Genomic DNA, 144,179 nt, shown 5'->3' with positions numbered 1-144,179 from the left:
TTCTTCCCTGTGATATTGGGAGGAATACTGGTTGGAAAGCAGGAGTGGTAACCTTGGTTAAAGGAAAATATCCAGGCATAAAAATGACCTTTAGCTGACTTCATTGCAGAGCAATGATTATGTTCAAATGTTCTTTGAGGTAAGACACTTCAAAACCACACTTGCATTGCTGCGCCACAACTTCTGGGGCCAGGATTACACCAGGATTCTCAGTACTCTAATAAATACTCTAATAAATACTCTAATATACCGGGTGCGTTCCTTTACAGCAAACTATGTAAAAACCTGTTTGCCCTTACATGGTGTAAAGACATGTAACATAAATACTAAAATTGGTATGGATGGGAAGGCCTGTCTGACAGTACCGAAAGAAACAATGGAGTGAAGTAACAAAGCTTCACCAGCATGGAAGTGCCATTCCTCTCCCTCTTTGCTCAACGTTAAGACAGACCATCATCATAAAGGTAAGTGACATGCAGAAGCAAAGAGAAGGGGCATCAGACTTGCTGAGGAGTCATAGAGGCAAAAAGATTGATTGTTCCATATTAACTGTTGACTCCTAAAGGTTATACAAACCTGTCCTAATTTAGTTCATTGTCATCCAAGAAATGTAGTGACAAGCTGACAGCACCTTGTTGTTGCCATCCGTATTACATATAGGTGGTCCCAGCAAAACTGCATAGGCATGCACATGTCTTAGTGCTTCCAGGTATGTGGGCAGGAAGCTGTGAATGGGTAAACTGACTGACACAGAAGATTGGAAACTAAAATTGTGTTCTCCCATCATAAGGTCTTGTAGTGCCTTTTCTGGCACCAATAGCCTGCAAGGACATGTACCTCCCATTGTGTAACACTATGTTATGGACATAGTTAATGGGTTTACCTTTCTCTTGGGCAGAGTGGTTCACAAATCCCAATTCTGTTTGCCTAACACTTTATTCAGTAATTTCAAAATTGGTAATGAGGGGAGGACATTGGAGAAACTTAATTAATGGTTTAATTACCTAGAACATTTTCAGATCCTACAGAATGCTTCAGAAGATAAATATTCTGGTAACATTTGGAATGCAAAGAAATGAGGTGGCAGGCAGAAATATGAAAATATTCTCCTGCCTCTACTTACACAGGTAATAGGAAACTTAATGGTTTTAAAAGTGGAATCCATCTTGGATGGAAATCTATGTCATGACTGCTTACAGCAGAGTAAGAGTTGTCTCTGACAATTCTGTTGATCCCTTGCAAATCAATATTCTGAATTGAAGTGACTGGTTTGGATGATATTATCGTACAGCTGCATATGGCAAAATGGCTCTATGAACAGCTCAGGACATGAATTCCTGTTCTAGCTTCTGCTAGATCAGACAGCTTGAGTTAGAAGTTTCATTGCAACTAGATAAGCACTCTTGTGTGAACATTAATTTAAAGATAATATTCAGTAAAGTAGACCACGGGAGAGTTTGGTCAGAAAGAATACAGCCACTTTGTGTAACTCAGTAGTCCAGAAGGAACAGGGATGGCATGATCACAGTACTCACTCTGGTGAAACTGTTAAAGTGAAAACCATGATAGTCTATATTTAAGATGACAAATTTGCATCTGATACAGCTTATGGGAAGTATAAATCCTATGTGCATTTGCATTTTTAAGCTAATTCTTCATTTGATTTATCTTTGCTTTGTCAAAACAAGGAGTAATTCCATCTGATGTCTATGAGTAAAACACCACCTGATAAACTTTAATAAGCACTGCTGAAGAATATAGAGTCCCTGGACATAGCTGAAACTCCCTGCCAGAACCACAGAGGGAAGGGTCCTTACTGGAAGGGATAGAGAGAAGAAGAAAAGACCATGAGAAAACGAACTATGAATGTTGACATGACAGATAGCATCTGCAGTGGTTATTTTTTGCCTTCACGCAGATTCCCAGGACAGTTACTCCCTCTTGCAGTGTCAGCTACAGATAACCTCTGATGGCTTCAAGGGTACCAAACAAGATGTTTAGGGAAAATACGTTGATTACATCTGTCTCTTGCTTCATCTTTCTGCTACACTGTTCTCTTCCCTCTACTTGCTACTATCTAAATGCTGGTAGGAAGTATTGCTATCTTTCATTGTACAGTACTGTATTGTGGACTTATATAATTGGTTAGCCTTTTTCTTGAAATTCTCTCTGATTTTGTTCTCATGGTTCACAGATGGCATATTTATCTATGGGAGCTTTGTTTTGTCCTCATTCCTTTCCTTGTTCCTTCCCCATGTCTCTTCTTAGGGAGAAACAGACAATCCTGGTGGAAAGCAATGCATACATACAGAGATGTAATTTCTTAGAAAAATCTAGAAATGTAGCCACAGAATGGCAGCACATGCTGGTGTATTGCCATACACTGCCCTATCTTACTTGGAAAAGGGCTTTCTATAGGCTTAAGTTTATATATCTGTGTAAACAACATGTTTAAAGCCACTATCAGTTCCTTAGAAAAATACTTTACAGATGCAATGTTTTTCAAGGATTCCATTGTATTAAAACTGTTTTATATTCTTAACATCATATATTGGATTCTTTTTAAAAATGAGTTACAATGACCTGATACCTGTAACAGGGTTCAGTACTCTTCTATCCCTTTGTAGGAGTGAGGATCTCTGTTTTTACCTTTCAGCATGATCATTTTATCTTGCTATTGCTTTTAACCATCTATCTTGTTACTTATTTATGTTATATTACAAAGTCTTTGTTGAATAAGAGCACTTGGGATTTGCAGTGACAGTAAAAAAATAAATTGCCCTTATTTCAAGTAGTCCCAGTGCTACCTGTAATTATTCTGTACCCTCTCTGTGACATTTCATGCATATTTAAGCCCTGAGACAAGAGAGGCTGTGGTTACCGGGACCAGTCAACGTCAAGTCTGAGGGATGAACTGGGGCTCATCTGTTTGGGGCCCTCACTTCCCTGTGGCTGATTTTGAGAGGGAGAATCATTACTACTTAACAACCTGTGGTAAATTCTTCCTTCCCCTCTCCTATTGCCTGTGTAAATGGAGGCAGGAGAATGTTTTCATATTTCTGCCTGCCACCTCATTTCTTTGCATTCCAAATGCTACCAGAATATTTATCTTCTGAAGCATTCTGTAGGATCTGAAAATGTTCTAGGTATTAAAAAAACACTTAAAAGATCAGTAGAGTACTGCCCCTAGAAATTTCCACTTCTGAGAAAGCAAGGGGAGGAGAGACTGATGAATGACTCTATGGCCACCCATGAAAAAGAGGGAAGAGTGTTTCCAAATGCTCTTTTAAGCCTGTATAATATATATATTTTTTATTCTAAAAGTCCTCTGAGACAGAATTTCTGACCTTCATCATCTTTAACTGTTGTTTTCCTTTTTTTCCCCACATGAACACTTCTAGATCTGTGCCACTGCCAAAATGCTGAGTAAGCGTTTGAAATGCATCTTCAATGCACCATTTTAGTTAATGCTTTAAATGCTTACTGTGCATTTAGAAACTTTGTCCTGAAATAGGTGCAATTTCACTGCAGATACTGAGCAAACAGTATTGTTGCTACCTAAAGAAATGTCACTGAAGCAGTACAGCAGACAGAATATCAACATATTTAACAAATAAAACCAAAGACCACTTGAAACTCTATCAAAAAGTTGTACTGCTTTCAAAAATATATAAAAGAAACAAGATAATTTTCTACATTAACAAGCAAATCATGCAATAGGAGTGGATCTCTAGATTGGTTTTGAGGTGTTTATACTGAACATACATGTTTGTTTTGCCTCTTACTGTAGATTATGTCATTTGATTCTGTATGCCTGATTACCTGTTGGCAGCTGGAACACATTTCTGATTTAATTTCCCTCAAAGGGAATCCAGTTCATGTGCTCTGAGACCACTACATGCTATAAACAAATGTGCAGAAGGCGAGGACAATCAGAAGGTTTGCTTCAAAAATTCACTATTGATATGAACTAGAACGCTAATATTAATCCCTGAAGACTTACTATCAAGGTCCTAGAGTAAATCTCTTTGGAGGCAATCCAAATTAAAAAATTAAGCATTATCTAAAAAGTTATCTATCCCCTTTTTTTTTTTTTTCACTTGGGCTCAGCTTCCCCATAAGCATTCATAAAGTCATAGAATCATAGAATTGCTCAGGTTGGAAAAGACCTTAAAGATCATCGAGTCCAACCACACCCTAACCATCCTACCCTAACTAACAACCCTCCACTAAATCATGTCCCTGAGCACCACATCCAAACGGTTTTCGAACACATCCAGGGATGGTGACTCAACCACCTCCCTGGTTGGGAGCCTATTCCACTGCTTAACAACCCTTTCTGTAAAAAAGTGTTTCCTGATATCCAACCTGAACTTACCCTGGAGCAACTTGAGGCCATTTCCCCTCATCCTTCATACTGTGTCTCTTTCAAGTTCTTATTACACATGTTCGCAGCTACCAGGAAAGTTGTTACCATGTTGAGAAAAGAAATGCTTGTGTATGATTGTCATCTTGGACAGCCCCACCTTTCTCTATCCATCTGTGTTCACCTCAAAATCTAAGAACAAAAGAAATCTTCAGGTCAACAGCTGATGCCTTCTTATGGCGTGATCCTACTGCTGATAGAATCATATTCTGACCTGTTACTGTGGTATGGAGATGCAAACATAACGCATAACAAATAATGAGGCCATCTTAGCACCCAACATACTGCATCTGAGTCACATTCTCAAAAAAGAAACCAGGTTACTCACACCCTCCTTAATGTCTCATGTTCAAAACTTTTTAAAAAATGAAAATCACCTCTCACACAGAAATACGTTATGTCATCTGTCTTGTCTTTGTAAGCCTCAGTAAAAAGCAGGTCTTTCATAAGAAAGAGAGGAGAGGTGTCACGTTTGCTGTCTTCACAGCTTTACTGTCCCCACAGCATCTCTCATAGCAGAAAACAAAGGAAAAACACAAAACATAGCATCCTGGGAATAAGGCTAGAAACTTGAGCTAGGATTAGCAATCAGCAGTTCTGATTCCCTGAATTATTCTGGCCGAGTTGCTAAGGCTCTGTTTACATTACATTTCCAGCTGTATGGAAATACTAAAGCTTAGATTTTTCTAAACCCCTTAGTGTTAGGGATTTCCTCAGCTGATAGATGCTTAGTCTCAGGCACCTCTTAGAGAAGCTCTCTGCAGTATCTCAAATCACAGAGTGCTTTTAAAATTCAGGCTTTATTTAATTTGATCCAGTCGTGCTGCTTTTCTGCAAAGCAGTTGTTCTGCTAAATCTTTTAAAAAAAAAAAGTCTGTGGAGAATATTGTAAATGCATCTCAAATAAGGTATCAGCCTTGTCCCAGGATATTGGGAGTCCTTGTACTCATATTTAGCTCAACTGTCTCCCACTTAAATCCTAATTAAATATCTCATCTATAACAGAACCTAAATAGAAGATGTAAAGCCTTCCTTCCATGCCAGAATAAAATTAATGGCTGTGAGTGAAATTTCCACATTCATATTCAGTTTCCTCATCTGCAGAAGACAGACAAGTGCTAGGGAGATTGCACTGCCCACTGGCTGCTGAGGGAACTGAACACTCCAGACGCTGCAGTGAACCAGCAGTAAAGCTCTTGCACAGTCTACAGGTGCAATCTCCAAATTGATATAAAATAATCTGGTATCGGAGCCTCAGTGGAACCATCTCTGCTCTTCCCCAGGTTAGATAGTAGGAAAAATTCCTTTTCTGAAAGAGTGGTGAGGCATTGGAACAGACCACCCAGGAAGGTGGTAGACTGACCATCTCTGGAGGCTTTCAAGAAAAGCAGAGGTGTGGCGCTGTATGGGAACTGCTGAATCATGGCCTGATTGACCACCTGAGGCAAGCAATGTGTCAGCCCTGGGAGTAGAGGTGAAGGCAATTCACCTGTGCTGCTGGAAAGGGTGGAGCCTGGCTGCACCTCTCCTAGACCCATTTAAGAGCTGGCTACCAGTGGGGAAGGATCTCTTCTGGGGATCTGCTTTGCTGGAGTTTCATAAGTGAGCCCAGGATAGCGTCCTATCTATTCTCTTTTTGTTATCATAATCTGCTTTGCCTAATTCTCTTGTTTATTTCATAATTATAACATCTAAATATTCATTGATTATACAGGCACTGAGGGACATGGTCAGTGGGCATGGTGTTGATGGCTTTGTGGTTGGACTAGGTATTCTATATGGTCTTTTCCAACCTCAATGACTATCCCCTTCTGCTCGCTCTCTTTCCCTCACATGATGCTCTGTACTAACTAAAGCCATAGTTAATCTGGCCCTAGACTCTGCTGGTCAGCTATCCAACATGCAACTGACCCAATGCTAATCTGTGCAGTGCTGTGGTTCTCAGTATTGAAAACCCTTCAAAAGAGAAGAGGATACAAAATTCAAGATCCCTTGAGCTTTCAAAGGTGGTGCCTGAAGATGATATTCCAGAACAACTGAGCAAATCAAACAGAACAAACAAAAATCTTTCTCACAGAAGCTGATCAGTGAGCTACAGCAGCCTGGCACAGTTCCTGCCCCAGTGGATTCACCTCTGAGATTCCAGAACCTTGAAGATAATGCCATTGTTAACCGTTTCAAGTCTCAGAATAAAGAGTGAAGAACAAAGAAAGAAACTACATGATGACTTCACAAAAGACTCTGAATAAGGAAACCAGGCAGTCCTGGCAGAGAGAGACAATCCTCCAGACCAGAAGGCATGTACAGAAATCCCTTTCTTTCACTGGATACTATTGAGGCTTTCAAACCCTAGAGTGGAAGATGAGGAGGAACTGATGATAATAAACATCTCCCATTCATTTTCTTTGGCACTTCCAGTCACAGAAGGCTTATATTTCCCTGAACTTCACTGTGCTTCAGTGCATTATTGAGAGCAGTAGTTTGGACTGCTTCCTATATGACTGAAAATAGTAGCTTTTGGATTACAGCCTGTTCTGAGTCCCACTATCCAGACACAGGAGTGGAACCAACCCATCCCTGCTCCCAAAATTCCTCTCACAAGACTGCAAGGGCAAAGCCCAAGGCAACTAGCAACAAGGAGTTCCACTGTGCTGAGCCAAATGGTGGAAGGCTTTAGAAGTCAGATGATGTCTCCCTCCCTTTTACTGAACCTTCCGTTTGCACTCAAGTATTTGTACTTTTAGGAAAATCGACTCTTTGTTATACAAATTCACACATCATAGAATCACAGAATGGCCAGGGTTGGAAGGGACCTCAAGGATCATGAATATCCAATCCCCCACCACATGCAGGGCCACAAACCTCCACGTTTAACACTAGACCAGGCTGCCCAGGGCCCCATCCAACCTGGCCTTGAACACCTCCAAAGACAGGGCATCCACAACCTCTCTGGGCAGCCTGTTCCAGCACCTCACCACTCTCTCTGTAAAGAACTTCTCCCTGACATCCAACCCGAATCTCCTCTCCCTCAACTTAAAACCATTTCCCCTTGTCCTGCAGTTATCAACCCTTTCAAAGAGTTGATTGCCTTCCCCTCTGTAGGCTCCCTTTAGGCACTGAAAGGCTGCAATGAGGTCACCCCGCAGCCTTCTTTTCTCCAGGCTGAACAAGCCCAGCTCCTCAGCCTGTCTTCACAGTGGAGGTGCTCCAGCCCCTTGATCACCTCTGTGGCTCTCCCTTGGACCCTCTCCAACAGCTCCCTGTCTTTCTTGTACTGGGGGCACATCTTTAACTTCTATCTAAATGCCAAATTATATTCAAAATATTCTTTCCTTTTCTTTTAATATCCCTATAGGTCTACAGACTCTACAAGGGAGCAATCATCTATCCAGGCCAATAGGCTGCAGATTTTCAGCAGACTATACAACAAAAACATACCTGATATCCCCTTGGATGTGTATTGCATGGAAAACAGCACAGGCTGCAGTGCTGTTTCATGAGTTGACACATGAAAAGCTACTGACATACTCCATTAGTTCCACAACTCTGCATAAAAACAATAGAAATGTAACAGGCCAGTTACATAAGTGTTGCTATCTGTGTCTCTAAGAACTTACCTGCCATTCTATTTGGAATCATTAAAAAATGCACAGACAATGCTAAGCAAATTCCACAGAGCACTGAAATAGCCCAGCAAGCCAAAGTGCTGAGGGAATACTGTCACATCCATGGCAAATAACAAAAAAGGGTTTAGTGGGGTTAGACTTATTAGTCTTGGCTTAGTGCCACGTTAATGTTGTTTTTCAGGGCAGGAGATGAAGAAAGGGGACTTGCTGTATGAGAACAAGCTTCATTTGTATGTTTGTTACTTCCAATACAAACATATTCTACATCAAAGTTAAAGCACTGCATACTCTTCAAGGCTGAAGAAATGCACGAGACTGGCAGAATGTTTCTTCTCATTCAATCCAATCCACAAGGGTCAGTTGAATGTGTGAAAATTAGACTAGTTATACAAATTATGCAGCCCATAACTTCACGCTACAGTATCCAAATGCCTGGGAACAATCCCAACTAGGAGCTGAGAATATTGGTCTAAGGTGCTGGATACAATTGCAGAGTGAGTCGTGCCTTTCCCTTTAGATGTTCCTGCTTTGTTCATTGTAAAACAAAAGCTATTGTTTGCAGAGCATGTATGCTATGTATCAGGATGAAACACAGCCAGCCTACTCAGCAGTGAAGTGACAGAAACATGCTGTCACTAGGCAATCCCAAACTTGACGTCACCAACAGAGAACAAGAAAACCCAAGATGCTGCAACAGCTCAAGATCAGGGTATTGGTTAGGTGCAGTTTTTTAATGAGGAGTTAGTAATTGCTGTGTAAATACAAAAAATAAAATAAAACGCTGGTTGAGCAGTTGGAAAAAGAACACTGTCACATTTCAGGAAACTGTGACTGGAAGTTTCCATCAATTAATACGAGGTGTGCTTTTCTTGTGATGGAAACAGTGCTTTATTTCAAGCAGGCCCCAAAAGGCTGTGCAATGGTAGCAAATGCATTAAAAAATAATAAATAGTGGGGTGCTACTTTACTTCTCCAATGAGCATTTTTGAAGTTTTGTTCAAACTTGATCTTCTCTAAACAATTTTCTGAGATGGTCATTCACAGTAACAACTACACTTGCTTGTGGAGCTGTTGCTGTGAACATCCATCAGCTCTGCATAATATATAAGAGACATAAGCATCAGCAAACCGGCTAATTCTTTGCAGAGCAATAAATCAGCACACGTCTTCAAGCTGAAAATTAATAATTGAAGATTATTTTTCGTAAGTATATCTGGCAATTTGAATCATGATGCAGCACGTACAACTGAGAATGCAGAAGACAGATTCTTTAAAAAATTGAAATGAGAATGCAGTATTTCATGCTTTGGTTTGAAAGGAGTATGGTTTAACAAAATAAAGCTCACGATTCAGGTCACTGTTTTACTTCAGAATTAATTTATGCTGTATTTTACATACTGCCTATGATGAACAATGGCCTCGGATAATTACTTTCTTTACAAAGCCTGGGAATCAAAGGATATGTTTTAGATGTGTGGTCACAGATATGACCATGCTGTCGAACTGCAAATAACCAGCCAAAGAGTTGCTGATGTGTACTCTTTGATAGCTGTATTGTTTATAAACTGCCTTTTCCATTAAAATCTCCATGTGAGAAAAGCACTTAACACTAGGACTTTTCGTCTTCTGTGGATTTCAATTAAAAGCAAAATTGGCCATGTGCAATTGCTAAAAAGAAAAAGAGAACTGTGCAGATCACTCACTATTTTGACGTACAGATGTGGCAGATTTTGCTCATCAAAAGCAGCACTGCTCCTCACAGCCCATTAGAATCCAACTTGATTTACAACCTGTAAAAATTAGTGCAGGGTTGAGAAGCAATTCTAAATTCATTGCTCAGCTAAGCCCTACATGACATCATTGAAAGACAGTTTTGCTTATCGCTTTCAAAAAATAATTCATGTTTTACTCATCATATTCCAGGTAAGTTGTGACAAAAAAAAAATACTGCAAATTTCATCGTAGTAAAAGGCACAGTGAGCACCCCACTCAATGCTTATAAAGGTTTGATCCATTAAGGGTCCATGAAATCACATGTGAGAGCTAAATCACATTCAGTGAGATCTAACAGAAGTCACTTAAAGCCAGGAAACCTAACAGAGATTTCCTTTATCCACTATTTGAGTTTTAAGTCATCAACACGCTGTAACGACATACAGGCTCTGAAAAGCTCAGTCTTCCCCCTCTAACATTTCAGGAAGGCCTCAGCACTTTGTAGGATTAGACACATACTCGGCAGCAAACACCAAAACAACTAGCAAGTATTGCCAAAGGCAAGATGGTAACACGTCCAGCATGGTCAAGGCCATGTTTGCGTTAACACACTAACTCCACATACTGCCCATCTAGCAGATTATTTTACAGCTTCCAGTTAATTCAACAAAAATCAAGTTTTGAATATGCCACGCATTGCTTTAGTTCCAGTTGATGCAGGCTTGAAAGGAAGACTAATATACAGTTATTTAGTTTCTCCACTGAAAGATTTCTATTTTCTATACCCTGGCCAAAAAAGCAGTGGTTTGTTACAGAATGCTTCCTGCTGAAGAGGCCGGCTGGCTACCTCAGCCTCCTTCCCCAATTCCCATGCTGCACTCTTTGGCTGCTATTCCCAGCCCCAGCGCACGCCAACCTCTCCTAGGCATAAACATTTCCCATAACTGGATTCCTTGTTTGAAAAAACTGGAGCTCAGACTGTAGAAGGCTCAGCCAACTGAGTGTCTTCACAGAGTGAAATTAAAAATGCTGGCTCTTTTTGGCTGAATGTCTCCCTGCTGCTATCTCTAGCTGAGCACAGCAAGCTCCACCAAAGAGCTGATTTCAGCCCTTCCTGGGGCTCAAGGAACGTGAGCCTCAGCAGCACAGGATTCACAGAATCACAGAATTGTAGGGGTTGGAAGGGACTTCTGGAGATCATCAAGGCCAACTCTATGCTAAATCAGGTTCCAGTAGGTTGCACAGGAAAGTGTCTAGGCAGGTTAGGAATATCTCCAGAGGAGGAGATTCCACCACCTCTCTGGGCAGCCTGTGCTCTATCATCCTCAATTTTTTTTTTCCTCGGGTTCGTATGGAACTTCCTGTGTTCCAATGTGTGCCCATTGCCCCTTGTTCTGTTGCTGGGCACTGCTGAAAACAGCGTAGCCCCATCCACTTGATTCTTGCCTTTTAGATATATATAGGTATAAGATCCCCTCTCAGCCTTCTCTTCTCCAGGCTGAACAGCCCCAGTTCTCTCAGTCTTTCCTCATACAGGAGATGCTCCAGGCCCATCATCATCTCTGTGGCCCCCTGCTGGGCTCTCTCCAAAAGTTCTGTCTTTCTTGAACTGAGGAGCCCAGAACTGGACACAGCACTCCAGGTGTGGCCTCACCACGTCACAGAAGAAGGGGAGGATCACCACACTTGACCTGCTGGCCACGCTCTTTTTAATTCATCCCAGGATACCACTGGTGGCTTTCCAGACCACAAGGGCACACTGCTGGCTCATGGTCACCCTGCTGCTCGCCGGGACCCCCAGGTCCTTCTCTCCAGAGTTCCTTTCCAGCAGGTCAGCCCTAACCTTACTGATGCATGTGATTATTCCTCCCCAGGTGTAGGACCCCACACTTGCCCACGTTGAACCTCATCAGGTTCCTCTCTGCCCCGACTCTCCAGCCCGTCCAGGTCTCTCTGAATGGCAGCACGGCCTTCTGGCACGTCAGCCAGTCCTCCCAGCTTTGTACCATCAGCACACTTGCCAAGGGTGCACTCTCTCCCCTCCTCCATGTCACTGACAAAGATCGCAGAATCATAGAGTCACTCAGGTTGGAAAGGACCTTAAAGATCATCAAGTCTAACTGCAACCTGACCATACTACCCTAACTAACAACCCTCTGCTAAATCATGTCCTGAGATGTCTACTCCCTGAGTTTAATACTGAATCGATACGAAGACTGCAAGTCACAGCATGTTAAAGGACACCCATGCAGTTTGGAGGTGTGTCTTTGAATACTCAGGGGGATTGGGACAATCTAACTCGGTTCCTGACTGCTTCCATTTTCATCGCTGTGCACGGGGACGTTCCAGGCTGCTTCCTTCAGGTCATGACTGAAAAGCCGGCGGCAGACTGCAGTCAAACAGCACCAAACCCGTCCTCTCGCACCTCCGCTGGATTTGCTTTACTTAAAGCCCCACCACGCGGCGTGATCGCGTCCACACCTCTCTCCGTTCCCCGAGCAAACCCGCCTCCTTCATCCGCTCAGAGCCGCCGGGCCCGCCCCTCACAGCGGCACGGACACACCCGACCCCTCGGGCACCGAGTCCCGGCGCCCTGCACCCCCGAGGCGCTCAGCCTCCCCCCCTCAGCGCCCCATCCCGCCCGACAACCGCGGCGCACCCCGCCCTCGGGACCGCCCCCGCCAGGCGGGGCCTCCGTTCAGCACTCGCGCGCCTCCACCACCCTTCCCCCCTCGGCGCCACGCCATTGGCTGCCGCGTCGGACGGCGGTGGCGCATGCGCTGCGGCGCGAGTTGGAACTCGGCGAGCTGGCGCGCGGCGGGAGCAGTTGCGGTGGCCCCGGGCGTCGTTACCTGCTGTGCTCGTTTGTTGCTGTCTCTTCGCTTCGTCTGAAATGGCGAGTAAGGAAGGTAGGAGACCTCCTTCCCGTCCCTTCTCGGTCGGGCTATCTGTGTGGAGAGGAGGGCTTCCCTCCCTGAGGGTGCTCTGGGACCCCGCTCCGAGCCCCGACCCCGACTCTTCCCCCAGTGCTGGAGGACACGGTGGAGGAGCGTGTCATCAGTGAGGAGTACAAGATCTGGAAGAAGAACACCCCCTTCTTGTACGATCTGGTGATGACACACGCGCTGGAGTGGCCTAGCCTGACCGTGCAGTGGCTGCCTGATGTGACCAGGTGAGGGAGTGATGCAGTCCTGGAAGGTAGCAGTGGGCAGACGCTTCAGCATCTCCTGTGCCTGGCTGCATGCTGTGACAGCTCCTTCTGCTAGCCTGGTTCGTTCTGCTCCATCTGTCTCAGTTAACCACTTTGGCAAAGTCACTCAAAGCACCCGAGGCTGCACTGGCTTGCCTTAGAATCACAGAATCATTAAGATTGGAAAAGTCCAGTAAGATCATCTAGTCCAACCACCCATCTCACCGTGCCCACTAACCACGTCCCTCGCACGGTTCTTGTAAGCCTCCAGGGACAGTGACTCTACCACCTCCCTGAGCAGCCTGTGCCATTGCCTCACCGCTCTTTCTGAGAAGAAATGTTTCCTAATACCCAACCTGATCTCCCGGGTGTAACCCGAGGCCGTTTCCTCTCATCCAATTGCTGTTACTTGTGAGAAGAGCCAAACCCCCACCTCACCATTATCTCCTTTCAAGTGTCCTAGCTCAGTAAGGTCTCCCCTGAGCATACTTCAGGCTGAACAATGCTGGAACTCTCCTTTGTAAGTGTGTGACAGTTTGTTTCACTTACAGCACTCCAAACCCTCGGGGTATGCAGGAGTTTTGAGAAGAAACACTACATGTTGACTTGAGATGTGAGGAGAGAAATTTTTGACATTGTATTGCAACGTGCTCTAATGCACTTGTTCTTACTGTCTTCTCTAGTGAATTCTTATTGGAAAAAGAAATGTGCTACAGTAACTTCTTGAATGCTGTTTTTCTTGATGTGTGCTTGGAAGCGCTGTTCTATGGAAGCTGTCTGTATCTTTATTCTTTTGTTACAAGATTGAACTTAAAGGGATAGTGTTCTCGTAAAACTGACACTTAATATCCTGTTTGTCCCTGGCTTACCCTCAGCTTCATATATTTTGATCTTCCCATTCTTCCACCTGTCTCTGGAAGTGTACACTCACTAGTCCATTTCTTAGAGAACTTTGGAGATGGGACTGCATTCTGTTCATGTGTCAGTTAGTACAGACTCTAAATGGTCAGAGTAACCATTCAGGACTCCATCAAGATAGTGGACAAGGACCACTTCCCTTGCATTGTTGTGAGCTGGACACAGCTAGCTTTTAAGGTATATTACACACTGAGTTCATGCTGTAATCCCAGGGTGGTTTACTTTTTCTCAGATAATCTGTTGTATACTAGGCTGTTTGGGAATGGTGTTGAGAGATGTGGATTAACTAGTGATAGCACAGAGAAAAATGGAGTGGGGGCTTGAGGGTGTGGAGCCCTTGTGAGGAACACTTCTGCTTGCCTCGTATTTTGCAGATTGACTTAATGGCCCTCAAAATGTGTGATGATGCCTTGGAAATGGAGTAAATAATACCTACAGTGATTTATGATTGCCCCAGTCATACCTGTTTGCTTGGACTCTGATAACCTATGTAGTTGTTTTTGGTTTGTTTGTTTTTTCCTTGCTTTATAGAATGCAGAAGCTGCGTGTTTTTGACTGTTCAAATTTTATCCTTTCAGAGATGAATGACACTGCCCCTTCAGCCTTTTACTTATTACTAAATATTGTGTTTAACTGCCAGAAGAGGAATTTGATTCTAGTTAGGTAGGATTTGTGCAGAGTTTTAAAACGAGCTTCCGAATACTTTAGTAAAATAGTTAACAGTAAACACTTCTAAGAGAAGGCTGCAGTTTTTCTTAGTAGTATAGAACATAGTGTTGATAGTTCTTAAAATCAGTATCATGCAAGTGCTAGGAGGATTAAAGATTTAGGTAGGTATTAGTATCACTCTGTAGCTACTGTGCAAATTTTAATTGTTGCATTCAAGCTGTAATGGCAGTGTCTACTGGCTTTTATTGTCACTCTAGCCTTGCTAGTTGTATCACTGGATTGCATGTGCTAGAGTCAGATACACTCTATTGCACAAGTCTCTTGTGATAAAAGATCTCTTAAGCTAGTCTTTTTTTTTCCACACCCTTAAGAAGTTTGGATTTATTGTTGCTAGCTATCAAACTTCTAGAACTGAGCATGCTTTTTATTGCATTAATTTTATTATTCTAAACAGGCCAGAGGGAAAGGATTATGCTCTACACTGGCTGGTTTTAGGAACGCACACCTCTGATGAACAGAACCACCTGGTTGTTGCAAGAGTCCAGATACCCAATGATGATCAGTTTGATACCTCCCAGTATGACAGTGAGAAAGGAGGTGGGCAATGCATGCATTCTTCAGTTGTGTGTTAGCTGTAGCCTTTGTAAGCATTCTGTCTAATGGTACTGTGACTTTATTAAAAGCTGGCAGGTACTTACCAGTTCACACTAATTCCATATCCATATTTTTGGATTCCATATAGTGGCAACTAAAATAAGTTGTTCTTCCAACATTACAAGTTTCAAGTAAGATTATGATATGCAATTCCGCTTAGCATTTCTGTTAGTTGTGATGAAAGCTGATATACACATATCTCAGGTAGGGATTAGAGCTCTGAAGGAGTTTGTTTGATAAATGATTCAGCATACTTGAAGTGTTAATATTGTGCCATGTGATTCTTAACTGTCATAGGCTTTATTGTATTGTTATTTTAAGGTGCTTACTATGGTTTCTTGGAGCAGGGGAGAAACACAAAATGCTGTTTAATATCAACTGCTGTAAATGGATTATCAATTGAGCCTTTTCTGTCAAATGCAGAGTTTGGTGGGTTTGGATCTGTGACTGGCAAAATTGAAACCGAGATTAAAATTAACCATGAAGGCGAAGTGAATCGCGCTCGTTACATGCCACAGAACCCATGCATCATTGCTACTAAAACTCCTTCTGCTGACGTGTTGGTGTTTGACTACACTAAACATCCTTCAAAACCAGGTGGGTCAGACTGTTGGAAGCTAAGCAAAATGCTTCTGTTGCTGAGTTAAACTTGTATTTAGTTGTAAGTGGGAACATAGCTGATGGACACTGGATAAGGAGGCAGAGATCTTCAGTGACTTTAACTGGTCGTGCTTAGCCATTGATCAGTCTCCACAGAAGCAACACTCTGCTAGAAAACTGTTGTGTAAAATGTGATTGTTACAACAGAAACAAAGTTCTTAAGTAATAAAGGTGTTCTCATGGATGATGTGCAAGATTAAGATAAATGAAAGGAATTTCTTTTCTTTCAGACCCAAATGGAGAGTGTAATCCAGATCTTAGATTAAGAGGGCACCAGAAAGAAGGCTATGGTTTGTCATGGAACTCAAATTTGAAAGGACATCTTCTCAGTGCATCAGATGATCATGTAAAAAACACATCCCTTTGGTTTTTTTTCTTCTTAAAAAAAAAAAAAAAGGTGGCAATAGACAATTAGGGAAGATGAGTGTAGCTTTATATTGCTATGTGGAGAAGCTCTCACATGTTGTATTACAGAATATTATGTTGGCTGACTTTAGCTTATGATTGGCAACCAGTTCTTTGTAATGTTCTGGGTGAAGTAAGAACAGAATGTTCTCACTGCTAGAAGAAATTGGAGCACCCTTGGAACTGGCTTGGGTTTGAGGCAATGTATTAAAGACTGTCAATGATCAACTGAACTAATAGCCAAGAGATTTCGTTGAGCTTTATAAGTGAAACACAATGTACTGGAATAGGAATGTATTTTGTAAATTGCTGTCATGACTTTAGAATAATTTTTGGGCCTTGAGTTTTCTGTGAATTCATTAATAACTCAGTTGACTTCTCACTTATAATAGACCATGGTTCTTATTTACAGACTGTGTGTTTATGGGATATAAGTGCTGCACCAAAAGAAGGCAAAATTGTTGATGCAAAAGCAATCTTCACTGGGCACTCTGCAGTAGTAGAAGACGTGGCATGGCATCTGCTTCATGAGTCTCTGTTTGGATCTGTGGCTGACGATCAGAAGCTTATGATGTAAGTTAAGAGTAGTGCTTGATGGCTAGTGCTGCTGTGTGCTGTCAGTGGGGCAGTCCAAAGCACTTGTAATGTTGTTAAGGAATGCCTGAAGTCTGGGTTAGTCTAATATAGCTCTCTAGTGCAATCAGTTGTAATAACGCTGCAGAGGCTCTGAAATCTGCACGTCGTATAATGTGTTCTCATCATGTGAAAGTAAATTGTAATTAATATGTACACCAGGTTCCTGATGCAAACTGCTTATGTATAGTAGACAAAAGCTCTAGGAGGATTTGCAATTAAAACCTGTAGATTCAGACTAGTTTTAGTAATACAATGGTTTCTGAGCATGTACTGTGGTTAATAATAGTAACCTCCCATTAAAACTTATGCTTGTTCTCTTCCACTTTTTCCTCCCTCTTCCCCCAAACCCTTCATTGCAACAGCTGGGACATGAGATCTAATACTACATCCAAGCCGAGTCATTCTGTTGATGCTCATACAGCTGAGGTCAACTGTCTGTCCTTCAATCCATACAGCGAGTTCATTTTAGCAACTGGTTCGGCTGACAAGGTTCTTACTTGTGTTTACCTTAAATTTGCACATATTCTTAAATGATAACTCTAAAGCCATTATTGTAATAATGTCTTTTTCTTCTCCCAGACAGTCGCTTTATGGGATCTTCGAAACTTAAAATTGAAACTTCATTCTTTTGAGTCTCACAAGGATGAAATTTTTCAGGTGGGAAACTTTTCACACAAGCTGTAACAAAAATTAGATGAGTAGTGACTAGGACAAGAACGTGTGGGTTTTTGTGTGGTGACTAACCACGACAGATGTCTGTTTAAAAGAAGTACTGAGCTGTGGTTCCATTAATAAGGGATAGGACTGCACTGTTTCTTTCCACACTCGACAACTTACTGCTAAAAAGATACTGGGAGCCTGCTCTAGAAGTTGTCCCTAAAGCATCTTACAGTGAGGAGAACTTGAGTTTGTATCTAATACTGTGAGCTCAGCCTTTTGAGTAGTGTCCAAACAACAGGCAATTACATTCATGGTATCTTAAATCTGCTGCACTGAAATAACGTTGGCTGTTCAATTTGACAAGTTGTATGACTTTAGAGCAAGAGTTTGAGTTATAGGGTGGGTTTTGTGCTGGAATAAACTAATTTATTGAGTGTAGTTGTTGACAACTACTGGTCAGGGGACAGCTATTCAATATGTGCCTTAGAAATGAGTAGTTGTGCTCCAGTCAAATTGTTTTCTTTCATAGGTTCATTGGTCTCCTCATAATGAAACAATCCTTGCTTCAAGTGGTACTGATCGTCGGCTTAATGTGTGGGATCTAAGGTGAAGAATAATTCTTTTCATTTACTGTGGACATATATGCTGAAGAAGCAGCTGCAGATTTGCCTTATTTGTACAGTTCTCCAGCTTTTCTTGCTTAGCTCAGACTCAGTCATTTAGTTATATAGTAGAAGCAGCACAATATTTCTAATGTTACTTTCCTGTGAGATTTTATTGCAAAGTTTTTTGCTGTGTTTAGTAATTATTGATTTTTGCCTCAGTGAGCTTCACAAGTTAGATTTTATTTCAGTTGCAATAAAGGCAAATGATGTTTTATACCTGAGGCTTGTAATTTTTTGACAGTGAGGGAAATCAAAAGCATTAGCAAATTCTTGAAACAAAGGCTAGGAGCTGGTAACATAAACTGACCGGGTTTGGAATTTTGCTTGTTAATAAAAGGTATAAACTACTTTCTTACAGTAAAATTGGAGAAGAGCAGTCTGCAGAGGATGCAGAAGATGGGCCTCCTGAACTCCTGGTATGCTTTTCTCCTGGTTACAGTCTGCTGGCATGGCAGCCTGTATGGCAGTTCGATACCTTATGACTGTGCTCTTAAAAGTGCAGCAATTCTTACCTCACTTTTAATCCATGGTTCTAACTTGCAATAGGCTTCCTCTACTCAGTTCTAAAGAAGCAGTTTTTCAAAGCTATACTAGACATGATTTACACATATTCATTTTTAACCACACTTAGAGTTTGGCCACGTGCCTGTCAGCACTCATCTATAACTAGAAGCATGTCAAGCCTCCTCCTCTGATTGTGTCTCTTAGACAGAAGAGTTCCTATGTAGATTCAGAACCTTACTGGTGTAGAAATTCTGAAACTTAGGTCTTGTTTGGTTTCCTCAGGAAATAAGCTAACAATGTTTATAGCTTGTTTTCTCAGTTTCCTTTGCAAACTCTGTGTGTGCTCATGTGATTAGATGAGAAAATGGATATAAAATGTGACAGGCTTACGTAACCCAACCTTTCATGAAGGAGCACAGTTTCAAGGATGTCACTTGGTTATTGCTGTTAGTAAATACAAACTATTGTTTTCAGTGCTGTCTCAGGGACTGCTTCCATGTCTTTATGTGATGAATTGAATATGGTGTTCTATCTTCTTTGCATCCATACTGTGAATCTCTAGTAGCGACCTTTTGCTTCTGTAGCTATTCCCCAGTTAAATTCATTAGGCTGATCACAGGTTTCTAACAGAGACAAAATGACTTACAGAAGCTTGTGTTCTTTGCTGTGTGTTTTTTTGTTTGTTTGTTTGTTTTGTTTTGTTTTGGTTGCTGTTCTTTAACAGTTTATTCATGGAGGACACACTGCCAAAATTTCAGACTTCAGTTGGAATCCTAATGAGCCTTGGGTCATCTGTTCTGTATCAGAGGACAACATAATGCAGATATGGCAAATGGTGAGTGTCAAAACAACTTATGAGTTTCTTCTGAAGCTTGTCACATAAGTGAAACTGGAATGACTTGTTCTCCCTAGGACAGCTTGCATCTTCAGTGACTGAAAGCAACTCTCCAGTTAGTTCATATTATTTAAATTACAAGATAATTGAAAATGTAAATATTGAAGAAAATGCTTTACAATAGCATAAATCCTACTTTTAATCGAGGAAAAAGCTTAACAGGCTTAAATTGGTGTCAGAGATCACTCTTTCAGTTTTCATACTTGTTCTTCAACTTGAATTGTGTGCTTGGGCTGAAGTTGCAATATGCCTGGAAAACAATATGCTCGTGTTAAGGAATTCAGTGGTTAAGATTTATCTAAATAAAAGAATGTGGGAGAACAAATGCTGAAGTGTAACCACTGTGTGCATGTTCCTGAGTTTGGCTGCTCTTCAAGAAAAGGCAGAGAGAGGTTTCCATTAAAATAGGGGTGATCTTTCTGCTGTCTTTGTGTTACCTTTTTTTGTGTGTGTGTGTGTGTGTTGCAGTTGGCTTAAAAATGATTGTCTACCACTTGTAATGTAACATTTTGTCTTTAGGCAGAAAACATTTACAATGATGAAGAACCAGATATAGCAGCAGCAGAACTGGAAGGTCAAGGAACGTAACTTCTCTTCCTTGAGGCAATACTGGATGTGACATAGTAATATAATTCATCTACTGTATAAATATATTAAGGAAAAAAAAAGGCATTGCATCAAGACAAGAACATTATTAATTGGGCACAAAAAGTTTTGTATAGTCAAGTTGTTATGGGATACCCAATGGTTATTTGGGGACTTTGAGCTGTTGTATACTGTACAGCATTTACTTCTTAGGGAAAATAGGAATGACTGAAAACTTGTTTATTTTTAATCAAACTCAGTTGTTTCCTGTAAATCAGGTCCTAATTTTTCCCACAATGAAAGTGGGGAGGCAAAGAAAAAAAGAAACTTTTATTAATATGTAAAAAGAGCTTTTCACTTTTACATAACACTTTTGGCTTGGCTTTGCATAAATAAAATGTATTTGATAGAATATTTGTTTAATTGTTGTCCATTGATTTAAGGTGAATGCTTTCTTGTTTATATACAACATAGAGAGTCATCAAGGTTGGAAAAGACCTTGAGTGAAGGAAGTGTAGTACTTGAGGATTTTCACGCTGCGAAGTCTGGGAATTGATACTGCATGGGTTTGGCCCTCCTGTAGCTTTTGCTGGTTTAATTCTTACTTTAAAAGCAGGTCAGGCAGTTGTCTAAAATACAGTGATATGTGAAGGAGGCTGGCAAGACATTAGCCTGCTGCTGGGCAATAGCAACTAATTTAGCAGGTTTTATCTCTTCTGTTCTTCCTTTTCTCTGCCCTAATGCATGAGGGAGAGCAAGTAAGCAGCTGTGTGGGTGCTTAAGCTGCTGCCCAAGGTAAACCCACTGCTCAACCATTCACTTCCAAAAATCTGCTAGTTAAGGTGAATATTCACATTTTTAAAGGGAGATTTGAACAGCAGAGAGTTTTGATACAACTTGGGAATGCTGTATTTTGGATATTCCTGTATCTAGTAGCTTAATGCATCCCTTTCTTACAAGCATCGGTGCTTGGAAGATAGAATGCAGTTCAGGAGTTTGTTTCTCAGGAAGATGCTCTTCCATCTAGCACCATAAGCTGACTTCCTCCCAGCACGTGCCTTCCCAGCCATGTCTTTTGGTCATTATCTGCAGCAGGTTATCATCCACCTTCTGGTACATAAGAGAATGGCATTTTTCGGCATTTACCTTGAGACCTGCTGGCTGCTTTGCGTTGGTGTGGGATGTGCAGGAAGTGGAAGTGAACGTGTTCTCTGAGTGTGGTTTTGATTTGACATATAAATACCAAAGAGAGGCTGGGGGTGGCTGCTGTGAAAGTGAGGGGTATAGCCTACCTCAGCCAGTACACAGACTGTGCTTCCATCCCAGCTCCAGCCACACCTCAAGCTCCCCCGTGAGGCATGCATGTGATGGTAAAGAAGAACCCAGAGTCCAATATATTAAGCATACTTATTTACTTAATCTATACAGAATTGAGTAGATAAAATTTCAGATTCACATTAGTGAAAAATCTCTACAAAATGTTTTTGAAAAGCAAAACAAAGACTGCCTGTTCATTTATCATTTTTTCCTCATGAAAGCAGACATGGGTTGTAAAAATAAAGCAGTGTGTTTAGCACAAACTAGATTTCTGCATCACTTTTTTTCACAGTTATTTCCATCTACAGTTCAAAGAGGTAGATTTTCTGCAACACCTGAGAATTGAACTGTAACGTAACCAGGTGTAAGTATAATGAAAGAAAGGACAAAACATCAGCTACAGCCCTAACTTCCTTGTGTATGCATACACATAATTGGGTCTTGCATCAGTGTAATGCAGCTTTTTCGCAGTTTAATCATGGTGAAACCATCAGTCAGGCCCGAGTTGTGATGACCAGACACATGTATTTCAGGCTACATCCATTTCCAGCCCCGATTAAACAGTCCATGGTAGTGGAAGAAAGGCGTTCACACGAGTTTGCTTAAAACCCTACCTGAGCCAACTTGGCTGCAGACTGGCAGTGCAAGAGCCTGCTGTATGGCAGAGTGCTGAGCTCATCCATCCCTTAATATAAATCTGTATGTTTTAAAACAACACTCCTAAAGCAATGCAAGAAAAGGTACTGACTGGCTTCAGGAAGCAAAGTACAGCTCAACTTAGCCAAATGAAAAGTTGGTGCGATGAGGGTACATCATGGGTACAAAAACGATATCCCCATTTTAAAAGCCTTTACTTGGGGCATTCTGATTCATTTACAAATTAAGTAGGTAACAAATATATTGCTGTTCTATATATCTGCTGTGTCTCTAGAAGCCCTTTGAAGTATTCTTGCAGCAGGGTCCAAAAATCCACTCTTGCCTCCATATAGAACAAGCACTATAGAAGGGATTGTTAAAAGACACAAATGCCCCAATAATAAACTGTAAAAATAGAAAACTGCTCGTCCCACCTTGCCAAGGGTATGATGCATCTGACACAAAGGTTTTCACTTTCCCTCAGGAAAAAATCAATTCACGCTCAGTATTTGCTGAAAACCAGTTTTTGCACCAACTCTTGTTTAAACAGTTTGATTCTGCAAAGCAAGCCATCGAAATCACAAGTCTGAAACACTTCTTCCCAGTGTGTTTAAGCCTTACGGTCAGCACGATTAACATTTCAAAGCTCTGAGTCTAACCTACCCAACTCACTGCTACCTTCTTTCATTCCTGCTGGGCCACAAGCACAAAGCCTGCACACATCTACCACACCGCCAGCCTCCCATTTGCTCCACCAGGTAAGAAATGTCAGTTTCACACAGCTCCTCTCAGTGGTATGAGCTACAACACATTTATCAGGCCTTATACAACTTTACTCTCTTTAAGAGACAGCTACATTATTTCAATGTACATCACTACAGAAAAAGGATCAGGAGCTCAGTGCAGCCTGAACATTCAAGTAATTTAGCCACTAAACTGTTAAGGGCAACGAGGGTGGGAAGCTCATTGAGAGATGTGCTTGATTCAGAAACCCCCTCCCAAGTAAGTGCAAAGAACTTTAAGTACCAGAAAAGGCTACACATTTTCATCATCCTTACAACAGCAACCCAAACTAGACGGTACATACACATGAACTAAAGTTAAGGGCAGCATGTAATTATTTCACATATTAACCTTGCAAAAGGAAGTGTTGGTCCTAGTTTCTCTCAGAAAAGTCAAAATATGGACATCTGTTTTTTTGGGGTTTTTTTGTTTTTTTTTTTTTTCTTTTTAAAAGGAAAAGCCTAAATGGTTGAAGCTTCACAAGGAAACTTTGCTCGTGGCATGTTACCGTAACCATCTGAAATACCATCCCATCCCTCCCAAATAACCTAACTGGGGAGGCACCCTGCCAACTGGTACAGCACCCAGGTTGAGAGCGCAAGATCCTCCACGTATGCTTCAGGAGACGTACTCGAATGGATATGTTCAGTTACAACAGCATATGCTTACATGCAGTACATACACAGCTATTAAAACCCCTGTATGGTGGAGGCTTATGTCTTCTACACTTCAGGCAGTATATGTTTTCTTTTTTTCACAGCTCTTCTGATAATCCACAGAGATGCGTCCAGACAACGCTGGATTTCTCTAGGCAGCATAATCATATATGTTAGGGACACACTGCAGCTAAGGGGGAAAGAACGAGACCAACTTCTGTGCAACAGGATACCCAACTGCAAAACCCCACTCCACTGCCTTGCTGTACATTTTCTCTCACATTTGAATTTACCACGCTCACAGGTAGGGCAGACAGTCCGAAATAACCTTTACAACACAACCCTGAGAAGTCTGAAAAGAAGTTGTACACCCTGTTTCACCAGCTGCAAATTAACATTTTTCAAAGCTGTTTTGTTTTGTTGTTTTTTTTTCCCCATACCACAAAGTATATAAAATCCCTTAAAGGTACGTTTTTCTGTATTCTGGACCTTTTTCATTCATTATGTATGGAAAACATACAAGAGGGGAAAGCTGACACTTTTACTGGCCGCTAGACATCCTCATATAGATGAATTTAGGACAAATGGTAATCTTTAGTATATCGAGTGGCAACTCAATGAACAAAACCAGAATGCCTTTCCTTAAAGCAAAAAGTGACACTTTGTCACTGTTTCCCCTTACCGATGTTCTATCTGCACAGTCTTCAGTGACGGTGATTCGTGCCGTGGGGAGGAAATGCACATGCATCCTTTTATGGAAAAATATTTTCTTTTAAAAAATGAGGCAGATGTGCAACACAGTTGTGGAAAATTTATAGTTTAAGCTATTTAAAGCTGCTATGCAGCCTCCTGTACCACATAAGTCCAGTAGTTCTAAGAAAATACAGATATGGTAGAAAAAGTAAGAAAATTTTCACCACAAAACCAATAGTTACCACCAACAGAGAAAGTTATACACAAAATATATCTCTCAATACAGTGTTTACACTTCATTTTAGTCTACAGATTCAGTGCCAGGAACAGGACTTGTCAAGACAGTCTTTTCGGAACGATTTGCTGCGTGTGATTCAACGTTGGGCTGGATTCCTGCTTCTGTGTCAGTGGGACTTTCCAGCTCCTCGTGGGAATTGAGTGTACAGGACTGCAACACCTGCACAGCTAGATCCACATCTGCTTCTCTGAGAGAAACTTGCTCCTTAAGGACTTCCACCTTCTCATTCAGCTCGTTCCTTTCTGTCTGAAGAGCCCTGCATAGCTTCTCCAAACGCTCCAGTTTTATCTGAAAGCCCTTGTATTCTTTATCTCTTACTGTTTTCTGAGGAACAGAAAACAAACAAGTTTCATGATACAACTGTTTTTTTTTTTTTTGTTTTTTTTTTTTTAATTAATGGAAAAATCATTATTTAATCCTGAAAATGTTACTTCATCCGATAGGTCAAATCCTACATGAGAATACCTGACACTCCACTAGAGGTGGTTTTTCTGAGAGTGACAACAGATAACTCTCGAAACTTCACAAGAGCAATCTAACTACACAATGCTAACTAAGGGCTGAGTTATCAGCTAAGATGAAGTCTCACAGGGCTATCAATCAACCCAAATACTGATAACAACGGGGAAATATGGGAATGTAAGTGAGAAGTCAAGGAGGTGGTTGAGTCAACATCCCTGGATGTGTTTAAAAATCATTTTGGTTTGTTTGGATGTGGTGCTCAAGGACATGATTTCATGGAGGGTTGTTAGAGTTAGGGTATTATGGTTAGGCTGTGGTTGGACTTGATGATCTTTAGGTCTTTTCCAACCTGAGCAATTTTATGATTAAGTCTGTGATTCAGCAGCAGAACCCAGGTCAGAAAGTACCATATTCATAGCTCTCTAATCACCTCCTTAAAAGAAGGGAGAAAGATAAAGGCTTATAGCAGAACCTATACAGCAATTAGGGATATCCATCAGTTCAGTAAGATCGTATGTAACACATTTAAGATGGAATTCAGAAGTAAACAAGAAAAACTAAGAACAGTATTCTTACATATGTGTGAACAGCTCCTCTCCTGCTAGAATGCAATTAAGTAATGGCACCTTGTGACAGCAAAAACAGCAGCAGTGGAAGAAAATAAGTAATTCCTTACTTAGAGATTATTTCTTTCAGGTGCATCTTATGTATTTAGAACGAATCTCCACTGCAGCACTGACTGAACTTTGTTTAGCACATTAATATACTGTCAATCCACTCAACATACACGGTTTCATCATACACAGTACCCAACCAATCGTGGGCAAGGTGGGCAAAATTGAGCAAGGAAAGATGATGCTTCGTTGGCTTTTTTTTGTGCGCGCGATGAAAAGTTATCATCTAAATCCAAACTTATTTTCCACCATTTGTGGAGAATAGGACTGTACCATTACACACCAGGAAACTGGGGAGAGTCCAAGAGGAGTCTATAGTTTCTTCTATCTATTACTGAAACATATTAAGTTCTACAGAACACAGACTGCAGAGCAGCAATATTGCTGCTTAAAAGATGCAAACAATTACCTCTTCAGCCATCTGCAAAAGAGCCTTGTTGTTGTTCTCCCATTTTGTACGCCACACTATAGTTTCTTTTTCCAGTTTCTTGATCTTTTTGGTCATCTACAAAAGAATACAGGACTTGCTTCGGTAGCTTGTTTTGCAACACAGGTAAGTAGGTAGACACAAATAATTTGACTCTTCATAATGTTACTTTCAAAGTCTGGTTTGAACAAATTATGTTGTAGAAAAGTATTTCTGTGCAAAAGTAACCCTACAAATAGAGCCTGCTTTCACAGGAAACAAGCCTGATTCCCTAGAAGGAAACAGGTTAGTAACCACTGAGAGCAGCTAATGAAATTCTCAATAAAGAAGTTAAAATCATAAGCGCAGCAAACCAAACCTCCACGGCATGTCTTTCATAAAACTGACACTGGGACTCAGCCACATTAAAAACAACTCCACCACAGAACATTATTCGTTTCTCTTTCACAATAAGACAAATCCTTATCCCCTATCATTTTAAGCCTCAAAATAACACACATTTTCAGAAAGTAAACACTATTTTGAGATCTACAATGCACAGGACTAACAGCATGCGTTTTTATATTATTCTTTCTGATACTCGAAGTAATCCTATAAATACCTTCTCCATTTCTTGCCTGAAGGTTGTAAACAGTTCATTACTTTTTGCCATGGTAGTCTGGAATTCCTCAAATTTATCCATGTAGAGAGAAAGCTGTTGGTAAAGGGGCAGGAACATTAATAACAGCTGCATGCAAATACAGAAATATTCGTTAAGGTACAAGGGAAGATGAACACAGATGTTTTTGTTGTTTATTTATTGGAAAACTCTCTCTCATGCTATCCTGCAATTTTCTTCTGAGGAATATGCAGACTTTCTAAAAACATGCCATTCAAATTATACACAAGAGTAATATTCTAACGGGATAAAGAAAGGGATATCATGTTTAATTAAATGTTTCAAGTGTTTCACTGTATTTAGTCATTGCCAAAAAACTTGCTTCCCCACTGAGAAAAAAAAAATCCCAAAAACCCAACCTATGGACTTCAGTATAGAGGAAATTCAGCACATGGTAAGCAAAATTAAGCTCAGAAAAGACGCACCGTTCCACTTTAACCAGCCAAAGCTAACAACCAAGGCTGGGACAAAATAAACATGGCTGAGTCCAGAATTCAAGATATATATTCATAACCTACAAAATCAGGCCAGTGAACAAAAATTATGGGAAGTGAATATTGACAAGGCATTCATTCAATCATGAAAAGCCCTAGTTTAATAACTGAAGAACATTAATATTCAGTTATAGAAGAACTTCTTGCCCTGAACCACAAGGTCAGTCATAAGGACCAGCAAAATATGTTAACGAGCATAATTTTCCCCAAAAGGTTCTAACATGAAGCATGAAGCAAAAAATGCACTGTTATGAGCATGCAATTTGATGTTTGGAGAATACAGAAGTTCCAAATGCCAAGACCATTTACTAGTAGCTTTTTATCTCAAGTGTAAGAACTGAGATAACTGGCTGCATCAGTGGTTGTATGACCATAACATTCAGGGCACACATACTACATTTTCCTCAAAAAAATAAGAGAAAAATTCATAAAAGAAATGTCTCACTTTTGACCGGTGGATGATGACTCTATTCCTTTAATGCAACTGAACTTCCTAGCTCATCTAATTCTACAACAACATTTGCTGACCACAGAAAGCCATGAGTACACCCACTGTTACTATAAAAAGCAAAAAAAAAAAAAAAGCAAGAAAAAAAAAAGGCAGTGGGATTTTAAATAGAAGGTAACTTATTTGCAGATAAAACAAAATACTACATTTAAAGGAAACTATTCGGGACAAACAGCAAAAAAAAAAAAAAAACAACAACAACAAAACAAACACTGATGTCCAGATTCCTCCAGGCAAGGCCAACGCCAGTGGAGGGATGCACATATATTTTAACCATACACATATATACAATTCAAATCTAACTGCTTGGAAAAAAAAATAGGTAGAATACAGGGGAAAAAAATGGCCATGAAACAGCTTGCCAGGAGACTTAACAGAGAACTGGAAATTGAAGCAATAAGAAGCCTACAGTGAAAGCCCTATCTGCTGCTTTTCAGATGCTGCAATTTTAGCTGAACCTACCACTTTCCCTTGCCTTGTGGGCTGAGCTCAAATGTAGCCAGTGACTGCAAGTGATCCAGAACAGTAGTACAAAAACTGTGGCCCATCTCTCCACTTTCAGCAAGTAAACAACTAAAGATAGTATTTTCTGTGCAGGCTCAGCTTTAGGTTAAAAACTTTTAAAAACTACAAGGATAAACAAAACAATTCTTGCTTCCATTGCCCCACAGCAGCATGGAATGCAAACAGTAAGGAATAAGTCTTAAAGCCCACATGGCTAAAAATCCACAGGCACTCTACAATCCACTCTACATGAAGAGTCACAAGGGTTTCTCTGGACCAGAAAAGCTACAAAAATGATAAAATACCCTTCGAAGAGAGAAGTTTCAAAATAGGCAAAGAACAGTAAATAACCACAAAGAATGCACTGTATTATACTGCTGTTAATTTAAAAGAACACCAACTCCAGTGTTTTATTGTTTATAGTACTCTCCAAAGGACTTCAGCAGCAACTAGTGAATGTCTAATCTCTGCAGCTTATGCTATGTAATACACTACTGAGAAGTTACCTGACGAAAATAAAGTTTAAGATTTAATTAAAACACCAAGGATTTTTCAAAAAAAAAAACCAAAAAACACAAAAATCCTACATTGTAGCTGCTAAATGATAAGATGTATTTTTTTTTCCATGAGTTTGTTACATTTCACTACAGTCATAAAACTCCCAATATTTTTATTTTGGAAAACCTGTTATCAAAGAGTTTTCCATTTTTAAAAATACCTGTTGCTTCAGCTGTGCTTCCTGTTGCTTCATCTGTTCACATTTGTGTCTGGACTCAGTAGCTTCTTTTAGCAGCTAAAGAAAAGCAAGAGAAAAAAAGCATGTAAGGAAAATATGCCTAAGAATAGCTTAAAGAACTTCATCTATGATGAAAATGAACAAAGATTAATATCATCTAAGGGCCGTTCAATGACATTTCCTCACATGTACACTTTTTTGTCATTTTGTTTTTGTCACTTTAGTTATAACCACACCTCAATAGATATACAACTTAAAAGCATGTGTTGGCATACAGAAACTATTTCACTGAGACTTTTTTTTAGATAATAGTATGATAGAATTTATGTTTCTAGTTTGGTAGCAAAATTGATCTACTAAAATTATACAAGTACTTCATCAATGATCTATACGTAACTTATACCTCTTTCTAAACTTCTGTAATTTATTTTCCATCTTCACTTCTCCAGGTATTAATAGTACCTTTACAGATCAGTTCAAAACAATTGTGTCGATTTGAGAGCATTTTGTACATTGATTTTCATCAGCTTCAGATTCCAAAGTTATTTTTTAACGGTGTATATATACAGTCTAACAGTGGATGATCATTTTAAAATAGTCTAGGCAAAAGCCTTGCTTCTTCTGAAAACTCCATTAAAAGACAGCAACAAACTCGTAAGCCCTGTTTTTAATTGAAAGCTAACTAATTGAGAGACTGCAAGGAAACTGGAGTCTGGAGAAGAGGAGGCTCAGAGGAGACCTTATTGCACTCTACAACTTCCTAATGGGAGGTGGTGATGAGGAGGGGTTTGGCCTCTTCTCCCAGGCAACAAACAGGACCTGAGGAAGTGGCCACAAGCTGTACCAGAGGAGGCTTAGGTTAGACATAAGAAAAAACTTTTTCTCTCAGAGAGTGGTCAGGCACTGGAATGGCTGCCCAGGGAGGTGGTGGAGTCGCCATCCCAGGCAGTGTTCAAGAGGCGCCTGGATGAGGAGCTACGAGATATGGGTTAGTGCTTGTGGTAGCAGTGGTAATGGGAGGACGGTTGGATTAGATGATCTTGTAGGTCCTTTCCAACCTTGTGATTCTATAACTCCTAACTACCAATACAGAAATGAAATATCAGGCATAGTTTTGGGGACAGATGCTCTGACAAGCGTACATTTTATTCTGCTTTTGTTACACCCTATAGCATAAAAACTGAACTTATAACCACACGATAGCAAGGAAGTACCTGCGATATTTCAGAACAAAACATTATTGAATCCAGGACAAATTTAAGTGACATCGAGCCATTTACTAAGTAAATACAAACAGTAGCACTACTTGCCTGTGTACGTGGACATTAATATTGTACACATCATACACAGAGAACTTACACCTCAGTCCTGACACTGAAAAGCTATTCTAACTTTCAAAATACATTCCCAGTAGTTCAGTGTTAGCTGCCTTTGCTTTAAATCATGATAAGCCTGTTTTGATGTGCTGACATCTCCTTTTTAACACACACAGAATTCACTTACAAACTCTCTTTCTCGCTGATGTTTCTCCTCTGCTTCTTTAATAAGTTGGGTAGTTTGCTGGAGCTTGGCATCCACAAGTTGCTGCTGCAGTTCTTTATGCTTGAACACTTTATCAATATGCTAAAAAAACAAAAAACAAAAAACAAAAACAAACAAAAAAAAACACCAACCAAAAAGGCAACCTTTAGTCAAAGATAAACTGTACACAGGTCAAAGGTACATATATGTACACATATGGGGGAGAAACATTCTTGAGAAGTTTCATGTGAAAGAGCAGCAAACAATGGTTTTAAAACGCCTTTTTTCCCTCTGTCTCCTATAACTACACTTTTTTTTTTTGTCTTTTATAGAAGCCTATGTTAGAAGTACACTTAATAATCATTAGAATAACTTCACCACTTTGCACACTTTTAGATATGCTACAGCAATCTGCTCTTGCTTATAAAGCTTTTATATTACTTTGAATATTTCTTCTACAAGCTCTAGTTCCAAGAAATTAAAAAAAAAAACTCGAAACAAGAAAGGTTTGCAAACAGACTAGGCTGATGAAACTCCACAAAACAGTGAACAATTATACAGCCTTAATTCCAAACATACAGTTGCACAAAATAACTTGCTATCTTTTGCCTTCCCCAAATTATCTCATTTTATATATGTATTTATATAAATATTCCATGATCTTAAAAGATCAGGAACTGGATCTACAGTGAATTTTCTCACTGATCCAGATTAGAAAAAAAAAAAAAAAAAAAAAAAAAAAAAAGCCATATTCCAGCTCTCCTGTGCCAACTAAGAACTAACAGTGCTTAGTCTGGTTAGTTTATGTGTTGATTACAATTATGGCTAGCTCAGTGCTAAAATACAGTCATTTCCATAACTCCAGTCCAAATATATTCTTAAGGCAATATAGCTTAGGATGATTCAACACCAACAACAAGAACTACAATGTAGCTTGTAAAAAAGAATCTTCATGAAGTAACAGATACAAGATAATGACTACTGTTTCCTCTCACAATATAATGTGAAATTGCACTTTCAAGGAATTTAATATTAATGTGTACTCATGTTGAAAATAACTTTCCTAAGTTGTTTAGTCCAAATGCCCACCAAAACTAGAGACAACTTCAAAGTGATCAGGTTGTTCTGAATACTTTCAATGACAAAGAAAGTCTCCAGATCTCCAAACAACTTATTTCTGTTTGGGGACCTTGACAGTGAAACACTGTTTACGATGCTCTTTGAACACAGAGATGCAAAATGGAATGGCAGGAATGACAGGAATGGCAGACAGTGAGCCAAACAACCATGTCACTTTTCAAGGCAGTGGAGTAAAAAGAATATTCTTAAGTCATATATATGGTGGGTGTCAAGTAGTAGGGTTTTGGCCCCTTGAAATAATTACTGAATCCTTGTAAAGAACTAACAGAATCCCACCAGGAGCACAATGTAAGTACCTCTTCTCGCAAGGCATATTGCTCAATGAGCTTCTTCAGTTTTTCCCCCAGCTCAATGTTTTCCTGACGGAGCTTGGCGTTATGTATATCATGCTGTTCCAGTTGAGCCTGAATTTCATTCAGAGTAATCTGGAAATGTGCAGTTGCTTCTTTTCGCCTTTCCTCCTCTTCACGTGCTTGCTGGATGTTTTCTTCCTTTTATGAGAAATTATTAGAAAGTAATGATGCTCAAGCCAGACCATGTGCCTTTTCCATACATTTTAATCAGAAATGATGGCAGTAATTCACTTCTGTACAGTTTCAAGTTCTAAATTGTTAATACCACAATTGTTATATTATACTGATCTAGCCACATGAAGTATCTGGAAGTTCCAATGACTTTAGAGAACCTTGTTCTCATTCTTAGTGGCATTTCAAGATACTGCATACATACCTTTGCAAGAATAAGAATTAACTAAATGTTAAAAACAGAACTGACACTGTAATGCAATTTCCTACGCTGACTACAGATAAGAATCTCGTGGCTCTTCCATTTTACTCCTAGAAACTGTATTCTGACATAATTAAGCCTCTTTTCTTTCCTGACACATTGACATTTCATGCCGCTGTTATTTCAGTTGTGCTATTTTTTTCAGCAGTCATCACTACTGCTCCCAGAAATAAACATGATAAGACCACAGAGTACAAGTAATATGACCTACCAACCAGTTTAGAGAATAGTTCAAAGCCAGCTGAACTACCCTCATGTTCTTTACCTTAAAAATCAGGTACACGGGATAAAGCAGTAAGCGAAAAGCAGCAGGCTTAATTTTAAGCAATGATCAATAAGAAGGATCTTCACCACCACGCATCATAATTTATGCCAACAGACTAACCTTTAAAGTCTTGTTATGACGCTGAAGCTCCCGACACAGAGATTCCAGTTTGCTGCGTGCCAAAATGGCCTTGCTATGCTCGCTCTGCAAGTGGACTTTCTCCTTCACAACTTGTGCTTGCTTTTTCTGCAGTATCTTCATCTGCTTTTGAACATTTCGGCTCTCTTCCAACTAACATTAGAGTGCATGTGTGAAATAAACATAGCCAGGATTATCTCTATGCATGTACGAAAGCAGACTGAACACGTAAACATTTCAGATGAAAGCAAAGAAATCAAATAATTTCATTATCTGAACCTCTACCACTGATCTTAGAGAAACACCCAGCATCCTAAATATGTAAGGACAGAAGAGGAAAATACACACATTCCAACTTGACAAAGAGCACGGACCACAGACCTATTGACCGTGGGCTATCAGCCTGTGTTCAACTACAGGGGCAGGACTAGCCCTGAAAAAGGAGGATGCAGCAGATACAATTAAAAGCTGAGGCTGGCATTTCAGCAAGCCACAGTTCTTTCCGCTCTTATCTGTAAATTACACACAACTGTTTATCAAGCATGCCTTGTTTTTAACATCAAAAAGAAAACCATGAAACTGCCTTCTTGTCAGCAGGTGTTCCTACTGAAGCAAGAAGTAGTTGATAACATTTTGTAAAATGCTAAGTTACTTCAGAGAAAGGAACAGACACAACCAGCAGCTTTGACACAAATCAAGTCAAATTATTAAAGCTGCATAGCCCAGGCTTTGTTGACTTAGAAGATATGTAGCCTCAACCACGTGAAAAAAACTTTTGAAATCGTTTTCTTTATACTATTTGGATGACATTGCTAAACTTTGCATCAGGGCAGATCTACTTCAAAATCTACTCTATGAACATCCAGCAAATCGAAGAGTTTCTTGCAACAACACCTAGTTAAGAGCAAGTTCCATTGCATTTGATTTTTGGGCTCCCCAAGAAACCATATCATTTAGGGTTTGATCTACTGTAAAGGTATTAACAACATTAAGTGGAATACTGCTCCTTATCAGTGCCTCAGCCTCAGGACACCACAGGAAGAGAAGGCTGGCATTCAGGAACATCACCATGATGGAATACAACAACGGTTTTCTGAAAGAGCTCAAAATAATGCTAAAGCACAGAAGAAAGAATAAAGTTAAGGATCACCACAAAGCAGCAAATAAAGTCTGTATTTCACCTAGTTTGGAGCAAAGGAAATATTATGGCAATATTTTGGTACGCAAATATAAAAAGCCCTTTTCTTGGTTGAAAAAAAACACTAAGTGGCTCTACTGTCTGCATGCCTACGAAACTTCAGGCCTGTAAAAGTACACCAGTGAGACATATCACCAAGGATGCAAACCTTCCTGCGTCACAAACTGATCTTCTGATAAGATTCCAAAATAGGAAAAAAAATTGTGGAAGATCTTTTGCCAGGAGAGTGGCAGTCCTACCTTTATTGTACAGTCCTTTTCATGAGACACCACTGAAAAACCTGACAGTGAGCTTTAAAGATGATGAATCTTTAAAAAAAGAAAACAAGCATTGTAGGTGCACTGTCATAAACTGTCAGTTCAAACCTCTGCTGGCATTAAATCTGACACCTATGCCAGTGGTTCACCACCATGATCATGAAGGAAAGAATGCATCTTAAAAGGAGCACAACCAAATCAAAATGAACCTAAGGTAAACAGGGCACCACTAAATACTAACACTAAACTACTGTTACACCTGCATGAGCTCCCACCCGACTTCCCATGATGCTGAGAACTGCTAGAGAGAGCAACTGGTTCCCTAAGCTGGGGATTCTAACAACAGACTGCAGACCCTCTCCCATAAGAAGCAAAAAAAAAAAAAAATCACAACGTGAACAGGTCTGTCTTGATTGCCAAGCTACAGGAAGGAACTGATCATCATTTAGTCTAGCAGTTACTCAATTACTTAAACATCTTTCCTTCAACAAGAAAACTCAAAAAATAAAAATGGTGCAGACTGTTTTCTCTCAGAAGAATTATGGAATTCATCCTAACCTAGATCCTCATGCAGGCCATCATCTCTGACTTGACATGAGAGCTGTCTGCTCAAATAGAAAGGGCACCACATGCACAGACAATTGTTTATAAAATCCAACACATTTATTGTATTTTCTCTCAATATCCTTGAGTTGTACTACAGAATGGTTATTGTTTCTCATTTAGAGGAAAGTGATTTCTTAGAGAAGTTGTTAGTTTTGAAGGAAATTCACTCACGTGAACAAAGAACACACACGTGAGACCAAGAAAAAACTAAGCAAAAACATGTCAGACCTCTGAGGAGAACTCTGGATTTGGGGAAAAAAAAAAAAGAAAAAAAAAAGAGCTAACCAACACGTATTCTTAAATAGTTATTGCTTCTGTGACTAGAAAGTTTCTGTACTAGCTCATTAGCAAAGCTCTGCAGACATCAATACTCTCAAAAGAAATACAGTTTATTTCAGAAGTTCTGTCATGTTGTGCAGCCATTATGTTTATTACGCAGCCATTTTCAGAAATGTTTCCACACATACTACACCTGACAACAAGAGAAAGCAAGCCTTGTGTTTTTTAAGCTACTCAGCCATTTGCTTTTACTTTCATTTTGCAGCTACAAATATGGTGGAAAAAAACATGCAGGTGTTATTTCCATTCTTGGCTGTCCCCATATCTCAAGATGAACAAGTGCAGCATTTTTCATCTCCAGACACATTCCAGAAAGACAACTTATGACCCAATAATCCACCCAATTTTGTCATCAATTACTTTAGAGATTAAGCTGTTCTGTGTTATTTAGAGTAGGAATGCACTCTACGATCAGTAACTGAATGTGCTCTCATGAAACCATGACACGTGTTCTGCCTTTTTGATCTGTTACTGAAGAAATCTGTATGTATGATCACAGAGCAAAATTACACCTTCCAATTCTACCTTCAATCTCTAAGAAGTTAAGCAGAACTAATTTATTTCAAGTCCTTGGCAAAGTATGTTTTTTCTCGTTATGCTAAAATGCAGATGTAACCTAGGAAAATACTGTCTTCCAAAAGAAAAATCATTCTGTTAATCCTAGTGTTATGATTCAGTACAAGGTTGTCAAAAAGCTATAATCTAGTTTACCTTTAGTTTTAGACAGTCTTGCAGAAAGGAAAAGACTAAACACAAGCTCTGCTGGAACAATATTCACGAGAAGCCTGTGTGTTCATTTCTGCCTGCCAACACTGTGAAACATTCAAAATCATTAACCATCCTGTATTAGAAGTTCTTGCATTCCACCGTTAACACATGAATAACTCTTGCTATCTTTACAAATTACTTACCAGATCAGCATACTTTTTGCACAAAGCTGCCAACTTTTCCTCTGGGGTAGAAAGCGTGTTCAAAGCTTGCATTAATAATAGTACTTCTTTTCCTATTAAAAGAAGGAAATACGACCTTATTGAGGAGGAAAAAAAACTTACCAGAACAGCAGCTTGTCTTTAAAAGTAAAATGCAGAAGTGCGAGAAACTAGTGTGACTTAAGCTGTTTTCTGGTTTGATAGCTGCATAATGGGAAGTCATCACAGTACGAATCATTTTACTTGACTGTATGCCATTACACAACTTGGATAGCAAAAGTTACTTCAATATTAAAACCACAAAAATATTTTTGTTTGCCTTGCAACAGGAAAGAAAAAGTTGAATTAATTTAAAAGGTTGAAGTTTAGCTACTAAAAGATATTCACAAAAGTGCTTTTAATATGCCTTTGGAATTCAAACACCAGCAGTGAGAGCACTAAAGACTGCAATCACAAATTTAAAAATTAATCCAACAACCAGGAAGTTAAAAAGCTAATTAGTAATGACAGAAAAAAAAAAACAACAAACAAAAAATCCTGCTGTAAAAACAGCAATATCAGCAGAGAGACTCTTACATACGCATTGAGAACTGTTTTTTCCTAAGTAAAAGTATACATTCTGTTGTCCTTAAAGTATTCTACGTGGTTCTGGTTACAAAATAAAGATGAGACAGAACACACCTAAAGTTTTCTCTTTGTGCTTTTCGCTCTCTGGATCTTGTTGGCCATCAGGTGGATCAGTACGGGTTTCCTCTCTTCCAGGAGTCTCCTCACGAGACTCCTGAGAGCAGCACGTGGACCCCGGGAGCTTTCTGTTCTTTGTGATATACTCAGTTCCTTCCAATGTGTCCGTGTTTTCCAGGCCGTCACAGTTGGGCTGCGTATGCTGTAACACTGTGTTAGACAATTCATTGCACCTGCTGTTCAGCAGCTGATCCTGGTTATTCATTCCCGTCTCCTGGGATCCAGCTTCTTCCATTGCACCAACAACCAACTTGAGGAGTGAAAGGAAAAAGCAGAGATCAACAATCAAGCAGTGTATTTAAAATGGAAACTTCCACTTCTACGTGGCATGGGCAAAAAAAAAAAAAATGAGTGAAAGTCCATTGTCATTCATGTTGATCAAGGTGATACTTACTGCCATATATAAATAAACATCAACAGAATAAGCCTAAGGAACAATGAAGAAAACAGCACAACAGTCCAAAATACTACTTTTCCTACTATTAGCAATTTCAGTACATCGTCACCACAAAAACATTTACATGGAGATATGCTTGTGAAGCTCCAAAACAAATGTGACATCATCTGAGTTATTAAATCACTCAAACTTAACTGAAAATATTTCTCCATAACACTTCTTAAAAGTGTATCTCAAAAATCAATAATAAATGTAGGAAATATTATGCACGTAGAAAAATAGGATTGAGAAATTGAAATAAGGATGTATCATGATTAAGTACTGCTTTATTACATACTAGGCTCAGAGAACTGAAAGATAGCAGTTTTAAAATCATTCAAGAGCTGTACCGAAAGAAAGGTCAAGAAATTCATAGAAACACATTTCCTCAAGGATAAGAGCTTAACCTACTTCAATCAGACATGACTGACATCTTATGATTGGAGAGAACCCGTATAACAAGAACGATAAGCAGGACTAGGAGCACATTCATTTTCAAAATATTGAAATTCACCCCCATTGAATCATCCCCAAAAGCTTTAAAAGTTACAGAACCAGGTCTTGTTTATGTGCAGTGATGTTGTTTAAGCACAAATGAATTTCAGGTTATGTTTTACTGTTAAAAATAATGTTAATGTCTAACACCAGGAATTGGCACTGGGTTGTACATTCTGCATGGATGGACCATCTTCCTGTTCAAAAGCAAGTAGCCAACATCAAAGGAACACAGCCAACACTAATAATATACTTCAAGATACAGTCCAAATCCCATTTTCTTTAGCAGGCTTCAAGTAATTTGAAATCATTAAACAAACATGCATACATATTGTATGCATATATATTTTACATACTGTAAAAAAACACATGCATGACAGCTTAGTTGTTCGCTACAATCAAAGCAAGTCCCCTACATTAGACCTTATCTCAAGGTAAATTCATTCTTGTGAAGATGGAATTAAAGCTATACATTTCAGGAAGGCCAATAAGTTTTGCAAATGTAAATAATCTGTACAGACATTAAGCAGCAACTTCTGACTTATCAAAGATTTTCACTTTGCACTGCTCTCTAGAAGTGTAGGAAGCACTATGGACAAAGACTGCAGCTTTATCTTCTTCCAGTCATGCCAGACAGTGTGCTTGATGAAAGCTTCCAAAGGTAATAAATACATGGACAGAATTGCTGTAATCAGTGATCAATCCCAAGGTTTTTCTCAGAGCTCTAAAATATGCTCTTTCCTCAGATTGTCTTAAGCCATGAGACCTCCTATGCATGGGAAAGGCTCACTACTCCAAGTTCAGCAAACGAGAGCTTCTTCCTAAAAACAGTATGAGATATGAAACACGTACAGCTCATTCAAACTTTGTGAAATTAATTTTGTACAAATGGTTAAAAACAGAGCACGGGGCTTCTTTAAGAAACACAATTTGTCCAGAAGCCGAATACAGAGTACTACAGGGCTCACGTTACACTGGCAAAGCAGGAAAGTTCAGAGCATGAAACTGAGGCAGAACTGCAGTACCAACAACAGCTGAAATGTGCTGTTTTTCCCCATTATGCGGGATGTCAGCTTCTAGCTCAGATTCCTGACCCTCAGAAGCCTGGCAAGCAGTAGGAGAAGCCTGCCCCAACCTCAAGAGTTTCTGGGCAGAGGCAGCATTTTCAGGCTTTCTGAAATTCATGAAGAGACTCGGGAATTTCTTTTAGAAAGCGGAGCACAGAAGCACCCCGCGCTCCAACAGGCAGCAGGTAGGCCTGGCTGGCACACAGCGAGCAGCAGCAGCGCCCAGGCAGCGCTCTTGCAATCACTCCTCATTCCCCTCTTTCAGACCACCTCCCTGTTGTGCTGAGAGCAGCGTTTGTGCAACTTGTTCTAACAAAGCTTATAGCCAGATCAGTCCCTCGGCCCAGTTCACTGCACAGCAATAGGCCATTCTGCCAACCGCACACAAGAGCTCGCGATGGCTGGAAATCAGCCAAGACGCGAGAGACGCTAAAAAAAGGTCGGCCTGATCACAGCCGGCGCGTGAGGATCTGAGCCAAAAATACCTCATCCTAACCACAGAAGTGCAGGTAGCATGGACTCCTGCAGTTCTAGAGCACCGTCAGCAAGAAGGCGTCCACGAGAAGCTATTTTCATCCATGAAAACTCCTTCTTCTACTGAGGAAAAGTGAAAAGCTACTGGCAGGGGCACATATGTGGCCAGGGACTGAAAAACACCCACTCTGCTAGCACACTGCCTCAGTACCTTACATATCCCTCATTTCTGAGCTGGCGTTTATACGCATGTTCCAAAGCACCTGGCAGCTTTGCTGAGTGAACACCTCATTAATTCAGCAGAGCTTTTTCTAGAAGTCAAATTAGGTGTCAGCCCAATTCTTTACTGACAATAATAATCCTTCAATTCCGGGAGCTTCTCTATTCTTGGATAAAGGAAAAAAAAAAGCCATGAGGCCATCAGATTCATTCTCCCAAGTCTAGCAGAGAAGGTAGCAGTCACCCCCAGAAAACTGAGGATCAAGATTGGTGTGCATGTGCCCTGTACATTTCAAATAGACTTCAAAATAATAGCATGACATTTCCAATAATGAAAGAAAGCAACTATTGAGCTTTTCAAGCTTTTCTTGGTTTTCCAATGAACGTGGAACAAATTGAATCTTACTGACAAGCAAGCATGCTTCATCCAAAGCTGAAGCACAGCATGGCAGGAAACCATTTTGGTATTAATACTCAATTTTCTTGGCTTAAATATAATTAGGAACTGGTGATGATGGGCTAGAATAGGTTAGAGAAAGGGTTCTAGCAGCAATACCAACAACTTGATTGATTACATACAAGACTAAGTAAAAAACAAGTTCAAATCCCATCAAATTGACATTCATAAATCCTAGTAGGACTGACAGCAATGGGGCAACACAGACAAACTCTAATGTGTTTAACCTAAATTAGAAAGTGTTTATTTTTCATTTTAAGCACCGAGGAGTCTATTACTGCCTGACAGGTGCCACAAATGCTAACAGCTAGATGACCTCCTGATAATGATTAACAACATTTTCACTTCAGCGTTGCAAGCTGTCACTTCAGAGAGTAGATACCCAACATTTTGGCTTTCCTGGGCCACACTGAGAGAAGAGGAATCATGTTGGGCCACATATTAAATACAATACACAGTCCATGCATGTAAGTTAAACTTCTAATAGTTTTAAATTAAAAAAAAAAAACAACAACAACGAAAACATAAGACTTGGGGGTTGGACATGCATGCTTTAGATCTGCAGCAGCCTTTTTACACTCTGCTCTTCAGACACAAAGTACAAATAATTTCAGATTTGGTTGAAGTATATAAGTAACAACTGCCACGTTGAGAATGTTATGGTCTACACTGTATAAGTATTGCTAAAATTGTCCCTCTTACTGAAGGAATGGACAGAACAACCCAAACCATTACCTTTTTCCCTCCAAAATTCATGCTAATCAGACGAGTGAACTTCTCAGTTTAACATTCCAGCCAGAACAGAGCACTTCCAACAGTGCATTGTATAATAGTGCTGATTCAGTACTGACTGCATAAAAACAAAACAAATCCACCCCACCAAAACCCAGCTACTGAAATTACTACTACATTTTTAGCTGCTACCACGGTCACTCAGGTTACAGCCAGCTTCCAAGCAGATTTAATGACACACGGATTATAATTTGAAAGACCTGAGTAAGACTGTATACCTAAAGACTTTCAGTAAGAAAAGAACATCCTGCACAACAGATGCAGGACTTTATACTGCAATATTTCAAAAGTATTTAGCAAAATTTAAAACTCCTCCGTTACAAGTAAAATACCTGCTACATATGTAGCTGTGAATCCAGCTATTACAAACACTGATATTTCAGAATAAGCACAACCATCTTTAAGACATTTAAGACAGGGCTAGGCAGCTTGAGGATGCCTGCAGGAAGAATATTCCTAACAGCACTCCTGCTGAAAAACCCCAGAGTTTCAGGTCAGCAGCCTGCTCTGTTCTCTCAACTCACGCCTTGATCAAGCAGGTGCGTATCAGAAAGACTCTACCTTGCTTTGCACCTAAAAGGTGAGAGCACAAAGACAGGCACCCTACTTATGAAACTGCCTATGATCACAAGGCATTAAGCCAGTGTTATTCTATGTCAAATTCTATGTTGCCACTGCAGTAACATTCCCTACTTGAGAAGGCCTACACTGAGCCTATCCTACCATGGGCAAACATAATGTGGGCAGATCCTTTTCTGTTCCAGTACCTACGAAGTACCATGTTGTTCTATCTAAAAATACTCTGTGCATATTGTTGGGTACTAACCTACCTATACTTTGCATCTCTGTACCTCTTAATAACAGATCCTAATTAGCAGCTGTCATAACTTCCTGTTTCTCCTAAACGTTAGCAAAGCACCCGAAAAAAATAAACAACCAGAGCATTTCCTACATTCCCCATAGCAACGGATGGTCCATAATGTAAGAAGGCCTTTACAACCTCTGCCTTCAGAGCTGTTAATGCTTTTCAAAAACATCCCAGAAGCTTCAAGAAGAACATATGCACATAACCAACCAATTACACTAAAATCTTGTGCCAACAAGTATAGCACTTTAACCTAAGGGTTTACAGAGCAGAACAAGCTTTAGGCTTCTACCATCCCAGCATTTCACTTTTACTTGCTAACACACCAAAACTCAATTTGAAAACACATATAATAGATTTCTGCTCACCATAGATACTCAAGACAACTTCACTTAACATAACTGGACTGTGCTAAAAATCAGTTTAAAGTCACTTTGGGTGGTAATTTTTTTTTTTTTTCCCCTCCCAGAAAAAATAGCTTTTTGGTATGCCACAAAATTGTAGCTTGAATTTTACAGCAGGTGCACCTTCCAGCATCCACTGTTCTAGCATCCAAGTGCTCTTGTGACCACGAGACTAGTTTATTAAGTTCGCTTCTCCACGTCATATTTCTGGATGCTATGTTCACTAACCTAAATAGCCACGCAGTTTAATTACAACTTTCTGAGAAAAATGATGGCCTCTGAGGCGGCTTCCCCTCTGAACAGGGATCTCAGCTGTGAGGTCATAAAGTCATTTCCAACAAGTACTTCACCCTGCCCTGTCATTACACTGAGAGTGATGCTCTCAGCACTCCTTTATCTGCCTTCAGAACATTGGACTGAGGCCTCCACCTCAGTGTTACTCATCATCACTGCAAGGTGAGGTGTCCCAGCACAGCAGGAGGAACGTTAAGAAACAAATTCTTGAACGACAATATTTTCTCTTCATAAATATTAGAAGTACTGTGTTATTTCTCTTCATAAATATTAGAAGTACTATGTTACTAGTGCTGTTGGCCTTACATTTAAGCCTTTAATATTGGCTCAGGCACTTAGATTTTCTCATACCTCTGCTCAAGGTCCTTGTTTTGGTGCCCTTTCCATTCTTCCTGCATTCTCTCTCAGTGGCCTTGACACACAGAACTCCAGCTTTCAAAGATAGCTTTTTTATTTCATAGAATCACTAAGGTTGGAAAAAGACGTCCAAGGTCATCTAGTTCAACAATCAAACCATCACACCATGCCCACTGACCGTGTCCCTCAGTGTCACATCTACACGTTTCCTGAGCACCTCCAGGGACAGTGACTCCACCACCACCCTGGGCAGCCTGTGCTTCTCCACTCTTTCTGAGAAGAAATTTTTCCTTATATCCAACCTGAATCTCCTGGCACAGCTTGAAGTCATTCCCTGTCACCCTATTGATGTTACCTGGGAGAAGAGGCCAACCCCCACCTCACCACAACCTCCTTTCAGGCAGTTGTAGAGAGTGATAAGGTCTCCCCTGAGCCTCCTCCAGACTGAACAATGCCAGTTCCCTCAGCTGCTTCCCATAAAACTTTTGCTCCAGACCCCCATAGCTTTGTTGCCCTTCTCTGGACACACTCCACGGCCTCAATATTGATTTACCACAAGAGTGGATTTGTATCCTTTCTTCCGGTGCTCTGAAAGCACTATTTTGGTTAAAAAAAAAACCAAACAACAACAACAAAAACCGACACGAGAAAACACTTCCTGTAGCTCTAACAAAATTCTCACTGCTGGAACCCAAGGCCTATATGCAAATCGTACAGAGCATGCTGCTGCACGTGTCACCAGTGCTTTTTAATGCAAGCACCTAAGACAGGTGTTAATTTAAAAAATATTTAATAAATACAGCGTGAATCACTTCCCACAGAGATGCTTCACTTCCTTCTTACTCTAAATTGTTTTTCTGTCATCTGCACTTCTGCAGAAAGCTGGCGGACAAGTTCTTAAGTCCCAAGAAAGCACAGCACAAGGAACCTACAAAGAAAGACACTCCAACAGGGGGAATACACCTGCAAGAGACTGTCAGACGACTTTTAGTTCTTGAAAGATACTCGAAGTAGAAATTACCCAATACTCCCTGCTATGTTTCAAGGGGGTTGAGTTCTACTCCGTACCGCCGTGCGAATTAAGCGATGCTGCGATTTCCGATAACGAGGGCAGGGCTAAACAAGCCACCTGCCTCCTCGCGGACCAAAGCCACGCATCCCTTCAGAGCAAAGATCTCTGGGGAAGGGGCGGGGGGCACAGCCTCCGACCGGTACCGGCTCCACCACGTGCTGCCAGCGGCCCCCGCGCGCGGGTAGGCGGCGCCCCGCCTCCGTCCGCGGAACAGCCGGGGGGGCGCCGAGAAACCCCGCCCCGCGAGCCCGGCGCGGCGCCCCCCGGGGACGCGCGGCCTCCCGAGAGCGGCACCGCCCCCACAGCCAGAGCGCCGCGGAGCGCGGAGGCCGCGTGGGGCCGGAGAGCGAGGCGCCGCGAGCCGGCGGGGGCAGAACGGAGCGCTCCCCGCCGCGCCGCTCTCACCTCCGGGCTGCCGCTGGCGCCCGCCACCGCCTCCTCGCCTCCCCGACCCTGACTGTGGCGCCGGTTCCGTCCCGCCGCGCCGCCGCCGCCGCCGCCGCTGCCTCCTCCCCGCGCTGCCTCCGCTCCGCGCGTCGCCATGATGTGACGGCAGCATCCAAACAAGCTGCTCGGCCGAGCGCACCGGAAGCTCTCCCGGACGCCCGCCCCTTTTCCGCCGACAGCCAATCGCCGCGCCGCTCTCCGCCACACGTGGGAGGTTCGCGCCCTCCCTGCTCCCCCCGGCCCGAGCGCGGCTCTCTCCCCCGGCAGCGATGGGGCTCCCCGAAGCGAGCGGACTGCGCTTCCCGGCGTGCTCCTCGCCAGGGGCCGAGCACGGCATACCCGGAGCGGCCGTCTGGTCCGCCGTCGGGAACTCTGGGAGACGCAGTCTTAGCGGTGCACCGAAGCCCCTCGCGGGACGGCGGGAGGCCGCTGAAGCTCGCAGCGCGGTTGCGGGGCGAAGAGCTTTATCGCGGGCTGGTGGCGACGGGAGAGCAGCTCCCTCCCTGCTCCCGGCTCTGCTCCGCCTCCCGGTGCCCATTAACGCTCTGAGGCGCCTTCGTCACCGCTTTGAAGGGACGGCCGAGCGGCGCCGCGGGCTGACCCGGTTGTCTGTCAGGTGCCGCGTTGCGCAAGGCGGGCAGCCGGCACCGGCGCTGCGAGCACAGCCCGTAACTGCAGCCAAGCTACGTGGTTGTTAGCACATTTTAGAATAGTGCTGCTTTCCGAACTGGGCACACGTAAACAATCCGTTCGACTCCTTTCGAGTGTTTCATTCATGGAATATCCCGAGTTGGAAGGGACCCGCAAAGGATCACGGAGTCCAACCCCTGGCTCCGCGCAGCACCACCCAAAAGTTGTTTGAGCTCATCAGTGACAACACCTTGATCATAACTAAAACAAAACGTTTTAAAAACTTACCGATGGTAAAACTGTGACATAAAGGCATTAATTCTTTTCTTACAGCGTTCTTACTACGTTTAAGGCTGGGAGGAAACTGTTGAAATGCAGAAGTAAATTTGATTCTGTACTTTTCAGCTTCCACTGATCTCTTCAAGAAGCTTTAGACAACCAGGCTCTTCTTTGGAATACTTTCTTCCTGGTTCCAAATAGAAACTGAACTTCTTCCGCTGTTACTTTTCACAAAATGAATAATCAAAAAAGAACAAGGAGGAGGGAGACGGAAGGAAAAAAAGCAACCAAACAAGTCACCACTCCTTTACTTCACAAGGTCCTAAAATTAAATGATGACAGAGAAATTATCCTAGGGCCTTACCTAAACAGTCCTGTAAACATCTACTGGCTTAATGCTCAGCTGTAATTAAAAAAACAAGCAAGATGCCAGGATGCATAAAGAATGGGATGAGGAGTAGAACAGAAAAGTAGAAGCTGCATGTGTCATCTGAGTGGTGTGTTCTCCTGCGTGCTCCTTGCTGATGTCACACCTCCATTCCTGAGTGAGGGCTCCAAAGCTCAGGGACAAGACCTGGAAAAAAGAGCTGGATATTTGTACTGGTAAGAATTATTGCCAGTTACAGGCTATTGCAAATGTTTTCTGAAGGAGAATACAGATGTCGTTCATGGGCACCCAAAGGCAAGTCTTCAGTCATGCCTGAGTGGATGATCGGTCTGAGAATCCAGTTAACCCTGCTCTGCCTGACCCTCATGTTGTTTTTCACACCTGCCAGCACTGAAGTTCACATAGCCAAGGCAGATTCCCCATCACACCCTTACTTTTCAGTCTCCCAAGATGGGCAGCTCAGCCACCTCCACTGGTAATAACTCAGTGGCCAGGAACCAACGCAAAAATGGCTAGTTGTCTCAAGGCAGACATCTTCATGAGTTCCCCTGCAGGCATTCAGGGCCAGCAGGAGCTCAGTCACCACTCAGCTGACACAGACACAGCGTGCTTGCTCTGCCAGTTCCTTCACCTTACTGATCCTATGCTCCAGTATTTTTGCCTGCTTAGGAAACGGTGCCAGGTCTTTCATTCACATTCCCACTACTTGAGGCTGCTTCCCACCAAGACAGTTCACTGTTTCCATATCCACACTAAAGGTATGCCAGGGCTTCTCTCTGCCCGAGTAATGCTCTCAGAGTAGCATTTTTCATCTACCCAACACATGATGGGCTTGAAAGTCCTGTTATACGTGATACAAGATGCAAGTTGGTGATGATACAGCAAAAGCAAAACTTTGATGTTTAAATTGCAGGCATCGACATTACAAAAGAGTGCACAGCCAGCACAAACATTTCTGAAATCAGCAGGAGAAGCAGCTAGATGTAATCGATGTATTCACTAGTCATTATTTAGCTGTTAAATTGGGTCATTTCTGCTCAATGGGACAGAAAACATAGAGAAACAGTAACTTTATCTAGCTCTGAGCGTCCACGTTAGAGTATGGAATCCAGCACTTCAGATAATAAATAAAGAGAAGCAATTGCTGCATTAAGGTTTGGTGCATGCTTACAATTCAAATAGTGCACACTCTTTGAATTATCTTTGTCTTATTTATAGCATCACGTATCAAAACAGGTATGAAATCTTTACCCAATTTTATATATGCCCCTTAACTAATTGCATTTCTCTTCTGGCTTTCCCTGCTTTGACAGGATCACAGACATTGAGATAAAGTAATTTTTCTATCCATGTGGTTTTGGATAAAGCACATGTCTTAAGAACATCTGGAAAGGTTTGTCATAGCCTCATGAATCCCTGAGTTGGCAAAGGAAAACTATTCACAGTCTGTGCCATAATGAAAAGCACGCTTTTACAAAATGAAGCGTGATTCATTCTTCAAGTGAAGTTCTGCAGAGCGCTGTCTTGTTAAAAATGACAGTGACAAACTAATGATAATTATTTGGGTTACTCCTCCTCTTGCAGTGCTGTTTAGTTAAAAGCAACAGCTTCAAAGTACCTTGTGAGTCCCTGAATATGTTTAGGTACAGTAATACCTACATTTGTATTTGCATGTTCTACAGCGTGGCTGCTATTGCTTCTCAGGGCGTTGGTAACTAACCAGATGCACTTCACCTTCCTTTAAGTAACAGCTGTTGCAAAGTCAAAAAGTCAAAAGTATTGGAGTGTCCAGCAGTTCAAGGATGCATCTCACAATCAGGTGATACACTCCTGCACATAGGGTTATTTTTGTAAATACCTGAGGTAAAAATTGGCATACTGTGCTGTACTACATGCACAACCCCATCAACTTAATGGGAAGACGTCAAACAGCAGAGAAAAATACTTTCATGATCCAAATGAACAGATAAAGTAATCAAAATTTTTTACTTAACTCTGGAAATTGAAAGGGCTTGTGTTTTTTTTTTTTTTTTTTTTTTTTTTAAATGACAGTTGTTTTTTTTTTTAAATGACTACCAATGGCTTAATAAAGCTATGCTTTTTATTTCATGCTAACCTGAATCGCTCCCAAGCAATCTTCTCTTTGTTTCACAAAGGTTAATTCCAAAATCTTCCAGCTTAATTTCTTCTGAAGAAAATGATTTAAAAAGTTTGCTTGTTTTTCCTCAATGTTTTAAATGACTAAATTTTTTTGTTACATCATCTCTACAGTTTAATATTCTATTAGTTAGCTCCACAACCTCCCACCTCCCTTTGGTTTCACACTGCTGTTCTTTTGCTGTATTTTACCATCCACACGACTCCAGTCCAGATCAACTTATGTTTACCTTGTTACTACAGAAGTGGAACAGACACTTTCTGGTAAAGTGCAATTAAAGCTGCTAAATATTTGTAAAGCTAAAACAGTCCTGAAAACTATGCAGGACTACAAAAAATTATTACAGCTTTCCGGGTTAAAATCAGATATACAGACTTGAGATTATTAAGATGCTTTTTGATAAGACTTTTTGTGGCAGAGCTCAATCAGATCAAGCCCTGCTACATGATTGCCTTCTCAAACACAGAGCTACTTAGCTACTGGCTTTTCATTGCACTTTTATGTAGGAATGATCTTTTCTGAAAGATTGTGTTTTACATCTATAACCAGAATATATAGGCTATGCTTACATGAAAAGGGAGATAATACATGATGTACAAACCCTGTGCAAATAAAAAGGTGATTAATTTGAAAACATCAGGAACAATCAGACTGGTTTTCAAGAAATCACAAAGTTAGAGCAGTGATACTGAGCTCTGAATCATCCATTGAAAATCTGCCACTGAAAGAACAAAAATAGCAGGGTTTTGTAAGTTGTGGTAGGTGTTGTGTCAAATCATAGAATCATATAATTGCTCAGGTTGGAAAAGACCTTAAAGATCATTGAGTCCAACCACACCCTAACCATCCTACCCTAACTAACAACCCTCTGCTAAATCATGTTCCTGAGCACTACATCCAAATGGTTTTTGAACACATCCAGGGATGGTGACTCAACCACCTCCCTGGGGAGCCAATTCCACTGCTTCACAACCCTTTCTGTAAAGAAGTGTTTCCTAATATCCAACCTAAGGTGAAGCAGATATCCTAATGCCTCCAGCTTAAGCCTGTAAGCATTTGCCAAAATTTAAGAGTAAGCATTAAACATTGAATAGTCTAAATATTAGTGAGCATAACAGAGTCACAGCATCTGTGGTACTTTAATTCCCGATATGACATCCTACACAGAATCACCGAATCACCCGGGTTGGAAGGGACCTCAAGGATCATGTAGTTCCAACCCCCCTGCCTAGCAGGGCCACCAAACGTACACATTCAGATCAGGTTGCCCAGGACCCCGTCCAACCTGGCCTTGAACACGTCCAAGGACGGGGCATCCACAACCTCCCTGGGCAGCCCGTTCCAGGGCCTAACCACTCTCCTTGTAAAGAAACCACCTCTTTATTACCACAGTACCACATGACTTACTTCATATCTATGAACTAGAAGGGAAAGCGGACCTTAGAAGTGAAGAACACTGTAAAAAACTTTTCTTAAGATGATTTATAGTTGGGAAAATGTATAGAACTAATGAAAACAATTTGAGAAACCAAACATTTGCATGTTTGAAAAAGTCTACCATGATGGAAATTATAGGAGGGCTTTCTGTCCAAGTTGGTAATTGAGACGATTTTGACTAGTACTTTCTTAGTGAAACAGCAGTTCAAACTACTTGGCTCCTTTCAGGATGTACATGGCCTGAATAATTACAGCTATAAACTTTCTCAATCTCTTCACAAAAAAGTTGTGCAGAATTACTGAATTACTTTCTGTAAGTAACATGCCTATAATTCAATTGTGGTTAATGGATCCTACTGCATTTTACCCATTTTCCTTTACGCAGCTTATGATACAGATGGCAAGCAGAACGATAAACTTTTCATTTATACATCTAAAGAAATTGACTTAATGATAAAACTACAGGAAATATCCATGTCTAACACAAATTGAAAAAGCCCTTAAAGAAAACTATTTTTATTTAAATTCCATGTCTTACACACTGTGTGAAAGGATACTTCTGAGATCTGCATAAGTCTGAAATGTCTTCCCCTCAATATGCCCTCCTTCCAAATAAATGAGCCGATTTTATACATATCTACAATATTTAATAAAGATGTCCAAACCAGCCAAAGTTCTACATAATTGTTTCACCACTTAAAGTAAAGAGAAACATTCAATTTGCTCTTCCTCAGCAAAATTAAATTGAAACAGAACAGTCATTGAACAAAGGAAGCATTAAAGCCAATTCTCTCTGTGGAGAAAGGCAATACGACAATTTAATAAAAACATCAGTTTTTTCAAGCAGGTAGGAACTTGGTTCTTATTTAAATGCTTGAATGTTTGCCTACTAATCATATCTGATCAATAATAAATGAGCAATTCTTTTCAAGCCTGAATTTTTTTTTTTTTTTTAAACATCAGAAATTATTTTTGGGGTCTTCTATACATTCTTTGGCTACATATGTTAAGGAGAAGTTAAATACACATGAAAGCTACTAGCTACAAGAAACTGAAAATAGTACACATTTACAGATTATACAGGATTCAGAGTGTAAAAGCAAAGAAAGTTATTTTCAGGGACAATGTTATGTACAACATCCATTTCTACATCCCAAACAGGTTGTAGACAAACTTAACTTGAGATTCTTAGACTTGTAACTCTTGCAGAGCTTCTTGATCACCTAATACCTCAAACTAAACTGTTGCTTCATGTTATCATTTTTACTTGTTAGAATATAACCTGCAGTGTCTGTCTCCTTTCTTTCATTTAAAAGAATAAAGTTCAGATATTGCTCATATAAAGAACAGAAATACTGGTTGTATCCCAATATGGAATTATACAATTGTATATTTTCTTGTCTTTCGAAGGTCTTTAGGAAACAGAATAGGAAAGAGGAAATCCATATCCGTTTTCAGGAAAAGTTTGGAGTTACAGTGATTTTGTGAAAATGCTTAATTTTCTTCTTGCAGCATTTCTTCTATTTCTTTATCCCAGTTTTCATCGCGTTTTTCTGATTCTGTCACCACTTCATACTCTTGAAGCTCTTGTTGTAATTCCTTTTCCCAATCAGCAGTCTCTTCTGCAAGAGATAAGCAACACCTTATACTATCAAAATTGATTGTCACACATTATTTATATAAAACTAGAAACTTGATTAATTTGCACTGAGTCTGTCTTTTCGCTCTTGAACTTTATGAATAATTCTTCAAAGCTAAAGAAACTTCATGATGGGAAATTCCATCTTCATCTTCTGACTGACCACAGATAAGAGAAAAACAGTTTTATCATGTGTCCCTTTGCTAACTAATTTCCTACAGACTTGCAATTTAATATCAACTCAGTCTCACTTTGAGCCTTTAAATCTTGGTGTGGGAAGAAGCTGTGCTACTTGGAAAAAAAATGAATGTAAGTTTGTTGAATATACTGTTAAGAAGAAAATCAGGATCAAATACTGTGGATAGTTTTAAATATAGCTGGTATTCTTCTCACTGACATTTGTAGCTAGGCAAACCCATTTAATCCAGGTTAAAGGTAACCATATTTCATACCTCAGGGCAAAAAGAAAATGAGTCAGAAGGCACTCCCTGTGTTGTTAATCTGTTTAATTAACTTTGCCTGTGATATGAAAGATCATGGGGGAGGAGGTGGGTTTTTGATGTGTTACGTGTTGGTTAGAACTTAAGCCTAGATACGAAGGTGGGTAATTCCACAGTCCAAGTCAGTAAGGCCAGCTGAGATTTATCTGAACAAATTACTCTTATTGAAACACTTCCATCTAAAAACCTAGATGTGAGAAAACAATTTCCCCAAGCGTGGCTATTTACTGAAAAAAGAAAAAAAAATAAAAAATCAACAATTTCAGAAAACAAAGATTTTGCAATGTCCAAAACACGCTGGAAAGCAAGTTTGAAAAATATAATTATCTACTGATAGAAGTGTCTTCATTACAAATAGTTCAATGTGTATGGCCAAAGTCACATCATTATAGACTGTTCTCATCCATTTGACACCAACGTTAGTTCTTCTGGATCACTGTTTTAGAATAAGCCCCATTTTTCCCCTCATCTTACTCAAAGCTATTTGTTAATTTTTAACCGTTGCAAATGCACGCATGTAAGCCTTTTACAACAAAGGCACTGGGCAAACTCACAACTGGAGCAAATACTTGGTTTAACAAAAGCCTGATTTCCAAATAATGTATTTTACCCACAATTAAAGAAAAATTACATGCAGATAAGAATCTAGGAAAGAGGAAAAGGAGGAGGAAGGTAGACACTTTTATGAAAGAGCCATCTACAAACTGTTATTTGGACTGGAACCTGTCACAAATAACGTTCTGCACACGACACTGATTGTGGAAAGAATTATCACTAATTTCATTCATTTTTGAAGAAGGGTCACAAACCTACTTTCCTAAATGTAATTATGGTACATATATAGATTTAAGTCAACCTATTTTAGAATTATTGCATTTAAGACAGAAAGTACTAGCAGTTTTACCTTCTACTACTGAAGTCTTTTCTCTCTTTTTTTCTAGCACCAATTGCTCCATTTCTTTTCTTAGGTCCTCCTGATTCAAATTACAGGCATCAAAAGCATCGCTCACGAATTCTGATACACCTGGACTTGTGGAAATCTCTTCCTCATCCTGTAATAAGACAGTTTTATATAAGCTTATCCTTAAAGTCAGACACAGAATGGCCCCAATATAAACTTTTACTCATGCAGATGACTGCCTTTTAGTTATAGACAAAAATAAAATAAAATAAAATAAAATAAAACCAAATATATTACACAGCTCTGCTTTTGCCAACAGTATTCTCTGGCACTGATTTTATGACCCAGAAATGAACAAGGGTCATTAGGTGTCTAAGTTAAAGGTTTTGTACTATCAAAGCTACTCCTGCAGTTGCAAGAAGGTAGTATTGCTATGGCAATGTATGATTTAGATTTCCTGTACTTTACACTGGACAAAACATAGTATAAGCACATATTTTTATGAAGGCATCCCTTGTGATTAAATGTAATAGAAACCTTCTACTCTCAACATTTTGGAAATGTTTCTTCAGATGAAAAAACCAAAATATCTTTATTATTATAACATGCAGGATATTAATGAAAGCATACTTCAGATACATTGCTGTTTCTACTACTGAAAATGAGTATCGCAACAGAACAGCAGTATGTTAACATCAGACTGTTAGATACTGTTATAGTTTCATATCACAACTTATTTAAGTAATTATCCATCCTACTGAATGGCAGTTTCACATAACAAATAGCAAATAAAATATAAGCGTTTTTACCTCTTGAGATTTTATCTGAGGTTTTATTGTTACAGGTGGTGTTTTTGGCCGTATTGTTTCTAGCAAGAAGGAAAAAAAGTAATTACATTTTAATATTAAAGATCTCATTTATTCTAAATAGCTATTAAGTATAGAAGGAAACATTTTACTTTAAATTTAAGGGAAATCTGGTGGTCAAAGGCTGAATTCAGTTATAGGTGAAGCATTTGCAACAAAAGCAAAAACAGCAACACAAATTTCTGTCTTTAATTAAGTAAATCAAATTCAGCAAATTATTTTCTTATTATGAATCCAAAGTTAAATTCCAGGAACCCTCCTGCCCCACTAAACAATCCAAAGAACCACATAAATAGGAATAGCTGGAAATGGGGAAGAATGCCTTCTATAAAATGCTCACAATAGCATTAAATGCTGCAAGACCTTTGAAGTTACAAAGGTGTAGAATTCCTCAAGAAATCCAGTTACCACCTACCGTAAAACTTAAAGCTCCCTTGCCTATGTGCTTTTACTGACACAGGTATTAGACAGCTCTTAGGTACAGCAGGCTGCATCTGTGTGCACACAGTGAACCAGGCAAGAAGAGCGCTCCAAAGCCTTACCTTATTTCACACAGGCAGAAGTCACTGAAAAACAAACCCTAGAAGCTATTCCAAATTTTCTGATAAAACTCATTGTATGTTCTTAATTTAGTAGCATAGTATAAAGTGGCTGCCTACAAAGGAGGAAAGATCTTTTTCTCAGGAAAAGAACACTCTAGCTTTTCTCCCACATGGCTAGTGAGGTAGAAGAGTCACACTAATGAGCCAAGTGGCTTGAAGAACAATTAATGTACAGGGCAAGTTGCAGTAGTGATGAAGTGCTTGCTTAGCACTTTGTTTAAACATGCAAAGCAGTTGTGAACTTGCAGCTGTGTTTACTGCAGGTGGATCTTTTCTGCTTACGCAGTGATTTTTGAAGAGGGACTTTTTTCAGGTTTAATTTCCAAGATCAGCTCTAATTATAATAATTTTCTAATTGGTAGCTGTCGCTGCTTGTAAAGCTCATCTACTCAATGGCCACTGCTCTGTCATACCCTCTTTCCTCCTTTCCCTCCCTAATCTTCATAGGATCTGTTATTGTACCCAATACTGCATCCAAAACTACTCCTGACTCAGGCAGGCTGTAGAACATGGCACAAAACGTTGCTCTTCAACAGAGTCCCACAGCACTGGGAAAGAGAGGAGCCTCAGGCCCCATGCCTTCTCTCATGCAGACGCAGCACAGCAGTTCTGTGCTGAGCCAAGCACCAGTCCAACGTCAATAACAGACCATTAGCACTGCTCTGGATCTTCTAGCTTGGCATCATCTCCTCCACTGCTGCTAAGATAACTTCATTCCCAATAGTAAATAGTTCTACCAAAAGAGCGAGCAGAACTTAGCTTTTTATTTATTTATTTATTTATTTTGCAGAGCATATATACATGTGGCTTCTAGGTCAGAATATGGAATGCTTTCCTTTTATTCACACTTAACTATCATGACTGACCTGAAACCCTTTGAAAACAGCATGCAAGGAGGAGACAGATAAGAATAAATGGAAGGCAATTAATTCTATTTCATAGACATGAGTCAGCTTTGGGAAGACACTGAACATTATGAGAAGTTACCAACAGGCAATTACTTCTACTTTTAGCCTCCAATTAGTGAATTCAACCTTCAAAAAGTCATGTAACATATAACAATTCAAAGCTCTTCAAACCTATACAGTGTTGAAATAAAAAAAAACTATTTACTAAAGACTGGTAAATATATATTAGCCATTAGATAAAATATAGTTACTGGGGCAGTAAATCCATTTGCATATTTTATACTGGTGTTCTGTATCACATGAGATGCTTTACAGGTCAAAAGGTGATGCATTTTTTTCCCTGAATGAAAATGTTTCATTTTCAGTCATAATGGTAAGTTCTACTAGAAGAGAGCTCTTTGGGTATAACCCAGCAACTTTGACTGGAAATTCCCAAGTGTTTGGATGACTCAGAGGTAACAGTTCTGTTGCTCAATAAGTTCAGGTGCTCTGTCTCTCCTGTAGAGTCGAGACACTTCCATTAAAACAGCTGTGGCTTGGCAAATTTGAGTACTGTACTGTTTAAAAAGCAAAGCTCTACGAACTCATAGTTCAAGACTGTCAATTTAAGCACATATTTAACTTGTGAAAGGGAAACCTTCTGCACTGTAGTTAACGACAAAAACCCTTCTGTCTATGTGACTACACTGTCAGCCACAAGAGTAGTGGCCTTCTTGTCTCTAAAATTGGTCTACTGAAGCAATGACATGCAGAAACAGAAATCAAATAAAGATATCAGTGGTAAGGAGAAACATACTAATAGCAACCAGACTTCTCAAGCAACATGCTTACAAATAATAGTGAATAAAATCTCTTTTGTGAGACTTCATGTTTTCTGATCTTTCCAAATGCAATCTTTTCCACTATATAAAGATAAAGACAGCAGTAAGCGAAAAGATCCAATCCATAAAGATCTACTGTAAGGGACTACAAAAAACAGAGATGACAGTCACCACTCTACAATACAGTCCTGTCAGTTGGAGTAATGAAAAATCCAAAAGAAACAAAATTAAAAATAAATAAATAGAAACAAGCCAAAACCATCACCCCAACCTCTTACTAGAACAAAGAAAATCAAAAAAGAAACAAAGCGATGTAAACGTACTTAGATGCCTGACAGGTGCAGTTAGTGAGAATCCCAGTCATTTCCTGAGTTGGATGGCTCCTGTACGGAGCAACAGTGAACAAAAGTTGCTCAGAAAGTGACAAAAATGGGAGATGAATATGGTGAGATTGTGAAAGTACTATGACATGAACAATTAGGAAACAAACCTAATTACAGCCTGCACCAAAAGGTAAAGACAGAAAATGCCTGCTTTGATAAAAAGTTAGTGCAGGGCATTAAAGACTAGTTCTTTTACATGAGGAAAAAATTTCAAGCTGCAGCCTCCATAAAACTTGAGCCCTGCAAGATTATTCCTAGTTACACCTGCTAACAAGTGATTGGATGTTGACATCTTCCTTTCATTTCAACCATTTTTTTCCTCCTGTACTCAGACATCAAATGATATGAAATTTGTAAAGAATTAGCGTCTTCAAGATCGATTTCTTGAATTATTCACCTTTCTTAACCTATACTTTATAATTGTTGACCCCTTCATGGCTTCCTGGTCCACATTTCAAAAGCAAAAGAGTTAGACCTGAATGAATACGTGAAAAATGTTATGACAAAAATATCAGAAATACTAAATATCAGTTAAGATGTATAGTAATATTGTTGGTGTTTGATTTCCAAATAATGTAATTAAGTATGGTCAAAAGAAAAAAAATAAAGGAAAATTATGATTATGGTTTTGGGCAAGTAAAATGTAACTTGATAAGATACCTATGACAAGATGCTAAATTTACATGACAATGAAGAGCTACACGATACATGAAAATCAGAGGGGTAGATTTTACTAACATCACTAATGAAAAGAAGTTCAACTTGGACATTACTTAAACAGGTGTGAATTAAAAGAAAAAGAATGAGAGTGGAATAAGACAAAAGGATTCAAAGAATAAACAAAATCAAACAGCATAACATAAATGGGGCAGAGAGTATCTGCTCAAACAGCTGCCACAGAGGCAGGGAAAGTGGAAACAAAGGCAGCACCTTTAACAGTGTCAAAATATCAGTGAGAATACAACTATACAATGAAGACTCCATTGCCTGTTTTGTTCATTCTAAATGGGGACCTTGCCTGTGCTAACACGCATGAACTATGACAGAACTCAAAAGAAACAGAATGAGACAAAATGACAACATAGGCAATCATTAAAAAACAAGAAAAAAGCTTGAGGAAACTACAATTCTTTTTTGACACAAGTATATTCTATGCAACATGCCACCCTAGCTCTGTTACCCCTTGATAAATCTCCCTTTATCCCAAGGTTCATCTGCCTGTATCCAAGGAACCAAGGCCCAGCTGAGTAAACTTGGCTCAAGGCGCACAGAAAATTAGCAAAATTGTGCAAAAGGGCTGTGAACAAGTACATATGAAGATAAGAAAGGCGAATTTACAGACTGAAGGAGTCTTACAAAGATGGAATCAATAGCAGTGCAGGACTCAAGAGGAAAAATAAAAATATGGAAAGATATAATATCTGAAAGAGGGAGAAGGAAGTCAGCTTGACATTGATCAGTTGATTGTCAGTCAAGCTGGCTGTAATTAGAACACCAGCACTGGTGGATCTGATAACTTGTTTTTTGATGCTGGGAGGATATATAAATCTGTTTTAAGGTACAGCAAAGGCCTCCTCCTCCTGCCCAATGCCTACCCAACCTGCAGATTCCTCAGGGATGGTGAATGCACTCATTAGACTATGATTTTATAAGCTATCACTGTCTTAGCCAGAAACTGCTTTACTCCCTAAAGCAGTTAGGGAGTAAACTGCTTTCAGAATTTGTCCGTGTGCAAGTAAAGATGCCCAATGACTCAAAAGAGGATCAGTAATGATACACTGATATACACTGATCAGCATAACTGAGAAAGCCTATGTTAAGTTAGCTTGTTCATGTCCAGGCTGAATCTCAAGTAGCCTATGTACCCATCTTCCTCCAATTCTTTAATACATTGCATGCCTTTCCATGTCCTACACACATCTTCCTCCACCACCACAGTAATTATACTCCCATATCACTAACTTATTTCCATCTGGTCTGAGGCTTATGGGGGAAAAAAAAAAAAAAAGGAAAGAAAGGAGAGCAAAGTGCATGCCAGCTGGCTGGGTTGGCTAGTGCCTGATGTCTTACAGGTGAATCAAAGCTACCCCTGGCTTCTGACAGGTCAAAATAGTGCACCAGAGACCACTAGTGGCTGAAACCTGTAATAAATCAAGTACAGCATCTCATCTCTTGGGACTTGCACCGTTATGGCAAAGTTAGCTGAAATAGGAAAACTGGTTAAAAAGCACTCAGAACTCCCTTCCCCACCTGGACAAACAGGCTGAGCATGGGGAGAGAAGTCTTGATTTCACATAAAATCCAGGATAAAAATTCTGGCACCTGATACATACAGTCAGTAAACAAATTAACGAGCTGTGACAATAGAAATCCTTTCCATACCTGTCAGTTGACTATCCTCTTCTCTGCCTTTGCTCTCTTCTTTTCCTACTGCTTGCTGTTGAGCAGCAAGTGCCGTGAGTTGCGCAGACTGTTTAATTAGGGATACTCTGTAGAAATAATTTCTCCAGAACACTTCCTCCTTTACGCTAGAGAGAACAAACAGATACTGATTACTACATATGGAAATATGGCTCCTCTTACCATCTAGCAATGAACTAAAAGGAAACATACAGAGGGAAGGAGTAAGCAGAGCTGTCACTTTGACATGTGTGATTTAATCAATTTTAAAAAAATCTACAATTATACAAATCTTGATCTCTTCTACAACAGTTACATTGGGCTTAATATACAATCAGGTGTTATTTCTTAAAAACAAACAAACAAAAAACCTTAACATCATGCAGTAATACACAATTTGGTAAAACATCATGCTGTTATATTCATCTGAGTTTGTTAACATTTTCATCCCTTTCTCTAAAAACTCAATATTCTTTTACTTTTGAACTATCTTTATCTATATGTTCCTTAGACCTCAGACACAAATGTAATCTTTGATTTACAAGTAGAAGCGAGTCCAAGATTGCAGTAGAAATATTCCATTATCTTTCAGCATGCCTGTGGGATCTTTCGTAATTAGAAAGTGCCATTTGGGAAACAACCACCCAAAGTCAGGCAAACAAAACAACTGAAAAATATCAAAACCAGCTAACTGAGAAATGAGGCAGGGCAGGAAAGGACAGCAGGACCAAAGGTTGAAGACAAGAGCGTCAGAGACAGATCTGACAAAGACCTTCAACATGCCAGAGAGCTGACAGAACAGAAACAGAAGAGCAGGGAAGGGGGAGAAAGAATGAGGAGAAGGGCAGCTTTATAAAAAGAGACTAAAGACAGAAAAGCTCACAAAAAGTATTTTTTTCTCCTGTTTCCATCTTCAGACATGGATTGGGAACTCTTAGATAACAAGAATGCTGACTTGTGAAACAAGCTTAGAGAGAGAACCTTGAATTGGACAACAAAGGAGAACAGAACTGGAATAAAACTGGGATCAAGAAGCCATACTGGAACAGACTTTAAGTTCTGGGACACTTAGGGATATTTTAGTTGGGGTCTGCTGCAAGGTGGTAACAGCAAGGAGCATTTGTCATTGTTCCTCTTGCTTACAATAATACTGTTTTGTTTGTTTGTTTGTTTGTTTTGATTGTTTTTCAGAATTTCAGAATTCAGAACTACTAAGAACCCTGATTTCAGTATGGGAGAGGTCTTAATTTTTAATAGATCTGCTGTGTTAAATTGCAAATTTATTTCCAAGACAAAGATAAATGCAGCAGCAGGTTTGTTGGTTTGATTTTTTTTTTTTTTTTTTGTATCAAAGTGGTGCAGTATTTGATGTATTTGAAATGGGTAGACATAAAATACAGAGAAAGTAGTTACCAAAAGAATTGAAGGAAGTAGGAAAAATGAATAATATGCACATATTTGCAGACACACTGAAAATGCAGTAACAACCATCAAAAAGTTACTTACTGTTTAGGAACGAGATCAAACCTCATCCTATTGAGAAGCTGATCTTCTTGTAACATCACCATTGCAACAGGGTACATTTGATCAAAGTCAAAATTAAACTGAACACCTGCTGGAGGATCCCGCAGAAAATTTCGCTTATCCTTTGAAGAACATATTACAGTCATTAACTGATACCAGAAAAAGGATATCACTTTTCACAAACAAGACCAGCAAAATAATCCCACTTCTCACATAATTCTATCATACCATAAAACTGTAAATCCTTCTATAAAAATGAAAAATCATATTGTCGATCTTACAGTAAACTGAATACTTACTGCAGATAAGGCCAGTATTTGTTGTTGAATTGTCTCTTCCTCATTGCTGTCAACCCAAGGAGGAACTGCTGCTTCTGTTACGGAAAGGAGGAAAAATTATTTGTGCTTGTGCAACTTAGGAAAATAAAAAGTCACAAAAATAAGCAGACTTGCATCACTAAGTTAGTTCATTGCTCCTTTTTCCTAAAGTAAGCTCAAGCCATAAGATCTCCATAAGGTCACTCTAGGCTGATCCTGATTTATCATGGATCCTGATTTATCAGAGGTAAACAATACTTTAAATAGTTGCTGATTTATGTCATTATAAAACAAAACATGGAGGTTTGTTCCCTATGTGTTCAGCCAGAACTTAACTGTCTCTTAGTTTAGTTACTGCGGTAAAAGCTGCGTCACTGGGTAATCTGACTGCCAAGAGAAATTTCTAGTCATTATAAATGTGCAAACTTCGCCTAATTTAAGTTTTCAAAATAATGTACTAGTATATTAATTTTCCAGCACTCAGAGGACACAAATTCTTTAGAAGAAAGAAACAGGCGAAGAAGAAAAATAATTTAAAAATTTGTTATAGATTGCAATGGACTATACATGGAATAAACCTACTGCAGTTGACCTGCTTTGTACATTTACAGATACTTACACAATATTTCTTTTTTGTACAAATACAAAAATTATTCTACATGTATAGAAAGCTCTTCATTTTCAATGTAAATTTAGCCTGCAGAGACAGTATAGCTCAGCCAAACCAGTTAATAAATAATTATTGTGAATTTAATATGCTTTTTTGCCTGTACAACTGACATAAGCAAGCTCTTCCACCCACATGGATTCTCATGCCAATGCGTCTTTCCATTAGACCATCTGTCTCCCCTTTACTATCAATAAAGCTAGCTATTTTCATGAAACTTGTAGAAATGTTTTAGAAGATGTCAAGGTTTACTGACAAGATACAGAAAATACAACATACAGACAGCATGATCACATAAGTGGCATTGCAAGAGAAAACCAAGACACACATACTACCTACAGACAATATGAAAAAATTCATCATGATCCATTTAAAATCAGTGTATTTTCTAGATTAACAATAAAGCTATTTTCCAGAATAACAATAATTATTCAAACTGTAACACATCATTGCATTCAGTTACACATCAAAAAGGATTAATGCAGTCATAAAGCCAAATGTAGAAAGAAATGCTTATTTTAAAGTTTCAAATAGGTTCACAGATCTCAATAGTACACAGATCACAGATCATTATAAAGCAAATGACTTATGGGAAAGCAGAAGAGCAATTATGCCTTCAGTATAAGCAGCACCACTATTCCTACAGCAACTGATCAGACACTGTAATGCACTTTCTAACTCACATTTTCTATTTCATTATGAAAGCATGATACGATTGCTAAAGCTTACAGGAAAGTTAATCAGCATGATAATTTTCAGTAAATACAGACTTAAAATTCAAAACAAGTGTAAGAGATCAGCTTTGCCAGCACACTGATGTTTTAGTTGATTTTAAAAAGCTGAGTTTGGTTAAAAAAATATTATCTTACTAGATAGTGTAACAATGACATTGCTTAAAAAAATCATCTTCCTATCCCACAGGATATAATAAGTTTGGCCATACAAATGTTTCCTTACACAGAAATCCAATGGATTGTGCTTAGATACAGCTCAAATATCCAGCTACCTGTAAGATTTTAGTTTGTTACGTCATGCATTGCTCAAGATAGCATACATTACCTGATTTTTTTGTTTGCTGCTCTTGGACAAACTTCTTTTGTTCCTTCTGAAAATCTCCAATAATTGTCTAAAATAAAAATCAAGAAACCTCAATAAGTAAAACATTATAGACACACACACTCTTTCAAAGTAACACTTATAGTTTTATCAAGTTCAGCAGATGAAAACACAAAGGCAAATCCCGGCTTACAGACTTATACTGTTCATATATTTACATACATTCTACGTATGAAATAGAGACAAAACCTACCACCTGCTTTCACCAACACTTCAAGATACCCTTGGCCCTGTAGTAAGATTCAAGACTTGGCTATGAAATACACCCATCGCAATAAATCAGACCTATCAAATTGCTAAGTATGACTTTCAGAATGTGTGCTTAGCTGAGTGCTGAAAAAATGTATGGCATGAGATTATGTTCAGAAATATCCTATACAGAAATCAGCATTGAAAAAATTGTAAATGGTCACAGAAGAGTCATGTGCTTGATGTAAAACAGCACTGTACATTTTACAGTGAAATGTTTAGGGATTTCTGAGGCGGGAATGCCATAATCCAGGTAACAGTGCAAATACTGTTTTGTAGTTGAAAGCACAGGAAGGAAAAAAAACAACAGGAATGACACTGGAAATTAGAAGTGAATATTTAAACCTACTTTGAGATACTGTAAGAACATTTCATTCAGTGATCCAGCATTCTGGCTTTAGGTTAGCATCTGTGAGAGAGCTACTGTAGTGCCTATGATAACAATACATCGCTGAGGTTCCCTCCAGTTACAAGATACTGAATTTTTATTATTTACAGAATAAAAATGTTATTTGGTGTAAGAGAAAAGCATTAGAATGCTACAGGAGCTGTAACTCTGCTTCTCCATATACACACATTTTAGTCAAAACAGGGAATTCACATTACCAGAAGAAGAAAACCTGAAGTTTAGGCATGAGAAACTGTACTAAGTACCTACAGTATGTTTTATAAACATTACAACCCCTGTAATAAATTATCAAACAACCTTCTTACCTATTTTCCCTCTTTTTTTCCAGCGTATGGATTTGCGCTAGATAGACTCTAACATATTGTTGTAGGAAACAAAAGTCTGTTATCATACATAGACAGTTGTCCCTAAAAAGTCAATGAAATTTGGAGATAAAATTCAATCACAACAGAATTTTAAAATGTCATTTAATTATTAATTTGGCAGATGACACGAACACTGATTATACCAAGAAACTGAACTTAATACTCACTGTATTTTAAATTAACAAATAAGGCAATGCTTTAGTTCCCCAAAAAGGGTGTATGAAACAAAGCTGCAGGAGGAGGGAGCAGGCTCCATCTTGCATTCTGCCACTTCCGGATGCACAGACTCACCACACCTGTGTTGCTTTTGGTCACTTCCCTTCCCCTTCTGAGCTACTTCTGCTCACAAACCGAACACTACAAGGTGTTCTTCTGATTGTTCTACCTTCCCCTGCCAAGTTCATGACTGAAGCACTGTTAAAACACTTGGTGCACAAGTTATACAACTGGATCCAGCAGAGAAGAGCTGTGAGAGCAAAAGATCATTGCCAGAGCAGGGGAGAAGAGCAGGATCATAGTATGCTTTTTCATTTACTCCCTGATCTTACAAAAACATACACACGTAGCTCTAGGCCCTTGCTCTACAATATCCACAAAACTGACCTAATTCTGAATCTTGCTTCAGAGATGCATTTAAGACACAGAGGCTATATAATTTCTTCCCACTTAACTGGAAAAAGAAAAATAATTACATCCCAGACATCTCCAACTGTCCAACTCCAACTTGTTCAGCCTTTCATCCTACTTCAGCATATACATATATGCGTGTGTGTGTATATATATATGTATATATATATATATTGTTTTCACATAGAATCACAAGGTTGCAAAGGACTACAGGATCATCTAGTCCAACTGTTCTCCTATCAGCATTACTACTGCAAGCTACTAAACCACATATTGTAAAACCTCATCCAGAAGCCATTTCTGATTGTCTTTCTCCAGTACATCCACATCCTGAAGGAAATGAGCACTGGTGCAGCACTGAGCAAAGCACAGTTAACCATTGCTCTTCTACCCTCAAGGAACATTTTGGTGATGTCATTTATCATGGCAGGAGAAATGTGCTATTGAAACACACAATTCCTAAAGCCAGCTTAAAGAAATTCTATTACAGAGAATAATAGTAATAATAATAATAGTAATAATAATGCCAGATATACAACACAACAGTAAGCAAGCAAATATTTCAGATAAAGAATTGGGAAATAAAATACCTTATCAATGATACTGTCGATTTTCCCTTCTTCTACAGACTTCTTAATGGTCTGTGCTGTTTCGGCAACGGATTCAGATATCTTTTTAGTAGCAGCAGTGGCAAAATTGAAGAGGTAACCTTCAATATAGGCAAAAAGAAAATCAGCTGAAAAAAGACCTCCCTTCACCCAAGACTGGTACTAGATTTTCCTTTCTCTTGAAACATTACCTACTTGATACCTACTGAAGTCTTCCTTCTGAATGATTTAACCCAGCTTCCAACCTACAAAGAACTGCTAAAATCCTATTTATCCTTTTCTGGTTCACAAACTCTTTAGTGATAATCAAGCTGCAAGTTGGATCAAAGTTTTCTGTACATCAGATCATTATACTTGAACATCGATTACTAAATCAAACATTCATAATAGCTCAATACACTGCTTTCCTTTACATTTTCTGAACAATGCATCTTTCACAATTTCACTTATTTCTGAGACTTTAAGTAATAAAGTAACTATAGCAACAGTATTAAAACAGTTCTATTTTGTAGAAAATCAACGTGCACAATACTGTCTCATGAAGTGAGACAACAAATGCATGAAAGTTCTGGAAAGGAACACTTCAGATTCCTCAACAATTCTTAAGATGGAAGCTTGCTCTTCCCTACTCAGTGTCCTCTTTAGAGCTCCATTACAAACAACGTGACACTGTTTATTCCTCTGAACAGGTTCAGGGCTAAGTACCAAAGACAATTACCTCTACTGCAAAGTTCTTAATTAAAGGAGTTAGAAAAACGTGAGAAGGTAAGCAGCAAGACCTCTGCCAGGAACCTTTAGAAATATTAAATACCACTTTAATGACAGAGGATCTTAAAACACCACTCACACTATTTACTTCTCAGATCATTACATGATGTCATAAGCACTTTAATCAGATGTATTATTCATGTAATATCACTGTTACAGTATAAGTGCCAGAGTAAATAATAAAATTCTAGGGTTAGAAGTGAAGAAGTAATGGTAGATCTAAACTGCACAAAAATTCGAGTTCCCTATAGGCTAGAAATGTAAATAATAATAATTATAACAACAACAACAACTTCAAGATGTTAGAAGTAGTTGCACTGTTCTAACACATCGCTGTTCACCACTGGTAGAATGAGGTACTTTGCAACATTCACGCCACCTTCTGGAAAGCTGCCTTGTTCTTTGAACCATGTATTCATTCTTAATGTTATCACCAAATCAACACAGACAAATGCAAAGGTGTAGCCAAGTCCTTCAGCAAGCCAAGTTTTTTTTTTTTTTTTTAATTTGTAACTTATTTCTATCACAGATTTGTGGCAACTAAAACTAAACTTCCTCCTAGCACTTGCTAGCATCTTTCTCATCTGTTTATCAGGCTTTACATCCATCACATGCTTTCTATTGCATTTAAAAAAAAAAAGTCTATTCTCTACCTCTTGCACAGAGAAATATAGCACCACCCTTTAGAATAACAGAGATAACAGTCTACTAGACTCTTTCCTCCCCACAGGCTTTCATTGGTTCTTTTATGTATCCCTGGAATCTTTTTAATCCCCCTTCCCTGGAATTATTCAAGGCCAGGCTGGATGGGGTTTTGAGCAACCTGGTCTAGAGGGAGGTGTCCCTGCCTATAACAGAGGTTGGAACTACATGATCTTAAAGGTCTCTTCAAACCCAAACCATTCTATTATTCTAATATTTAAGCGCTTTAGGTGGAAAAGTTTGAAGCATTTGCTGCCCAGCAATACTTTGGTACCACTGAGCAAAGTAGTTCAGGCCCGAAAGGCCTGAACTTTTTCTATTAAGGACTGAACATTCTTATGCTAAGGTACTCAACAAACCTCAGTAAGAGGAGCAACTTAGCCTCAGAAGAATAGTATTAGTAATGGAAAAACAAAGCTTCCACATCCAATTGACCAAGAACACTTCATCTTAGAAGCCTATGTAAGAAAATCGATCCAACAATATTTCTATCACTGATTCATATCGACAAAGTTTTCTAAGCCTTTGTAATGATATAATAACAAGCAAAAAGAATGCACGTAAGGCTTCAGTTTTACCAGCAGAATTTGTAATGTGCTACGAAAGTCTCACTCACAGCTACTTTGGCTGTCAGACCTTTAGAGTCGTCTATTACAAGAGCAGCCTCCAAATCCACGCAAAAAAAACCTTCCCATCCCAACCCTCTTTGATGTCACAGGCGATGAGTCCACACATCACTGTACCAAATTCTCACTATGACAGCAAATTACAGGATAAATATTTTTATCACTAGCATCCTATATTTTTTTTCTGAAACTTCAAAGTATCCTCCTGGACAGTCGGACTAGATTAGGATGTGCTTACAAGAGCAATCAGACACCTGACCAATCCACACAGACAATTTGCTGCATTTCAGAAAGCTCAAGATATGTACACCTCAGAAACACCTCAGACTGATGTCTCAGAAGACACTGAGCCAGAATTTCAGGGAACACCTTCAGTACAGTACTGAACCTTAGCACTTTACCTAAGAATCTACACTAGTAATGCACAGTTATTACATACAGCCAACTACAGCCCTACTTCTACAGATGAGTAACAAAATAATCAAACAGACACTGCATTCCTATAAACTATCAAAGAAACATCCACACTACCTCACAAAGCATGTGATTCATACGTATGCATTGCTTCTGTCATACTGACAATAGAACAGGTAAAGAAATGCTGTTCATTTAGTAAGAGATAACCAAAAGGAACACCTGAAGCCATTTGCTTGGTTCATATTTTGAATATCCAACGTATTTTATACAATGGCTTTTGACACCTAGTGAGAAAGCATCATTTAACAGGGCACAGAACAGATAGCAACTCTATCTCATTACCAGTAATTGTTAATTAAAAAGAATCTGTGAGAAACAAACCAAGCAAACAAATAGTGGAGACAATGTTGGAGGAGTAGCTCAATTTCAACCTTCTGGCTTTATCAGTTTACATAGGACTGTTTAAGAACTATGGAAGACTGGACAAGATGTATACAAAATTCCATCTTGCCAGATCTTGGGAAATACATCTAGGTGATGCATACATATACAGCCATTAACAAATGTAAGAGATGCAAAACAATGATATGAGAAAACACAAAATAAAAAAGATATGTGAAAGTAACTGAGATAATTTCCTACATTAACTGACCTGACCCAAATTATCATTCACATCTGGAAAGATATGTTTTAGGGCTTGTTTTGCTATTTGCTTACTTTTCAAATATTCTGGTCACATTGTTTTTACTTTGCATCACTAAGCAAGCTACACTGGGGGTGTAACTATCTACAAAGAAGACAGCTCTTTAAGTGTGCAGAGCTGCGAACAGCATTTAACCTAAAACATGCAATTGTTTAGTTCAGTTAAAGCTCAGTGCCAACGAGAAGCGCCAGGGGATTCACATCTAACTATGCACCGAACTGATCTGCCTTCACTCCTATAGCCAGTCTGCCTTACTCTCACTATACCATGGGAGATTCAGTGCTTTAAGGCTACATTATTACTATTTCTAAGCAGACACATCGCTGCGCTCCCGGAACACGTCAGCACATCAGGCAAGAAAAAAAGCTGTTCTTTCACTTCAACCTTTCCTTGGCACGAAGCCCCCCGCAGCTCGCCATGTGTGGGACATCCCCAGGCCTGACCCAGGCAGGCCAGGACACTCACTGCCAAATCCCTTGGCCTGGCTAAGGAGCGCGTCCGTATCCTCCTGCAGCTCCGCCCGCTCTTGGCTCTGCGTGGCCGGCTCCGCGCCTGGCTCCTCTGGCTCCTCCGCGGGGCTGCTTCCCTCCTCAGCCACCAGCAATTTCTCCTCGCCTACCCGCTCCAGTCCCAGCCAGCTGCCTAAGCCGCGCAACATGGCGCGGAAGCGGCCGCGCAGGCGGCTGTTAACAGCCGCTCCAGCGGGCAGAACCAACTCTCCGCACGGACTCCCGGACGGCCCGCTCCTTCCGCATACGTCACTTCCGGCCGCAGGGGGCGGGCCTCTGTCTGAGAAGGGGGCGTGGGCAGGCGGGGCCGCGAGGTGGGAAGAGTGCAGTGCGCGCGCGGGTACCTGCGCGTCTGCCCGTTCCCCATTCCGCGCGGAAGGTGACGCCCCGCCGCCCGCTCCGCGTCCCTCGGCTTCGGAGGAGGGGCCGTTTCTTCCCTTGGGGCTGTGCGAAGCTCTCCGGTGCGTCGCGGATCCGCCCCCGTCCCGTGTGGGGCGCTCGCAGCTTCTGGTACGGGGTGAAAGCCTTTTTTGGGGAGTACTGTGGTGCTTCGGTGCTTACGGTAGTTTCTGTAAGCAGAGCCACGCGTTACAAGCACGAAGTTAAAGCTGTCTGCAGGACGCGCCTCAGCTCGTGGAGCTCTGGAGGAGAAGGGGGAACTTCGTGGCTTCAGTTCTTAGGGAGGGAAAAGGAGCCGGCTGCCATTTCCAGCAGCTCCTGTGGTTCCCCAACGCACCTGCCGTTCGTTGTTTCTGCTGTCAGCAAGCAGTGGGCTTCCAGAGCTGCAGGGAAATGGGGAAATATGGGCTTCTGAAGGTAGCAGCTCTCGTTCTGGTTCCTGTCAGGGAAGTGGTAGGGTCTGTGAGTCTCGAAGTGGCACGTGTTGAAGATCTTCCATTTCTTCATTCATCGGTTTCTTGTTTTATGTTACTCTGAAGTTCTGTCACTAGCGTATTTGCAGGTTGTGAAGGGGAATGGAAGGAAGCTTCCTTCTTGTTTTCTTTTTTCTTCCATGAGTGTTTGCTACATGCCTACCTGTTACCAGCTCACAGTAAATTCCAAGGGTTCTTTTCTTCTGGATTAAATACTTTGATTTTTGTCTCCCTTTCGTGTGTGTTGGTAAGGAAGTAATACTCTGTTAATTTCCTGCTATCCATTGTAAAAGCATTCAAAATAAGCACTGTTACCTTCTTGACCTCTGCTAGCTGAAGCTCTAGGCCTTATTTATGTTAACTAATAATATCAGAAGAGCAGTTATTCACTCTCTGCTGCTTGCTACCAGTGTTTAGAGAACTGTCCCAACTTGATTCTTCTTAAACGCTTTCAGATCACATGCTATTGCCTGTTGTTTTGAACAAAATGCATATTTAGGTAAGGAAAGGTTGTTCTTGACCCCAGGCCTTTTGCTTTGTGACATGCTGTGCTATCATTGTTTTAGAATTGCTCCAAGGGTTAGCCCCCAGATCTGCCTGAATGTAATCTAAATGCAGTTACAGGTGAGTTGCATTCTTCATTCACTTATTTCAGGAGGGCTGCAGACTTATGCTATAGATTTTCACACATAATGTATGTAATCAGCTGTGACTTAGAATGTTTGGAGGTATCTGTTCATACGTGAAAGCTGAAGTGAAGAAATAAAATTATGAAATTAGTTATTTTTTATTTAAATAAATATTGTTGGTACTTTTTGGAGGTTGTAAGGTGAAAAAACTCACTGGTACTTTCCCAGACAATTGAGTGGTACAAGATGAAAGGAATAACCAAGCCAAGGAAATAAGAGGTAAATCTTGCATCTATGCAAGATGGCATAGGTGTGTGAGTATCTTAACTGTTTTTTTTCCCATCCAAAATCATATGATTGCCCTGGTATGGTATTTGAATCTGTTAGTTCATAGTGGATTTTTTTTTCAATATTAATTATCTAGGCTTTTCGTAACAGTCAATTTTTTTTTTTTTTTTGAGACGGTTTCTGTGTATGAATAGCTGTTGTTCTGTATGCAAGAATTATGGCGTAGCCTTGTGAAATATGGTGTTGCATCCTCTTATTGAAGCTTTGGCAACATAATGTACACAAGCAATTGCAGAATCATAGAATGGCTTGGGGTGGAAGGGGCCTTAAAGATCATCTAGTTTCAACCCCCGCCACAGGGGTGGGTATCTTCCACAAGGTCAGGTTGTCCAAATCCCCATCCAGCCTGACATTGGATACTTGCAGAGATGGGGCACCCACAGCTTTTCTGGGCAGCCTATGCTCAGTCCTTATCACATTCTGAGTAAATAATTTCCACCTACCATTTAACCTAAATGTCTCCTTTCATTTAAAATCATCTGCCACTACAATTCCTGATGAAGAGGCCCTCTTCATCTTTCCTGTATCCCCATTTAGGTCCTGGAAGGCTAGTATCATGTCTTTCCGGAGCCTTCTTCAGGCCAGACAATTTCAACTTTCTCAGCCTTTCTTCCTAAAGAGAAGTGCTCACGCCCTCTATATCTCTTTGGACCTGTTCTTCTAAGAAATCTACCTCTTTGTTAGGGCCCCAGAGCTGAATGCGGTACTCCAGGTGGAGGCTTGTGAGGCCAGAGTAGAGGAAGAGAATCATTTCCATCAACCTGCTAGCTAAACTGTCATGCTTTCTGTTCAGATAGTAGTTTTTAACACTATTCATAGTTGCAGTTACCCCTTTTAAAGGGTCATTTATTTCTCTTTGTAGTCTAGGAAGCTAAGACCTGGGGAAGTTGGCCGTACTGAAGGCCATATGACACAGCTCTGTGCTATCTGAAGTTGTAGTTCTGACTTTGTGTGTCATAACTTTGAATGGTTCTCTAAATCTGAAATTTAAAACTGGCATAACATTGCTTTCTTCTAGTACAGTATCAACTTTATCTCACAGTCTAGTGAAGCTAGTTTTTTCTTTTTAGATTTTTTTTCTCTCTGTAATTTGTTGGAGAATGGGTGGATATGTGAAGCAAGACTTTGAGGCTCATGGTTAATATGCTGTCATGTAAATGTGGATGTTTTGATTCAGTTTTTCTTTTTTGCTCTTATATTCCATTGGTGTGTAGGATACGGTAAGACCATTGAAATATTTGATATGCTGTGAGCTAGGGAGGAGAAATCTGAAAAATCTAGTGGGTGATACAAAGATACTGGTAGCTATGTGCTGAAGGTTTTGAAGGTAGATCTACTGAGGAGAGAATGTGATTGTTGTGGCTAATGTAGCAAGGAACAGTCTTAGAGCTAACTTCTCAAAACACAAATGAAATTATTCATTTCTTTAATTTAGGAAGAATCTAGGGTGAGATTAGTCTTGCTTAACTTCTAAAAGGTGGTTGGCTGTTCCTGTCATGTTAGAGAAGTCAGATGAGTTATACCTACCTTGGTATCTCCGCAGGGCAATGAATCTAATTAGTATCTCTGTTTTCTCACTGATTGTGGAGAGGATTTAGACATCAAGCTTAAATACCAACATATAAGTGGGGGATATTCTAAAGTGGTGATTTTGTTGTTCCTGAAGGTCATTTTAATTCTTTGCATAGTGAGACTATGTTATTCCATGGGATGAATTTGCATTAATCAAATGTATCTCTTTGTCATTTTAGATTTCCAGCTCAAAATCTGTGTGCTTGATTTGATTTTTTTTCCAATGAAGTACATCCTTGTAACTGGTGGAGTCATCTCAGGCATTGGCAAAGGGATCATTGCAAGCAGCATTGGCACCATACTGAAATCATGTGGTCTGCGTGTCACTGCAATCAAAATTGATCCTTACATAAACATAGATGCTGGAACATTTTCACCATATGAACATGGTATGAAGAACAGCACTGTTCATTTTGTAGTAAATATTTGCATATTTAATCACATGTTTTAAAGGCAACCAGCCAAACAAAAAGCAATAGTACAGTAGTTATTAGTCATTTTATCATCTATTTGGCAATGCAATCTTGTTCCCTTTATATTTTCAAGGGTGTTGTCTGCTGTGAGTAAAGAGAGGAGCTATTGGGAGAAACCTGTGTTAGTAGAGGCTTACTTTCTGTGAAATTCCGCTTTGTTGAGAAAAATTCTAGCTGTGGGCCTTGTTCAGTGTATGCTGTCTTCTGTTCAACCAAAAAAAAAATTGGAATAGTAAGGCAGAATTTTTTTGAAGCTGTACTGCTGGGCAATTAGCTGTGAATGCTGCTACCTGGGTATCAGTGTCTCTAATGTGAATGTTTTCATGAGAGTTAGTTTACACTCTTGTTTTAGTTGATGGTCAAGTCATAGAATCATAGAATCACAAGGTTGGAAGCGACCTGTAAGATCATCTAGTCCAACTGTCTCCTCATCACCATTGCCACCCCTAGCACTAAATGGTCAAAACCATCAGTAGAACTTAGAAAGCTGACTGGTCTTATAATTTATAAATAGATGTTAGTTTGGTTGGCTTGTACTGACTACACTGATGAGCTGCAAAGCAGTCTTATAGGCATTTATAATGCTGAACATTCATCTGTGCCGCATAGTGTTAGTATGTCTGTTGAAAATAGTGGTTTTCAAAGTTCCCAAGTGCCTTCAGACAAGATGGATTTCTGATTTATTTCAGTTGTCAAGTTTTGCCTGCTTAGTTTTAGTCTAAATCAACATTTTTGGAAGTGAACTGAAAGCAGTACACCAAACCTCACTCAAAGCCAAATTGATGTAACCCAGTACTCCTGCACTTTCAGAGTGCTACTGAGGCAATTTTCCAAGGATGTTCTGCCTTTACTTTTGATTGTAGGACTCCTGTAATGACTTCAGACTTTGAGGATATATTTTTTTTTGTTGAGGGTGTTTGTTTGTTTTTGTTAAACTGTTCACTGGAATGTTGTATCTGGATGGGATATATATTTTCGTAGTCTACATCATGTCTTCAGGGAGAATTCCTTCTTTTTGTCCCTTGTGCAGAGCTTTCTACCTTTACCTTTCTACCTTTATGTCAGGATCCAGCAGTAATGATTTCTTCAGAAATTGGATTCGGAAGCTAGCGACTCTTCAGAGATTTAAGGAAAATATGAGCCCTGAAGAATATTTACATTGCATTTTTTTCAGGATCAGAAATAACTATTGCTTTATGTGTAGTGGAACAAATACATGAGATGAAACAACTTAATAATAAATAGTGAGCATGTTTGAAGAAGCGTTTTATGCTCATCATAACTTTACTTCTGGTCCAATCCTTATTCAATAAAATTTATTATTAACGTTTATGATTCCTGGAAGTTATTTCTCCTGATTGAGGATTGTATCGGGCTATTGAAATACCTGTTGAATGGTTTTTTAAGTCTCTTAATATTTTAACCATATTATTTAAATCTGTGTTCAAAAATATTTGTCTGATAGACATTCAGGGTAAAAGTGATGACTTAATATGAAGTCACACAATGACACCACAAATCAAGTTGCAGCATGTGGTTTTAATCTTTGTATCTTTACAATATGTCCATTTAAAAAAAAGTTTGGTTTGAAGATACATTTTTGGTTCTCTTGATCTGATTTGTACTTAGCAGATTTTAGCTATTTTATTACTTTGCTGTCTGTCATGGTTTTCATCCTCAGTTTTCCTTATGTTATTTTTAACATTTTCACCTTTTTTTTTTTTTCCAGGAGAAGTTTTTGTACTGAATGATGGTGGAGAAGTTGACTTAGATTTGGGAAATTATGAGAGATTCTTGGACGTCAATCTCTATAAAGATAACAATATCACCACTGGAAAGATATATCAGCATGTTATCAATAAAGAAAGGCATGGTGATTACCTGGGAAAGACTGTTCAAGGTGATATTTTCAGTTCTGTGGCATGCTAGTCCATCCACTCTTCCTAAAGGAGTGGCTAGAACAAGCTGCTGCTTGTTATATCAGCTTGCTCCTTTCTCCAATCTAGGAAATACAGGCATATTTGTGTAATGTAAGACTTCTGGGCTCAAGGAAAGGAGGAATATATTAAAGAAAATGCTTGTTGATTCCATTTGACTTTCTGCTTCTTTTTTCCCACTTTTTCTGCACAAAAAAAAAGAGTATGTGAGTCTAAAGTTGGATGTGCTTGCCTTACTCCTCCTGCTTTGTCTTGTAGTTGTTCCACACATCACTGATGCGGTTCAGGAATGGGTAATGAATCAGGCAAAAGTTCCTGTGGATGATGACAAAAAAGAGCCACAAATCTGTGTAATCGAGGCAAGTATAAAACCTCTCAGGTGAACACAAAGAGCTAGCTTGTTCTCTCTTTGCTATTTACTGCTTAAAAAAGAAAAAAAGGCTGAAGCTTTACAAAGAGCAGTAATACAAATACATTTTGTATTCTGTGTATTCTTGATGATTTGTTTTGAGAACGATAGGTGTGGCTGTGATATCTCCACAGGTTTTGTTATCTTGACTAAATCCTGCTGGAACTGAGCCGCTTAAGAGTTGACTAGTTGACAATAAATGGCTACCTTAATTTTATAATGTGGGTTATCTGTTCAGAGACGCAGATGTTTGACTGAAGCTATGTCTGATAAATGGTATTAAGGAAACTTGTGTATTATCTGAAATACCTTATGGTCACTAGGAGAACTTACACAATTGTAGCTATCCATGTGGCTTCAAATGCTTCATCTTGCTGCTCGTGGTCATATTTGCAGGAATATATTTCAACATTATGTAGTTTCCTACTTTCTAATTTCATTTTGAAGATCTCTGTGAGCAACTTTGTTAATCACTTAACCGTGATGTTCTGCATAATGGATCTAATGAGTTTCACTTACACTTAATAGTGCATGATGACAACCTGGAGAAGTGCGGTCAGTAATTGCTGGGTATTACTGTTAGGGTTAAAAATACAGGAAAAATTTATACCTTATAATCTGACAGAAGAACATGTTGTAGATTTAATGCCAGAAGCCACCACAATAATCAGCAATGTGATAAACTTTATGACCCAAGATCAAGTTGCTCAGCGTTTATTACACAGAACAATTTTTCTTAATCAAAATGCACTCATTCATGTAGCTGCATTTTTTTAATGATGTGCACAGTGAATAAAATGTCTAATGCAAACATAATACCAGTAAATATGGAATTTGCACAGGCATGTTAATCAGCAGTGACCTTGTCAGTCTTTGAACTGTCAAACTTTGGACATAGTTTTGTTTCCTCCGTGTAAAGGCTTTTGCACTATAGTGCCAGCCTCATGAAGATATTTTTCTTTAATACTGTAAGGATAAAGGTTTGTATTTTTTTTGCCAATGCAAAGTCTTAAAGCGCTAGGCTGAATATATGTATCAAGAACAAATGTAGAAACATTTTCTGGTACTGTGTGAACAAAAATATGCAACTCTGTAGAAAGCCACATGGTGGCACAGAAGGATCATTCTGAAATAAGACTATTTCACAGAACTTCTGGGCTAAACTGCTTCACTGAATATTTACTACAGCTCTTTGAGTCTTTAAAAGATATCTAACTCGTGTCTTTGAATTATTTATCATGGAATTAGTGTTGGACTTTGGTTTGGTAGTAAGTATTCAAACTGTTTTCAATTTAAAATATAATTTTCATTGTCCATGTAGGATTTATCAGTATTGGAAAGCTGTTCTAATTGAACAATTGAATTGTGCTAATATAATTATTGTTAGATATTGGTATCTTATTGTTTGTGACTGCTTATTAATCTGGGGGTTAGAAAAATGTGATTTCTCTAAACAGATACTGTCAACTTAGCTATTTATTAACTATTGATCACCACTTTGAAAATAGTAAAGCATGTATTATTCTGTAGGGCTACATATCTCCCTATCTCCCAAACATGCTTGGTGTAAAGTGAGTATAATGGAACTGGAAAACTGTTAGGTGGTTTTCACTGGGAAGAAAACACACGATATATGAGAATTCTTTGCTGAGTATGCCTGCAAATTTCATTCACCTTTGTATTCTTTTTAAAACAAAATTCAGATAACTTGTTGAATATGTAAGGGAGAAACTCTTTAAGAAGTATTTTCATTTATCTTCTGCCACTGACCGATTCAAGCTTTCTTTTTCAGCTCGGTGGAACTATTGGAGACATTGAAGGAATGCCATTTGTGGAAGCATTTAGACAATTCCAGTTCAAAGCAAAACGAGAGAACTTCTGTAATATCCATGTTAGTCTAGTACCACAGGTAAATTTTTAAAATCATACGTTTTTAATTATTAGGTAATCTTTACTCTGAATAGCGCTTTGTATTTTTTATTTCTTCAATTAAGAAGAGTTTTTGGAAAGGATTAGAGGTTGAGTTATAAAGGCCAAAAGGTGGCTTCTTAATCACAGAAGGCCAGCCTCACTGGGATAAATAAAATCCTTGCTAGAACACTGAAACACATTCTCGCATCAATAAGGCAATTAAGTTATCAACAAAAACTTTATCAATGCTGATTTGTCTAGAAGCATAAATATGGTTGTGTTTTGCTCTGGAAAGTGCTCATACATTATGATCCTGTTAAGAAAGGCATCCAGACTCTGTAGGATATTATTTAGGATTCTGTTTGTTAGAACTAATGTTGTAAGGTGATGGAAACCCCAGGTAATGTGGCACTGAACCATACTGGGCTGATCCCTTTTAGTCATTTGACCTATTATGTGATTTTCTTAAAAGAAAACAACTGTTGTTTCTGCTGTTAAGCAAAAATAATGTTCTTATCACACTTGTTACTGCATTCCTAGATACAGGGAAGAGTGTGCTGGTGATGCTATCCCTGGTACCATGTGATAGCTGCCTGCAGGCTCATCTGGTGCCATGAGCTGAGTTTATGCTGTGGCTAAGTATATCCTGTGCCCAGGAGGTTTGAGTGGAATGGAACAGCCTCAAGGCCAGGCTGGATGTGCTGCATAGAACAGTCCTGAATCTGCTCAGGTTAACTACTGTATGGAGCACCAACTTTTTGGTATGCGGTGATATTCCAGTCAGGACCACTACAACTTGTAGTACAGAGCTGAAAGTATTTTATATTGAGACTGAATTTTACTTCAGAAGGTTTTCTTCAGCAATTTCACTGGGGAATTTTTGGTAATGAAAGGTTGATAATGTTGATGTGATTGTGCTTTGTATAGTTAAAGAGATACTAACCACTGCAGCTAATACTCAAATAGCACACAGAATTAAACTTCCTACTACATCTGATTATTTCTGAGGACTTACGGGTTTATGCTGTTGGATGTTTTCCATTTATTAGCAAAACCCAAGAAAGATTCTTTTCTTATCCAAGTCAATTATGTTGAAACTTTTCCTTTGAAAGAACAAGACAAAGTAAACCTGACTTGGTCGTGTGTTTCTGCCCAGAATTTTTGATGTGTGTAATAACTATGGTGCAGTTTCTGTTTCTGTCTTGTCATAGCTCTGTTTCAATATGCTTACTTCCTGCAAGTATTATTACCTGCAATTAATTTTCTCTTTTACCTGACAGCTTTTATGTTAATATAGTTTAAATGCTATTTGAGCTTTCAAAATATGTCCTTCTAGCCTAATGCCACTGGTGAACAGAAGACAAAACCAACGCAGAACAGTGTTCGAGCACTGAGAGGCTTAGGCTTGTCTCCAGATTTGGTGAGTTCAGAAGTCAGTAAGTACAGATTTATATTTACACGTTGCCTTAGAAGTATCTGTATGCAACAAGTGGTGAAAAAATGAGCCTTAGTCTCCTATGAGAGATGAGAATTTTAGAAGAAAAGCAACATATTGACTGTACTACTTCACTAAATTAAATTGCTTGAATTTGCTCAAAGATAACACAATCCAGTAACTCTTAGCAAAAGCGGGGGCTTCTAGCAGTGTTCTTTGTCCAAAGGGATCATTGCAGCAAAACTGTTCTGCAATGCTTAAAAATAATCTAAAGTTCAGATGTGTCAGCTCATTTTATGGAAAGACCTAGAATACTAAAACCTTCTACCATTCTTTCACAAATTTATTTTTATACAAGATTATGGGAAAGCAATCCTACCTGTGAAGTCCACCATTTAGAAATGTTGCTGTTTGGAAATTGGTAAGCCTTCAAAGTAAGGTTGCTCAATTACTTTCTTTTGTTGAACTAATATCACATTGTAGACAAGGCAAAGCCAGCAATTTCCACCTCATGTGAGTTGGTAGCTGATGATAAATGTTAACTTCCATTCTCTCCCCTAAGTTCTCTAGTATTGAGTATGTGCTTAATGTGCCCAGATTTACCAGTGTTTGTCTCACTGGCACTTTACCTAAGGAGCAGAGAAGGGATGTAAGTTAATTACAGCTTCCTGTGGCAATTCCTGTCTTCCACTGAGGGATGTTAATCTGCTTGTACAAGTGTTGCTTGCAATGAAGTGTTGCAGGGCAGTGCACCTTCAAATGCCAATACAGCCCCAATGCAAACTTAGACTTCTTAGTTTTCTGAGACAGCTGAAGGCAATGCATTTTTAGTTCTTCAGAACAGAAGAGATTCTGTTCTTTTATTGTGAGGCTGCCTAAGTCAAAGAATATTTTCTGTACTTGATTCTCAAAGTCACTGAGCACTTTTCTCATGAAATCCACTGGGAGAAAAGGCTTCCTACCTGGCCTGTCTCAGAAATGAAAGAGTAGCGAGACTAGTCACTGATTCAATATATTTGTATACTCACAAAGAAGTGATTTTTGAAAGGATAGTTGCACAAATCAGTTATGTTTGTGAATTATGTTTCTTTCTATGATTTCTGTGATAAACTCTTTTGCAAGAATTTATTTTGGCATATGTCCTTTTTTAGTGTCTGGACATTTTAAGGGCCTCATCTTGTTGGTACTTTCCATGGAAGAGTGCAACCACATGAATTAGTGACAGAGGTATAGTGGGAATAGATGTCATTTTAAAAAAAAAAAAAAGAAAAGAAAGAAAAACCTTAGTGGCACAATTTGCCACATCGAGTGGGGGGAAAAAAAGAGATGTATAAGTTTATTTCTACCCCTTTTCACAATTTTTTGAAATGTAGAGTTTTCTTCAGGACTGGCCCTTGTTGAACAGGCTTGTTTTGCAAATAGCTGCTTGAAGTATCCAAAGCAGAAACAAATAGGCAAACTAATGATTAAACAGTATGGGCAGTTGAGTTTAGTTGGTCTCATGTAATGCTTGGCCCAGATATTAATTCATTTGCTAATACAACAGTGTGAATAAGAACAGTGAATCTGCCCCACACTAGCCTCAACTTTTTTTTTTTTTTTTTTTTTTTTTTTAATAAAAGCACTGCTTTACACTTGTAGTTTTCTAATTACAAGGGAAAAAAAGTTCTGTATCAATATCTGGTATTAAGTTCTGATGCAGGGCAACTTCATGTTGATAACGTTGTTTTCCCATTAAGTTACAAAGTTACACGCTTACTTTGTTTTCCCTCAAAATTTCAAGAAGTGCCAACCAGCATTCTTACTGTTGGGAGATAAATATGAAGTATTTATTCAGTTGGAACAGGTAACCTGTCTTCATCATGAGAATATTTTGATACTTGTCATATGAACAGCAATTCATGAGGCCACTGATAATCTTTACAGTATTAGCTGTAATTGTGTTTGTAATATAGACACTGTTTTCAGATAGCTGTATTTGTATTGGATAGGAGAGAGTGTGGACTTATTTGCATTCATTTTCATGTTTTATTGCATGAGAAGACTTAGCATTTTACCAGCAAATGTGTTTTTAATTACACATTCAATTGTTTTTTATAAATAAGATGTTTGAAGGCTGTTAGGTAGCTTAAAACACCTCTCACTGGGTAACTAGTGTGTTTGTAGAGGGAATGAATGCGCAGCACTGCTCAACATTCTGAGCTTTGAGGGCTGAAGTTCAAAATACCTCTGTATGCGTACTTGTAATATGGAAAGTTGGGTGTGATTTTTTTAATAGGACTTTATGATAACTGCCAGTGCCTCCTTTTATTTTTTGCAAATTTTTTTTGTTTCCCAAATTAATTTTAAAAACTTGTTATGTATGTGTGGAATCAAAGGGAAGAAGGTTAGTTGAGTCACTTCTACATATCTCCTTGTCTGGAGCAGTACAGGGGCTGCCAGCAGCACAGTGCATTTGTTTCGTTTTTGCCTTGTTGCTCTGGTTGAGGATCGAAGCACAGCCAATGCCTATTGGCTATGTCAGTAAGCTGTCAGAAGAAAACATGTATAGCTGCTCTCTTTTTCTTGGTGATACTTGAAAAGTGGCAGTCAGGAGGGCTTCCTTCATAAGCTATATGGCCAGGCTGCCTTGTGTTAGCTGCAGGTAACAGCAGCTTCCCTGAGGTGGCATGCTGTGCTGGTCTCAGCTGTCTGCATAAAGGAGCCTTTCTGTTCTCCTTGGGGAGTACCAAGAGCTTAATGAACATACTGTGACTGCAGTTTTCATGTTGCTGTGTCTTGAAAGCTGATGGTATGTTTGTCCATGCTGTCCTATTTGATTGAATTGTACCCATTGTCTTGTTTGTATTATTATTACTTTGAGACGCATCTCAGCCATTGTTACTGCAGTTTTGTTTTCATGCTGTTTCTGACATTTTTTTTTTAAATTTCTGTGACTTGAGCATTGAAGTTTGTCTCAGGAAGGAAGTCAGATTCCCAAGAGGATTTAATCGTGCACTTGTGCTATCAAGATTTATGAGTAAAGTTTTCAAACAGAATTAAATTTTTCAATATAAGCTGTACTTAGTTGAGAATGTACAAATTGTTGCATTCATTTTGATTTTAAATTTTTATAAGACTAAGTAAACATTTTCCCTTAAATTTGCCCTTTATTTTCTTTATTCTAGAAGTTTTTGCAAGGGTAAGGGAAATTATTTAAGACTTCATCAATATCAGTATAGCTAAACTGCATTTCAGCAATGGGATTGAAGAACATCTAGTTTCTGAACAAAAGAAGAGGTTAATGGGTTAAGTAGTTGTGTATACTAGAAAGATGGGGAATTAAACTTTTAACAGTATCGTTGTACTTGGTTATACTTCAAGGATTCAAAATAATTCGAGGTAGGTTAAGTTATCAATAGGAACATTCAGAGAGCAGTTGTACACTTTAATTGCCTGATGTTCAGTAATGAAAATAAAACATCTCTTCCAACAAATACCAAAACGCCCATTTATTTTCTTTGTTGGAAAAAAAAAATCAGTATTTTCCAAAATCCCAGATATGTTTCAGCATAATAATGGCACCTGATGGAGAAAAAAAAAAAAAACCAAACAAGACAAAACAACAAACAACCCACAATGTTAAGAAACAGTTTTCTATTTTTCAGCCTTCTTTTTACTGTTATGTACAAATTAAGAACTACAAAAAAGATACTGAAATGATAGAAAACACGCATGTAGACCAAGTATTCTTGCTATGAACTTAGCTGGTAAGAATATTTCTTTTCAGTGTGTTATTTATACTTACAGACCTGCTTCACTTTATCTAAGGAATATTACAAATAGTTAAAAGTGAGAAGAAAACAAAATACATTCAGAAGGTGACAAAGATTAATAAAAACGGGTCAGTATGGGCAGGTTAACTGAATACTTTTACCTTGCTAGAAGATGTTTGTGAGCTGTGATATTTTGTACAACTCCAAAAGAGTGCAGAATGATGAAGTGCATTTGCTTGTGCTGTGCTTCCAAAGGAAGTGATCTTCTTCATGAACAGTACTGAGAGTCTTCTGTTGTTTCTTTTCTGGGGAAGGATTTAAGATATTTTTTCTTCTGCTGTGACAGATTGTCTGCAGAAGTGCAAAACCTATAGAAATGGCAGTGAAGGAAAAGATCTCCATGTTCTGCCATGTGGAGCCTGAACAGGTCAGTACTTCAGTTATTGTTAGTTATATATGTGGGAAAGCATATAAAAACATCCATGCCTTTCAGTTTTCCACTTCAGATTATTTCATTACATTATAGTTGTTTTCCTGACTTTTTCTTGCTTTTATGTACACTTCACCACTTAAGAACATCAAAAGTTTATATGCTACTTTTCATATATTGAACAGTCATTAACAATTTTAATGCATGTTATATTTGGAATAATTACTGAATAGCCTGTGGGGGAAAAAAAAAGTTAATAAAAGGAGTAGATTTTGAATATATAGTTCTTTTACTATATGTTGTCATGAAAACTCTGCAGTCTCATGCAATAACTGGTGCTGTAACTACGGTTGGTTATTGTCCATAAATCATCTAAAATGCTTAGAATAATGGATAAACAAAGCCAGCCCTAAAGCTAGGGATTTTTTCATGTCCAGAGATCATCACAGCTTCTTGAATATGGAGGCAGGCTGAGAGAGTTGGGGTTGTTCAGCCTAGAGAAAAGAATGCTTTGGGGAACCTTATAACGGCCTTACAGTACCTAAAAGGGGCTTAAAAAAAAATGGGGAGGGACTCTTTATTGGGTAGTGTGGTGATAGGACAAGGGGGAATGTTTTTAAACTATAATAAGGGAGATTTGGGTTGCTTATTAGAAGGAAGTGCTGGAACAGGTTGCCCAGAGAGGCTGTGGATGCCCCATCTCTGGAGGTGTTCAAAGCCACATTGGGTCTTTGGGCAACCTGGTCTTCTGGAAGGTGTTTCTGCTCATGCCAGGGGGTTTGAAACAAGATGATATTTAATGTCCCTTCCAATCGAAGCTGTTCTGAGATTGATTGTAGTTAAAGCTAAGGGATGGAAAGGGGGAGAAGGTCATAGTTTTGGCATCTGACTTCTCAGCTAACAAGTATGTGAGATGAAATCCTGCTTTCCTGGAAATAGATAAACATCTGCCTGCTTATAGGAAGTAGTGGAAGAAGTTGCTTGTGCATGTATTTTGTCATACCCATTAAACTTTGTCTTTATCTTAACTCAGGAGTTTTTTCAGTTTCATTTTTCTGATTCTCTCTGTCCATCCTGCAGGGGTGAGTGAGTGAGTGACTGTGTGGCACTTAGCTGCCTGTTGGAGTTGAAGTTCAACAACTGCCCTGCTCACTCAAAAGAAACTTATTTAAAAAGCAGAATGTATGCAGAATACGGAATGCACATAGTATGCAAAAATAGAATGTGTATTTACTATGAGAAATACTTAGGTAAGTATGTATATTGTGCTTTTCTTTTTTTCTTCAGGTGATATTTATCCATGATGTTTCTTCCACTTACCGAGTACCAATTCTGTTGGAGGAGCAAGGCATCATGAAGTATTTTAAACAGAGGTTGAATTTACCCATTGATGACCAGCCAAGTGATCTTTTAATGAAATGGAAGAAAATGGCTGACAGGTATGCTGACTCCTGCTGCTCTTTTGGGAGGTGTTTGAATTCAGGTTAGGTTTTACCTGACTTGGAACCACCAAACTGTGCTGGGGTCCGTAGCGTGTTGCTGCTGCAACACCTGTGGAAACTCTGGGTTTAGAAACATTGACATTTTAGGGATTTTAAAAGATGCTTTATAAAGTTTAAGAAAAATGAAACTTGAAAATGGATATAATAATCCAAAAACTTGTTTTTGTCAGATATGAAAGGTTGCTGAAGGTGTGTTCCATAGCTCTCGTTGGCAAGTACACAAAACTAAGTGATTGCTATGCATCTGTTTTCAAGGCTCTGGAACACTCTGCACTGGCGATTAATCACAAACTGGATTTAATGGTGAGGATCTCTGGATTTTGCTTTCAGGAATATTTTGAATATACATTACGAACTGCCATCATGTCAAGCAGCTTTTATTCAGATGAAAATTAGAAAATGAGTCATGAATAAATACAGATTGGCTAAACAGTTGTTTTTAATGCAGCATTTAGAAATGTAATTGTTTTATTAGGAACTAAACTTACTTGAAAATATTATTGATAATCCCACACTGGATCTGATTATTTGATTTACTTTCAAGGTTAGATTTCATTTGTTATGGGACTGCTTATTGTGTTAGTGAGATTAGCTTAAGAAAGACGCGATAATAGACAAATTAAAAAGCAATTTATTTTCTTATTAAAATCTGCTGTGAGGATCCTTGTATAAGGATTGAATTTGTCTTCTTAAAATAAGAATAGAAAGTTGAATGACACAGAGAAATTGCTATTGGCTTTGTTACTGCTGTTAACTATCCATTTCTATTCTAGGGCTTTGATGGGGTGGGAAGGTCTGGGGCAGAGAAGCGGTGTGAAAGGGTATATTGGTCATTATGAATGGGTGCAGAGGATACTTTGGCAACTTGCAATAGCAAAGTAATAGTCACAAAGTATTAGCATCAAAGTGCTGGTTTAGTGTGATTTCAGGAAGAGGTAGTAGGTAGATCAATCAAAGTGGGCAGTTGAAGAAGCCCTACAGAAAAAAATTTTAAAGAATGGAGTGTGTAAATGTATTTCCTAGAGAGGCAGAAAGAGATATTTCTTACCAACAGAAGAAACTCAGAAAAACAAATTGTTTAATGCCTTTGTTAATTATATGAAAGATGAGATGGAGTGCATCTGAGCAAGTCTGAGGATGATACTAAATTAAGGGGAGCTCTTTGTATGGTGGCTGTTACTCTGAGGGACCTTAACAGGCTATGGGAATGGGCTGACAGGAGCTGATGTTAGAATCATAGAATTGCTCAGGTTGGAAAAGACCTTAAAGATTGTCAGACTTTGATGGTTAGGTTGCATAACCTTACTACACTAGTTCTGACAACACTCTGCTAAATTGTGTTGTGAAATTGAACAGGGGAAAATGCTAGTCCTGCATCTGACATTGAGTAACTTCATTAGTAGTGCAGGATGCAGCATGACTGACTAACAAGTAGCTTGTAGAGAGGTATTTGGAGTTGCAAGTAGATGACGAGTTGAGTGTGAGCCAACAATGTGCCATTGCTTTGAAGAAGGCCTCCAACATCCTGCACAACACTGTGGTAGTAAGTGGCATCACATGATGAGGGTAGCTGAGGGTAATCACTGTTCCCCCTCTGTTCAGCACTTCTAAGACTATGTATGAGGGGTGGTATTCAGTTTTCTTCTCCCCAGTACAGGCTATGTACTGACATAATGATTGAGTCTGAAGTAGGGCAACAAGGATCAGAGGGCTGAAGTGCACATGTATGAAGAGAGCAGAGTAAGTTTCTTCAATCTGAAGAAAAGAAAGCTTGGGGGAAATCTTATTGCTGTCTGTATCCAAGAGAGTGAAGAGAAGATGAAGTCAGGCTCATTCCAGAAGTGTGCAGTAGAAAGTTGAGAGAATGTAACAAGTGTTGACTTAAAAAAAAAAAAAAAAAAATTCATTGTGAAAGCAGTCAAACCCTGAAACAGTGTGCCCAAAGTGGTTGTGAGGTCTCCATCCCTGGAGAATTTTACATCCTGACTGGAAATGGCCTGAACAACCTGCTTCAATTCGACCTGCTTTAAATAGGGATCTTGTCTAGAGTCTTCCAAAGGCCCTTCCAATCTGTGCAATTCTGTCACTCTTAGTAGTGTTTTATGCTGGCAGTTGCATAATTGGAAATTTTTATGATGTGTAAAAAACTTTTTTTGTTTTTTTAGTGAAGTGTGCCTAGTTTTGCAGGTACATGGTTAACAAGGCTTACTTGCCTCTAAAGCTGAGTTCAGTGGAGCTTTTCCGTTAACAAGCAAGGGAATAACTGATTGCTAAAACACATTCCAGCTTGGTGCTGAAGTGTGCTAGCTGACAAGGATTCCTGCTGTATTTATCTGCATGCATCAACTTTTTTTTCCTCGTCAGAAGGTTCTCTATATAAACCTGTGTTCCAAAGGAACTTCTGAATATTGTGTGTGGGATCCTACACGCAACATAATATCTGACATATGTGAATGATAAAATGTTGATGCTGCTTGAATGTGCTGCTTCTCTATGCTTGGCAGGGAAACTACAATTAACTTTAGCTGTAATTAGTTTTTTCCTCAATTTCCCAGTGTGTTAAAGCATCCTTTCAGTTTGTCGTCTTGTACCAGTGTAAAATAGCAAGGCCTGTTGTAATTATTTTTCTGTTGTGTTTTTGATGCTTTTTGAAGAATGGAAAAAGGAGAAATATTAGCTAGGAGGCAACTCTATCTGGAAAATCATAGGCCAATCTTTATATCTGTTTAATTTCTTTACAAACAAATGAATACTGTCACTTCAGATAATCTAATTCTTAGTGTGTGGCCACTACAGCAGGATGCTACTAACTATGCTATTTTCAGAAAGACTGTTAAAACCATGAATCAAACTCTGATATACTGCATTAGAGTCACAAAATATAACTGCCCCAGTCATTTACTCTAGTGATGCCTCAGGAGCCATGCTTACTAGTGGCAGTATTGATTCTAATGCAAGATCTCTGGTAAGACATAAACAGTGAGCCTGGCTTGCTCTCTACAGTTCATGCTTTCAAGTCAACTCACATGAGTGTCTTTCTGACAGGCTAGACGATGCATGCTTATCCAGTCTTAAAGATTAGATAAGCAATGGCACCCAAAAGCTAGTAAAATAAGCATCCTAGTTACATCTCATTTGGATGTCAGTTCAAGGTCATCCCTAGCCCTCGATTGGTGCCCAGATTTCCATAGAAACTAAAGCTGGGTACATGGCTGTTGAGCACTGTAGTAAGTCTGTATACCTGGAGGGCAGGAAAACAAGGACTGGAGGTGAGCAGAGCTCTGGAGCTGATGTGCAAAGAAAGGAGCATGGGCTGCAGCAAGTAGAGCAAACATTGAGTCTTCACTGTAGTTGCTGTATTCTACTGAGAAATTCACCTGAAGCTCTTAGTAGTTGTGTCATGCAGAAGTTGCTTATACAGTATGTGCTGCTTTCTCTGTGGAAGAAAATACTATTGTATTATGTTTGTTTTTTTTTCTCCTTAGTATATAGACTCAACAGAACTTGAACGTTCTACAGAAGCGGAGAACTCAGTGAAATACCATCAGGCATGGCACAAGCTGTGCAAAGCAGAGTAAGTGTTTTGAATCTTGAATGTGGTATTAATGTGGTGAAAACTATTTCAATGAATCACTTCTCAGTGTATCCAAACTTTTGTTTCTTACGGAATGGGACAGCCTTGCATGACTGGTGCCAAGACAGTGAAACATAACAAATTGTGGAATTGCCCTGCATCCTCAAACTCTGTTTTAATCTCTTTAGACATATTGCAGTTGTTAGTTGCTTTGGATAGCTAGTCAAAATAGTTTCCTTAAAGAACAGGTCTGTTTGTCAGTGACTTTAGTCAGTGGACATGGATCACAGTGAAAGGTGGAGAAAAGCTTAGTAAATGCTTGTGCCACTCTGAAAACCTTTTTGATATGAATTGTTGTTGGGCTTTCAATTTTATTTGTAAGGACATGTAACTTGTTGTTTAGATGCGTTTATTTTTTCAGTTTTATTCAGTAGTCATTGAGTTTTGGTCTTAAGATTCTGCAGTGGTGAATAAACATATTCACTTAGTGAGTACACTGCTAATAGCTGTAGAAAACAGTGAGAACTTCACTGTGTAGTAAAGAGTCAGATGAGAATTCACATGGATAGATAAGACAAATTCCCACATTTAAATTCTGCATGGTAGTAGGACACATCTTTCGTGCACTGTTTTTGTTCTTTTGTAATGAAAAGTCCATACAATCTGAGATACTTATTTTGGTGACTTGATTGTATTTGTTAGATGCTTTATATATGCTGTCATTACAGTGGCATTCTCGTCCCAGGAGGGTTTGGAATTAGGGGAACAGAAGGCAAACTCCAAGCTATCTCCTGGGCAAGAACAAAGAAAAAACCTTTCCTCGGTAAGATCATTAGTGTCAGTAATTGTGTTTTGGAGGTGTAGAGAAGGCTAATTTGATATTTAAAAAAAGTAGTCTTCCCAATCTGCTAGAACAGATGCGTGGACATCTACTATGTTGTTAGTAAGTAAAAAGAAGAATACTGTCAATTGAATACTAATAAAAGATTCTGTCTTAGGACTGATTGTATGTATGCTGTTTGCATCATATGCCTTATAAATTATGCCTAGGGTCATAGTTATGTACTCCAGCTGCTATGTAAGGAAAGAAGAAAAAGGCCTTTCCTACCTTTTGCATTCCAAAGGCTTTATTTGCTGTATTCACATTTTGCATGGAGGTTCTGTGTACCTCAAAGTCACAAAATCACAGAATGGCCAGGCTTGGAAGGGACCTCAAGGATCATGAAGCTCCAACCCCCCTACCACATGCAGGGCCAACAACCTCCGTATTCAACACTAGACCAGGCTGCCCAGGACCCCATCCAGTCTGGCCTTGAACACCTCCAGGGATGGGGCATCCACAACCTCTCTGGGCAGCCTGTTCCAGCACCTCACCACTCTCTCTGTAAAGAGCTTTCGCCTGACATCCAGCCTAAATCTTCCCTCACTCAACATAAAACCATTTCCCCTCGTCCTAGAGTTATCTACCCTTTCAAAGAGTTGATTCCTCTCCTGTTTATAGGCTCCCTTTAGGTACTGAAAGGCTGCCATGAGGTCACCCTGCAGCCTTCTTTTCTTGAGACTGAACAAGCCCAGCTCCCTCAGCCTGTCTTCATAGGGGAGGTGCTCCAGTCCCCTGAGTGCGAAATCAGTATCGTACTTACTAATCAGTGTGCAGAAAACAAGTGTCTTTGGAGATGTGCAGTATTAATTTTTATTGATTTGTCTGATATCTTATTATAACAATTCTTGAAAGTTCCATATGGCCTGTCAGCTAAATGCTCTGTGTGTGAATCTCTGGAGCTTTGGCCCTCACTCTAGATTTGGTACAATTCTATAAGTAACAGTGGCTATTTGGCTATTTGCTAAAATAAAATTAGATTTTGGACGCTTTCAGCTTTTGTTTCTTTGCAATAATTATTTGAGAAGATGGGAGGAAAAAAAAAATGAACAATTTTTGAAAGAGTTTACAGCATGATTGTTTCACACGTATTCACAGTACTCAAAGTCTGAAAAGTTTGCCATATTTGTTTCTGGTAAGTGTATACACAAGGTTTCTGAACAGTCTTATTAAGATGGAATAGTAAGTACTTTATCTGCCTTTATCGTTGTGCTGTTAAATTTTGGTGATTGTTGTTGTTCTGTCTTTTAGGAGTTTGCCTGGGAATGCAATTAGCAGTTGTGGAATTTGCAAGAAACTGTTTAAATTGGAAAGGTGAGCTCAGAATGCTGGTGTGGATGTGGTTTGCTTAGATGGAGTTTTATTCTATACATGAAATATTTATCTATTTTTAGGTAGATCCTAGGATTATCCCTCAAAATGGTTATGTTGCGAGAGCTAAGCACCCTGTGTACAAAGGAGCAGGAACTCCTGTTATGCAGATTGCCTGTAACTTGCTTCCTGACTTAAGCACATTTTCTGCAATACTCTTATTGTTCACCTTTGTGAACATTCTTGCTGGAGTGTACAGGTGTGGTCAAGAGTTAAAATGTGAAATTAGGCCTCGCTTGTTTTTGCATACTTTGTTGGAGTTGCTAAATTAATACCCATTGCAGCAGTAATTTGAAGAGGTTTACCTCACCAGTGAACTGCTACCACTAAAAATGGAGATGAAGAAAGTTTGGGAATTGGGAAATGTAGTGTGTGTGACTGAGGTCACAGGGGAGTGCTTCCAAAGTAGTACAACATGTCTTTCAACAGGCAAGGCTGAAGTGGAGATGCAGACAAGTAGAAAAAGGTCGCAGAACTGCTCTTATGAGTCTGTAGTGCTTTTAGAACAATGGTGATGTATGTTTTTGAACTTTTTTTTTTAGATGCAAATTCTACAGAATTTGACCCAGACACAAAAAACCCTGTTGTAAGTACTGATATTTCTCCTGTGTGTGTTTTGTGTTAGAAATAAGTGAACTCTGTGGAAGTTACAGTTGATCTGTTACCTGAAGTGATGTCCATTGTCTTTATTCACGTTTACTTACATAGGCATTTTATTTTTGGATAGTTCCTTGCCTTCACCTGCTCACTTCTGTAATTCGCCACGACAGTATTTTATTAAGTTCTTAATAGTTTCCTTAGCTGTAACAAATGCTGATAGTAGACAATAACACTAGTTTTACTGGAGAATAAAATGTAAAGAGAAGCTGGAAAGTGTAGAGCAAAGCCATTAAAATATAAACTTACACACAAAGAGTTAAAAACAAAGCTGTTGAAAAATTTTTCTTTCTTTATTTGAATACTGGAAAGTAGGCACTCTTTCCTGCTGAACCCACCCCCAATGCACATTCATCTCAAGGTTCTCCTTTTCAGAAAAATTTCAGTGCTGTAGGTAAGCCAGGGCTCTCAGTATGGGATGCCAATGGTAGCATTTTGGGATGGAGCTCCTCTGGGTGTATGTTCTAGATTGGGAGAACGTACTATCACATTATCCATAACAATAAAACTTAAAATGGGTCAGTAGGGATGGGTTTGTAAAAGTGAAATAGGCCAGATACGAACACGTGGAAAATGAAGTAGTACCTTTGTGTAAGATCCTTTAGTGATGAATTAAGTGCATTGCTTGTGATACAGAAACATAGCTTGTAAACTTCCTTCAAAAGAGCTTTATTGGGTTTTTAAAGTAAAATACTTTTTCACATCTGCTTCATCTGCAACATGCAAATGGGAGTTTTTAGAAGTGTTTTACCTGTTTGTCATTGTTTACGTATGTAGAAGAGATAATCCAGTCTGAGCTTTTGAACTTAACTTGAGATGGCAACCATTTCATTAATTGTGTGATTTTCCGCCTTCCTTAAAGTATGAGAAGACATACTTCTTCACTGAAGGGATCCATTTCATAAATAGCAATGTGTTGTAAAATGTGGAAGTTGTTGAAAGCTTACTATAATTGTTTTGGGAAGCAAGAGTGATAATACAGGAGGCTGATGCTGTGATGACTTTGCTTTTAGGGTTTTTTAGTGACAATTCTAGGTATGCAGGATATTTTACTGTTGTTGGGTAGAATGGGGCACAGTTTCTTCTTTTGGCACCTTAAGATTTTTAACTTAAACCGAAAGTGACGTTTGTGGTTTTTCAAAGTTATCTTATTTTTCTGGTAATTCAAGCTCAGTTGGCAAAGGTTATAATGCTATCAACGCCTATTTTTTTTTTAGTCTTTTGAACAATTGATATACCTTGCTTTCTGTGAGTTTGAATCACCATCAGCTGCTTTAAAAAGATTTGAGCATCATTTGGATTTCAACACTGGCAATTTGAGTTCATTATGCTTTACATTATTGTGATTTTTTTTTTTTCTATATGCAGAAAGTTTCTGCTATCGCATTGTAGCAACAATGAGTTTTTTGGGGGGTTAGTGCTGCCTAAGACTGCGGCAGAGAGCTGGTGGTTTAAATTAGGTGTGTAGGTGGTGCGAGATCCTTCTGCCTGGTGCAAAGAGACTCATAATTTTCAGGGACCTAAAGTCAAGTAATATGGAATACATCTTATATAGCTTCATATGACTACATTTCATCTGGTCAGCTCAGATACCTTTTTGGAGTGCAGTCAGGTCGTGAAGCCTGCTTGAGGAAGAGGTGGAACTGTCCATCTGCCTCCATTATTCTGAGGATTGTTTGCTAGTTCATATGCAGAGATCAACAGTTAACTGAAGTCTGGAATATAGAAGCTTGTCTGCAGTGGTACTGGCTGTTTCTTTCATTACTGAAATGGTAGTGTGTATTATAATGTATATCAGACAAAGTTTTTATTCTACAAGTACTTAATGGAGTGATTTGCAGTTAGCAATCAAAGTCAAGCAAAGTATATGTTTTATAAAGAAAGTTGTGTTGGCATTCAATGAAGAAAGTAATAGAGCGAATGTATGTGTCATAGAAGATTAATACAGTATTTACAGTGGAAGCAATATGCTTTCAGTATGTATAACAGATTCTTTTGTTCTAAGCTGCACTAAGGCGGTGAAATTGGTTAATACTGGTCAGCACCTTAATCTGATCTTTGACATTTCAGTTCTGGGTGAGAAACGGCTGTAAATTGTTCCAAGAAATAAATTTATACTGTCAATATCTGTTAATGCTAAGACTTTGCTAAAACAGATTATTTAGCTTGTGCTGAAAACTTTAGGTGTTCTGTGTAATGGCAAATCAATAAAAAAGACTGGAGAAGCAGCAGATCAGTGAAGCTTGTGAACTACTGGACTGATGCAGATGTTTCATTATCCATGAAAATTAATTGGAAACAGTGTCAGCACTGATAATATCTTGTGATGCCACTGCGTGATTCAACTGAGTCCTGACTTAAAACCACAGCAGCATATATATATATATATATTTTATTCCTGTTCTTTTGGAAGCTGAAAGGAGAGAGGAGAAGCACTAGTGAGGCATCAGTTCTGTTTTCTTCTGTTTTTAAAAGGAAGCATTTTCTACAGTGTTTATCAGGAGAATTCTGGGGCAACCATAAAATATACATCTTCTTGCATTCCTTGTTAATTTGTTAAGCATTCAAGTACTCAGAACAGTACATACCAAAATAGTCTCTTCTAAAGCACATATATAAAAAAATGAAGGGATACTTTGCTTTATTATTAGCCTTTTTAGTCCCTGCAGGTTGTTCTCTTTCACGCTTTTCTTTACGTCTGTGGAAATGAACTTTTCTTTTTCAATAAAAAAATAAAAATTGAGATTGTTGAATAACTGGTAGTTAAGCTTCCAGAAGAAATACAAGTGACTGAAATTGTGAGAGATTACTATTGTTAATGTCTCTCAATAACAGTGGCACAAGTTGTACTACAGAAGAACACTGTATTAGGGGGAAAAAAAAACAAGTGTTGTAAGAAGTTTCAGTGTGATGAGGCAACTGTGACTTGTGCTTCTTTGACAAATAATGAACACTGAACTGAAAGTGCAAATGCAGTGTTGCATGAAATGCTGAATATCTGCTTCATTCAGCTGCTTGTCTTCTTGCTCTATTGACTCATTATGACAGTATTACTTGACCTAGGTTTTGCAAAATCACCCAAGTGAAACCTGATACAGGAGGGAAACCCTGTATTGCCTGTTTTGGGAGGAGTTCTTATTAATAGTCTGAGCATGTAAATGGCTAGATGTATTATTTTAGATTTCAAGTGATGAGGAAAAAAATGATAATCTCTGCATATAAAACAAAAAGAGGAAACTAATGGCTTTATAATGTGAAACATACCCCAAATATTCTTTTAAAATCCAGTAGGAAAAAGAATAAAGTATTAGATGTAGTGAAGACTTAGAGGAGTTGCTACCTAGAATTTGAAAACATTAGTAGACTGTGGGTTATAAATTATGTTTGAAAGATTTGAAGTTATTTGTTCAGTATTTTCATTTAGTCTTAAGCTAAAGATGTGTAGTCTGAAGTAAAAAAAAATAATGATCTTTAGAGCAGTTTTTACCTTTTTTTACCCAGCCGTGCCTTTTGCATTGAATAATGTATTAAGGTTTTGGTTTTTTTTTTAAGTTTTAAGTATGTTTGATTTTCCTGAGGCAAATGAGACAGATATATCATCATTGATCAGTCCCTGATGTTCCTTATCATCATCTTGACTCGTTATTTTCAGGTTATGTTCCCATTATATATTATATGCTCTGTTTTCCAGCCCTTTGGATAATTACAGTAGGTAAATTGCAGCTCTCTGCTGGGAAGATAACTGTTCAGAAAAAAATAATGCATTGAGAGTAGTGCTTAGTGTGAGTTTTCTGTTGCAAATGACAATTTTAAAATCTCTTTTAAGAAGAATCTGTGCAGTCTGAACTGCTAATGAGGTTGATTCACTGGGTGGAAAAACAGATTTTTTTTGTGTCCATCTCCCTTGTCTTTTGTGTTCACTTCCTCTAGTGTTAAGCTTAGATTTTCTTTTTTGGTAAAGAACAAAATGAAAAGCTGAAACTTTATTTCAGCTGTTTAGTACCATTCTAGCAAGCAAGCAAACAGAACAGCAGCATAATGAAACTGTTCTAGCAAGGATTCTTATGTATTTGTTTTAAGTTAAGTTTTGTTGTGACAGGTCATAAAGAACTGTGGTAGCATCTCTTATAGCATTGTGAAGCTTGAAGTGTTGCATGGCATCTGTGTTTTGCAAGAAATTGCCTAGAAGTAGACTTTGCCAGTAGGTGACACTCTTATAACACGTTTGTGAATTGATACCTGCTTTTCTTGTACAGGATGCCCATAACCCGATTAAATTCTAAAACACAAAATGTTTCCTAACGCATGAAAAGGAATGTGTGTCTTATGTGTCATGTAAAGAAACATCTTAAAATTCTATGATATTATTTGTGTGAAGTAGCTAGTGTTTCTTAGCACACAAATGAGAATATGGCACATTTTGTTTTGACATCAAAGTATATTGGTAACTTAGGACAATGATTTTTTAATAAACCAGAAAAAAAGTACCGAGTACTACGATTTCCTTCTCGCCTTCCAGAACTTATGACACAGTTTAACAGCTGAAGTGTTTGTGTAAAAGCATGGCCCAAGAGCCTAGTAGAACATTCCTATTGTTTAAATATTGTAATTTTTGAGGCTGCTGTGCATGCAACTGTGGTACAGCACTGGATTCCACTCTGTTAGGGAAGAAATCCAAGTATAGGGATCACTTGTATGTGGTCTCTAATGCACTTGATTTGCTTTATAACTAAGTTGCTTCCTAAGTCCTTAAGTAACTCTTGAGATCTGGACCTAATTGCTCTATCAGCATAATGGAGGATGTTGATAATAAATTTCTGTCCAAAATTGAGAGTTCTATAGAATGATTAATGCCTTATCCTCTAAATTATTTTGTATTGAAGTTACTTCTTCCTTTTTCTTCTTCATTCATTTCCTTTATTAAAGTAAATGATAATCCCCATGAATTACTCAGACAAATGCAAGCGTGACAAGGGAACTGTGAAATGGAGAAATTAAAACCACACTGAAAAAAAAGTTGTAATGGATGTTTTAATTTGCAGCAGCAAGCACTCAGCTCTTACATATGTGTGTGTTCTCATTTATAAAATTCTAACACAGGAAATATATACTTATTTATCTACAACCTGAAACTGAGGTGGAATATTGTAGTCATCATGCTTACCATAGTAATTTTATATTGTTATTTAAAATAAATGCCTTTTTTTTTTTATTTAAGAAAAATTGAACTTAGCATTTCAAAATGTCATATTATGTGATGACATTTTCTCAAATAGCATTTTAGTAGCATAAAATAAAGACAAGTAGCTCTGAACTAATTTTGAGGCACTTTTGTTGGGAATTGTGCCTAGTTGACAGGAAACACAATACAAAGCTTATGTCATATAAATCTTTATTGTGTATTTTTTTGAAATTACAACAAGGAAATCTGTGGATTTAGGTGCACATAATGTCCGTAGATGCTGTGTCTTCTCCCTCAAAGGAACGATGCTCATTCTGGCAGATGCTTTATTGTCCTGTGATCTTTTTTATTAGCATCACAAACTCGTCGAAGCTGATGCTTCCATCATTATTTTTGTCCAACAACTTAATTACGTTGTCAAGTGAGAATGAATCCTGTTTTTGTTGGGGGGAAAGGGGGAAGGAGGAGGGAAAAAAGAATGAAGTGAATTGCCACAACTGTTTTCTAGTGAGGATTATTACCAAGAGTTGTTGCAGTCAGTAAGAGTGTTCCTTGAAGATATTACTGGTGATGTGTTAACCAGTTTTACTGGTTAAACTAGAACTACAGTGCCTGCTAATGCCTCTCAAAAATGTTAACAAAGCTACAATAACTATTTGAGAACTATGAGCTGCTGTTTGCTTTTAATTTGAAGCTTCAATATGTGAAATAACCTGAATACTTGGATGTGTTTTGTACTATGAAGACGTTTGCATACAACGTGTGAAAAAGCCAATGCATCTGTCACCACCCAACTACAAGTATTACTCAGGTTACTTCAGTCTTCTAAGTTTTGTTTGGATTACATTATGAAACACAGGTAATGCAGCAAGTGCAGCAGCTTCATTGTGTGTGTAGTTCTCAATATGTATTCCACCTGCTGCTTTATTAGATCCAGGACCAACAGGACACTATTGAAAACATGTTTCAGTAGGCTGTGGACTTGGGCCTGAGGGTCCCTTTCCTTCCCCTTTTCTTCTCTTTACTAGGAATACTGTGTTAGAAAATTCTTGTTAGTAGAATAAATCTGGTTTATGCTATAAGCTTCTTTAATTCATGTGACATCTTAATGCAGTAAGTATTCTGCTAACGTCGCAGATCAGGCTAGTTAGTATGAAAATAGTTCTAAATATAAATTAGGTCTTTAAAATGCTTTCTTAGTACTTTTTGCCTGTTTTGTACTGTCGTGTTCTGCTATTTTGTTGATTTATTATGGTGCCATATATTTCTGCATACGGAGTGGGTGGTTGACAATGTCTGATATCCAGATGCAAAACATCTGTATTTTTTGAGCACTTCTATTTCCATAAATCTCTGGAAATGGGTCCTGCCACCTAAACTGCCTACAGCTAATATAAAAAGCAATATCGTTCTGAATTTACTATCACGTTTCCTAGAAGTTTTAGTAATTGATTTCTGATAGGTGGCTTTCCAAGGGAAGACAACTTGCGTTCTATTAGGTGACTTTTTTCTTTTTTTCTTATAAAAAAAACTGAACTGTATTCCTGTAGTTCTTAAACTACTGAATTTTCCATTGAGATACAATTCTTTCAGATCTCCAGCAAAAAGTGCCCGTGTCTTGTCTTGCAATCCAAAAACCAGTATGTAAGGATTTGCCTATCAAAAGAATTTAAATTGAGTTCTAATCTAGTTTAGGAAAGATCTTAGGTAGAGAAGTTGGAATTTTTTTTCCCCCTCAGCCTCAGGAAGTAGGTATTTCTCTCTAGTTTGATATCTTTTTTTCTTCTTGGAATCTTTCAGAAGTGATGAATCTTCTCTTATTTTCAGTGGTATAGAACTAGATTGCATAGAAACTGGCCTATGCCTCTTACTTTTAAACTTGCTGTACTGATTTACTTTATTTATAGGTGTTTTATATATATTCTAGATTGAAAATGCATTGTTTTGATTGAAATAAAATTATTTTATAAAACTCAGGTGCAATATTCTAGGTGAAATTTGAATGCCATAAATAATTCATTAGATTTTTGCATTTAAATTTGTAGGACTTAGTTATAAACTTCCCACTTAGTTATGTTATCTCCCTAGTGTTCATTAATGCAAGTAAAGTTTCATAAACTAATCCTTAATAAGGATTTTTTATGGAGCTGGTAAAACCATTTGAGCACAGAATCTGCCTTGCAGTATCACTGCCTGTATCCCCTTTTTCGTATCTGTTTTATAGGAAGCACAGTGAATAAAACAATTGAAACTTACCTTCAAGTACTGTGAAAATTGATTCTGGAGCAGATTTTTCAGCCCACCAATGGACAGAGCACTAGTGCTACCCTCCATTAAGGCATATTGAGTAAAATATTTCAGAAGGTTGTCATTGAGTAAATGTTCCATGTTTCTTAGGTGTTGTCTCGAAGAATGACTGGAAACAAAGCAGGCAATAATCATCTCATGCACAGAATGTTTTTTGAAATACAGCTGACGCTGTCCATTGGTTCACAAGCATATCATGATACTTAAACTAGATGAAAAGACCTTTTCTGTAAACTCACAATTCTTGTAGGAATTAGAAAATCAAATGAAGATAATGGAAACACTCAATATATTTAGTTCGTGCTTACCTCACTCAAAATACAGAGCCTTCAAATGTATCCAGCACAAGTGAGAGTCTCAGATTGGAACTGCCTTTATAGTGGCTTTCATGCTCCACCCTGATTATGAAACCAGCATTTGTCATTAAGTCAGTGTACTGCTCCTATTGTGTTTTCAGTAGTCATGTGAATAGGATACATTACCAGTGTAAATGAGTAATATATATATATATATTTTGAATCTCTGAAATTGGTCACTGTCAGCATCTATCGTTGTACTTGGGGTAGGTTTCCTTTGCCATTATAGGCTATCTTGGAGAGGTTTTCTGTCTTCAGTTTGTGTATCTTTTACTTGAAGGTATACCCACACCCCCAGTAGCCTAAAAATGCTGCTCTGGGGTTATGTGTAGATACGTATACTATTTCTTCGAAGTGGAAAATGATAAACGTAGTTTTCTTTTTTTTTTTTTTTTTTAATGTATGCAAAATAGGAAGGAATCACATGCCCTTTGTGTGAATTGATAATTACCACACCAAAGTTTCCCAAATTTGGTGCTGTTTCCTAGCATAGGAGAAAAATGCTCTGGGATCGAATTTTGGTTGCCAAAATTAAAAATCAAAGCACCCCATGATAGGAATGAAGAAAGGAGCCGTGCTAAATAGGAAAGATGAATCTAAGATTCTGAAAAATGAGCATAACTGAATATTGTATTCAACAGGTTTTGCAGTGTTTAATTGATGATGGTCTGTGAGGCATATTTGAGTGATATTCTGCCCAGGCTGATGCTTCACAACCCATCACAGAATGAAATAATGCTGCTGTTTTTGCATAGTGTGATGAGTTGCTGCCTCTGGCTGTAGTTTCTAATCTACCTGATGTCTTCAGTTCTCTTTTTTGGCGTTTAGCTGCAGGCCCACTTACTAGATCTTTCACTTTCTGTGTCACTTACTGAGAAGGTTTACCAGCATTGCTGAACCAAGAGGTTTGTGGGTCTTTGGGAAATGGATTGATTGTTTGGAACTGTAGATGCATGGGTCTAAGATACATTTCAGGTAAGTTTTGTGGTTTCCTGGGAAGACTCCTTTTGGTGAACTTTGCTGAATGAATTGTCTATTCATTTGCATTAACAACCCACTTTCATGTGTTTGTTCTCACTTCCTAGAATAGGACTGGGAGAGTCTTCTAGAAATCATCTAATTTGTTTTTTCCTTTCCTCTAATTGGGGTCACTGCTGCTTGTGCTGGGTATCTGGTGTATCTGGTTAACCTATTATTAAGTGACTTACATAATGGGGACTCCACAGCCTCCTTATCAGATCTGTTGTTTATTATTAGACAGTTTTGTTAATGCCTGAGTGCCTTGGTTATTCATGACAAGGTAACTAGGAAACCTTGTTTCTTTTTCTTTTCTTTCCATGAGCAGAGTGAAGGGCCACCTTTGGTGTATGATGAAACTTTAGTAGTGATGAATTACCAGGTGATCTGTTAATGTTGCCTTTCCCCCATCTGCTCATTTTTCTTGCCTGTAGCTTTTGAATGTAGTAGCCTTAAAACACTTCTTCCTTTCTAGAAGCAGTGTCTGGAACCTGATGTGCCTGATAGGTGTTGTTGACATTCCTGTATTTGCAGGACTCTTGATTAAGTGTCAAATGACTTGTCTTTACTTGTACCGCAGGCACATCGCCAGTCTTAAGCATTTTACTACTGCATATTTATTAGAATAAAAGCATAATTTATATTTTGAGGGTTCACAACTTTAGGAATTCAGTACATCAGCCTTGTGTACTTGCTAGAGGTTCATTAAAGAGGACAACAGATTGCAAAATAGCATAACGAGTTTTACTGAAACATCTTCCCACGGCAGTGAGAAACTGATGTCTGGAAATTTAGGTGACCTGCTCAGAAGTTACACAAGAGTTACATGCTGTATTTGGGGTGAGTCCATGTTCTTCAGATCAGCTTTGTTCACAAGTTACTGTAGTCTGTAGGGGCCTATCTGAATGACAGTGTCAATTTTGGGACTTGTAGTTGGATCTCCCAAAGTTATTTTGTCCTTCTCTCTCACTTAGACCACAGTGACCTCCAATGACTTGTGTGACACATCTGAGCTCTCTATCAGAATTGACAAGGGAACTTAGTTTGACAGGCATGAGCAGTTCATTCTCTTTATCCAAGATTGCTTTGCAGGACGCAACTACTACTCCAATACAGGTCAAAAGTTTATCCATCTTGACCCAGCAATGGCAGAATGTTTCCAGTGGTAACAAATTGCGATCACTGTGCCAGAATTAGAACAGAAGTCTGAATACATTACTGTTGCCTCAATCAGGTGATGTGCAGCTAGCTGGCAGCAGCATTTATCCATGCTGAAGAACAGTAAGTATTTGGTATCAAGTCTTGACTTACATTTTTGTAAGCTGACATTTAGTCCAGAAACAACATTTCAGATTTGGTTACACATTTTCCTGTGTTTTCTTGGGCACATGGGTCTATATTGTTCCTGTGATTCATGGCATAATTCAGTTCGGTTAGCCCTGGGCTTGAAAAGTCACACTAGCAAGTACTATATCCTTTTGGAACGGATGTTTTTACTGTAGGTTAGATAGCAGACCATTAACAAAAAAAAAAAAAAAAAAAAAAAAAAGAGAGAGAATTGAGCTGATCATGTGCTGTCAATCTGCTTAGGGACACACATCATGTGTCCCTGTGATGAATGTATTTCACTTTCTGTGATGGTGTCTGCAGACTCAGAATTTTCTCTCCACTGGCTATTGCTGTATATTGCCCTAGTAAACTGATGTATGGACATGCTTGATGCAAGCAATTCCATCTTGCTGGAGTGTGAGATAATACTAGTTGCACAGATGGCTGAAGTTTGAGTACCACTGCCAGTGGTAGGAGTGGTGGAACTTATGGCATCGTGATCACAAGATCTTGAAGCATGTTTAATGATGGCGTAAGTGGGATGGTTACTCAGATGCTATTGTTTTTTTGTCCTTATCACATGTTTTTTGCCACCATTGGTGGCTGTATGGCAGGTGAATCTTTCCAACTTGTCAATTGTAACATGTTGGACTATGAACTGGGTTTGTCTATCAGTAGATTTCCATGCCACTGCCACTGCTGGAAGAGACAGCCTATGTTACAGAGGTGGGGCTGTCACCTGGGGGCAGCAACTATCTCAGTCATCCTGTTTAATCCTCTGCTGATGGGTTAACACCCTAACCCTCCGGTATTTTTCCAGCTTCCTTGGTCTGTTTTGTAGTACTGTCACCACTGTTATTTGCGTATGAACCCTGACAAGTTTAAAGTCATTTGAGGTGTATCTGAGGCTTATGTTGCAGCCTGTCTGCAGCATCGAAATGTCTGCTCAGGTGAAGTTGGCTATAACTGGGAGCGTATATTTGTGGATGCTGTGTATGTGAGAAGAGAGAGTGGGCACTATTGTGCTTAGTATTCAGTTATTTCTGCTTTTATACTGCTTGTGCATCATCCCTAGCTTCCAGGCATCAGTCGTTAGATGAAAGCCCTCTGTTAAACTGGGTTACTTCCTGGAGTGGAGAAAGATGATGGAATAATTTAACAAGCTGGTCTCAGTTCCTTACTTGCTTTATGAATAAGTCTTACACAAGACTCAAATAAGTTAGATTTCTTAGCAAATAAAGCAGCAGAGTAATATTTGTATGGAATCAATGGTAGTATAAACAATGCGCATTTATCCATGCCTGTTGTGAAACATCAATCCCTCATGTTGCCATCTGAAGTTAAATAGAACTAAGTAGAGCTTCCTAAATGTTGCTAATGCCATGTGTTCTTGCCAACACAGTAGGAGAAGACAAAGGGTAGGCTGTGGGAGAGAGAGAGAAAAAAACCAAAACAAATCCACTTAACAGATTTTCTGAAAATAATTAAATATTGTGTGAGAAGTTCAGAGAGCTGCACTGCAGCCATTGTGGTGAACCTGACATCGCTCAGAGGTATGAAACTGTTAGAATTTGAAGACAGGTTGTAAAATCTTTTATGTGTCAGGAGTGATGCATTCCTTGCGTTAAAACCACCGTTGTTGTCAAGCTTTTAGTGGTGACGTGTAAAAGGGTTGTCTCATCTTACAAACCTGAGCTATAGGTTATCCTTGTTATACTGTAACTATACTTCATACATGTTGAAGGTGTCTCCTTTAAACAGTGCTGGGTGCGGCTGCTTAAGAGATGAATGATTTAATATGATGCATTGTTTTTAGTCAGCTGTAAATTGATGATGTGTTGTTCATTGTAGCTATATGTGTCAGCTTATCGTGTCATTTATACACATCTGGCAGACAAACAATGATATTGCTGAAGCTGCCTGTGATATAGATATTCCATGCTACGTGAGACAGCTCTGAGGGAGAACATGCTTCAAGAAGAGGTTTTATCCTTCTGCCTTCTGAGCCTTGACACATGCAGCAGTGCATTAAGATTGTAGTACATAAGTATGCTGCAGCTGAAACTTACAGTTAATGTAATTGGTCACTTTTTTGTTCCTTCATGAAGTTTATTTTTAATTCCTAAGAGTGCTCAAAAAATGTAGAAACCTTCATTTCAGCGTGGCACATATGTATTTACTGAGGAGTAAAATATTGTTGAGTTTCAAGTAGACCAAGTATAAGAAAACAAATGCTGTACTAATGGCATTAGAAAGTTCTTTATCTCCCCAAGAAATTGGTCTTCTTTCAGTCACCTCTGGTCTTGGAGATGCTTGGGCTCTCTAGATGTCTCAGTCATGCCTCAGAGCCCTTCCTCTTTGAGAACATGAGGCTGATGAGGCAATGTGAAGATTGGGTTCAGTAGTTTTTTTTCAAAGCATTGTTGTTCTCAGTGATGCGAAAGGTGACAGGCTATTCAGAAGAAGCCCAGATGTGCACATTATTAAACAGCGTGGTCACATAATGTAGGAATTACTTGGAATTGAGATGTCTAAATCCCAAAGCCTGAAAATATTAGTAAGAAGCTGCTTTGTCCAACCTCAGTCTTGTCTAGAGATACATTCTGCTTTCATGCGAGTCCAGGATGTCTTTGTATGTGATGATCCAGCATGATCCAAGGGAAAATCAGAAACTGCATGTCTGATCATTTCAATCCTGGAAAGACCTAATAAAAAATGTGCACTTGCAGTTTATCTGAGGTGATTAATCTTTAATGAAAAGAGACCTGATGTTATATGAATTAGAGGACCTTTCTTTAAAAACAAGACAATAGCTGAAGATGGCATTTTCTATATTGACATGATTGATTACTCTTCTCTTTGCATGTGGGAAAGATGGGAAATGTGTTCTGGCTTCTGTTTCTAAAACTATTTTGCATTTTGTTTTAAACATCAGGAGTTGGGAGAGTGAGAATTACGTACTTTTGGCCACATGTAGCAGTGTGTATTGTTGAATGGGAGGCCTGAAGGTACACTGGCTGGGGACAGTGGGCACTCAGAGTCATTAAAATACTCAATGCCCAGGATTTCAGACACTGAAGACTTTTATCAGGACTGTGCTATCAGCAGCCCTTGGACCACTGTGACCCTGCTGCAGCCATTCTGGCCTTGCTACTGAAGTAGAAGGGAGTTTCTGAGACAGTGCCACAATACTTGAGTAAAGGTGCATGTTAGAATCCTAGAATGATTTGGGTTGCAATGGACTTCAAAGCCCACCCAGCCCCAACCCCTGCTATGGGCAGGGCTGCCCACCACTAGCTCACGCTGCCCAGGACTCCATCCAACCTGGCCTTGAGCGCCTCCAGGGATGAGGCACCACAGCTTCTATGTTCTAGGAAAGAAGCTCTTACTTTTCTCCAGGATCTGATGAGTTTGGGAAACATCAGCAACCATGAGAGGTGTTCTCAGGGAGACAGAAATGAAGGCTGTTCTTAAGGCTTCCTTAGTAGGCACCTCTAAATCTCTTCAGTACTGTTGCTACAACAGCCAGATCAGCCTTGCTGCTCTAGTCACTCAGCAGTACAAAATGCAGAGACAAATAAACAGGTGTTGTATGTGGTTAGTGGTAAGAGCTTTAGAGCTCACTTTCAGAGAAAGAGCACTAATTGCTGCTTCTCAGACAGAAATCTGTAAGTGTGAAATGCCACATACAGAGAGCTTATTGGTTTTATTTTGAGATGTTTGATGTTTTCTTTACCTATATGAAATATAATAAAAATATGTTGTAAGGCAATTGTTCTACCTGTGGCATACAAATCCCCTATTTGTTAGTGCTACAGTGAAGTGATTTGTAAATATTGTAGATACTTAGTGGTTTGCTTCCTAAGAGGCACTGTCTGAAAGCTCATAAAATTGCCATGGATAATTGTTTCAGTCATTCCTGATAGGGGAATTTGGAAGCAAAAGACTGATAGAGAATCTTTTTTAAATTTATTTTGCCCTCTCCCTTTTGATGAAGTCAAGTGTTACCCTGGGATGTGATTAAGAACTAAGATTAAGTCAAGGAAATATAGACAGGCTGATGAGAAAGCTAGCTAGCACTAAGAATATTGAGCAGTTGTCTAAATGTCTTATTTGTAATTACAGCCTACTGGCAGGAATATATTGCTACTTAATGAAAACTATAGTCAGAAGCCATAATGCTTATGTATCTGGCCTAATTTTGTGTTTCTAATTAACATTAAATCAAGGTCAGATGATCATAACTTCAATAAATAACATCAGTAATAGTTTGGAAACTTTCAGTTTTTGTGAATTGTAAAACAGGACTTCAAATAAACAGATTTGTATTCAATTACCTTGAAAGTAAGGTTCAACCACAGAGCCAGTTTAATTTAGATTGGTGATGAGTCTTATCTTCAACACAGGCTTTTTTTGTCACACCAGAAGTAGAAGTACAGCGAAGTTCACCTCTTTCCTGAAACAAACTACAGCTTTAAGTAGCTGCTTCTTAAAATTAACTCCTTGGATTTGGAACCAAGAATAGGGAAGGTTTTATAAGGAAGTTTTAACTGCCTTTAGCTTGTGAAGGTGTGCACCAAGTGCCATGTGGGACTATGCCTTAAGGTTAATACCAGTTTGGAACCAAGGATAGCTGTGCATGCTATGAGGCCTTTGTATGTCAGAACTGGCAAAGCATCAAAAAAAAAAAAAAAAAGGACAAATGTTGGTTTTCCTCTGAGATGTTACTAAAATGAATTTTTCCCACCATGTCTGCACCTTCACCTTTTCTTATCCATCACTTCCTCTGATTAAAAAGTCCTAAAATCAGCATATAAAGAGTGTGGAGTTATGTATTTTATATATAAACACCTGGTGATTATTATATTGTGGCTAAAAGATAATGTTTTTATTTAGTTGTGGCTTCTCATTGGGATTATCATTTGGCCTGACTAATTACAGGGAGCCCATGTAGGGATCAGATTAATTTTCCATGAAGCTATTAACTCTGGTCTGAGGAGAAGGAAACCTAACAGTTGTCCAAGAACCTGGCAAAAATGGCAAAACCTCACTATTGCTTAATCTGTAAACTGAAAAATAAGTTTTGATAAATTGCAGTAGACATGCTTTTTCTGCAAACAACATAGGTCAGCAACCATTGCTTTCTTGCACTGCTTGACTTTGTGAACATTTTTTTCCTTGTCTTAGGAAGGTATTCTAAACTTTCTCAACACAATGTATTTAAAGTAGAGATAACCAGATTCCTTGCAAGTTTTGCGTTCTTGTTTTTTACCATCACTTACAGGAAGTATGAATTCCCTAACACAAATGAATTGTTGCTGTTGAAATTCAGTCACATTGGCCCTGTCATGTATTGAATGTATTTGTATTAGTACCTTCTTCTAACACATCTGCCTCTCTTTGACTGGAGCTTAAGTGACAGGATATTTAATCATCTCTTTGCTTTGGGTGACATTAAAAAGCCAGTGCAGCCTTGTTTCTAAAATGAAGGAGCAAGGTTAGGTGTCACAGAAGTCCTGGTTTCTGTTTCTACTAGTTTTCTATTGGTTGTTTTCTCATATACCGAATAGAGGTGGTGAAACATGCTTGTTTCATACCTGTAAAGAAGAGATTTTATGCAACAGCTGAGGACTTCCATTATGTTCATAATAACATCACAGACATCCAGGAGTGAGAACTGGAATCAAACACCTGCCTCAGAGTGTAAGAAGAAAAAGTGAGGGAGTCAGAACAGTTGCCTAGTTGTGTGGGAGGATGTATTTATTGAGATATGAGTTCTGTTTGTAACTGTGTCATTTTAATGAATAATGAATAAAGACTATCAGCTGATGATTTTTTTTTTTTAATACTTGTTCTTTTTAACTTAAACTTTTTATATGCTATCTAACTTCATTTTGCCCTTGGAGACCCAGCCTATTAGAAGTGTGGGAGGGAGGATAAAAATGATTTCTTGTATGGGCACCACTTTTGAGAAATTGTATGGGCTCTGTGATACTTTGTAGGAGAATTCCTGCTGTGCTGGCTGTATGTTGTGTATGATGCTGTGCCAGCTGGTGACAGCCTAGAACTTCTGTGGTGTGGCAATATTGGCGTGCTTCTGCTGGTTGCTCAGTGAACATCTGTGCGTAGCATTTGAGGGGGTTGTTGCATTATCTGCTGAAGTGATCTCTCTTCTGCCACCCACACTTTTCACAGGAGGATGTCTGAATTATTTTGGGTGTGTTCACTTGATGTCATACTAATTAAATACCTACTTGATTTGCGTAGTATAGAGGTGATAGTACTCTATAGATGTTACTTTCTTTAGAACTAGTAGGTAAAATATTTCCTATTAGCTTGTACAAGCTTGTTAGTAAATAATGATCTTTAGACCTATTTGTCCTCACTTGCTTTTTTGGAATCGTAGAATTGCTCAGGTTGGAAAAGACCTTAAAGATAAGAGTCCAACCATGACCTAAGCATACTACCCTATCTCTAACAACCCTCTGCTAAACCATGTCCCTGAGCGCCACATCCAAATGGTTTTTAAACACATCCAGGGATAGTGACTCAACCACCTCCGTGGGGAGCCTATTCCACTGCTTCACAACCCATTCTGTAAGGAAATTTTTCCTGATATCCAACCTAAACTTACCCTGGCTCAGCTTGAGGCCATTTCCCCTCATCCTGTCACCTGTGAGAAGAGACCAACTCTGATCTCGCTATAAGCACCTTTCAGATATTGAAAGAGAGCAATAAGGTCTCTCCTCAGCCTCCTTTTCCCCTAGACTTTTTGCTAGGGTTTCTCCACGTGCATCCATATATCTACTTTTTTTTCCTCTTTTTCTTCTTACTTTGTTATATTTCCCTTTCTGGAGATGGATTTCATATTTTAAAAGTGTCTGCTATATCTGTGTATAAAAATGAATATGTGGACTTGTAGTTACTTTGATTTAGTGATCTAGCAAACGGAAAGTGCACAAGCATATCTGTGCTGTCATGTTAACTCTAGGTTGGGGCCCACTGTTAAATCCAGGAATCTTAGTGGTACTCACAGGCGCCTTGTGATAGAAGTGAGTCACCTTTTATCTCTCCTGTAGTGGATGGTATGGATGCAGCTAGGCAAGCAACTTTTAAATTCTTTTAAATCATGCAGAACTTGGTTCCAGATACCTCTGTAGGTGCAAATAAGGAAAGCAAATTCCAAGAGATTCTTGTCATTTCAAGTTGAGGGCTAGAGAATTGATGTAAGGAATGCAGAACTACATTACAGTTTGGACAGTGAAGCTTATAAGGTTTTTGAAGGGAGTACAGAGGGGGAAGACGGTATGGATGTTGCACATTGTGGCTTGTGCTTTAAATAAAAGGAATTCAGATTGCAGGTCAGAAATAATCTGCTAGAATTAAGATTCTTTAACACAAGATGGTCTTTGGCCAGTTAAAGCTTATCTAGGTGGATAATCACCACCTAGATGAATCGGGAAATAATTAAGTGTAATGTAGAGCATGAGACTTGAAGCATTCTTGAAGTGGCTGGCACATTTAATTAGGGTAATTAATCTTTGCTATGAAATTGATATATCAGTCCTTTTGGTTTTCTGAAACTAGGTTGTGCACAGCTGTTGGATAGACAGTAATGACAAAGTACTCTTTGTGAGATAATCTAACTCACAAAGTTGTATTTGAAATTATCTCCTAGCTCTGTCATCTTTTTTAATTTTTTGTTAGACTGTTGTTTGCAGTATTGGGAAACTCTAAAATTTAAAGTAAGTGCCTTAATTACGTTTATATAATAAGCAGTACTTGCTTGAGTTCTATCAGTTCTCCAGCTGAGATGAGAAAGGTTGTGATGTATTTGTCATAAGGAGGATAACGACTCATGGAAATAAACTGTAGTGCTGTTTCCTTCATGGGAAGTGGGAAAGAAAATTCCTTTACTCCTTGCAGGAGAGCTTTCCAGAGGTCTAGATATCTCTTTCATATAACTCCTCAGAGGGTGGTGAGGCATGGGCTCAGGCTACCCAGAAAAGCTGTGGGTGCTCTGTCCCTGGAGGTGCTCAAGGCCAGGTTTGATGGGGCTTGGGGCAGCCCTACCCATGCCAGTGAGTTGGACCTGTACGTGCTGGTGATCTTGGAAGTCCTTTCAATCCAAGATATTGAATCATTTGATGAAAACAAAAGTAGAAGGGCTTGGAAGTTGTAGAAGAAGCGTAACTGTAGTGTAAATGAGTGTAAGAACTACTTCAGCCTTAATTATCTCCTGTAGAAAGTTGTAGCTTAAATATAAGAGCTGAAAAGAAAACACGCTTGCTCATCAGAACAAATTGCTTCAATTAAAGTTACAGTGATTGTCTTGAGCTGTTTTTCTTTTGTGTGCATGGTTCTGCAGAGTGGACTCAGCTGAGTGCTTAATAAGCTAATTAAATTTGTCACAGGATTTTGGCACTAGGGCTAGTGTAACATTGGCTTTCAGAACTGTCTGCAGTGGTTCTCTATAAATTGTCTATTTTTTGTTGCTGTTTGTTTAAAACTTAATAAGCACAGGGAAGTTTTTTCTGAATAAACATACTCTTTTATTAAAATAAGCAAAATAGAATGAAAAAATACTTGCTTACCGTGGTGAACAGGTAGCTTAGCATCATGCAGTCCTTCACTCACTCTCTCCCTGTCTCCCAATGGGATGGGGAGGAGATTAGCGAAAAATGAAACAAAACAAAACCCAGGGTAGCCAAGGTAGAGATATTGTGGCATTGCAGGACCTGAAACAAAACAGAGACAAAGCATTAATGTTCCTGAAGTGATTAGTAAAGTGATACAAGTTGTTGCATTTTCAGCGCCTTCGCTGCTGTATGTTGAGCATCTCGGCTTTTCTCATTAACTTTTATATGTTTTCTAATGACAACAAAACAACCCAAGTGGTAGATTTCTGAAAGAAAACTGTATTTCATGGATAGTTAAAGTTGCTGTTCATCAAGTGTGTGGTTTAAGACCCTTGGACTGTTTTACATTTACGATGTGGTGTGTTGTGTCAGTGATTCATTATTTGTTGACTGTCAGGGGTGTAATATGTGATCCCTGTAGTATTAACAGTTTTGAGAGACTTGGGTTGAAAAACAAAAACAAGACTGATTTATGTCTTATCTTGTATTGCATCCTCCCTACTGATGCTTTTGTGGTTCCTCTCCTCCTTTGCCATTCTTTACTCTTCAAAGAGCTAATGCATGGTAAGATTTATTTTATGGAGGAAAGCACAATCTCTTTGAAGAATCTAGTCAGTTGTTCACAGTAACAGCCACTTGATGATTTGTCTTTTATCTGCTCAAATAAATTCTGTAAAATAGAGCAAAGTTTTCCGTAATATGAATTGGTTTTCTGATTCTTATTACTGCCTTGGGTAGTAGAGCAGCAGTAGTGCTTTTCCTTTGAAAGCTGCTTGCACAGATGTTATTGCAAACTCATGTAATGTATAAATGTTGAGAAGTTGTGTGCTGGTAGCTGCTGAAGTTGAGCAGTGCCATGGAGCGTATCAGGAAGGAAGATCTTGTTTCAAAGTAGCTGTGTTGTTCATATAGGACTCCTTTTCTCACCTGGCTACAAAAATTAATATCTGAAGAATTATATTATCATAAACATTAAATCTTGGGGAAGAAAGAATTGATTTATAATGCAACATACCTACAACAAAACCTGAATGCACAGCATAAGCTGCTTGATATTGAAACTCATTAAAGCTTTTATATTGGCAGAAAATCTGCCACTGGTTAAAACAAGATTGAACTGTTCTATAATGTTTCTTGAAATATACCTCAATTAAAACTTATCAGATAATAGTGCAAGCTTTAATGGCTGCATCCCCTTCTGATTATGTCTTGCTGACCACACTACTGTAGATGTTGAGAGAAGGATCCAGTATTTCCAGAAGACAAAGACAAATTGGGAGAAATGCTGAAGTCTTCTAGTGGAATTTTTGTTGGGCTTGTAGCCCTGTGTTAGATTCCAATCCAAATTTTGGCAAAAGACATCAGCAGAGCAGATAAAGCTGTGCTTTTGTAGCCTGGCATTATGCCATTTGATAATGGCTGATTTTGAATTTTCCTGAAAAACACATTTAAGCACAGTAATTTAGTGAAATCTCCTGTAACCTGGATAGGCAGATCCACTTCATTTGGAGCCGGTGTTTTAACTGCTAAGTTCAAGTTGCACAGTGTCTTTTAAGTTGTATCCTTCTCCCTCACTGTATCCCCATCCTTCCTTCTATTCATTGTGTTACTCTCATAATGTTTTCATAGAAGATCTTAGCTCAGCAAATAATAAATAGCAAGGAAATTGTGAAATCTAAATTGTTATGAGAAAACCGGGGGAAAACCCACTGATAATTTTCTTGACAACTTTAAATATTCATTAAACAGACATTGAAGTGGAACCTTTGTGATTGGAACAGAAGCACATACTTGAAACATTTTTAGCTGCTTGTGACCATTTCATATCCATTTGACAAGAGTCTAGAGTGCAACTTTAAAATTCTGGGCAAGTGGTGGCGGGGGGAAAATCACCTCCTGGAAAACTTGTATGTGATTTTGGAGGGCAGTGTTTGACATATACACGGGTTGTTGTAAACGTTCTAACATTATTTCTAAGTAAATGAAAGGAAACCAGATAGTTTCACCGTTTCTGAAGTAATGTGGGTTTACTGCATTATTTTTGTGTGTTTTTTGAGCTGGTGTTGTTTTGTGTGTGTATATATATATATATATATACTTTTAAGCTGAGCACATTGCACAGTCCTCATCTTCATGTTTTTGAGAGGCAATTACAGGATTTGTAATATCCTAGGGATTTGATCACAACTTCTGCTGATGACATTTCATAATGAGTGTATAGTTTATAAATAACATTTTGAAGGTATAAGGTTATGCAGAGATAATTGCACAGCTGAAATGCATTGGCACAAGGCCAAAGGCTAAGCACTTTCCACCATCTCTTCTAAATTGAATAACTTCAGTTTATGAAGTGTATCATCAGAAAACATTTTCATTACTCCCAGAGGGCAAATTAAGGTTAATAAAAATCCAATTCCAGATTACCCATATGTGTGAATATTTGTATTTTTAGAACCTCGCGTTGTCAATTGTTTCTCACGAAGTGTACATAGAGAATACAGGGATGTGGGTGGTTGTTTCAGTTCATGTGTTCGTACTATTCAGAATAATTTTACCTCTCTGAGACACAATTTCTCTAAGCACAATTATGAGACTCGTCAAGATTTTTCAAACTGAGAAAAACTAAACTACGCTACTTCTGTTAAGCTGTTGTTTCTCACAGCCACTGAATTCCACCATGTTAGTTAACCCACGGGCAGCCATTTGATCCATCTGTTTCAGTCCACAATAACAGGCTTTGTACACTCTCTTCTCTAAATGTTAAATAGTATGTATGTTAAATAGTATGGCAGCCCAGTATTCTGTATACTCTTAGGCAGTCTGAGAAACAGAATGATCCAGTCACAGGATGGCTGAGGCTGGCACGCATCTCTGTGTCCATGAGCCTCTGCCCCAGCAGGACACCCAGAACAGCAGGGTGCCAGGCCCATGGCCAAGTGCCTCTTGGAGATCTCCAAGGAAGGAAACTCCACAGCCTCTGGACAGCCTGTGTGATGCTCTGTCACCTGCACAAGCACAGAAGTGCTGCATGGCTTTCAGAGGGAACAAGTTTGTTCTGGTTGCATACTCTGGAAAAACAAAACCAGCAAAAAACAAATCAAACCAAGTCTTTGGTAACGGTGATTTAGGAGGGAAGTTTTGTTAATCTTCTCCCTCTGTTAAGTTACTTATGTCTGTCATCTGAGACAACACGTGTGTTGGGGTCACCAGTTCTAGTTCTCTGCTTTTACAGTTTTATATAGCCTTGCTGTGAGTGCTTTCTTCTCTTTGCTGCCCCGTACCCTCTTCCTCTCAAAAAAAGGAGCTCCACTGTCTTAACAAGACAGCTTTCTCTGCTACTTGATATAAGAAAGAAAATTGAATATAAAGAATAGTATAAGGAAAAGTACAATAAAGGGCCTAGTAAACAGAGAGAATGAAGTGTTAGGAAAACTGAAGGCAAATAGTAATTGGAAAGGCTTGGCAGAAAACTGAGTGATGTTAATACTTATAAATCTACGAAGCCTGTTATGTGATTGTTGTGCTGTTCTTTTTCTTTGCTGGACCTTAACAGTGTTTAAACAATTTTTCTTTAAAGGTCATCGACATGCCAGAACACAATCCTGGAGATATGGGTGGAACAATGAGACTAGGGAAGAGGAGAACTGTTTTCAAAACACAAAATTCTATTTTAAGTAAGTTACGCTTGTGTTCTTTCACTTGCCTTTTTATAGGGTGATAAAGGATTTTATTAAAGAATTACAACCTGAAGCAAGCAGCTTCCTTGATATTATTCACTCTGATCATGTTTCCGTGAAATGAGAAAATCTGAAGTCTCATTGAAAAGCTGAATTAGAACCCATTGCTTTACACTGTTTGAAATAATCAATAATGTTTAGATCTGTTATTAGCCCATTTGGGACTCTATTATACAGCATTAATACAGGTGATACTAAAACCGTGTAAAGTAGAATTTCTTGTTTCTGAATAAATATGAGTATATTTTCTGTATTGCCGTGCCCCAATATTACCGTATTTAGTGATACTGAACCTACAGGAACTATCCTTCTGAGTTTTTAGAAGTTACATCTATTTCAGCAGGAGATCACACTGCAGTGTGCATGTACATTTAATGAAAAAATCTGATTTTAATATTTAGTATTTGCAGTATTATCACTCTTCAGAATCTTAGAGATAATTTTTGGCAGCTCTGTTCTTGTACCAACACCTTAAATGAGGCAGTACTCCTAATGAATCTAACATAAAGCAGAGTTTGGGCTGTCGCTGTGAGAGAAGTAATTAAATTCTGGTTTACTGCATACCGTGAACTTGTTTCTTGTTAGTTTGTGATGTAGAGGATTCAAGAGAGCTGCAAGAGTCATTTGCTAAAAAGATCAGAAACCAGAGACAAAAGCAATGTTCTGTTTGTCAGTAGGAGCAGGCAATTTGCCGAGTATAATCCGTAAGATGGAATGCTAGCAAAAGGCTGTGGAATTTCATTGCACATTTTGCATATGATTGTTATAAAACCAGCAGGGATTTCATGTTACTTTTTTACTCAAATGTCTGTTTTCATTATTATTTAGACATTTACAATTTAAACTCTGAAGCTTATAAGCTATTTCTAGTTGAGGAATACTCAGTATGAATCCTGAACAAACTTAGGTAGAAACTAAAATGATTCCAAAAGAAAACAGAAAGCTTGAGTGAGATGAAGTGTCCTGTTACAAAGTTTTCCACGTGAAAAACTTCTGAGTTTTAAATTATTAGCTATATTTATAATCAGTTAAAGCAATGCATTAGTATTAGTTTTTCTTGTTGTATTTTCAGGGAAACTTTATGGTGATGAAATGTTTGTGGAGGAACGACACAGGCATCGATATGAGGTAAGCACTGCTAATGGACTTTGTGCTCAAAACTTAAAGCTTAAACAAACTGTATTTCACTCGGTAGACATGACTCTTATTAAAGCCAGTGGGAGATTTCTTACATAACCATAGAACAAGACTTAATAATGTTTAGATAGTCATTTATATTGTGAGGAACATTCATGCTTTGGTTCACCTATGTAGGTGCTTGGAGCTGAGCTAACTTTGAAATTAGATCAGACTTCTCAAGGTTTTGTCCTGTCTTGCTGAGAAATTCTTTTGAGAGAGAGATTGCTCAATATCTTTGGACAATTTGTTCTAATGCTTAGCAATTGATTGCGAGCTATATTTCCTTTATATCTACCAGAAATTCCTTGTTTGTTTGGGTCTTTAATGTCTCACTCTTCTGCTTTGCACCTCCAAGCAAAGTCTGGCTACATCTCCTTTATACCATCCCATTAGATAGCTGAAGTCAACAACCATCTCCACACTTCACCTTCTCTTTTCCACGTTGAACAAACCTAGCTCCTTCAGTCTCTTCTGCATTATATGTGCTTCAGTCCCCTAAAAGTCCCAGTGGACATCCTATAGACTTCACAGTATTTTGTTAATATGTCTTTCTTGTGCTGAGGGGCCTGAAACTGGACACGGTATTGCAGAGGTGTTATTACAAGTTTTAAAGAAAAGGGAATAGCGTAATGACAAGATTGTTTCTTAGACTATTTTTTAACCACTACCTGACTTGACTTCCTATGAGATATTTGAAAGGCGTAGGTTTATAATCTTTAAGTGTATTGTTCCTGGGCTGACTGGGTTTAGATTATGCTCAGAAAGTCCACAGTCTGCTATAATCTAAATATAGGCAGACTTCAGGCATCTATAACTTAGATGCTAATCCAGATCACTTGCTTCCAAGCAGTTATCCCAATTCTACTGGCCTCTGGTATAGGTCCTCTTCAGTGAGAACATCTGAGGAAAGGCATCTCTATATATTAAAAATGCTATTGTCTAGGGAAACTGACAGTAATTGGGAATGCTATGTTAGTTCAGAAATGGTTCAGAAGGCATTTGAAGGTATCTCTAAAGGGGCCTAAACTGTCAGATGTATGCATGGTAAAATCTGGTTCAAACAATGCTAAGTTTCCTTTAAGCTGGGAAAAGAGTGCAGTGGTGGTAAGGGTGTTCAATTTGAATATTAATGGAGTAAGTAGAACATTATCAAGGAGATGAAACATTTCATTCTAGAGCTCCTGTCTGAGTGATTTTTGACAGCTTATGACAGTTGAATTGAACAGCCTTCCACTTGCTATAGTTGGCCATTTCAAAAATGAGGAACGCGTGCTCTTCAGGATCAGGAGGATAGTGAGCAAAAGGGACCCTGTCTTTAATCTTTTGTTTGTATTTATTGTTAAGTTTTTAAGTTATTGACTCATTTCCTGTTAATGTAAGCATGCCTATTTTTTTGAAAGCTACTACCCGAGTATCAACAACGAAAGCAAAAATTCTCAGCTCTTTTTCCAAATATTTTTGTTCTTGCATACATAATAAAAGCATTACGGTTATATCAAAAAGTTGCATCAAAAAATAAATAAAACTACAACTGTTTTCAATATTTCAGGTGAACCCAGAATTAACTCACTGCTTTGAAGAGAAAGGTTTGAAATTTGTTGGCCATGATACAGAAGGAAACAGAATGGAAATGATTGAACTGGAGAGTAAGTGTCTCACTTGTCTGTAGTACTTTCTGTATCTGTTAAAACTACATAAGCTATAGGTAAGTAAATGGCAAGTAAGTCAGTACTTACCTGTTGAAACAGCCAGGATCATGTTAGGAGTTACTGTTGAGTCCACTTGTGTATAACAATAAATTAAGATTCAGTGGCTTTCAAGAGCCACTGTCTTATGTTTCTCCTCAGGGATTCTGCATGAATTAGGTTATCAGAGAGATACATACAGTTTCTGCAAAATATTGTAATTCTAGCTCAGTGCTACATGGAATCACAGAATGTTTTGGGAAGTTGTCTATTCCAACCCTCTGTTCAAAGCAGCTACCTTCGATCAGGTTGCTGAGAGCCATATCCAGTCAAATTTTTTGTTGTCTCCAAATATGCAACTGGTTGGACTTCTTCTTGCCACTGTTCTTTGAACCCAGCAGTCTAGCCATTTTTAGACATTTTGTAGTTTACCCATTCCTTCCATAGCTTCCAATTCGGTTGCTAGGAAACCATGTTAAAAGTCTTGCTAAAGTCAGGGTAAAGGAAAGCTACAGCTCTTCTGTCATTCAGAGACTGATTATTTTTAATTCCTTTCCTATCCTTTGTGTCTGAAAATGGATTGGAGTAGCTTTTATTTTGTAATCTTGCTATTTGCCAAGTTGAAGCTGACTATGCTGTTCCTTAGGTTAATGATTCTTGAAGATGAGATTGATGACTGTCTTTTTCTGGCCATCAGGGACCTCCCCTGATCATGTTGGCCTTTTAAAGGTGAAAAACAGCTTTGTGATTACATTGGCCTTAAGTACCCTCAGATATTCTCAGTCATGTTTCAATAACTGGTTTATTTTATCTGAGTTGTATACATGCAGTATAACCAAGCTAAGAAACATCTCTGTATAAATCCCCATCTTTGCAAACGGAGACCTTCTAAACTTGACTAAGTGGTCAGTAGCCTGACTTAATTTTCAAGTTGACCCTGCTTTGAGTAGGAGATAGGACTAGAAACTGAAGTACCTTCCAAACTCAATGTGTGTCTCCTTCAGTTACCCCCATTTAGAATCAGAAAAAAAAATGGAGTATGAAAATCATACAGACAGCAAACTCCTGTCTTTCACAGAAGTAATTCGTATAAATAAAAAGGCTTAATTCTGTGAAAATCTGATAGGATTGGACTACTACACCAAGTATGGCTAGATGCTTTTTTGAAAAGATCTCTCAAAATGATAAGAAAGTATGCTGCTTTTTTTTATTGTTAAATGTTTACATAGTTCTGCTCATAGAGACAGCTTCTTAGCTTTTGCTTGAATCTTTGAGTAATTCCTCACTGTTAAGACACCATTGGCTAGGCGAGTATCAGACTCCTGAACATGAGGGCTACTTTACAAGCTTTTTTTTTTTTAAGTGACCTCAAATGCCGTTGATTTAGATAAGCTTGCACTTATCATAAAACTACACTGTCGTTCTATAGAGTGCTATTTCTGGAAAGATGTTTCTGAGAATTCTTTTTATACTCCATAGTATGCTGAAGAACATTCTTGTCATTTTGAACCAGGGTTTGAGTATAGACATCTATTTGAAATATCAAGCAACTGTACATAGAGAGTAAACTGAGAGCAAAAAGTATGTATGAATTCATTAACTGTTAACTGTCATGGTAGATTAATTTTCTTATGCAAGCTGAGACTGTTTGGGAGACTATTTTATCTGTCCTGCATAAAACAACTTTTATAAAGAGCATCGTTAGATAAATCAGGCAGGATTTTTTAAATTACATGTTACTGTAAAAAGAATGAAAGCAGCAGTAAAACCTGGAATTATTTCACAACGGGCTGCAAGGAGGCTGATTACTAAAGTCATCATAGAGAGGAGGGTGGGTTGAAGCGGAAGCACAGAAATAACGGCATACTAGATAGCTGAGGCAAAGCTTTTAGGAAAACATCCCCGCAGGAAATATTTGATGCTTTGTCTTATTTTGTTGCTTTAAAGAATTAAATTTCATAGCAGAGAGAGAGAAATTTTAGGATAAATTTAGGATCTCAGATTCTTTTTATGGCATAGCAACAGAACAAAGAGCAGTATACTTGCTTATATTGTTTATCTTCAGAGAATAAAAACCCCTACTTTCTTGTTATCACTTATTCCATATGGCAGAGAAATTCCTTGAATGTTTGGGATTGTTTTGGAAATTGACCAATCAGAAAAGATCTGTACTTACTTTCATCTTGTGTCCTGGTAGTAGAAATGGTTAACATTAGACTCCTTTAAACTGATATTTAGAGAAGGAACAGGTGCACGGCATGAAAGAGCACAAAAATATTGTTCCATCCTTATCCTTCCAAGAAAGATAGGGGTGCAGAAGCAGTATTCATGAGTTGCTTTGACTGGAGAAGCAGCTAAAGATTGAAGAGAAGACTACTGATTAGTGTAATAAATGACACTAAATGCTGATGATATTCTCATCCTTCATCACAGAACATACAGTGGGAAAGCAGTGCACTATAGGAAATGGATGCAATTTGTCTGTAAAAAAGATGGCTTCTGAATTAGGAAGAGGTTTCTAAGCAAAAGGAGAGACTATCCTAACACCTTTCCTGTGGGAGCAAAAAATCCTGGGGGTTGTTACGAGGACTTCTGGCCTTTGTATGTGAGACTACATGATGCAGCTTTATTCAATAGCAGGAAACAGTGTTATTGATCCAGCAGTTCCCTTCCAGGCCAAATTGTTTGAAACTTGTTTTCCCCAATTTTCGGTGTAAATAGCTTCTGTGTTCATCTCTTACTATGTAAATAGTTGCTGTATTGTAGTGCCTAATCTTTTACAAACTTTTTCGTTTTCCTCTTAGATGCACGTAGGTGCACGTTCTGAATATGCATGCATAAATATAAATTTTGGATACCAGAAGAGTAGGAAAAAAGCTTGGGAAATGGTTAAATTATGGTTGCCTACATAGCATTGTTTTCTCCTGTACGTCTGTAGATATTTATAATCCAGCTTTTAATTACATTGTTGGGCACATTCAGGTTGAATCGGGATGGTTTTTCATTGATTTGCTTTACTAACCTTTTGCCACCATTGTCAGTTGCTTTCCATGAAAAAAAAGGAAGTTATCATCCTTAAATTTACTACATGCTGATCTGATTTCTTGACTCTTATGTGGTATCTTCAAGAAATTTTTATTCCAGCAGTTGTTCTAGTACCCTCTTCTTGGATCTTTTAATTTTCTCTATGACATCTGTCTTGTAGATCACCCATATTTTGTGGGAGTTCAATTCCACCCAGAGTTTTCCTCAAGACCTATGAAACCTTCACCTCCATACCTTGGGCTGTTGCTTGCAGCAACTGGAACACTTAACGCATACTTGCAGCGTGGATGTAAATTGTCTCCAAGGTAATCTTTCTTATTTATTTGCCTGCAGTTTCAATCATGTTATTGGAGGGAGGAGTATTCTGTCCATCAGCTCAGAGGACCAGGAAAGAAAAATGATTTCTTCATATATTGATATATTTATTCCTGTGTATGCTCAGCATAAACTCTGGTGTAAATGTGTCTGTAAACAGCTTATTCCTTCCCTTCTTCATGTACAGAGGTTCTGAGGGTTTGATCCCTGTTACAACCAGAAGGAAGTAAAAAACCTTTAGTAAAGCAAAGTGAAGTTCATTTTGGTTTCTGGCCTACTCTGTTAATTTACAATGAAATGAAATTCTTACCCAATTATGTTTTCATGGCTGCAGAAATAAAAAAGAAAGCTATGCCCAAAGAAAGTGAGCACTGGAAAAGGAAAACACTTTAAGGCTAAAATAGAAGCATTTGCATAGGAAGAACTTTCAGGAGGGAATTTCATTGCTCGTTACAGCGCAACCACTCTCCGCCTGCTGAGTGGAAAGGATTTCTAATTTGAACTGTTAGGCCTCAGAATAGTAATGATGTCATTGAACATTAAACCTAAGACATGTCATAACAAGACTTTGAATCAAATTTGAGGAGATGATTTTCTGCGCACCTCACCCTATACTGACTACGTGAGTTGTAGTTATGCTGTTGACTGCCACAAACAAACAAAAAAATATCCACTAAAAAAGCTCACACAGAATATCACAGACAGTTTTGAACTAGTCACTCCAAGTCATTTTGTGCAGAGATTATGCTCTGTTAAATAGTCAAGTAGCTTATACTAATAGTTGAGTGCTTTAGAGGCGTTATACCCTAGAAGTACTTGTTTCCATTGGCTGGTAAGAAGCTGGTGATATCAAGCTTAGATGAAGATGTCTTGATGCTGTGTGAATGGAATCCTGTGCACGAGACTCAGCTGACAGTGGGAACTTTTATCCGACCAGATACGTTCTGGCCTCTTGGTTGTAGGTTTCGTTATTTTGTGTCCTTATCCCAGGCCCAGTTATGTGAGTGCAGAAGTCTGGCATGTTGCAAGTGAGGAGACTTTGGTATATGATGAAGGGATTCTTTAATTGAATTGTGTTTTATGGAAGCATAGAATCAAATGCTGATGGTGGATAGTACTGTTCTATAGAGACAAAAGCTTGAAAATATGCATTGAGGAATAGAGGTGACTGCAATTGTAACTATTGCACAAAGTTTTAATAGCTGTCATTTTAATCATTCAGATTTTTGTGTGTGTGAGGCAAATAATAATAATTGATAGATTTGTTTTTACTAGGTTCTAGAAAGCTTTTAACAATTATTTCTTTCAAACATCCACAGCCTATACTAAATGTAATTACATTTATCTTTGATTTGCATTGTTGAAGAAATGCACTTAGCTTAGCTCCTGCCTTTACTTGGGATAGCATTGCTGTAACAGATGTTTAAATTGCTAACACTCCTGGAAAAGGATTTTTTGGTCAATTATATATTAAAAAAAAAAAAAAGATGAGAAATGCTCCTCTGAAACTGTGTTAACTACTTAGTTTTCAAAGGAGTTTGAAAGATTTTCCAAGTGAAACAAATAAAACTTACAAGGAGCACCCATTTTTACGGTTCCCTGTGTTTTGTGACAAAAACATGGAAAGCAGGCAGTTTGGAGCTTATGAGCAGATTATTGAGAAATACAGATTTAAAGTTACTCGTGAGTGTTTGTTCTCGTAGTTTTGCAGCTGAGATTGGTTGCTGAGGTGAAGCGTTGTAGCACTCCATAGATAGCTCTTGTGCCCTTAAAAACTTTTAGCTGCCTCTCATATCATACTGGATCTTTTATCTTGTCTCCTTCCATGCATTAGACTGCATAGTAAACGTGATGAAACTTCTGTCAGTAGAACAAAAACCTCTGCAATGGGCGTGGATTTGGTAATAATGGGCATGCAAACATGCAAAGAGCTGATTTTATTGCTATGTTGTGAAAAGATGGGGATCTGAGGAAAAGCACTGAAACAAAGCAGAAAACCATAATGTAATTTCTCAGCAGAGAATGTTTGCTAACTCCAGTCTGATTGTATGTGTACTGCAACTCTTCTTGCAATTCACTGCAAGGCAAAATACAAGCTAGGGTACTGTATTTCCATTAACTATGTCTAGATTAGAAAGGGATTGAAGAGACCACAATTCTTCATCTCTACACACTCAGTAGACTGTCTTAGAAGACTGAAATGATTGACTAGATGTAGTGATGCTGTGCGTACTCAATGTTTTGTTCTGATTTTCTCTTGGTCTGAAGTATAAATATAAGGCCCTGTGAGGCCAGGCTTATTTATTTTTCTCCTCACCACTTTCATAGCCAGCTCATTTAGGTAAGGTTTATACATCACACATAATAGTAGTAGATTTTTGTGTTTAATATCTGTGTAGCAACTCAGTGTAATCTGGAAAGAAGCACATGTTTCTTCTTGAGAGGTAGTGATTGGAGTTTTTCTTCAGATTATTTATCAGCTGAATGTGGTTTATATCACAGTAAATCTTTTGAACTTGGTATATCATTATTGGTTTGAAGATATAGTTCACAAGCCTGGATATGCCAAGATTCACATGTGCCTGTTTGCAGCTCATCTCTTGAGGTGGTTCAGGTTTTATGGGAGCCTAAATTGTTCTTGTTAACACAATGCCACAACTATCTGTGGATGCTTAGATAAATGATTCAAACAGCAAAAACTGAGAATGACAGTTATTGAGTCTGTAACCCAAGGGCTGACCATTACCTCAGTATTTGCATTATCTTTCTTGCCACTGTAGTCTGCCTGTGAGAAATAAAACTGACTTGCGCCCAGCAGGGCTGTAAATTAGGAGAGAGTTCGAGGTTCTACTGCAAAATAGTCAAGAACATAGTGACCAGAGCCCTTCATTGGGTTGTGGAATCAAATGTTATACTGTACCATCTTTCTCCTGGGGATGAACTTGGGCTCTTCTCCATTCACCTTACTGGTGCTGAAACATTTTTACCTAGATTTCCAGAGGCCTTGTAAAGATGTTTGGAGCTCTGGCACGTGTTTTGGTTATGCCACTAGACAGCAGAGCCAACAAAAGAAAAACGTAATGGAGCTCTTCTCTGAAGGTTTTGGGTTTAATCCAAAGTTATCATGAAACTGCATGCCTCTGCAATCAGCAATTTTACTATGTGTTCTGTAGACAATTTTTGCTATTTTGCTTTGATGTGAAAATATAATCATGTTTAATAATACTGAATTTTTATTCCATGTGTTTCCATGGGTACTTTCAGAAAGAAGTAAGTACAGTGTCAGTGATGTTGTGTTTGTGTGTGTGCATCTGGCATGCTTGATCATACTGTTAACAGCACTTTCCTCACTTGAACTGTGTAATTGTTTGCCAGCTGGTGGAGTGATCAAATCAAGCATTTGTAGTTAGTCTGATATGACACACTCTTTACAAGAGTTGCATCAACAATGTGAATGTCCTGCAAAGAAAGGGCAGAATGCTGTAGGTAAAGTCTTAATACTTGTTTGAGTAGTTGGAATACCAACCTTGTCTTTTATGAAAGTTGCTACAGTGATTTTTTGTAACTATGGGGGTCTTTCCAAGCAGTCAGAGGTAGAAATTCAATGAGATGGCAGTTGGTTCCATTTCTCTTGTTGCGCTCTGTTAAAATGGCTGACATTATCTTTGATTGTGTTTTTGCAAAATGGAGAGAATGAACTTCAGGCTAGAAAGCAGTACTCATCATGTACCAGTATGAATGAGTGCAGTTCCTTTACCATTCCTCATTATAGTTCACATCAAAGATCTCTAACTATGGCATTACATTGTTCCCCTTGAAACACTGCAGTTACTGAAGATCAACTGATAAGCTGTGTCTCGATAGGTCATAGGCTGCTTATGTGCTTGATGGCCCAGCAGGAGATCCCGACCTGAGCTGGGGGTTACATGACTGAGGTCCTGTTGGCTGAGAGAGAAAATTGTATGATAAGAGCACGATGTGGCAAGGCAGTTGTGCAGTGGTTGGAGTGGATGTGCTACCCAGTGCTGGTACTGGTGCTCCCACATGAATGAGGTTAGAGATCTCCACCTGTATTCTGTTAACCATATACTACTCTCTGCAGTATCAGAGAACTGGCCAGCACTATTACTGTACTCATTAGTTCTCTGGGCTCCCTTTGCTGAATTCTAATCTTGGGAAAGTCATATATGTGGAAAGCAAACTGTAGAGGTGAAGCATGGTGTGGGGGGAAGCTAAGTCTGGTGTATTTTGTGGAGAGGTGCATTTTGTGCAGAGTTAAGATAAGCGTTGAGACTTGATAGATATCACTGAATAGATTCTACAAGATCCTGTCCAGCTGGCTACGAATGTGGTTTGTGGGCACTTCTTTCTTTCAGTCATTGTGATGATTCCTGTCCTTCACTGTTTCCTTGTTCTAGCCACTTATAAAATGATCACTTGCATGGCAGCTTGTTCTGTTTAAAAAAAAAAAAAAGGTAAAAAAATAAATAAATCTACTTCTCTCAAGATACAGCAAAAGGGGATAAAATGAAAGGAAAAAGTGTCAGAATGATCCTCGGTGAAAATGCAAGAGTGAGAATCATAATTTAAATTTAAATAGAAGATTTCTGAGTAAATAGTATTAACTTTTCTCTTGGTTAAAATATAATTTTCTTTATCCTAAAGGAGAAATTTCTGTTAGTCTAACACTGAATACCTGTTGTTCTCCATGCTGTTGATCACGATCGCATGTGTGTGACACCACAGCAAACTGTAGAATGAACACACAGTATCCAAGCAGGGGAAAGAAAAAAGCAGGGGAAAGAAAAGAATTGAATATCCTGTTTGTGTGGTGAAATATTGTTCCTCATCAGTTCCTAGACTTCAAACTTAAGCCCATTCCTGTAGAGGAATACATTCTAAAATACCAGAATTGAACATTAGTTTAAAATAGTTTTCTGGAAATGGGAAACATTTGAGGAAAGTGTGTGTCATGTTCATCATCTGTGTGGGAGGGCTTGAAATCAAACTTGTATCACTGTACATGTTTTCTAACTATGTATTGCTTTTAACAGTGAAAGCTACAGTGACCTCAGTGATGACAGCTCTCCAGAGAAAGAGTTTCCTAAATCAGAAACAAGCTAAAATGGTTGTATGAGAACACAGAAATGGATGATGCTATTGAGGTAAAATGAATTGTTTTGATACTGCTTTATGACGTTTACTCGTTCCTTACTTACAACAGGAGACAAAGTTACCTTGATTCTCCCTTTTGTTTCACATCCCATCAGAGAACAAATAAGAAATTGTTTCTCTGTTTCAATGTTTTCTTCCTTGCCTGCAGCACTTAATTGTTCTCCTTCTCTTCTGCTTAACTCTGCAATTGCATTATTAAAGTCTGCTAAGTGTTTTGAGTACAGCTTATAGGTAAGATGCTGCACGTAATCGAGTTGTGAGTTGTGTTAGTGTTTGATAATACAATGAAAGTACACTCAGAAATTCTTTTTTTTGTTACTTCAGTTTGCAGGTATGGACCATTTTGAGTACACTGTGTTAACATGACTTTTTATTTTGTCTTAACATTCATCTGTAATTTTGTTTGTTGCCTTGTTATGTAACAAAACATATCCCAAGATAAATAGTTGGATTTAATCTGTGTAGTGATAGATACACGAAAGTTTTATGAAATTGTAGTATTGTTTGCTGCACTGATGTTTATTGTAGGTCTGGTTGTTTCTTTCACTTGCAAAGATGGTAGCCATAAACTCCTTTTCAATTTGGAGATCAGATTTTCTGTGAGCCACCTGACCAACACAGAATCTGGGTGTCAATCTTAATTTTCTTGATACATTAATCTGAGTTGTGGCTGGTGTGGTACTCTCCTCCATGTGCACTAACATTTTTCAGTATTTCAGAGCACTTCTGTAAGCAGAATACAACTTTGCCTCCTGTGATTTTTATTCCACTCATGTGGTTTAGTTACTAAGCAGCTGTGCTTAATTACTAAACAAGTGATTCAGGCTGCATATGAATGATGCTTTTCCATGACTGATAAAATACTGGTGTGAGGTGCTTGAAATTGCATGATTTTTTTTTGTGACTTTTATTTTATTCTTCCCTCTCAGATTCTATCACGTGTTAAAAATACATAATACATCTTATGTTATGATGGGAGAACAGAATGTTTAGTGATTCCATGATCTGATCCATACAGATACCATACTGACGTGTGTCTTAGAATGACCAAGAAATAAGTGTGCATAATGTTCCTTTTCACTCTTGCCCACATCCTCCCTACCTCCAAACATAGTCATTTCTTTAGACTGTATAATACAGGATAGACCCTTTAGCTTTGATGTTGCTTTTCTCAGTAGAACTTACAAGTGATAATTCTGTTTTCCACTGCACTTGTGACATTCTCAGTGCTTGCATGAATGTTCTTATATGATGCTTTAAAGTAGTCAAGCGCGTTTTCTCTGAACATGTCACTAGTGGCTACCAAGTATATTCAACATAATTAGGCTAAAAAGAAATAACTAATCCAGATATAAAGAAAGGATAGAAGCATTGGCTCACTTTTTGTTTTCCATGGGAATGATTCTTCACATTAATCAGAGCTGGATATGCATGTAGATCATATTTAGTTGGTTTTTTTTTTAATATAATTTATTTATTCTGTTTGACCTGTGTGAAATTCATCTACCTATAGTACTTATCATAAAACTGCTTTGGACTTGAGAGAAACTAACGATCATGAGTTAACCTGAGTTGAAGAAGAAATGCTCTTTATCATTATTTTTTCCTTTCATTCTTCCTTCCCTTCTCTTTTTATGTTACAGAAAGTTGGAAACAAGTCAGTATTGAACACAAGAAAGTGAAGAAAGTGGAAGAGTAAGCTGCTTGAGGTCCTTGTAGTATCTCCTCCTGCACTGTTTTCAATAATTCTCTTTAGCAAAACCTATTCTGTATAAATGATATTTTGCTTTAAAAAATGATATAAATTGTTGTGCACTCAGCTATTAATCATTTTTCATCTTCTCCTATGTTTCAGAGTGATCTCAGGCGAATATGTGTTAGTTCACTAGTTCACAGTTATTTTTGCTTTAAGGGAAGATTTGAATTTTTCCACCTTAGGACAGTAAGAAAAAATACATTCATTCTTCTGTATGAGGTAGAAATGCATAAAATACTTACGGGGAAGTTGTTCTTTACTGTTCATAGATAAAACAGATTCAGATTTGCTTCTCTGTTAAGCTTGTTGTGTGTGTATATATAAAGTTTACTTTTTTGCTGCTCAGTATGTACAAATAAGAAATTGTTTCTTTGTTTCAGCTCTGTGATTGTAATAATTGATGTTGGATATAAATATCACTTCACTTTATAAGTGATTCCTTTTGACCACAGTTCGAGTTTGTTTCCTCTGTTTTCCCTGAAAAATGTTATACCAAACATAATTCTGACCTACCAAGTTACAGAAGTGATAGTAGAAGTTGCTTTTGTATTTAAATTCTATAACAGAGAAAGGAAATATGCTCATATTTTAAAATGCAAGCTGTGCACTTGCATGAAGGTTGTAGAAGAACCAGTCAGAAACCTGGAGTGTAATCTGGGATCCAGCTGCATAATACTAAGTTAAGTTCAGTACTGAATGTAATGATGAATTAAAGTTTACTCTTGTTTTCTTGCATCCATTGATCCCTCCAGTGTCACGGGGCTCATTCCCCAGTAGAACAAAACTGTGTTTTCATTTAGAAAGTGCAAGTTTACACCATTGTGTGACAAGTATAGGCTGCCCTTGCAAAGCCAGCACAGCAGCCAGAATCATTGAGACAATGACATACGCTGTACTTTGTATCAGCTTGGATCCCATGAGCTGAATGGCAACAGTGGAGCTGTCACAGAGGTTGGACCTGTTACTGGTGGACCCAAATGCCTGGAATGCCCCTTTCTTACAAAGAAAATTTTTAATTGTTAGCTTTATGTTTCACTTTGGTTTTGGTGGTGTTTTTAAGTGATCAGAAGGTTAGTACAAGGTTTAGCAGCATTGGTTATTGGAACCATTTGTTGGAAATATGAAGGTTGGGGGTAGGGTTGGCTGCAGTAACTGTGAGATGAGTGAAGTCCAGCATCCTGTGTGGAGGAAGCAGGGCAATAAGGAGGATTGCAAACCTGGACTTCAGGTGAGACAAACCTTCCTGTGCTTGGGGGAATCCTGTGGGCTTAGAGCCCTAGAAGGTAGGTGTTCCAAGACATATGGTTAATATTCAGGCTTCACTTTCTCTATGCTTCAGATCGGTGCACCTCTACGAGTAAGAACTCAAATGAAGTGGGCAGAAGACTTGCATGGATGAGCAAGAAGCTCCAGGGTAAACTCAGAGTAAAGAAGTATGTGGGGGAAAAAGGGACAGGCCACTCTGTACATTGTTAGAGTATGCAGGAATGTGATGGGAAAGACTAAGGCCCACTTAATTAAATCTGGCAAGGGGAGTCAGGAGCAGTGAGGTCTACTGTTACATCAGTAGCAAAACGAAGATTAGGGAAAAATGTGGACCCACTCATAAATGGGATGGGTGCCCTAGTGATGAAGAGTACAAGGAAGGTATAATTACTGAATGGCTTCTTTGCTTCAGTCTTTACTGCTAAGGCCAGCAGCCCACAGGAATCTCATACTCTGGAGACAAAAGATAAAGTTTGGAGAGAGTTTCCTGTTGTTATTGATCATTTAAGCAAACATGATGTGTATCCATGTACCCCAATAGGATGCAGCTACGAGTGCTGAGTATGCTGGCAGATATTATTGCTAGGCTACTCCATCATTTTTGCAAGATCAGGGATGGCTAGCATCATTTGAGTCTTCAAAAAGGGCAAGAAGTACCCAGGAAACTACAGGCCAGTCAGTTTCACCTCTGTCCCTGGGAAGCTGATGGAACAACTGATTCTGGATGTCATCCTTAAGCATGTGGAAGAAAAGAGATCAGGAAGAACTGGCCTTGTAGATGGGGAGAGAGTACTGGCTGAAGTCAAAGTGAACAACAAGAAGATTTTCAGCAGTGTCTCCCATAACATCCTCATAGGTAAGCTCAGGGAGTGGGGGTTAAATGAGTAATAACCATATGTATTAGTACAGTTAGGGCCTGACATGCTGGGCAAGCAGTTCTGTGGACCAGGGAATCCTGGTGGAAAACAAGTTAATCATGAGCCAGCATGTGTCCTTTTGTCCAAAAAGACATTCAGATTGCTGGACAAGAGCATTGCTAGCAGGTTGAGGAACGTTATACTCTGCCTCCACTCAGCCCTGGTGAAGCTGTGTCTGGTTCTGAGTTTCCTGGAGGGAGTCCAGCAAAGCGGTTCAAAGATGATTAAGGAACTGGAGCATCAAGGGAGCTGAGCCTTTTTAGCCTGGAGGGAGACTGAGAGGGGATCTCGTCAAAGTACACAAATATCTTATGTGGAGGGTGTCATGAGGATGGGACTATACTCTTCAATAACAGCCAGTAGCAATATGAGAGGGAATGGGCACAAACACACTAAGTTCCATTAGAATATGAGGAAAAACTTATTTACTGTGAAAGTGATGGAGCACTGGAACAAGTCACCCGAGAGGCTGTGGAATTATCCTTTCTGGAGGTCTTCAAAACTTGCCTGGACATGATCCTGTGCAATGTGTTCTAGGTGGCCCTTCTTGGAGGCATGGGAGAGGTTGGACCAGATGATCTCCAGAATCTCTTACAACTGAAGCCATTCAGAGTGTCTGCGTAAATATCTGTACAAAAATAAAAGGTACCATATCCCTTTTACAGCTTTGTAAAACAGTGAGTTTGAGAACTTTGCATTGCTTTAGGAAATCTCAAGTTGCACAACTAATTTCTCTCTTCACTAAATAACTTTTAATGGTAAAGAAGTAAAAAATATGTTCCCTTGGCTGAGATTGTGTTAAAGTTTTAAAGTGATCTGCAAATATGTGCCTTAGAAATAGAAGATATTGATGGAATTGGTATCACTGTATGTCTTCCCCTATAAGAGATACTGGCTCTTGGTTTTTGAAACCAGAATTTTCTTATTCTATCTGTAATGTTGAAATGCATTTTCAAATATATTTGTGTTATTCAGAAGTGTTAAGATGTTGTTTTAAAGAATCACTATGAGCTGTGGTGTCGGGAATTTTTCACTTTGTCATTTCTAGTTGAATTTTCTACGTCTGTGGTCATATCTGTCTGGTTCATGTGGTCCTAGTTCATCAAGATGAAATATTAGGAGTTAAATGTCTTAGGAAACTATTGAAATTGGTTTTGTGTAGCTTTATTACGGAGAAGTTGTGATTTATCCCAAAAAGTTGAGGGGGAAACAGTGTGGAGTAAAGCTGGAAATAGCTCCTTAAAAATCCAGTACCTTTGTCAATCCTCTTCCTACTACACAAAAAAACTAAATTCTGGAGGTACACACATCCCTATCACAAAAAATCTATCTCCTACTTGAACTGACAAGAGGCAGCAGTGTGCCATTTCTAAACTGAAGGCATACAGGTTTTTATCTGTATGTGAACCATAGAATTTGGATTTTAAGGAATAAAAATGGAATAAAGCAGTTTGCTTTGGATTTATCATTCCAAAATGGAGAATGTAATTAAAGATGTATAGGAAAAAAAGAGCTTTACTCTGAGGGGCCTGATCTGCTTCTGTGCTTTCTGTGACCTTGTCTTGATCTGTTCTTCATCTGTGGGAAGCATGAATTGTTGAGCAGAGGACCTAACGTACAAAAGTTGAGTTTAAGTACTACTGGTTAAAAAGATATACTTGGAGCACAGCAGACTCTGAAATCAGTATTTTTTCATTCTCTGTTGAGTTACTGTTTGGCTGTTGCTTAGGCTTACGGGCTGTACTTGTATCAATAATTTAGGACATCAGCAGTAGTCTGACAATAGCAGGTGATGGAGTGCTAGCACAGGCTGCCCAGACAGGTTGTGTAGTCTCTTTCTCTGAAGATATTAAAAATCTTTCTGAGCATGATCCTGTTCTATGTGTCCCTGCTTACCTGGACTTAAGCAAGGCCTTTGACATGGTCCCCCACCACATCCTTATCTCCAAATTGGAGGGATGTGGATTTGATGAGTGGACCACTCAGTGGATAAGAAACTGGTTGAAAGGCTGCAGACAGAGAGTGGTCATCAATGGCTCTGTGTCCAGGTGGAGGCCAGTATTGAGTGGCGTCCTCCAAGGGTCTGTCTTGGGACTGGTGCTCTTTAACATCTTTATCAATGATGTCGATGAAGGAATCCAGTGCACCCTCAGCAAGTTTGCTGATGACACCAAGCTGAGTGGTGCGGTTGACACAATGGAAGAAAGGGATGCCATTCAGAGGGACCTCGACAGACTGGAAAGGTGGGCCTGGGTGAACCTGATGAGGTTCAAAACGGCAAAGTGCAGAGTTTTGCACTTGGGCTGCAGGAATCCAGGCATCCATGCAGACTGGAAGGAGCGGTCCTTGAAAGCAGTCCTGTGGAGAAGGACCTGGGGGTCTTGATGAAAAACTTCACGTGAGCCAGCAGTGTGCTCTTGCAGCTCGGAAGGCAAATGGTGTCCTGGGTTCCATCAGAAGAGGGGTGGCCAGCAGGGACAGGGAGGTGATTGTCCCTCTCTACTCTGCTCTTGTGAGGCCCCATCTGGAGTACTGTGTCCAAGTGTGGAGCCCCCAGTCCAAGAAAGGCAGAGAGCTGTTGGAGAGGGTCCAGAGGAGAGCCACAAAGATGACCAGGGGACTGGAGTACCTCCACTATGAAGACAGGCTGAGGGAGCTGGGCTTGTTCAGCCTGGAGAAAAGAAGGCAGCGGGGTGACCTCATTGCAGCCTTTCAGTACCTAAAGGGAACCTATAAACAGAAGTGGAATCAACTCTTTGAAAGGGTGGATAACAGCAGTATAAGGGGAAATGGTTTTAAGTTGAAGGAGGGATTTAGGTTGGATATCAGGGGGAAGTTCTTTACAGAGGGAGTGGTGAGGTGCTGGAATAGGCTGCCCAGAGAGGTTGTGGATGCCCCGTCCCTGGAGGTGTTCAAGGCCAGATTGGTCTAGTGTTGAATGTGGAGGTTGTTGGCCCTGCATGTGGCAGGGGGGTTGGAGCTTCATGATCCTTGAGGTCCCTTCCAATCCTGGCCATTCTGTGATTGCACAGTGGGTTGAACCAAATGGCTTTCAGAAGTCCCTTCCAATCTCAGCCAACTTGTGATTTTATGAGAGACTCTAGCTACCTCTTAACCTCATTACTGACAGTTTCGTAACAATAATAATAATATTATGGAAGGCTTTGACCAAAGTAGATCCTTGGAAATAAGTGTTTTGTGAAATTGGAAATTCCTTGTAAATAAGAATTGTTTTTTGTTGTTTTTGCAGTCAGGTGCAGCTGAGCTGAATTAAGTTTCTCACTTTATTTGTCAACTACCTGCAGAGGCTGATGGAGAGGTACAGATCTTAGTTTTCCTATGATACTGTGGAACAGTTATTTGACCAATCAGACTATTTCTCCTGAGGGAATATTTGCAGAGATGTGGTCCAGTTTCTGCATTAGCCTGCTGTTTGTCTGAAGCCTCATAAAGTGCACAGTACTCCTATTACACAAGTATGACTTCGTTGATTACTGTGTGGTACCAAAGAGGGCTTCCTATCTATCACCTGGCATTCAACTTGGGTTGATTCTCCTAAATTCTTCTGCAGGCAGCTGAGCCCTGCTGTCTCAGGAAAACAGTGGGCAGCTTGAAAGTAGGGGGTGCTTTCTGTGCAAGAACATGTACAAGCAGGAATCGCAGCCCCAAGCAGAAAGAACTTTCTCAGAAGAGGCAGATAGGCTTCCTAGAAAGGTGTGGAGGAGGTTAAAAGACATTTTGCGTCAAAGCAGAAGACAAGTTACCAGTCTGAGCTAACCTCCTTATGGGGGCAATGTTATGGTTAAGATAGCAAAGCAAATGAAACGTTCTCCTCAAACTGTGTGTGTCATGATGACAGTATGGAGTGTAGTAACAGTGTGTAGGACTTGTGAGTCAGCTTGGCTATAGTTGGTAGTGAATCCAGAACAGCACAGAAATGAACTGGGTCAGTAGAAACCTTTATGGGACTGAATGAAGCTCATTTTCCCCTACTTCTCTCTAACAGTATGTGTAGTAGTGTGTGTAACATGATGTGGCTGAAATTTGCTGACAGAGGGAGTAAAGGGAACTGAGGAGGAAGTCAGAATAACACTCTGCTCTGGGAGAGAGTTTGATCTCCTCCAGTATCCTAGGGAAACTCACTGCAACATGACAAAGGAACAAAGAAGCAATATAATCCTTTCTATACCTAGGATTGAGTAACACGTGATTCTTGTACGTTATTTGAAGGAGAGTTCTTCACTTGAGCATCTACATGAAAATCCCGTTATACTTTTGTGCCTCAGCATTTCATTCAACACCGTGCTTTTTTTCCTTGGTAACAGTGAATCCATAGCAGCAAGCTCTGTGAAAGCTTCCAGATAAACTTTTCCTCTTACTAGTTCACCCTGTCCTTGCTGTTGATATAGCTGCTACCTTGTTAAAGGTTTTCATGCATCTTCTCGGTGAGCAGTCTTCAAGTGAATTGAATGAATATTATTTTTCACTTTGATTGGGGTTTTGTTACTGACTAGACTTTTCCAGCATTCTTCTGTATCTGAATTGTTGATCAGAATGTGCTTACAGAAGTAAATGAATTAAGGACTAAAATCAAAGGAATTAAGTGACCAGATGCAGCCAGTATGGGTTTATGAAAGGCAGGTCCTACCTGAATAAATTGATCTATGAGAAGATGATCTACTTAAGAGATGAGGAAAAAGCTGTGGATGTTTTCTATCCGTGTTTTAAAATAGCATTTTAAATGTAAACCATTTGACACTGCTTCCCATGGAATTCTCCTGGAGATGCTGTCTGTTCCTAGCTTAGATAGGTGTATGGTTCACTGAGTGAAGAACTGACTGAATAGCTGATAGGTCTGAAATAATCACAGTGAATTAAGTTCATCCTAGTTGGCTGCCAGTCACCAGGGATGTTTCTCAGAGCTCAGTATTAGGGCCAGTTTTATTTCGTGTTTTTCACAGTGATCTAGATGAATGGATTGAGCACACTTTCAGTAAATTTGCAGGTGACACCGAATTGCATGAGACTGTTGATGAGCTTGAGAGTAGGAAGGTTTGTGTATTTGTGACATTCTCTTATGATGACTTGGAATATTTATATAAGCATCTATTAGCTAGCCAAAGAAAATTTCTATGTAGGTCTCAGTTGAAAGTTCATTCTTAGAAATAATTTCAGGAATGTTGATTTTTTCAGTCTCTGGCTGGTTCTTTTTGCTCTTACCAGTATGGCTTTTTTTTTTTTTTTTTTTTTAAGATTTTTTTTTTTAATTTAATTTTAATTTTTTATGAAGTCCACTGTGGTGGACTAGTTCTGTTCTTTATTCACATACAAGTGACTTATCTTCAGTACTGTCTGTTTCCCTGATCCTTAAAATTCCTTGTGGATTGTAGGATCTAACATCCTGGTCTAACCTAGCTGACCAGCTGCTAGAGTAATGTCTGTTAAACTGCATACTTTAAACTTTGACCTTTTGTTTGAAATATTGTCTCTTCTCATAACATTCTTAGATGAGGAAATTTGTTGCTATTTGTTATCAGCCTTCTAGTAACACACTTTCACAGATTTGAATCAGAGACTGGAAAACTAGCTTTACCTGAAATGGAGATAGCAATTCTGTGTTTCAAGAATGCTGCTGGAAAGTTAAGTCTGTCTTTCTTACCTCTATGGGCTGTCTGGTTAATAATTAAAGAACTGTAAATTTTGGAAGCTGCTGGTGAAGTTTAACAGTAATATGATTTGGATAATCTAAGAACTGACTTGAGTCTTAGATTAAAGTGTAGTCTAAAGCTCAGTCTATTTAAAGGAATAGTTAGTATAGGTTGCTCTGAGTTCTGCGTACCATAACATCAGCAAATAGTAGCTTCAATAAACTTATTTCACAGAGTTCTTTGAGAATTAAAATATCTGAGCTCAGATGTCATTTAGTTCAAGTACCACTTTTCTTCGGAACATGCTCCTCATTGTCTATGTCTAAATTAGCAATTGGAGAAATAGTGCAGTTTTGAAGCAAATGCTTTCCATGTACTATGTATGATTGGTTCCTGACAGCAGTTTTTGTGCACTAGATCTCGCTTTTTTTTGGAGGAACTAAAGAAAACAACACTGGTCACAACTACGTACCACAGATAAGTTTCTTGGTCATCTCAGTGACTATTGGGTTTGAGATGACTAGCAAACAAGGTTTCATTACATTTTAAAAATGAGGGAAACGTCCTTAAAAACCATGTCCTGTTAAGCAGGTAACCTGTGTTTCACTTGTCTTTCTTTAGCTGCCCAGATATACTGCCTGTTCGTGAGGGAAAAGATGTCAGAGGTTGGGTATAAGGTACTTCAAGGCATTGTTACTGATGCTCAGAACAGTTTTTTCAGCTTCTTTCTTTTCCTGCCCTCTTCTCTCTGAAGATGAGTGAGTGTGAAAAGCCACCAGGCATCAGCTCAACTCACAGCAGGGAGGCAGCAGTGCCATTATAGAATGCCATGAGGTGGAACAGAAACAAGACTTCTACACGTGAAATCTTCAGACAATGCTGATGTGGATGTCAGCACACTTATACCAGCTACTGGAAGCACATTAATAGAACCAGAAGCTGTCATCCTGAATGTGTGTTGAAAGATCTGGCTGTATCTGTTCTGAAGTAAACTCCAAACCAAACATTTATGGAGCACTTGTTGGCAGGATTGACCACTTCAAACTGTGACTAAATTCACTTTGTGTCATCATTTATTTTGCTGAAAGCTCTCATAAAGTTCCATACTGCCATCCTGATTTGAGTTGCTGGGACAGTATTCCCACATGAGATCATAAACCAGATAGCACGGTGCTGAGGTTACGCTGGATGGCCTGATCTGAGCCCCCTTTGAGCCTGGTAAGTGTCCTGCTTCAGCGGTGGGACATGATGTAAAATGCAGTTCCACTATCGTTGTATTAAAATGGCTGAACCATGCTCATCTAAGCACCTGTACAGTATCAATTTAGCAAAATGTCAATGTCTATATTTGAGCTACTTACCACAGGCTTCTTTTATAATTGCTAGCAAACAGCGGGCACTTTTCAATCATCCTTAGCAAATCAGAGGAATTACCTGTGGATATTTCTTTTTTCTTGTCATGAACCATAAAGAAGAACTTGGCCCAGATGTCTCAGATATATGTGGTTGGATGAATCCATTTCATGATGTGTAGGTGCCAAAATGGGAATTAGTCACTATTATCTCACAGCAGATCCTCCTGTAAGCTGATCTTACCAGTCATAGAGGTGAGACTGATGGGAAATTATAACCCATTTCCCAGGAGACTGGGAACTCCTGGCCAATCTTTTCCTGAGTTTCAGAAGCAGCAAGACTTCCCCTCCTTTGAAGGCTGCCCACTCAACAAGGTTAACACTATTTCTAAAAGTCAGTATTCCTTGTGGTCTTATTGATGTTGGAGCTGTCTGCAGAAAAACACCATTCTGTTGTCAGAGAAACAGTAAGTATGTGATTCTGCAGGTTAGACAACAGATAGATAGAATCACAGAATGGCCTGGATTGAAAATGATCATGATGATCATCCAGTTTCAACCCCCCTGCTATGTGCAGGATCTCCAACCACCAGACCAGGCTGCCCACAGCCACATCCAGCCTGGCCTTGAATGCCTCCAGGGATGGGGCATCCACAGCCTCCTTGGGCAACCTGTTCCAGTGTCCTTGAAACCAAGAGAACCTGAGCCCAGTTGTGCATATATTTTAAGTAGTTGTTAAACAAAATACAAAAGCAACCTTTTACAAAGGAGCCCCAGAGCACAAGACTCCCCCTTTGTTAATCTTGTGCCATAAGAAGTAGGTTAAAGAATCTGTTTTGCTTTTACTTTTTAGCCAAGTGAGCCTTGGATCCTTTTCTATAGTATGGCAAAGATTCAACAGGAAGAAGTGACAGCATCTCTTTTTTACCTTCTGATGCTTGGAACTTGCTACATTGCTACTTTGTCTGTCTAGTTATTATTCCTGCTGGTTCGTAACTGTGCCAACTTCAGGCTGAGTGTTCAGGCTTTTGCTGGTGCCAGCCTCAGGCTGAGAAATGCTTATTAGCTTTTTCTCTGCTGGCTATGCAACTCACTCATTTATCTGTCCTACCCAGAATTTTAATTTAGTTTTTTTTTTTTTCTTTTTCCAAAAGGGATTGAAGGAAGCTTGTAAACATAAAAAGAAAACAACAACAACAAAATAACTTTCCCCAGAGTAATCCCTCCACAATTGCTACCTGGAAAAGCACGATCTGAGAAATTTGAGTAAGTTTTGAACAGTCAAACATTACCTTCGAAGGCTTGTGGATGGCTAATATACTTTCCTTGTGTTAGTCTTGGGAGCATAATGTGATGTCTAACAAAATTTAGTCAGTGTTGAGCATAAAGCAGGTCTGAAGTTCGGAATTATTTCTCTGTACATTGCATTGGAAGGTTTTTCCTATCTTACTGCTGATGTTGTTATTGCCTCACAAAGACTTCAGGTTGGATATTTGGAAAAATTTCTGCTCAGAAAGAGTGGTGTGGCAGTGGCACAGGCTGCCCAGGGAGGTGGTGGAGTCACCATCCCTGGAGGTGTTCAAGGTGTTCAAGAACCCATGAGGAACGTGGTTAGTGGGCACGGTGCAATGTCTTAATGGTTGGGCTACATGATCTTAGAGGGCTTTTCCAACATTAGCGATTCTATGATTTCACTCTTCAGGAGCACATTCATTCACATTTACCCAAACTTTAAGAAATAAAACCACTTGACCAACAAACATTGCTCTCTGACCAACTAAAGACATGAAGATCTCCTGCTCACATGAAGTCCAATGACAGCACAGTGCTGTGAGCAGGAGAGTAAGACCTCTTGAGGGGTATGAATTAGAAGATTTGCTGCTGGCATAAGTAACTGAATTAGGGATGAGATTATACCTGTGGTAAGTCCTTTTTACTCAAATACAGTAAAGAAGCTCTGAGTTCTGTATGAAATGAAGACATGACCGCTTATTAAATTGAAAATTGTGTAGATTAAGTCCTGGGGTTGATGTGAAACTTTTGGCAGGACATTAGTGGGGCAGGTTAGAGGAATTGTACAACACAGACAGACGGTGTTTATGCGCTCTTCCACTTAGTGTTGCTGTGATGCAAATGTAAAAGTTTGACCAAAAGCCTCAGCATAACTGAAAATATAACTGTGTAAAGTAAAAATGCAGATACAAAATAGAATGGCCAGTGGCTGTTTTCTCAGATTGCTTTTCCTAAGGTGGTACGTTCAACAACTGTTGGTCATCATTCCCGTAGAGGAATATGTGAATGTGTAAGAGATAAAAAGCTGTGATACAGTCTGCTTGCTTGCTTTGATTTTATATGCCGATGAGCCTTAATTTGCAAGGGTGTTAATTTGTCTTTTTTGTATCTACTGTGTATAAAATTCTGGCTATACTGAATGCAGTGTTTGGCAGCATGAACCTGATAAAAGAACAGGTGTTGTCTGCTGCTAATACCAGATGTTTTGCTCGCTGTCGCTCTCATTCACATTTGTTGATGCTTTGAAAACTTAGAGAGAGAGAAAGCATAAACTTGAAGGCAGATGCAACGATCTGCACTAAACAAAAAGATTTATCCAGGCAAGTTGAGACAAGCTTTTCCGTCATCTGAATGAGAGTGTGTACCTGAACTTTTATTTTCCCCAAAATATAACTCAATCTAATGAAAATACTACTTCTTCAGCAAACCACGTCTCAGTTTTCTTCACCTCATCATTGCTGTGACAGAAATACTGGAACAATTTAACAAAACTTAGCAGTATGTTTCCATTCTCTCTGTCTCTGCTCTAGGTTAGTCCGTGCTGCTGCTACCTTATTTTCATTCTAAAAGAATCATGTGACTTAAAAGGCTTTTAAGTATTTAAGTTTTTGTGATGGGTCAGTGATCCTTTAATAAGCTGCAATTGTCATCCTTACAGCAGTCAAAAATTATTATTATTATTATTTTTTTTTTTGACCAAACTATGATTTAACTTTACAGTTGTCACAAAATAATCACTGAAGATGAATCCTCAATTCAAAGATTGCTAAGTGTATGGGAACTGCTGAGTCACGGCCTGAACCTCTGATTGACCACCTGAGGCGAGCCATGAGTCAGCCACAGGAGCACAGGTGAAGGCAGTTCACCTGTGCTGCTGGAAGGGGTGGAGCCTGGCTGCACCTCTCCTAGACCTATGGAAGAGCTGGCTGCCAGTGGGGAAGGATCTCTTCTGGAGATCGGCTCTGCTGGGGTTTTGTGAGTGAGCCCGGGATAGGGGTAAGCCTTCCATTTATTCTCTTTTGTTATCATTGTCCACTTCGCCTAAGTCTCTTGTTTATTTCATAATTATAACATCTTAATATTCATTGATTATGCACTAAGTATCTACCACTGAATTTTGCCCACAACTTTTTCAACAGTATGGATGTTCTAATTTTGGGATGATAAGGTGAAGTGAGTCTTTATATGGAAAGACCAGAACGTCTTTCATTTCTGAAACTGAGTTTTCAAACATTTGTCTCAAAGGATCTTTACTTTTTAGAAAACTCTTTTAATGTTGCATTTTGTGCCATCTTTTTACTTCATCTCATGTCTTGCACTTTGGGTATCTCAGCTCACACCATCACTGATTGTGAGACTCCTGAAGAGAATTTTAAAGGAAAAAGCCCTTGTGTTTGGTAAATAAACATTGCTTCTGGCAAAATATTCTTACTGGGTTTTCTTTCTCATTCCATATCTTTGACCAGCTCAGTGTGTGTGTGTGTGTGTATGTATGTATGTGTATATATATGAATTTATGTTAACGCAGGGTTTTTAGCTATTATTTACTCTGAAATTAGTTTTATGTCCTCTTTGATGAATCAACAACTAGATGCCTGTTATGCTTTCTTCTATGTTTCTCAAATGGTTCCCATCTCAGTGATATTGCTTTCTAAAACTACCATACGCAATGAAGACAATTACACCGTTTTGTCCATGTTATCTATGAATCTAGTAATCATCCTGAATGTGTTCTGCTCTATTGCCATGACTATTCAGTTTCATATATATCTTTTTAAAAGACATCTTTTTATATGCAGTTTTTAACGTTAAACAAAGGTTATTGAAGTTTTATTACTTAGTAATAAAGTCAAGTCAATAAGTGAGTATTTCTTATCATCTAATGACCTAATATTTACAGTAGATACTGTATCAATTTTCTGTTGAAATATTAAAAATAAAAAAAAAGTTACCTTTTTGGGTAAAATGACAATCAATTCTGTTGTCATCTATATATATACTTCTTAAGAAGGGCTTTTTAAAGAACTTCTGGGCTATATCCAGAAGTATTTAATAGGGAACATGAAATATTTGTCTCCCTTTGATTTCAAGTTTCATTGCTGGTCTTCTGCCAGTAGCAGGGCTGGTACAAAGTATTACTGAATACCAAGCCTGGAATAAAAACAAAGGAAGATCTGCTAAAAGTCCTGCTTTTTTTCTTGTTTGCATTTATTGTATCAAAGATTAGAAAGAGGAAAACACAAACGTTGTCTGGGATGTTGTTCGGATGACCAGAGAAGAACTGAGTAGTGAAGGTTGACAGGTTGACAAGGGGTTGGACTCGATGATCTCTGGAGATCCCTTCCAACCCCTACAATTCTGTGATCTCTGACTAGAATTGTGATTTCTAGGATAGAAGTGTGATCACACATAATCATATCTGGTTTAGGTTCTGGAGAAGTTACCTTCTTATTAGAGTCTTGGGAGACTTGAGAGACTTGGTCTTATTCCTCACAGCATGACCTTAGGTAAGTGAATTTGTTAGCACACGCTTCAGTTCACCCAGATGGATGTCCTTTGGAAAGCACTGTGGCTGATAAGTACTATATAAGTATTTGCTGAGATGAAAAATTAATTTAATACAGATTATAGTTTCATGCGTTATGACCTAAACTGAGATATATTTTAGACACCAGCTTAAGAGTCAGATACAGCTCTTATGTATTTGAATGAGAGTTTATAACTTGAAACACTAAATTAAGTTCATCTGTCTGTGCAACTTACATTAATGTACCCAAAGGCAATATTTTGCCCTCTGCTTTCAGCTAAGCTGAAAATGGCATGGAAAATTTATGTTATAGTGGCATTAAGAACTTCATTGCTTTAAAGCCAAATTGCCACAAAAGATGTTCTGCCAATGACCTACGATTAAATATTGTAATGGCGTAATGGTGAATCTGAAAATGAAAGTTCAACTTTGGAGGATGCCTTTTTATCTTTTTACTCTATTTAATGATATAGAACTGAAATGCTACCACTGAATAATCATTCTAGTTGCCTGAAGAAATAACTAGTCAATAATGAAGTTTTTTAATTAAAAACATGGAATGTAATCCAAAATTTCCCCTTCCCTCACAAAAATGAAAAATGTTTTATTCATGACTTTTATTTATTTTACTAAATAAGAAATCTTGTTACAAGTGAACTTCTTAAAAAAATTATGTGTGCTGGGAAAACCCTTGGTGGGGGAACCTGGAACATAATTGCTTTCACAGTCTGTCTGCCTTTACTACCACCTTTTTTTGTCATTAATTTGTAGGAGACCTCACTCTAGAGCTGGGCATTATCATGACTTGTTCTTCTGCATCCTCATCTGATTTCAACTGGTGCCTCTAAACCACTTGTTTTGGCTTCAGATTACTTCCCACAGCCAAGGCAACTGGAATCTCATTTTGGTTTTACTGAAATAAAAGCATTACGGAAACTGTGAAAATGCATTTCCTAGAATCAAAATCCAACCTGACTGAATCAAAACCCTATACGAACCTACTCCGATCTAGACCACAGCTGCCTTGGACTAATTCTGGTGGAATCATCACTAAACACAATGTCTAAACTAAGTGCCTTCTGCTTGCAGACAGTAGGGATTCTGCTGTGGTAAAGGTCCCCATTCCTTCCATTTTAAGCATAGGAAGCTGAGAGCTATCCTTCTCAGATCAGGCGCATTTTCACCTTAGGGTCTGATGGCCAGCTACAGTATTCCCTTGCTGGATATGGCCAGAGCTGTCTGGTAGGTAGGGCCTCAGGTAGTGCCTGGCAGCCACTTGGCTAGAGGAGGTACTTACCTGGCTCTCTGGGGTGTTAGGGCAATAACAGAGCATTTTACCTAATTATTTCCAGCCTGTTACCACAGAGTTTGGAGGAATACCCAAACACGCCAAATCCCTTACTAGGATCACAAGGAGATCATAAGCTGTTCTAACAAGACACACAGAGACAAACAGTTCCGCAGTGTTTAATGCAACACTTCTGAAACAATTACATTTTCAGGATTAGGGTCCAGAAGCTGCCTGCTGCTGTGAGTGCTCATAGTCATTACCATTTAGCGAAGATTTAAAAATCCAAACATTGAACTTGGTTCTATGTAACGTGTTATTTGGGGGAATGGGACATTAAAAGAAATTTGCAAGTGCTATGCCTACCCTTTTGTAAAACTATATCCCACAGCCCAAATTGCACTGCAATGTTACTTAACAATGCAATGAGCTGTAAAATAGACAATTTTAATGCAGTTGAGCCCTCAAGCTTATTCTTACTTTTAAAATACTGATTTCCTACTGTGGAAACAAACAACCGAATAATATACATTGCTTTCTTTCATGATCTTTATGGCACTATTATTTTTGACCAGGGAGGACAATAATATAATTTAAATGATACAGATTGCTTGTTTTCTTCCTTAATAGGAAAGATAATGAATGGCTTTGTTTTGGTGGCTTTATTGCCTGTAGGATAATGAAATATCCCAGCATGGATTTCATTAAACTTTCTCTAGTCTCGCTATGATACACTCATTAAAATGCCAGACCTTCTATTTGATATGATGGGAAGCAGATATTTCAGAATTCAACACATTGGGTAAGACTGAGAACAGGTGTCACCAAAAGAACTGCTGGATCATTAGACCAGGGCTGACTTTGTCTATGAGAGAAACAGAATCAATAGAGCAGCTTATTGAAAGGCTGCAGTTCATGATGCCATAGATATGAAACTATGAGAGCTTTGGCATTTAGAGTTAGAGAATCACAGAATTGCTCAGGTTGGAAGAGACCTTAAAGATCATCAAGTCCAACCACAACATAACCATCCTACCCTAACTCTAACATCCCTCCACGAAATCTTATCTGTGAGCACCGCATCCAAATAGGTTTTAAATGCATCCAGGGATGGTGACTCAACCGCTTTCCAGGGGGGCCTATTCCACTGCTTAACAACCCTTTCTGTAAAGAAGTTTTTCTTGATATCCAACCTAAACTTATCCTGGAGAACTTGAGGCCATTTTCCCTTGTCCTGTCACCACTGAGAAGACACCAATCTTGCTCTTGCTGTAAGCACCTTTCAGGTATTGGAAGAGAGCAATAAGGTCTCCCCTCAGCCTCCTTTTCTTCTGACTAAACAGCCCCAGTTCCTTCAGTCTCTCCTCATAGGGTGTATTCTTCAAGCCCTTCACAAGCCTTGTTGCCCTCCTTGTTGGACCTGCTCCAGCACCTCCATCTCCTTTCTGTACTGAGGTGCCCAAAACCAAACACAGTGCTTGAGGTGAGGCCTCACCAGTGCCGAGTACAGGGCCAGGATGACTTCCCTAGTGCTGCTCACCACACCACTCCTGATACAAGCCAGGATGCCATTGGCCTTCTTGGCCATCTGGGCACTGCTGGCTCATATTCAGCCGACTGCCCATCAGTACACCAAGGTCCCTTTCCATCAGGCAACTTTCCAGCCACTCCTCCCCAAGCCTGGGGTTGCGTAGGGTTGTTGTGACCAAAGTGCAAGACCCGACACTTGGCCCTATTGAAATTCATGCAGTTAACTTGGCCCATCGATCCAGTCTATCCAGGTTCCTCTGTAGTGCCTTTTTCCCCTCAGGCAGATCAGCACTCCCTCCCAACTTGGTGTCATCTGCGAACTTACTGAGGGTGCACGCAATCCCCTCGTCAAATCATTAATAAAGATGTTAAATAGAAGCTGCCCAGCACCGAGCCCTGGGGGGCACAGCTCGCGACCAGCTGCCAACTAGATTTAAGTCCACTGACTACAACACTTTGGGCCCAGTCATCCTGACAGTGTTTCACCCAGCGGAGCGTACGCCCATCCAAACAGTGCGCAAAAGTTCAAAGTTAGAGAGTGCAGGCTGGTTAAATATCTGAATATTCACACCAATTTCATTCACTAGCTTCCAGGGAGTGATGAGGAATATAGGACTTTCTTTTCATCAGCAGCTTGGTTCCATAAAGAGAGTCAGCATCAAGAGAACTGCAAGGAAGGACTTCTTAAGGCTTCAACTAGGAAGAAGTTTAACAGCCTGTACTTCAAAAAGGAAAGGTTGTAAATAGTCAAATTGCTTGTATTCTCATCCTGAGGATGAAAGGAGGCTAGGATTGGAAAGAACAGAGAATACAAACCTCCTTCGGTATCTTTTTCTCCTAAGATATCATTTTCTTCTTGTTATGAACAGCTGCATGTTTTATTTCTACAACATTAATAATGAATACAAGATCCATGTTGGAACAAAACCAGGAAGACACACCGTATGAAGAAAACAAGATTATCTATTTGTTCCTTACATGAATAGCAGACTTTTGAGGCTGGAAGTATGAGAAGTCAGAGGTGAACTTATTCACTGATGTAAAAAAAAAATGGCAATTTGTTCTTTTCTCTCCCTCTCTCTCTTTTATTTTATTTATTTATTTATTTATTTATTTATTTGCTTTTTGTAATGGTTCACAAAGAAAAAGGCCTAACAGAGTTTGAGTTTGCACTGTGCCCTCCCTTCCACAGCATTCCCTTATTGCCAACATAGTCCGTGCTCGAGATAAATGCAATTAACTCATGAAAAATGCTGCTAAAAATCCCATAATAATGTTAAAAGCTTATGCTGCTGCATCACTGGCTGTCCTGAGCCACATGCAGGTCGGAGGCCATGGGATGGACCCACCTTCTGTAGTCTTCTTAAGGAGGCCCATACGCTCTCTAAAGGGTGGTGTGTGTATCAAGGGAAGACGCTCACAGGTGCAATGCCTGCCCAGGCTTTTACATGGGATCCTTTGTCTCTTTGGAACAACTTTGGTGGCTGTTCCTGCCAAGCTTGAATTCTGCACTGCTGGCACAAGTAAATGCTGTGACTTGAGATGAAGGGAGGGAAGTGGGTCTTCATTTGTATCTTCCTCTTCTTTCATACTTGCTTGAATTTGGATTAGTCATTTGCTATGACTGGAACCATAGACGCATCTTCCTAAAGGTGGCAAGCTGTTAGTCTTTTCCCTGTGGTTTTCCTACAAGATATGAGTCAAATCAAAATCTGCCCTCAATAAAATCAGGATACCTGATAGCTAACACAAATTGAAATGAGTTTTCATGTTTTCAACCTGTATTTTGAAGAATTAAGTGAAATTGTAAGAGTTAAGCATGTTTCTCGTTGCTCTGTATCTTCTTTCCCACCAGTATGGATAAGGACACTGAAGGACGTAGTTTTGTTTAATGACACTTGCTTGTTAAGAATACCAAGGCTAAATTATTTTGGGATGAAAATTAGAATTATTTTTGCCCATAAATGCACCACATGCATATGCTTTCACTATGTTTGGACTTTTTGTCT

General features: G+C 38.9%; 4 protein-coding genes and 1 long non-coding RNA gene across 8 annotated transcripts; 2 read left to right on the top strand and 3 right to left on the bottom strand.

The window, feature by feature from the left end:
• The first annotated feature begins 12,528 nt into the window (after window positions 1–12,528).
• RBBP7 (RB binding protein 7, chromatin remodeling factor) lies at window positions 12,529–20,618 on the top strand. The gene is made up of 12 exons (XM_052673965.1): window positions 12,529–12,674; window positions 12,793–12,937; window positions 14,997–15,139; window positions 15,620–15,793; window positions 16,087–16,202; window positions 16,674–16,834; window positions 17,260–17,386; window positions 17,477–17,554; window positions 18,087–18,163; window positions 18,581–18,638; window positions 19,451–19,561; window positions 20,141–20,618. Exons 1-12 carry the CDS (start codon window positions 12,659–12,661, stop codon window positions 20,207–20,209), a joined length of 1,275 nt encoding a protein of 424 aa, XP_052529925.1. The 5' UTR covers window positions 12,529–12,658; the 3' UTR covers window positions 20,210–20,618.
• A 983-nt stretch (window positions 20,619–21,601) lies between these two features.
• Window positions 21,602–44,805, bottom strand: TXLNG (taxilin gamma). Of its 2 annotated transcripts, none has more exons than XM_052673964.1 (10): window positions 44,694–44,805; window positions 36,913–37,225; window positions 36,214–36,305; window positions 32,885–33,055; window positions 32,010–32,204; window positions 30,556–30,675; window positions 29,035–29,109; window positions 26,754–26,846; window positions 26,135–26,230; window positions 21,602–24,913 (listed from the first exon to the last, which is right to left on the bottom strand). In XM_052673964.1, exons 2-10 carry the CDS (start codon window positions 37,208–37,210, stop codon window positions 24,593–24,595), a joined length of 1,461 nt encoding a protein of 486 aa, XP_052529924.1. In that variant the 5' UTR covers window positions 37,211–37,225; window positions 44,694–44,805; the 3' UTR covers window positions 21,602–24,592. The 2 variants fall into 2 exon arrangements, with proteins under 2 accessions (XP_052529924.1, XP_052529923.1); XM_052673963.1 differs by lacking the exon at window positions 44,694–44,805 and adding an exon at window positions 44,313–44,469.
• Window positions 44,806–49,734: 4,929 nt separating this feature from the next.
• Window positions 49,735–68,129, bottom strand: SYAP1 (synapse associated protein 1). Its single transcript, XM_052673904.1, has 9 exons — window positions 67,830–68,129; window positions 64,131–64,249; window positions 61,834–61,900; window positions 60,090–60,163; window positions 59,773–59,912; window positions 58,249–58,394; window positions 53,096–53,154; window positions 52,290–52,437; window positions 49,735–50,868 (listed from the first exon to the last, which is right to left on the bottom strand). The coding sequence occupies exons 1-9, from the start codon at window positions 68,020–68,022 to the stop codon at window positions 50,741–50,743; spliced, it is 1,074 nt and encodes a 357-aa protein (XP_052529864.1). The 5' UTR covers window positions 68,023–68,129; the 3' UTR covers window positions 49,735–50,740.
• A 99-nt stretch (window positions 68,130–68,228) lies between these two features.
• On the top strand, window positions 68,229–128,982 carry CTPS2 (CTP synthase 2). Of its 3 annotated transcripts, none has more exons than XM_052673901.1 (19): window positions 68,229–68,383; window positions 71,474–71,683; window positions 73,497–73,667; window positions 73,963–74,063; window positions 75,906–76,022; window positions 77,361–77,444; window positions 81,561–81,641; window positions 82,932–83,083; window positions 83,317–83,449; window positions 86,632–86,720; window positions 87,449–87,543; window positions 88,852–88,914; window positions 89,514–89,557; window positions 112,036–112,132; window positions 113,268–113,323; window positions 114,924–115,020; window positions 118,265–118,409; window positions 123,474–123,584; window positions 125,238–128,982. In XM_052673901.1, the coding sequence occupies exons 2-18, from the start codon at window positions 71,518–71,520 to the stop codon at window positions 123,541–123,543; spliced, it is 1,761 nt and encodes a 586-aa protein (XP_052529861.1). In that variant the 5' UTR covers window positions 68,229–68,383; window positions 71,474–71,517; the 3' UTR covers window positions 123,544–123,584; window positions 125,238–128,982. The 3 variants fall into 3 exon arrangements, with proteins under 3 accessions (XP_052529861.1, XP_052529862.1, XP_052529863.1); XM_052673902.1 differs by lacking the exon at window positions 68,229–68,383 and adding an exon at window positions 68,420–68,689; XM_052673903.1 differs by lacking the exon at window positions 68,229–68,383 and adding an exon at window positions 69,334–69,369.
• On the bottom strand, window positions 95,125–97,470 carry LOC128076374 (uncharacterized). The gene is made up of 3 exons (XR_008204368.1): window positions 97,426–97,470; window positions 97,067–97,226; window positions 95,125–95,244 (listed from the first exon to the last, which is right to left on the bottom strand). It is a non-coding gene; the product is annotated as an uncharacterized LOC128076374 (long non-coding RNA).
• Window positions 128,983–144,179: the final 15,197 nt, after the last annotated feature.

The sequence above is a fragment of the Tympanuchus pallidicinctus genome, unplaced genomic scaffold (genome assembly GCF_026119805.1).
Source record: "Tympanuchus pallidicinctus isolate F22 unplaced genomic scaffold, pur_lepc_1.0 scaffold14, whole genome shotgun sequence".
Lineage (NCBI taxonomy): Eukaryota > Metazoa > Chordata > Aves > Galliformes > Phasianidae > Tympanuchus > Tympanuchus pallidicinctus.
This window is presented reverse-complemented; position numbering and strand designations above follow the sequence as displayed.

What these genes read in the sequence shown, in the direction of transcription:
- RBBP7 (XM_052673965.1), top strand. An exon ending in TCAGTGCATCAGATGATCAT is followed by an intron (nt 16,203 to 16,673) that starts GTAAAAAACACA and finishes TCTTATTTACAG; the next exon opens with ACTGTGTGTTTATGGGATAT. An exon ending in TAATGCAGATATGGCAAATG is followed by an intron (nt 19,562 to 20,140) that starts GTGAGTGTCAAA and finishes TTTTGTCTTTAG; the next exon opens with GCAGAAAACATTTACAATGA.
- TXLNG (XM_052673963.1), bottom strand. Translation starts at nt 44,450, where the DNA reads ATGGCGACGCGCGGAGCGGAGGCAGCGCGGGGAGGAGGCAGCGGCGGC. An exon ending in GCACAAAGAGAAAACTTTAG is followed by an intron (nt 36,306 to 36,912) that starts GTGTGTTCTGTC and finishes TTCTTTTAATAG; the next exon opens with GAAAAGAAGTACTATTATTA. An exon ending in TTTTGCAGATGGCTGAAGAG is followed by an intron (nt 24,914 to 26,134) that starts GTAATTGTTTGC and finishes TCTGTTCCTCAG; the next exon opens with AAAACAGTAAGAGATAAAGA.
- SYAP1 (XM_052673904.1), bottom strand. Translation starts at nt 68,022, where the DNA reads ATGTTGCGCGGCTTAGGCAGCTGGCTGGGACTGGAGCGGGTAGGCGAG. An exon ending in AAATACTGGCCTTATCTGCA is followed by an intron (nt 59,913 to 60,089) that starts GTAAGTATTCAG and finishes TGTTCTTCAAAG; the next exon opens with GATAAGCGAAATTTTCTGCG. An exon ending in TTTGATCTCGTTCCTAAACA is followed by an intron (nt 58,395 to 59,772) that starts GTAAGTAACTTT and finishes TGTTCTCTCTAG; the next exon opens with CGTAAAGGAGGAAGTGTTCT.
- CTPS2 (XM_052673901.1), top strand. Translation starts at nt 71,518, where the DNA reads ATGAAGTACATCCTTGTAACTGGTGGAGTCATCTCAGGCATTGGCAAA. An exon ending in CACAAATCTGTGTAATCGAG is followed by an intron (nt 74,064 to 75,905) that starts GCAAGTATAAAA and finishes TTTCTTTTTCAG; the next exon opens with CTCGGTGGAACTATTGGAGA. An exon ending in AACACAAAATTCTATTTTAA is followed by an intron (nt 112,133 to 113,267) that starts GTAAGTTACGCT and finishes TTGTATTTTCAG; the next exon opens with GGAAACTTTATGGTGATGAA.